The sequence below is a fragment of the Brassica napus genome, chromosome A4 (assembly GCF_020379485.1).
Source record: "Brassica napus cultivar Da-Ae chromosome A4, Da-Ae, whole genome shotgun sequence".
NCBI classification, from domain to species: Eukaryota; Viridiplantae; Streptophyta; class Magnoliopsida; order Brassicales; family Brassicaceae; genus Brassica; species Brassica napus.
The window spans coordinates 5,031,101-5,172,924 of record NC_063437.1 but is presented as its reverse complement, the minus strand read 5'-3'; the positions used below and the strand labels follow the sequence as shown (position 1 = coordinate 5,172,924).

The 141,824-nt window shown below is 34.4% G+C and overlaps 16 protein-coding genes and 1 long non-coding RNA gene across 29 annotated transcripts; 5 read left to right on the top strand and 12 right to left on the bottom strand.

Moving 5' to 3' along the window:
- Positions 1-23,526: 23,526 nt before the first annotated feature.
- LOC106445761 (putative plant UBX domain-containing protein 14) lies at positions 23,527-25,467 on the bottom strand. Its single transcript, XM_048778058.1, has one exon. It carries the CDS (start codon positions 25,345-25,347, stop codon positions 24,181-24,183), a length of 1,167 nt encoding a protein of 388 aa, XP_048634015.1. The 5' UTR covers positions 25,348-25,467; the 3' UTR covers positions 23,527-24,180.
- Positions 25,468-25,478: 11 nt separating this feature from the next.
- On the bottom strand, positions 25,479-28,978 carry LOC106448110 (putative plant UBX domain-containing protein 14). Its single transcript, XM_022704027.2, has one exon. It carries the CDS (start codon positions 27,791-27,793, stop codon positions 26,510-26,512), a length of 1,284 nt encoding a protein of 427 aa, XP_022559748.1. The 5' UTR covers positions 27,794-28,978; the 3' UTR covers positions 25,479-26,509.
- Positions 28,979-29,507: 529 nt separating this feature from the next.
- Positions 29,508-31,676, bottom strand: LOC125608124. 5 transcript variants are annotated; one of them, XR_007339213.1, is made up of 5 exons: positions 31,413-31,676; positions 30,902-31,013; positions 30,629-30,786; positions 30,423-30,507; positions 29,508-30,341 (listed from the first exon to the last, which is right to left on the bottom strand). It is a non-coding gene; the product is annotated as an uncharacterized LOC125608124 (long non-coding RNA). The 5 variants fall into 5 exon arrangements; XR_007339211.1 differs by having other exon boundaries at positions 30,921-31,004; positions 31,413-31,675; XR_007339212.1 differs by having other exon boundaries at positions 30,921-31,013; positions 31,413-31,674.
- Positions 31,677-38,016: 6,340 nt separating this feature from the next.
- LOC106445756 (polyadenylate-binding protein-interacting protein 2) lies at positions 38,017-38,658 on the top strand. 2 transcript variants are annotated; one of them, XM_048778056.1, is made up of 2 exons: positions 38,017-38,297; positions 38,359-38,658. In XM_048778056.1, the coding sequence occupies exons 1-2, from the start codon at positions 38,045-38,047 to the stop codon at positions 38,520-38,522; spliced, it is 417 nt and encodes a 138-aa protein (XP_048634013.1). In that variant the 5' UTR covers positions 38,017-38,044; the 3' UTR covers positions 38,523-38,658. The 2 variants fall into 2 exon arrangements, with proteins under 2 accessions (XP_048634013.1, XP_048634014.1); XM_048778057.1 differs by having other exon boundaries at positions 38,019-38,297; positions 38,365-38,658.
- Positions 38,659-46,762: 8,104 nt separating this feature from the next.
- On the top strand, positions 46,763-52,342 carry LOC106445755 (squalene monooxygenase 1,1-like). Of its 2 annotated transcripts, XM_048778055.1 has the most exons (9): positions 46,766-47,025; positions 47,776-47,887; positions 47,980-48,117; positions 49,111-49,171; positions 50,399-50,567; positions 50,714-50,932; positions 51,126-51,404; positions 51,498-51,776; positions 52,030-52,342. In XM_048778055.1, the coding sequence occupies exons 1-9, from the start codon at positions 46,816-46,818 to the stop codon at positions 52,141-52,143; spliced, it is 1,581 nt and encodes a 526-aa protein (XP_048634012.1). In that variant the 5' UTR covers positions 46,766-46,815; the 3' UTR covers positions 52,144-52,342. The 2 variants fall into 2 exon arrangements, 1 of the variants encoding a protein (XP_048634012.1); XR_007339209.1 differs by lacking the exons at positions 50,714-50,932; positions 51,126-51,404; positions 51,498-51,776; positions 52,030-52,342 and having other exon boundaries at positions 46,763-47,025; positions 47,980-48,096; positions 48,191-49,171; positions 50,399-50,536.
- Positions 52,343-63,557: 11,215 nt separating this feature from the next.
- Positions 63,558-65,825, bottom strand: LOC106448108. The gene is made up of 3 exons (XM_013890036.2): positions 64,620-65,825; positions 64,499-64,544; positions 63,558-64,417 (listed from the first exon to the last, which is right to left on the bottom strand). Exons 1-3 carry the CDS (start codon positions 65,823-65,825, stop codon positions 63,558-63,560), a joined length of 2,112 nt encoding a protein of 703 aa, XP_013745490.2.
- A 693-nt stretch (positions 65,826-66,518) lies between these two features.
- LOC106449408 (putative F-box/LRR-repeat protein At5g02700) lies at positions 66,519-71,718 on the top strand. The gene is made up of 3 exons (XM_013891171.3): positions 66,519-70,471; positions 70,588-70,761; positions 70,988-71,718. The coding sequence occupies exons 1-3, from the start codon at positions 69,551-69,553 to the stop codon at positions 71,294-71,296; spliced, it is 1,404 nt and encodes a 467-aa protein (XP_013746625.2). The 5' UTR covers positions 66,519-69,550; the 3' UTR covers positions 71,297-71,718.
- A 5,809-nt stretch (positions 71,719-77,527) lies between these two features.
- Positions 77,528-81,353, bottom strand: LOC106445754. 4 transcript variants are annotated; one of them, XM_013887378.3, is made up of 13 exons: positions 81,107-81,352; positions 80,760-80,841; positions 80,559-80,662; positions 80,238-80,364; positions 79,774-79,868; positions 79,560-79,683; positions 79,287-79,466; positions 79,042-79,191; positions 78,888-78,945; positions 78,751-78,824; positions 78,484-78,528; positions 78,138-78,314; positions 77,528-78,037 (listed from the first exon to the last, which is right to left on the bottom strand). In XM_013887378.3, exons 1-13 carry the CDS (start codon positions 81,142-81,144, stop codon positions 77,645-77,647), a joined length of 1,647 nt encoding a protein of 548 aa, XP_013742832.2. In that variant the 5' UTR covers positions 81,145-81,352; the 3' UTR covers positions 77,528-77,644. The 4 variants fall into 4 exon arrangements, with proteins under 4 accessions (XP_013742832.2, XP_013742833.2, XP_013742834.2 ...); XM_013887379.3 differs by having other exon boundaries at positions 78,751-78,818; XM_013887380.3 differs by having other exon boundaries at positions 78,751-78,812.
- A 1,028-nt stretch (positions 81,354-82,381) lies between these two features.
- LOC106449407 (peroxisomal membrane protein PMP22-like) lies at positions 82,382-85,131 on the bottom strand. 2 transcript variants are annotated; one of them, XM_048778054.1, is made up of 8 exons: positions 84,729-85,131; positions 84,508-84,606; positions 84,325-84,426; positions 83,898-83,973; positions 83,752-83,822; positions 83,535-83,620; positions 83,356-83,435; positions 82,382-82,879 (listed from the first exon to the last, which is right to left on the bottom strand). In XM_048778054.1, exons 1-7 carry the CDS (start codon positions 84,798-84,800, stop codon positions 83,384-83,386), a joined length of 558 nt encoding a protein of 185 aa, XP_048634011.1. In that variant the 5' UTR covers positions 84,801-85,131; the 3' UTR covers positions 82,382-82,879; positions 83,356-83,383. The 2 variants fall into 2 exon arrangements, with proteins under 2 accessions (XP_048634011.1, XP_013746624.2); XM_013891170.3 differs by lacking the exon at positions 82,382-82,879 and having other exon boundaries at positions 83,205-83,435; positions 84,729-85,129.
- A 22,523-nt stretch (positions 85,132-107,654) lies between these two features.
- On the top strand, positions 107,655-109,966 carry LOC106448102. The gene has a single exon (XM_048778052.1). The coding sequence runs from the start codon at positions 109,669-109,671 to the stop codon at positions 109,846-109,848; it is 180 nt and encodes a 59-aa protein (XP_048634009.1). The 5' UTR covers positions 107,655-109,668; the 3' UTR covers positions 109,849-109,966.
- A 2,111-nt stretch (positions 109,967-112,077) lies between these two features.
- On the bottom strand, positions 112,078-113,220 carry LOC106448101 (agamous-like MADS-box protein AGL97). Its single transcript, XM_022704000.2, has one exon. It carries the CDS (start codon positions 113,203-113,205, stop codon positions 112,288-112,290), a length of 918 nt encoding a protein of 305 aa, XP_022559721.2. The 5' UTR covers positions 113,206-113,220; the 3' UTR covers positions 112,078-112,287.
- Positions 113,221-114,261: 1,041 nt separating this feature from the next.
- LOC106390759 (histone H3.2) lies at positions 114,262-114,896 on the bottom strand. Its single transcript, XM_013831289.3, has one exon. It carries the CDS (start codon positions 114,819-114,821, stop codon positions 114,411-114,413), a length of 411 nt encoding a protein of 136 aa, XP_013686743.2. The 5' UTR covers positions 114,822-114,896; the 3' UTR covers positions 114,262-114,410.
- A 1,614-nt stretch (positions 114,897-116,510) lies between these two features.
- LOC106445747 (60S ribosomal protein L36a) lies at positions 116,511-117,878 on the bottom strand. Its single transcript, XM_013887371.3, has 4 exons — positions 117,728-117,878; positions 117,020-117,199; positions 116,793-116,867; positions 116,511-116,708 (listed from the first exon to the last, which is right to left on the bottom strand). Exons 1-4 carry the CDS (start codon positions 117,854-117,856, stop codon positions 116,649-116,651), a joined length of 444 nt encoding a protein of 147 aa, XP_013742825.2. The 5' UTR covers positions 117,857-117,878; the 3' UTR covers positions 116,511-116,648.
- Positions 117,879-118,012: 134 nt separating this feature from the next.
- On the top strand, positions 118,013-121,332 carry LOC106445745 (kinesin-like protein KIN-10A). The gene is made up of 6 exons (XM_013887369.3): positions 118,013-118,722; positions 118,802-118,957; positions 119,039-119,146; positions 119,245-119,355; positions 119,446-120,783; positions 120,867-121,332. Exons 1-6 carry the CDS (start codon positions 118,105-118,107, stop codon positions 121,158-121,160), a joined length of 2,625 nt encoding a protein of 874 aa, XP_013742823.2. The 5' UTR covers positions 118,013-118,104; the 3' UTR covers positions 121,161-121,332.
- A 22-nt stretch (positions 121,333-121,354) lies between these two features.
- On the bottom strand, positions 121,355-124,817 carry LOC106445746 (casein kinase 1-like protein 11). Its single transcript, XM_013887370.3, has 14 exons — positions 124,365-124,817; positions 124,215-124,255; positions 123,999-124,068; positions 123,761-123,909; positions 123,591-123,686; positions 123,397-123,467; positions 123,174-123,235; positions 123,009-123,072; positions 122,829-122,913; positions 122,608-122,734; positions 122,439-122,512; positions 122,275-122,344; positions 121,942-122,078; positions 121,355-121,804 (listed from the first exon to the last, which is right to left on the bottom strand). Exons 1-14 carry the CDS (start codon positions 124,459-124,461, stop codon positions 121,586-121,588), a joined length of 1,362 nt encoding a protein of 453 aa, XP_013742824.1. The 5' UTR covers positions 124,462-124,817; the 3' UTR covers positions 121,355-121,585.
- A 6,088-nt stretch (positions 124,818-130,905) lies between these two features.
- Positions 130,906-132,282, bottom strand: LOC106445744 (uncharacterized protein At4g14342). The gene is made up of 4 exons (XM_013887368.3): positions 132,157-132,282; positions 131,875-131,960; positions 131,663-131,786; positions 130,906-131,153 (listed from the first exon to the last, which is right to left on the bottom strand). The coding sequence occupies exons 1-4, from the start codon at positions 132,160-132,162 to the stop codon at positions 131,106-131,108; spliced, it is 264 nt and encodes an 87-aa protein (XP_013742822.1). The 5' UTR covers positions 132,163-132,282; the 3' UTR covers positions 130,906-131,105.
- Positions 132,283-133,633: 1,351 nt separating this feature from the next.
- LOC106445743 (serine/threonine-protein kinase tricornered) lies at positions 133,634-137,943 on the bottom strand. Of its 3 annotated transcripts, none has more exons than XM_013887365.3 (14): positions 137,690-137,943; positions 136,978-137,318; positions 136,702-136,876; positions 136,301-136,384; positions 135,978-136,219; positions 135,668-135,887; positions 135,507-135,586; positions 135,352-135,436; positions 135,123-135,254; positions 134,915-135,028; positions 134,742-134,789; positions 134,333-134,417; positions 134,187-134,243; positions 133,634-134,086 (listed from the first exon to the last, which is right to left on the bottom strand). In XM_013887365.3, the coding sequence occupies exons 2-14, from the start codon at positions 137,196-137,198 to the stop codon at positions 133,974-133,976; spliced, it is 1,656 nt and encodes a 551-aa protein (XP_013742819.2). In that variant the 5' UTR covers positions 137,199-137,318; positions 137,690-137,943; the 3' UTR covers positions 133,634-133,973. The 3 variants fall into 3 exon arrangements, with proteins under 3 accessions (XP_013742819.2, XP_013742821.2, XP_013742820.2); XM_013887367.3 differs by having other exon boundaries at positions 137,568-137,912; XM_013887366.3 differs by having other exon boundaries at positions 137,651-137,912.
- Positions 137,944-141,824: the final 3,881 nt, after the last annotated feature.

Below are 141,824 nucleotides of genomic sequence, written 5' to 3'. Positions count from 1 at the left end.
AGAAACCCTTTGATTATTTCTTTGGCAGATTTGATGTGGTTTCTCTAGTTGCTTTGAATAAACAGGATAAGCATGATCAGTTTCTAAGGAGAGCAAGCACCAATGGACGTCAAAGTACTTGGAATTCCTTAATAAAAATGACTTCAAAACTCCAAGGAAGTTTCTGTCCATTCTATTCATTTACTGAATTTCCCTTGAATTTTAATTCCTTTGTATCTGATTTATCTCTTTTTGATATAGGTACATTGGATTTGAGGACAAATCCTTTTGAAGAAAGAGGGAATGATAGACCGCGGTCCACGGATCAGTACATGGAGCCGAACCAGCATGAAGATCAGGACGTTCTGAAGTTTTCAACCGAGGTTCATGATTTTCACCATACTGGCCAGACTGACCGGACTGTCCCAAATGCATCCGGATGGGAGATTTGGCTGGAACCATGGCCAGATGATCGATTTCACTGTACTGGACTTTGTCTTCACCGTCCTGTTTTCCATTTGATGAAGAACAGTCGAGACGGAATCGCATTCGGACGCACGGATCCTGAGTTAGGTCATTGCTATACATTTCTGGACAGTACCACATGTACCGCCCGGATGTCCAGTTTGAGGCTTCATCAATACCCATGTCCAGACGATCGAATTCACCGAACTGGAGCTCGTATTTCCCGTACTGATTGGTATTTTAAGAGCAACGGTCGAGACAGATTTGGATTCGGACGAGTGGAACTCAAGATAGGCCATGACACTTCAAAACTGGCTACTTTGGACTGTCCTGCTTGTGTACTGGCCCAGTCCGCAGGACATGCTTCAGGAAGCAATGAACCTGGACGGAATTTGAAGGGTTTTTCACTAGTCAAAGTGTGATTTCGTGCCTTGACCAGATCTGGTCAATTTTATCATTTTCTATGTTTAGATTTCCCACATTTTTCTTTAAGTCTTTTGACTAGAACTTCTATATAATGTAACCATCAGATCTGAATAAGATAATTTCGTTTTGCTTTCATTCTTTTGAGTTTTTACTCTCTTTGTTCTTTGTTAGAACATTTCTTAGTTTCTTGGTGAGGTTATCTCCAAGTTTCGATCCTTCTTTTGTTGGACCGGTGCGTCACATCCGGCAACGATTGAAGTCTGGTAGTATCTTTGGGCTATTCCGCAACCCTTAGTGTCACCGTTCATACCATCAGTTCTCAATCCTCTCGGATCTGAGTTCATATCAACCTTACCGAAGAGTGATCCTTATTTTGGTTCTATCACTTTTCACCGTCCTTCAGTCTTGCTCTTCCCATCGCGATGTGGAAAGCCTGAAGGTGCGCTTTTGGATCGGCCGTACCATCGTACTTTGGCACTTTGATCTTTCCCGGATCGGACACCCTCATGTCCGAAATGCGACTGGTAAAGGGGGTCTTTCGAGCTCCTTCCAGCAGTCGATCGATCTCGGGGGCAGCACTAGTAGCATGATGGATTTGAGACTTTACGGCTCTCACTTCTGCCGCAGTCTTGGTGATGTAGTCGCGAAGATCGCGGATATCCGATGTCTCGTCAGTGGATTTCCGAGCTTGTCGGTGCTTACTGCGAGTGAGCTCGGTTTGCCTTTCGGCCAACTCCTCTTGTTCGTTCCAATAGGCAACTTCTTCTTCTTCCGTCATTGGTTTTTCGAACGGGGAGCCTTCCTGAGCGGATCGGCTTCTGGTCCTTCTCGGATGTCTGTCGACATCCTCGTCGGTGTCGTTGGAGACATCACTGGGATCCAGGTCAATGTGTTCGGCTTCCGAGTCCTTTGCAGGGAGCGGGAGACTTTCAGAGTTCCCCTTCTCGATGGGAGACTTCTCGCTGGGGTTTTGACCGGAAGGTCGTTCCCGCGCGACTCCTGCCCTATCGAGTGGGGTGGCAAAATCGAGCCTCTTCCCGCGGATTTTGGTGGTTCCGCGGGGACGGATAGCTTGGGTCCTTGCCGTTAAGGTTTCAACCTGTTTGGTCAAGGTATTCACGAGCTTATCCTGTTCTTCCGACCTTTTTTCATAGGTGGCGAACATCTTTTTAAACTCCTCGAGAGTCGCGGCGTTGGCTTGCGCGTTGGCCGCAGGTACATCCGCTACCGGAGTGTGGAGATCGGTGCCGCTGCCTCCGTTAAGGGGAGTTTGCACGTTATCCGCGTCGTTGGTTGACATGTCTGACTGTGTGTGGCTTTTGCGGGTTAGATTGATCCGTAAGTCCCCCTCCTTCTAGCGCCAAACTGTGGGAACCGAAATTCGCACTGTCGATTTCCGTTTAAATAAGGAAACTAAGAAAACCCTAGTTTCCCAGAGGACCCGGATATCTGTTAATTACCACACGTCAAGCAATCAGAACACGAGAATAACAACGATAAAAATAAGAAATCGAAAAGAGAGCAAAGTAGATCTTATTCCGAATCTGCGTATGAGCGTTACAACAAGGTATAAGCCTGGGCTCGAGAGCTGTCGGCGAGATTCCTAGTTCTAGCAACCCTAAGACGGCTAAACCTAATTGAGTCGCAGCTCGAAATAACAAAAACGGAAAGTTGCCTAAATCGCTCTAAGTGCTAAGTTTGCTCTGAAAAAGTTCTTTTTCTGCTCCTCGCCTAGGACTCCTTATATACTAACTCCAAGGTCGGTTTACGCTTTTACTCTTCTGCCCTTAAGCCGTCATAGCATAAAAATGGAGATATTCCATTTTTCCCGATCTTCACAATTATCTTCAAAACTTCCGTATTTATCCGCGGAAACTTGACATTTATCCTTCCTCGCGGGCCAAGCGTGAACCATGCTGTGGTTCACGGGCTTTTGGTTAGGAAAAATCGTAGGATGGGCCTCGAGTCGTGTTTTAGGTCCCTTTGGGCCGTCTTCCGACTCGACACGTTTACTACGAGTTTTCCGCGGTTTCTAATCCGCGAAGTTTGATCGATGAATTAGAATAGCGGGAAACATAGACTGAGCTTGCTACGGTCTTCGGGAGATAGCATTCGAAGGTTTGACGAGAATGCAAGGACTGGTGTCGTATCGATGTTCGGAAAGGTTCAATCGCTATACAGCGACCGATCTTTGGCTCGAGCCCGGTCGCTATGTAGCGACCGAGCGAAACGAGTGCTCGGTCGCTACGTAGCGACCGAGCTTCGGCTTGAGCTCGGTCGCTACGTAGCGACCGAGCGGGACGATCGCTCGGTCGCTGCGTAGCGACCGAGCTTTTGGCCCGAGCTCGGTCGCTACGTAGCGACCGAGCTTGGCTGAGCTCGGTCGCTACGTAGCGACCGAGCTTTGGCTCGAGCTCGGTCGCTACGTAGCGACCGAGCTTGGCTGAGCTCGGTCGCTACGTAGCGACCGAGCGGGACGATCGCTCGGTCGCTACGTAGCGACCGAGCTTTGTCTCGAGCTCGGTCGCTACGTAGCGACCGAGCTAGGCTGAGCTCGGTCGCTACGTAGCGACCGAGCTTTGGCTTGAGCTCGGTCGCTACGTAGCGACCGAGCGGAACGATCGCTTGGTCGCTACGTAGCGACCGAGCTTGGCTGAGCTCGGTCGTTACGTAGCGACCGAGCGGGACTATCGCTCGGTCGCTACGTAGCGACCGAGCTTTGGCTCGAGCTCGGTCGCTACGTAGCGACCGAGCGGGACGATCGCTCGGTCGCTACGTAGCGACCGAGCTTGGCTGAGCTCGTTCGAGCGGGACGATCGTTTGGTTTGAATCCCAAAGAATACTTCTTCGTAGAAATAACCTCGTATAGGTTATTTTTACGAAAATTATATCCCTTCTTTTACTAACTCTTTCGGAAATACGATCTCTGAGGATTTTCGGATGGTAATTCCATTGTAACCGTTTTTGACCCCAACAGAAGACATAAAGTTATTCGGTAGCATTTATTATTACAGTCCTAATTTTTATTCTACCACCAAACACCATTCAAACCATTCTAACAATATGAATTTCTTTTGAAGAGAAAATCCAAAGTGAAGTGATTAAAACCATAGTACCTGACTTATTTGGCCACTCCTGAGGTGATAGAATAGTCGCGGTTGAAGCCTTTGAAGGAACTCCTGCAAAAACATAAGATAATGCAGTCAAATGTTGTCAAACCATCGATTAATCTATATATTAATTCCAATGAACTCTAAAACTTACCACGTAGAACGAAGAATAGCAAAGCTATCACCACTAGTACGCACACCATTAGCTTAACTCGTGCTAAATCCTTTCCTAACTCGTGCACACTCTTCTCTAGCAGCAGCAGCTTCTGCTCTCTCTCTGTACCTTCTTCATTAACCCGCCTTAGCTGCGTCTGAAAGTCGAGAGTCGCCTCCTGAACCGCTTTCTCTATATCGAAGCTACTCTCTGCCTCATCCGCCGTTGCACGTTCCGCGTGCAACCGAGCTTCATCCGCGTACAACTGAGCTTCTTCTTCAAGAAGTGCGGTTACGTCCACCTCCGCGGATGATGAGGATGGCTGGCTGTAGCTATATTGTCCCATTCTCGTTAACCTCCACCATAAGAGAGAAACAAGCAGCACAGATTAGCAACGATCTTCATAAAAGAGAAAGACACACAAACATATCGACATAGACACACATAATCGAGAAGAAACGAATTGAATTTCAATGAATCCTTTATCTAACCAAAATCGAGAAGAAACAAAATGAACAAAGCGAATGAAACGATTTAAACCAAAACCCCCCTTTCGTTTTATACCAAAATCGTATTCAAACCCTAATTTTGAAACGAAAAATCCCAAAATCGTAAAAACAAAACCCTAGATTGACAGGAAAAGAAGAAGCAGCGACTCTAGATCGATGAAAATAGCAGACAAGCCTTCGATTTACCTTCAGGATCCGAGGGAGACCAATCGCGATGGTGGGTTTACCAAATCGCCGTCGAGAGTCGAGAGCGTCGAGAGGAAATTTTTTTTCTTTCCTTCGGTCGAATGACCTAATTTTTCTCAACACCTCCTAACCCAATCTCGCTTCATCCACTCACCTTTCGCCACGTGCCCCAAGGATCGAGTCCGTCAACATGCTAATCACGGACCAATCCTTAATGTTATTAGCATTAATAATCATATTATATTACCATTTTTTCGACGGACTCGTGTGACGGATTCGGAGTCATCCTCCGTTGCACGTGCTCTTAGGATCCTAAAGCACAGAAAAAACTAATAGAAAAATGTGAGACGCTATATGCATTTGCACCGTGAACGTGACTAAGACCATCTCCAATGTATTTTTCTATTTTTACCTCTAAAATAGAGGAACTTTATAATAGAAATGAGTTTTACTCCAATGTATTTCTCTAAAATAGAGATCTCTACATATAGAGCAAAATATAGAGGAATGCTATTTCTTCCTCTATAAATAGAGGAGAAAATAGCAATCTCTATTTTAAAGGCAAAAATAGAGATGGGTTGAAGTGGTTTTGCCTCTAAATACTATTATAGATGTAGAAATAGAGGTGGGTTGAAGATGCTTTAAAGACGGTAATTTCATGTACAGTAGAAATGAAATTTTGTTTTGGATTTAAATTGTGTGATTAATATTTTCCTTTGTTTCTCTTGAGATACACACCGCCTTTACAATTACTTTTGCTATTGACTTTTGATTAATTTATATGTGATTTATTTTACAAGTTTTTTGTTGTTGTTTCTCTGATAATTTAACTAAAGTGATCTGTTTATATAAATTAAAATTATTTATTTTATACGTATTTATCGATAGGATTTATTTAGTTTAACCATAATTTATTCATATTAAATTTATGGATGATTTAGCATTTTAGTGGCCAAGATTTTTTTTTAAACATTCTAAGACATACATTTAAAAAATAAACAGTTACATTTACAAAATAATATGGGTTTTCTTATTATTTTTATTTTTTTGAAATAGTTACAATTTATCAATAATTATTAAAAATAAGTTTCATATCTTAGCTTAGACCTTGAAACGATTTTAAAATATATGTAGTTTTGCTTAAATATTATATATTTTTATTGGTAGTTTCACAATCTTTAGGGTCGAACTACTATGGAATTTCTTTTTTTTTTTGACAACAAGACATTTACAGACTCATATTGACTCTGTAAACCAAATCGGTAACTCCGCATCCATGTGAACGACGAAAGACGGTTGTCTTCTAGCACTGCGTGCTAAGCTATCCGTCATTTGATTCTCCGTTGGAGGTGCATGAATAATATCTGAGTTGAGGAAACTCCTTCGTAGGAGCTTGATATCTTCCAGATAACTTCCAAATGCTGGCACTCTTCTGGTTCCGAAACCATCTTCACCAATTGAGAACAATCCGTCGCAAATGTAACTTGAAACTGTCTTAAATTCTTCATACATTCCATTGCCCAAATCAAAGCTTCCATCTCCGAATGGAGAGGTGAAAGACATGCCCTTACATTCTTTGCTCCTAATAAACCATCGAATCCCGGTAAGGTGCTATACCATCCTTGTCCCGAAAATAAATCCTTATCTTTCCAAGAACCATCTATAAAACACCATCGTCCTGAAGTTTGTATCGTAGGTCTGACTTGTAACTACTATGGGATTAGAACATGAGTTTTCCGTATTACAGATCAATCACACTAGACTTCTACTTTAAACATGCAATCATGTATCCTATAGATAACTATCTCATAGATAGTTGGCTATCCTAAAGACAACTACTAACTAAGTTATACAAATTAAAGTTTAGAAATGTGTGATATAAATGTTGACAAAATAAAGTTTTGTGTGATATAAGATAGGGAAATCACATAAAATAACCTAAAAATACTATAATGAATCTATGCACATAATAAGAAAACACTATGATATGCTATATATTTATGGTAGTTTGGTCAAAAATATATTTTTGCTATTTTTTACGCTAAGATGATCGATTCACAGGTGCTTTGATCAATGATGTTAATTTTTACAACTATAGAGAGTTCGTCAGAGTGTAATTGTAGAAAGAGTGTAAAATCTAAAATAGATCACCTGGATTATAAACATTTAGCAAATTCGATAAGATGAACATTGCGCGATATAGTCTATTCTATATTTTTGGTTAGTAACAAATATAATAGAAACTAGACTTTATGTTAATATAAACACTTAAATGTCATTGTTATGAATTAATTGGTCTAGCATTTTTAAATGACAAAACGCAAGATCCAATGTAACACAGTGAAACCTCCATAAATTAATAATGTTGGAACTACACCAAAACTATAAATTTTTTTATTAATTTATAGAGATATTAATTTATCGATATACTAACTGAACCAAAAACTCAATTTGGGACTATAAAATTATATTATTTTATAGAGATTTTTAGTGTATATTAATTTATAGAGTATTGATTTAAAAAGGTTATAATGTACTATTTATCTCATCTTGCTTTGTTAATTGTCTTCCAACAACCAATATTTAATTGTTTATAGGATATTGTATATATTATACTATACTACTTTATTAATAGTATAGTATGTTATACCCCATCCTCCTCTTTTGTTTTCATTCTCATTTTGGTTATGTTCTTTGTTTTTCTTTACTCCTCTTCCCTTTGATCTTCCTCCTCATTTTCCTCCTACTCCTTTTTTTTCTTTTTCTTTTTCATTTTCCTTATTCTCTGCGCTTATTCTCTTTCTCTTCATTTTCCTTATTTTAAATTCTCATCTTTCTTGTTCTCCACTTCCTTCTTCCCTTCGCCTTTTTTTCTTCTCAATCACCTCCAGCTATAATATCCATTATCATCGGTCATGGCATCATAGCCACCACTTTCTTCTCCATCAATGCTGTGTGATACATTCTTCTTTATCCCTGTTCATTCTGGAACGCTGCGTCTACGACTAGCGTAAAAAAAGAATTTAAGTGACAACTCAACTACCAATCAGATTAAAGAGTAAGAATATGTTATCATCGGACGCTAGCGACATGTCAAAGTACTTGTGGGGACGATGTTATTTACATCGACAATAAAAGTACAAAAAAGACGAGCAGTTACAGTCGCCGCACACCATTGAAATTTCTCTCACCGGTTTGTTATTTTTTTATCGCAGCCTCTAACGCTGCGTCAGAGAAATGAACATGGCTTTTGTCCCGCCAGTTAGTAAACATGATTAGAAAAGATAAATAATTTACTATTTTTGTATTCTATTCTATTTTACATTTACATAATAGACTTGGAACACATTGTTAATTGTGTTTGTTGTTATCCTATATAACATCAACAAATACCACTATTATGGGTTGTTTCATCGTATCTTCAGTACTGTCTTTTTTCTCCACCATCGTTGTCATCCATCATCTTTTCATCTCTTCCACCGTCTCTTCGTTTTTCACTTTATGTACCAACGACCACATTCAATTTCTCTATACTATATGTGTAACAAATATAGTATATCATAGTTTGTTTTGTGAAAGTCACTCTTGAAAAACAGCCACACACAAAGGATATGCATTTGGTACATTTATGTGCAAAATTGTCACATCTAAACCTTACTTTATTATATGATTACTTGGTGAATATTTACCCTCAATATTGTTATCCCACTAATAAGATAAGAATGATCTACCAAACATCAAAAGCTATTTTTATATGTCCCCCACTGGTGAGCTTAGCACTCTGTTTCATAATTATAGTCATTGGATATAAGTTAAGAAGAGTTTTTGGCTTAAAACACATTTGTTTAGTAAATCTCCTCTACTTTTAACAGCTTTTAAGATTTTTATACCTAATCTTAACCCTTTTCTATGGTTTCTGGTTTCAACTACTGATATCTTTCAAGCTACACTAATTAAAATCAATGTTCTCATTTTTTTTTGGGTCAAAATCTGAGTTTTAAAAGTATTTATGTCTTTCAGTTTAGACAATGCCCTATTGAAGATGCCAGTCGAAGAAAAAGATAAGGAACCTTTCAATTACTGTACCTCTCTGAGGTCTACATAATGAAAAAAAAATCAGCCAGCTAGGTAGGTCAAGTGATCAATCCTCAGCATCAAAAAATGTATGAGTTGATTCTAGATATGTCAAGAAAATGACAGCTTTATGACATAGTAAAGGGAGTTGCTCTATCAAAGGAAATAATTCAGTTCATCCTTAAATATGAAGACAACTTAGTGGATATCTTTGGTAGAAGAGTTTTTTACTTTTGAGTTTCGATCTATGGTCTTTAAAAATCAAAAGATGGGTGTAAAAACCGCTTGCGGGTTACTTGCAATATATCGATGTGTGGGTTCAAATGCATAATGTTCCGGTCAACCATTATACAACACAAGATTTAACATCTTTAGGAGAATTTGCAAGACAAGGCATTGAAGTGGCTTTTTATTCGAAAAAAGTCACAAAAGGATTATGTGAGGGTTAAGATTCATGTTTGCAAACCCTGAGACGCTCGTATAAGGTAACTCATCCAAAAGGTGAAGTGGTTATCATTTTATATGCAGTGGAGGATCCAGGAGTTTTTAACTGGTGTCAATACATAATTAAAAGTATTTTTTTACTTTGTATTAAAATCATATTTTACTTTGTAATTTTAATATAAAATTATTAAATTAAAATGTTTAGCAAAAGCATCCTACGATTTTTTACTTTGTAAGTTTCTGCAATACATCTTTTGACAAAACAAATTAATCAATAATTCGAAACTGTCTCCAATCCAATTTCGTCGATCATTCTTTGCAATCCTCATGTCTGAAAAACTTCTCTCGACAGTTGCAGTGGCAAGATGCAAAATGAAAACCAATTTCAGAAGCCTAGAAATCAAAGAAACTGACATATGTTTTTCGTGTTTCCACCGAAGTATGAGCAAGTTCTCCAAGATATTGTAAATGAGTAAACCTCTCGTCATTTTGAATGTTATCAATATGTATATCTAATTGTTGGTCAAGCGATATGCACTGTCCATGACTAAAGTCAGATGGGTATAATTTCGATAACCTCATCAATTTTGTATGGTCAAACTGAGAGAATGAACCAATGGGAGATTAAAAAAAAACACAAATAAGCAGTTTAGTGTTTACCTCATTAAAGCGATCGTTGAATTCTTGAAGCTGCAAATCCAAACTTTCATACAAGCAATTGACCTTATATTGATGTTCATTTGTTACTTCTATCTTTTTCCTTGGCTTCCTTGTGCCAATGAAACCTTCATCCATGTCAAGCTATTCAATACCATGTTTCTTACAAAAAGAAGAAACTTTAATCATAAGAGAGTTCCATCCATCATCTCAAAACTTCTGCAACTGTCTTTTTGTTGGTTATACTAACGATACTGCATTAAAAATATCTTGGTCTGTGTTTTGTAGGGCCGTAGACAAACTATTTGTGACTTATAAAAGATGCAACATCACTTGGAAATAGAACACAAAGTCAAAGTTATCAACGTTAATGAGAAGGCCATGTGCTTGACGTCTTTTCAAGTCATTTGCACTATCATTCTGAACACATTCAAGCACCTTAACGATATAAGAAACACTTAACCACACGCTGTTAAGTTCTATAGTAAGACCCTAATGAGTAATCCCTGGTCTTTGAACATAACCTCCTGATTTACCATTTTCCAGTATTGCGTTCACAATCATTAACTTATTTCTTAATTGTTTCTCTATGACACTTTCCCAACATATCTTTCATTTTACATGAAGCTGTCACCACATTCAACAACAGAGAAATCATATCAAAGAAGTCTGCAACATCAAAATATTTTTTGACAACTGCCACAACAACTAACTGAAACTGATGAGCAAAAAAATGAACATAATATGTTGATTCGCTTTCTTCTGACATTAATGACCTTAGACCATTGAACTCATCACCCTTCATGTTATTTACACCATCATAACCTTGCGCTCTCACCTTTGTAAGACTATGTACATTAGTTGAATTTTATCGACACCTTAATTTTCACTTTTATCATTCTACATCATACTCTTTTTCTTCCACATAATAATTTAATATACATTCAACACATATAACCTACAATGGTTTTACCTGGAAAAAATCCAACACCCTAACTATAGTTTTATATATCATACTTATATTTTTAGACTTTGCAATTAAATAATAACAGTTAAACAATTTTTTTTTGTCAACAACATTACAGACTCATATTGACCCTGTAAACCAAACTGGAAGATGTTGATCCATGTGAACGATGAAAGACGGCTGTATCCTGACACTTTTAATAGTTAAACATATTAAAACTATTAAATAAAGTAATTATCAATTTAAATAAAAATAATTATATTTGAAATTTTATGATATATTTTACAAAAGAATATTTAACAATATAGACAAAATTTATTGAAAATACATAAAAATTATGGTAAAGACGATTTTTTGTATATTTTCAAATTACATGAAAGTAGTCTCTGTTTGTAGATCACAAAAAAAAATTGTTTTGATACTAAATAATAAAAGAAATAAATTGATTTGTTATATAATAAATTACTTCAAATAATTAAGGTGAATACAAAATATCATTAATATCAACAACCAATAAACAAACAATATAAATTCTTGTGGACACCATGTTTTTGGGTTTCAACATGTTGAAAAAAATTGAGAAATTACCACAATTACCACATTCATAGTACCACTTTTCATCTCTACACTAATCACTTTTACTCTTACTTTTAATGAAGGGTAGACGATATTTATACCTCTAGGGTTAACTAACATAAACTTAGGGTTTAGAGTTGAGGGGTGGGGTAGAGAGTTTTTGGAATATGAAATTTAGGATTATAATAAATATATAAATAATACTTAAAAATATAACTTTTAAAAAAAAATAGTTTCAAACATAATTTTTGATTTTCAAAAAAAAAAATTTAAAAAAGTTTCAAAACATAATCCTTCTCCAAACTCTTCTGCCAATGCGTTAATAACTCCTCCGATTTACAGTTGATGGTCATCACCTCACCACCAATATAACCAACCTCGCCTCTATGATTCTTCACCCAATACCCTCCACATTTTACACTGAACTTCATAATTTCCCACATGCTGCAAAGAGAAGCAGCAAAATTGTCATTAAAAGACATTTTTTACTCTCTGTGACATTTCATCGAACAGTTGATGTGCACTAATATCTCAAGCTCTTCTCTTCATAAAACACACAGAACTAAACAATATTTGACTTCCATTATCAAGTAATAGACACAGAGAAAAAGACAGTTAAAACTAACCAAATTGTCACATTTATTTAGTTTAATCTTAACTATCAGAATGACAAAAATAACTCGAAATTACCTCATCTTCGCTTGCTGTGAAAATGCTCAATACTATCTATCACGACCCTTACAACATTCACACACTCGCTTGAGTTCTAGACAGGGGCGAAGCTAGGAAATTTACCTAATGGGTGCATTATTAATAATAAAAACAAAAATAGGTAGATAGTAGGGATTGAACATGGGTTGATGAGGGTGCACTACATCACTATTCCACTAGAATCAACAGATTTTCAACACTTTCTTTAACAAAAATTTATGTTATATAGAAATGTTATGGGTGCACAGGCCTCCATATACTATAACATGGCTTCGCCCCTGGTTCTAGACACTTTAATCTTCAAGACTCATGATTTGGGAAGAGAATGGAGAAACCATAGTAATAACGATGGAGAAGAAGAAGTAAAATATAATTTTAACCCCAAATACAAAACTACGTCGTTTTGTGTTGAGAGATAAAACTATGTCGTTTTGGTTACTATTTCAGTCACTACGGCTCATGTCTCGGCTTGTGATAACAGTAGACTAACGGGATTGTCGTCAAGGGAGAAAACGAGGTCACATATGAAAGTTGGGGTATGAAATTTAAATAAATATGCAGTTGGGGTTGTATTCCACCCTATTCGATAGTTCATGTAGTATTACGCACAAACGAGATTGTTTGGGTTGTAAAATGCACTTTTTCCCACGTACATGAGTATGACTTATGAATCTATCTTTGACTATCTACTATTGTCAACATACCAAAAAATAGTGTTATTTGCTCTTTATAAGAAAAATCAACATACTCTCACCAACAAACTAAATACATCATGATCAATTTTTTTCAATAAAACTTTTAACAAGCTCTTTCGTAAGACAATGCACAATATCTTTCTGAATATTTGGAGAAGTTATCTGATTGTTTCCTAGAGCCTTTCTTAAAACAATTTTAATCGTAATTTCATTTTTTGGCAGCGTATTTCAAGAGTTCAACAATGTTATCACTACTATGAGATTCTTATTTCTCTTCAGTACCACGAAAATGTAACCCTTGTCGCAACAAGAATCTTGAAGCATCAATGGAAAAATTTAATTGAATACGATAATCATTATTCGTGATATCATCTTATTTATGCAAAGCATCCTTGATAGACAGATTGTTTCATCAAGTTTTCATGTTTCATTACTACATTGTTTTGAAAACCGTTAAACCTTTCTTCGTTTTTAAAATGTTTTTTATTTATTCCATCCAAAGAAACAATGTATTTATTCTTATATTCATTTTCGATCAGCACACCCACATGATAGATTTTCCGAATAATCTAAGTCATTCTGAGATGATGATGGAGCTTTTCTTTTCAAAAATAATCAAACATTCTCCATGTCTGAAACTAAAATAAGAAACAACTAACAAACTGTTAAAAAAGAGTAGAAGTACAAAATATAATTAAACTAAAAATCTATATAGTTGCTCATTAATATTAATGGTGATTAATAATCTGTTTTGCTTTTCTTAAAGAAGAAGAGGACAAACGAAGAAGATAATTTTTGATAATAAAAGAAATACGTCAATCTTCTAACCTAAATCTATAAGTGCTTAAGTTCAAAGTAATTATCTAAATATATTAAGATGTGTGCTAGACTAGATACAATGAGATGTTAAATTTTGTATTTTCAAGAGTTGATTAAATGAAATGAGCTGTGGAATAATTGGTTGAAAATGAAGTGGAATTAAACATGTTGAATAAATTTCCCACATGGCACCAAACCATTAGTTGAGAAAAAGGTTCCGGTTGATTTTTCTACCTTATTCGATTCAATTATTGTATAATAAAATTATGTATTTCAAAAAAAAAAATCATTTTTCATAATCTATTTATAGAGACATTTTCATTTGATTTGAACAAATAAAAATCATCTTTTGAACATGAATTTTCTACTTAGCCTCTTATAAACTCATGTTTCTATCTTTTCCTATCTTCATTGAGAAAATAGATCAATAATTACTATTAATATGTAATCATAAAAATAAAAACATAAAATAAAATAAAATAAAAATAAAAATGGTAGGGTACGGTGTTGAATTGTACTAAACATACCATTATAGAGTATAAAATGAGTTAATGTTGAATTATTAAGTGGAAAAGAAAGAATAAGAAGTGGAAGAAAGAAAAGATGATGTGGAGGGTGTTGTGTGTTGAAACCATTGTACATAATCTTAGTTAATGAGTTTGTAGTTTGAACAAAAATAAATAATGAATTTGTAGAAGAGTTTTTATAATTTAATAATAGAAGAGTTAAAACAATCTACAAGGGGGTAAAAATTCCACACCTCTTTGTTTTTAACACTCTACATCATCATATCTCTCTCTTTCACCTAATTATTCAACACCCATTTCATTTTGACATGTACAATAGTTTTGTTTAATAAAATTTAACATTTTACCCAACTATTTTAATTTATATTTTTAGCTTTTACAATATAATAATTACATATTAATATATTTGTTATTGTAAGTAGCTTAAATAACAAAAATGGCGTAACGTTTAATAAATTTTATTTTATTTTTAATTTTTGGGATTTAGGTAGTTACAAAGAAAATTTGAAGAACTTTGGGTGCTAAAAAGACTATTATTGGAATCCATTGAAAAATAAGTTTAAAACATTAAAATAGTTGATTATAGTGAAAAATTTTTTTCTACTCTGAATAAAATGAAATTAGTCTCTATTTATATATCATAAAATTATGAAATTTGGTATAACCTTTTTTTTAAATATTTCATTATAAAATAAATGTGTACGGATTATTGGTTGAGATAAAAAAAAGACAAAAAATTTGGACAATCACTAAAAGTAAGCATGTGTAACCTATCTTGATTTGGTCAATATTTTCACTAATTAAAAGCTGCTACGTGAGAATTTGGGCCCAATTAAATTTATTTCAACTGATTAATCCATGAGTTTTATTTATAAATTTAAAAATTTCATCAATGCGTAATTCAACATCATCAATGCACATAGTCTTAGTGAGTTATAATTAATGGTATGTCAAAATAGAAAATAAAATTGGTTCAATATTAGACAGTGTTAAAAACCCTAGCCATAAAGAGAGAAAATGAGACATTTTTTGTAATTTTAAGCAAATGGCCGGAGGCTTCTACAGCTCTGACATCAGCTTGTTTGATTCGTTTTGCTTCTCTTTCTTTATTATCAATAGAGTAATATAAAGAATTGTCTTGTCTCGTTGGCTCTTAGTGGAGTAATAAAAAGAGAGTGTCAATCATTCTTAATTCAGTCCAAAGTGCGGTGTTTTTGGATTAATACGAAGATTATGTCCTTTGAGATTCACCTATTCCAAAAAAAAATATGGAGATTTTATAGTCCTCCATACGCAAAATAGATGTGTTAGTTTACTTTGGATCTCTACTGGCATATCCTTTTTCTACATTCGTTTTTTGTAGTTGTCATTGTTTAGAACTCTTGCCTAGAAGGCTTAATAATACAATCCAGCGTTAAAAAAAACTTGGTTCAATATTACAAAAATGCATATATATTAACTTTAGAACAAAATTAAAAGTGTGTCACCTGAAATCCTATTGGTGTATATGTCCATCTCTGTGTGTATGACTATGAAAGAATCCGGAAAAAAACAACTCTTGTCCAACGCGAGTTGCGAGCTTTTCAAAAAAACTCAGGACATAGTTATAATGGTCCAACACTTTTAAGTGTTTCGGATTAATAAAATAACTTACATTCCATTTGATCAATATGCATGCCCAGCCCAGTAATAATCTCATTTACCTCCTTAGATCACAATCACGAAAAGCTTCTCCACCAACAAAGTTTACAGCTAATACGTAACAGGCAAATGACCTCCTAAATTGTTTATGGCTTATTATCTTCAAACCAAATTTCATTTCAATACAACTACACATTATTAAACAATATATCTCAAGTTCAAAGATGTAACCACATTTTCCATCATATAATTTCCCTTCTCCAGAACTAACACCACTTTCCGGTGAGTTCCAATTACTAAATAAATAAACTAAACTTTAACACAATTACTGAGTTAATTTACAATATAAACAATAATATTTAACACAAAAATATGTAATAAATTAGATACATGGCAAAATATATTCAAAAAGATATACAGCCTGTGTTATAAAAAGATATAAGTTTTAATATTTTTCAGACATATTAAATATTAATTATCTATACATAAACTCTGTGATTATATATCTCAAAACTTTTAACCAATAAAAATACATTTTATATTAAGTCTTAAACTAAGGTTTATTAGTTTCTAACTCATACACATTACATCTACAATTTGAAATAAAGAACACACAACAAACTATGAGTTCTAACATTTCAAATTTACTATACAAAAGAATATAATATAAATAGTTTTAAATTTCTATAATGAATTCTAATGTATATATGTAAATATATTCAAATAAAAACTGTAATAGAAAAATAATTAAAATTGTAGAATAAAAAGCTATGGGCTTTGCCAAGGCAAATCCCTAGTAACATTAAAAATGAACACATAAACGCTTTATTTGTGACACTAAAATTAAGATACAAACTAGGTATTTTCCCGCAATTTTGTGGGTAGTTAATTTTTAATTTCAAATATTTGGATAATCAAAAATTTCAGTATATATTTTTAGAAGAAGTGTGATATTTAAAATAGTTCAAAAACATAAACTTTAGTCATTAAAAACATTTTTCTTACAGAAAAGAATATTATAATTAATTCAGATAATTGGTTGTAGAATTACTTTATATTTTAGTTTAACACATGAAAAACCGAAAATACTCTAGCACTTAAGAGAAAAAAAAGAGAGTGTTTTTTTTTGGTAACTCCAATACGACCAATACAATGATATGGGGCTTTTATCATGAAAGATATTATGTAAATGGTTTTGTGTGGGTTTTAAAAACATAAAAGTTATAATAATTCCTTACCTACAAATATAATAATATCAATACTATTAAAACAGAAGGCTCTTTTTTGAGGTGCCCTCCTGTTTCAACAGTATTTACAGAGCCATGCCACTGAAATATTTTAAAGCTATGATTTTTATTAAATTCTGTTTTTCCTTTTATTCCAACAAAATATATATTTGCCCTATTATCTCTCTCTTTCATCGATAAAAAGGTTCTCCTCTCCAACAATATTACCTTATTTCTCTATCCTTTTCAATCAAATCACTAAAGCATATCTTAACCATCATAGATCGAGTTTGGTGTGGTGTTTTGGCTCGCTCGCTCTCCCTTTGCTCTTCTTTTACGACCATGGTGAGGTGAGGTGAGGTGAGGTGAGGTGAAGTTAGACATCTTGCAGAGGCGGGTTTGATCTTATTTTTCTTATTCTCATGTGAGGATTCTGTTGAGGACGGCGAGAAGTCGAGGAGAAGGCTAAATCAGAGTTTTGCGAAGTTGGGTAGTTTCTTGCTCCGTCGTGGTTGTGGTTTCCGATCGGTGGATTCCACAACCCAACGCTTTCGTAAGCTATCGCCGCCGGAGTGACCGATTGAGAACGAGCTGAGAATGAATCACAACGCTGGCTGGAGGGAGGTAGCTTGAAAGATTGCGGCTATGGGTGTTAGGAGACGGCTGACGAATCCGCTTAACTGAGGTTTATTACTTTGCTTCTGGTTTGTACGTTTTTGTTTTATTTGATTTGAACCGTATAAATCATTAACTAATTCTGGTCTAATTGAAATCGATATATATATCAGTTTACAACGTGAACGTTATATGTTGAATGGTTGAATGATTAGACATTCCATGGTGATGGTTGAATGATTAGACATTCCATTGTTGAAGACCATGTTGAACTTATGGTGATGGTTGAATTGATGCAGGTTATATTTATTTCATTGATTAAATTTTTGCATAATATATGACTGTATATGTTAGTACATTACGGACAGGTTAGCTATACTTTAGTTTTGCGTATCTGTATCATAACAATTTATTAAAGTTAGTTTGCATAGCATAGAACATATTTTGAATACAGTTAATACGAACCACAGAGTGAGATATCACTTTGAAAATCGAGAATCATAACAATAAAATAAAAACCATTCAGTTTTCTACAAAAAAATCAAAACCATTCAGTTTTTTATATGAGAAATTCTTGGGTTCACCCCCTAGGTGAACCTAGAGGTTCACCAACCAATAGTGGTTGAGTATTTGATATTTGATATCTTTTAAAAAAGGAAATAAAATTGAATTTCCAAATATGATATAAATTTTTAAAATAAAATAATAAAAATACATAAATATAGTTACAAAAAATAAATAAATAAATATTGTCAAAATGTTAGCAAAATACTAAATCCTATACCCTAAATTCTAAACTCCAAACCCTAAATTATAAACCTTAAATCTTGGATAAACCGTAAACCATTGGAAAATTTTAAACCCTAAATCATACATCAAAACTAAATCTTAATAACACTAAACCCTAAACCCTAATCACTAAACCCTAAACCCTTGGATAAAGCCTGAACCCTTGGATAAATCATAAACTCTAAATCAAAAATATTTAAAATTAAACCCTAGAGTTTATGATTTATTCAAGGGTTCAGAGTTTACCCAAGGGTTCATAGTTTACCCAAGGGTTTAGGGTTTAGTGATTAGGATTTAGGGTTTAGTGTTATTAAAATTTAGTTTTTAGTGTATGATTTAGGGTTTAAGATTTTCCAACGTTTAGAGTTTATCCAAAGTTTAAGGTTTAATGTTTAGGGTTTAGGATTTAGGGTATAGGGTTTAATATTTTGCTGAAGATTTAACAATATTTATTTATTTATTTTTTGTAACTATTTTTATTATTTTATTTTAAAGAAATAATCTAATTTGGATATTCAATTTTATTTCCTTTTTTAAAATATATCAAATTTCAAATACTCAATCACTATTGGTTGGTGAACCTAGAGGTTCACCATAGGGGGTGAATCCAAGTATTTCTCTTTTTATATTGTCGATAACCACTAAAACTGGGTAAGTAAAATGCCTCTTAAACCATATTTAATGTTCTTGAAACATTAAATATATACCAACCCCATCAAAATATGCATCATATATATATGTGTAATTTTTTTATAATATTTATGTTAACACATTTGTTCATAAGTTATTATTTTAGAATATATTCTAAAATATATCCACAAAAGAAATAATTTAGAAATTAAATATGTGATAGAATTTTTCTCCACCAGTTTTAACAACAATCCCAATAAATCGCAACACATTTGATTATGTAAATTGATTTCCTTCAAATTATAATTATATAGAAAATGTGAATAGTAAAAGGAAACAAAAAAAATATTTTGCAAACAAAAATATTCGTTTGTAAAATCTTAACTATCAATTGTTTTTGGGATTTTCTATGTTCAAATATATGTTAACAAATCTTAAATTTATGAGATATGATTATGAAAATGCATTAACCTTATCAAATGTGATTTATATTAAAAAAATCCGAGACACTAACTTTCAGAAGTTTTTATTATTAGACCTTTTAGGCATTTTGAAATATTTCGAAAGATTTTATGGCCCAGAATTAATTGAATCCATAAATTTTGTAATAATCTAAAATAATTGGTTTTTCTATTCCTATCTGATTCCCTAGACCACTTCAAGTTTGAGTAATATATCAGCCGTTTGACGTAAAAAAAATACAAATGGGTTAAGAAGAAAACAAAATTACTAGATAACATTTCACTGCCCCCATTACTCATAAGATAATCATTTGATCAAACCGCAAATTATAAAAATACATTATAACCAATTTTTTGACTTTTTTTTCTTCTGAAAAGTGGGTATTAATAGCATACGATAACAGCACATTATAAGCAATTTAATCTCATTAAATTAAAAAAGTTATTAGTTAATATAAGATATATAATGATATTAGTATTTATTAGGTAATGAATAATAATGATATATGAACATATATTTTTAATGAAAAATAAGACTAATATATTATAAATTTAATAGTTTCTTAAAGTTATAAGCTTTAATTTATATAAGTAAAAATTATTAATAACATTTTTAAATTAGTTTTCTATGAATAAAAATATCTCATTTTCGAAAATTTCATCTCCAAAATTCATGTTATTTAAAAACATACAAAATTAATATGATCAAACATGTCATTATGTTACAAATATTTTAAAACACATAAAACATGCATGCAGATTTGCATTTTATAATCGAATCACGTCACCACTACATACAAATCTGCATGCATATTTTATAATTATTCTATTAAATAAGAAACAAAATATTAATCAAATACAAATATGCTAAACAAACATATCAAATCAAATTTATAATAAATTTATTATAAAATAGAGCATATCAAATCAAAGGTGGAAATATATCATCATATTCAGTTTTATAATATTAATAGTATCAAATATATATATATATATATATATATATTTAAAAAGAATATTATAACGGTTTCAGTCATACGGCCTAAGACCTAGAAATATAAATACAGTTTGGCAGTTATATTTAAAATTATTTTCCACAAACATAAACGATATACATCACAAAATAAAATTGCATATTTATTCATAAATTTAAGTTAAAAAGTTAAACTTGAAAGTTATAAAAAATTAAATTAAAATTTTAAATAATTTCAATTATTTTAATTAAAATAGTATATGGAGGACCATAATGTTTTTAGGCATGGGCGTTTGGATACCTGTTCGAGTTCTGATTGAGTATTTTGGATTTTGGGGTACTTCGGTATAGGCGTTTAGAATCCGTTTAGGTAGTTTTAGATATTGGTTCGGGTATTTTTAGTGGGTTCAGTTATTTTGGATTGGGTTCTGAATATTTTAGATTTTGAAAAAAATAATCAAATTATTCATCACTCTTACTGCTTATACTTAAAAAATTACAGGTAACTTAGCTGATTATTTAAAATTTTAATAGGTTGAACGTTTATCAAGTTTGGCAACAAAATTTTGAAAATAGAAAAATACTAATTTAGTTTTTTTTTTTGATAATTTGAATTCAACTTTTGTTAATGAATGAAACAAGAAGCTTAACATGCATTTTAAATGAATAGCAAATCACTTTGTCCGCAATTATATGTATATTATATGATTTTTACCCATTTACATAATTAATATAAATTTTTTGAATAAAATAAGAGAAGTAAACTAAAAATACAAGGTTAAATATACATATGCTCTGTTATTTTCGAAAATGCGTTTGAACTTGGATATTACCTGTTCGGTTTGGATATTCAATCTCTTTTAATTCAATATCCGCAGATATTTTGCTACTTCGATTCGAATTTCAGTTAGGGCTTTTCCGACCGGGCTCAGGTTCAGATTCGGATATAGGTAAATGCCCAACATGATACACTTTAAATTGATAAGTTCATATATATATATATATATATATATATATATACATATATATATTTGAAGTTAAAATTTCTATTAAAAAATTAAATAAAAAGTATCCCGCGCTTTTAAAGCGCGGGTCAAAATCTAGTATAACCATTAAATTTATTTCTATAAAAAATGCTAAAGTATTTTATTTAATTATATATAACTAATTGATAAAAATAAAGAAATTGATAAAACATATATATTCTTTCTCTAATTCTACAATTAGTTATCATAAATCATTATTTGTAATATCATTTGTGTTATTTGGTAATTTTTATTAATTAGTTATAGAGTTACCTTTTATTTTTAGATTTGGTTAAAATAATAACTAATAAATGTTAACAACCAATCAAATTATAACTATTTTAAAAAATTTAACCTATTAAGGACACATAATTAAAAGTCAATTTAAGTGGCTTCTCAATTAATATATAGTAGGATTTATCATTTTAAAACTAAGGATAAATTTGATTAAAGTAAACATTAAAATATGTATTATGAAAATGGTAGTTTAAGCAATTTTTTTCATAGTTTGTTTCAAATCACACTTTATCACTCATTTTTTAAAATTTAGTATTTAAACTCAAATGGGTTAAGCAAACAAACTCTTCCTTAAACTATCTCTGATTATCACACTATTTTATCAAACACTGACTCATTCAACCAAAAATTTTAATTAAAACTAATAATTATTGTTTTAATTTATTTTAAATTAAATTAAAACATACCAATGAAAAAATAATAATTCAATTTTTAAATAACCAAATATCGTTATTTTAGGCATATATACTTAATATTAATGTGAGATCCAATATTATATGAAATAAAATGATTTTATTTGTATAAATTTTGTTAAAATTTTACTATCATACATTTTAAAAGTTTATTATTACGTAAAAAATACATATCATTAATTTTTAAATATTTTTTCTTACCTTCAATTTACATTACATTTTTCATCTTTGACTTTGACAATTGTACAGATGGTCATTTTTATTGAACTTCCTTACTAAAGTTATCTTAACATTTTAAAAACACATAAAACTAATTAGTTCACATTTATAGTAACACAAAAAGTACATGTACCTCGACAAACAAATAAAAATTAAATACATAAGAATATAAAAATACCAAGAACATAACAAACATATTTTATTTTTCTTCCCTCTTCTTCTTTTATTTATGTCTGCTTTTTTCCTATTAAAAATAAGCATGCTAATTTTATTATAATATATAAATTATATTAATAGAGTATTAACTCTAGAAAAAATCCTGTGAAAATACTTTGATTAATATAATGAAATGGCTTGCTATATAATAAATTAAATGAATTACCAAATAATATAATTTTAAATGACTTACCATATAATAATGTTAATTCATCTGTTTATATTAATAGATGAATTAAATAAATGTTTTCTTGATTAATATACATTTAAATAACTTACCGTATAATTTTTATGTTTTAAAATATAAAAATATTTTAATTATTTCTAAAAGTGATAACGCATATATGATATCACATTGTCATTGGAAAATGATTAAAATTTCTTAGAATTATATATTTGACTGTTTTGCATTCATTTGACACATTTTTATACTATATATATAGTGAATGAGTGAATTTAATTAATATTATTAAGTTTAGATTAATTAGTTTTCTAAAATATATGACTTATTTTATTCACTACTAATATAAACATAATAAAAACTGTTTTTAAAATATCATATGTTATATGTATCTTATCAATTTAAATAATGTAATCTAGATATTTAATTATTTCTATAAACAAATTATGTTAATTCATTTATATTTAAGATGATTAATTGTATGTTTGGAAACATATGTAATTCTATGAATAGTTTCCTTTTAAAAACTTTAATTAAATAAATAAAAAATAAAAACTATCAACCAATCAAATTATAACAATTAAATGGAGAGCTCTTCTACACGTCAACATAAATCACTAAAGTGATTTCTCAATATACTTGAGGATTTGAGCAAAAAAACATTTATTAACATAGATGCGTTTTGTTTGAAAAAACTAAAGACATTGTTTTCAATGTTTGTCTTGAACATGGTGTTAAACTGCTGTTCAAAAAAAAGAACATGGTGTTGAACTATCTACCTTTTGCGTGAACTTGACAGATTCTGATCATGTTGCAAGTTGCAACGCCCATTAATGCTACAGTTCCATGGGGAAATTTCCAAAAAGAGCACGTAATATTTCACAAAGGCTTCTTCTTATCTCTCCTTTTAATTTCGATATGCGAACATTTGGAAGATTTCTAACAAGATTGGCTAAATTATTTAAACACCAAAGTGGTCGATCCTTGTTTAGTTTTGAACGTTATTCAAGACCACTTTCTCCCAGTTGGATCATAGCGTTGTCAGGTTTCTAAAAACGTTTAGATGAAGAGGTCTCATTGACCATGGAAAATCAAATAGCAAAAGAGACAAACTGGAAGTTGAAAGGAACAAATTATTAAAATCAAGATATAAGAGAAAAAAAACACTACGACTTGGGGTCTAAACTCCAAATCTTCACTCCCAAGCAACCAACACCATCGAATTAGCGAGCCCAGATTGTCCGAACGTGGCGTCAGCTCCATAATCAAGAGTCTTTGAAGCACCAGGAATCGCTTGTACTAGCTTAAACGCCTTCTTCTCAGACTCCACCATCTGAGAATAACAGAAAGACCAGAGAAGCTGAATAGGTTCGGTCTTGAGAAACTTCCTCTGCTTTCTTCTCCCATCTGGAAACCGAACACATAGACTGCACACAAGGCTTCGATCACAGTCTCCTTTTGGCTCTTCTGTCAAGACTGGAAACTCAAAACAAGTCTCCTCTTCCTCCTCCTCATGTGTGGGTAAAGTCTTCGTCTCAATCGTTTCGACGACATCATCACAGTTGGTTGACGAACAAGTCTCCGCCCCTGAAGGAGTGACAACATCATCACTAGTCTGGTTGGTTTCATTACATAAAACGGGTTCTTTTCTTGTCAGAGAAGCAATGTGTTCGTGAGGACCAGAGTTAGTATAGTTCATCAAATCGTCGATAAAACTCTGAGCTTCAATCACTCCGCTCCACGACCGCATCTTAAAACCAGTGATGGGATCAATGAGGAGCACCACGGGAAGAGCAGACTCAATCTTGTAGAAAGTAGAGATTTTCTGTCCTTCAGTGGTATCATCATAGACTTGCCATAAGATGATGCTTGACTCGATAGCTTGAGAAACGACTTTGTTCGACCATAAATCTATGTCAAGCGAATGAGAAGCATAGTTTTTCGTGGATTGGAGATTCACTAGCAACCACAGATTCTCTTGGGAAGATGCTGATTTTGCCTCATCGAACGAACCTTCGAAAAGAAACCTCAGAGGAGGTAACCTCGTCGTGTTTGATTCAACGAAAAAGTGATTGATGGCTTCTTCGAGGTTCCAGTTTGCCGTCTCTAAGAACTGTATGACTGTTTCCATTGTTTGACCAACAGCTACCTCGGTGAATGATGAGATTAGATTCTGTTGGTACTCATTGGTTGTTTGAGGAGTCTCATCGAATGTCAGTGAGTCTAACGATTCTGATTCGGAGTCAGAGATCTCTTCAGGAACCGGAGTATCACAGAGAGTATTCCCAGTCGAAGGTAAAGGAATGGGAACTTGTTCTTCTTTTCCTTCTTCATGAGAAGAATCATGTGGAGCATCCATCATCAGCAACTGTTTGTGATAATAATTACGCCAATACTGCTCTGATAAGTTTTGTTAAACTTGAGATTGGAACACCTCTAACCTTTATTGATAACGAAGCCAAATATTTATATTACAAAGAATTAGGTTAAACTCTTAACAGAAAGAGAAAAGGGAATATAAGATTTTTGTAGATCCTAGATAATTATGGAATAGCGTTAAAAAAAGAAGAAGATAATTATGGAATATATATATATATATCGAGGATTTGTTTGGTTTGATTACAGTAAAATCGGATTCTCGTTGGGTTACAGTTTTTGTTCTTTTAATTGGATTATAAAGCAACTAAACCAATCAGATTATAAACAAACTTTTTTTTTGGTGTAATAATGATTGTAAACAAACTTCAGTTCTTGTTTTTTCTCATATATATCTCTGAAGATGTGTGTATATTCTCTCCAACATGATTAGCTATTGTAGTTATCGTCACACACACCATAATAGTGATTTTAAGTTTTTGCCAGAAAACGTGATTTTAGTGTTTGGCGGAAAATGTGATTTTACGTTTTTGTTTGAAAAACACGGTTTTATGATTTTGGGTAAAAAAATGCTATTTTAACTGTTTCAATGGGAATTAAAAATTATGGAACAATTAAAGGAATTTAAAATTAAATTGAAGTTTTTGGACCATCGTCAATTATTGTTCGACCAACAATGTCCAAAATAAAAATGATATGTATGGCAAACCCAATTGCGCGCTGTATGGACCATTTGACAACTTTAATCAAACACCACAGTTGTAATCTATGTTTGAACGTTCATTCATTTTTATCTCCGTTGATCAGAGTGTTGCTGATTTATAGAACAGATTTAGTTGAGGAGCAGAGGTCACAAATGACGCAATGTTAATATAGAAAAAAAAGAGACAATTTGGAGTAAGCTGTGAACTAAAATCAACTTATCATGTTGATGATTAGATAAACGTGAAGAAAATAGGTAATAGCCGTCATTGTCAAACAAGGTCGCTTGAATTAGTAAAACGTTATAACTTTTGACTTGGAGAGTCTGGTTTGCAGGTGTTATCATGTATGGCATTAATCTTCTTTCACCTTGTCATTGTCTCATTCTTTCTATAAATCAATCAAAATTTACATATGAAAATAATTTAATAATAGTAAATGAATCTTCACTCCCAAGTAACCGAGATCATCGAGTTTGCGAGGCCAGATTGGTCGAAAGTTGCGCTAGCTCCATACTCCAGAGTCTTGGAAGCACCAGGGATCGCTTGTACTAGCTTAAACGCCTTCTTCTCGGACCCAACAATCTGAGAATGACAGAAAGACCAGAGAAGCTGAATAGGTTCGGTCTTGAGAAACTTCCTCTGCTTTCTTCTCCCATCTGGAAACCGAACACATAGACTGCACACAAGGCTTTTATCACAGTCTCCCTTTGGCTCTTCTGTTAAATCTGGAAACTCTACACAAGTCTCCTCCTGCTTCACTTCTGCAGACTTTTCAAACTCGGGCCCCCAAGGCAGTGGTAACCCAATGTGACTAATAGTCTGGTTGCGTGAAGAACAAGTCTCCTCCTCCTCCTTTGTTTCTAAAGACTCTGCAAGTTCGGGCATCCCAGTCTGGCTGCTTTCAGAGGAAATCTTCTCTGTCTTCATACGTTTGTTTCTTGTTGAAGAAGCCATGTATTGATGAGGACCATCATCCATGTACTTCATCAAATCCTCCACGAAACCATGAGCTTCAATTGCGCCACTCCAAGAACGCATATTCTGACCAGTGATGGGATCGATGAGAAGCACCACAGGAGGAGCAGATTCGATGCGGTAGAAAGTAGAGACTTTCTTTCCTTCGGTGGTATCATCATAGACTTGAGATAGGATGAAGCTAGACTCAATGGCTTGAGAAACGACTTCGTTAGCCCATAAATCTCGGTTTAGCATGTGAGAAGTAAACTCGGTCGTGGACTGGAGGTTGACTAGCAGCCATAGGTTCTGTCTAGAAGATGTTGATTTCGCCTCTTCAAACGTACCTTGGAAAAGAAGTTTCAGTGGAGCACGGTACAAAGAAGACAACCTCCTCGGCTCTTCTGAGGGTTCTGGTTTGGAATCTGCTCCAACATCAGTGTCCGAATCTTCTGACGGTTCGGATTCCGCGTCCCAGATCTCTTCAGGACATACTTGAACCGGAGTTTGATACATGTAAGAAGAGTCGTAGAGAGTATCCCTAATCGAAGGTAAAGGAGGAGGGATATGTTCTTCTTCTTGATAATCACTCCTATGCAGCTCTGTTGCGTTTTGCTGACGTTGAGGTTGATTCTCTCTGTGAATGAGAAAGAGGTTAATAGCTTCTTCAAGGTTCCAGCTCGTTTCCTTTAGGAATTGTATTGCGGTGTCTTTGGTTTGACCAATAGCAATCTCCATGAATGATGAGATCAGTTTCTGCTGGTCATCTCTCATTGTTTGATGGTTTTTCCCTTAGAGAGAACGTAAAAAGAGTTTTTTTTTTCCTTGGAGAACTAGATAGCGAGAAAGCGTGAAAGAGTTGATTAGATTTCTCTTACGTTTTAGTTCTGTTTATATAGAGACAGAGGATCTCTTTAGGTTTTGTTTCCTTTTTCTTTATCTGATTTGGTCAGCGAAATAGGAAATTCCTTTTCACTATTTTTTTCTTTATAAATATTTTCCCTTTTTGGAGTAACTTTGTAAATTTTCTTAGAATTATTTGAGCCTCTACCCTAGATTTTATTAAGATACTAGTGGTTGGTCCGTGCTTCGCGCGGAATGTTATATATATTTCCCTGAAATATATATATTTTGTGTGTTAATTATGTGTTTATTTTTATAGTTGTTGTGAGACCATGTCTTATTACAGACTTATTTTGTATGCTCTGTTATCGGCAGTGAATTTTGTGTTCTCGTCAACTTATTGGGTAGAATTGTTGTTATGTACACTAACCTTTTATCCATTTTTTGATGCTAATATTATTTTTCTGATCATTCTTATTTTTCAGTAAGTACCCACTGTCATGATATTAGTACCTTGAATCTAGAACTTGAATTTGAAATTTTGGATGCATATATTTCTTATATGTAACTCACACTTGTGTTATAATTAGAAGTTAGATATATATGTTACTATGTTAGTCAATCCTTTTTTTAATTTAACTTTTAATATATATATATATGTAACTCTCATGATATTTGTGCATTTTGTTTCTCTGTTAAATTTACAGAAAAAATTATATAAACTAATATTCAATAAATTAATAAACAATATAAATTAATAAATCTTGTCTCGAATGGGCCGGTTCAAAATATGACAAAAATCGATAAAAAAATAATATAATATTTTTTTAGAAACTCTTATGTAAATATATGGTCCCATTAAAGTCATAAATTAATAATATGTCTATATATATTTTATATAAGTACAAACTAAATATTATATTGTTGGTTTTATACTCACAATGAAAATACCTCTATTTCTTTTAACATTTAATGTATTTGACAATATTTAGTAAAATTATCTCAAAAACCACTTTTATATTCTATAAAACATAAAAAATGTACACCAAAATATAATAAAACAATATTAAATTCAAATTTCTAAAATTTGATTAATGTATATACGGTACAATTAAATATTTTCTTATTTATATATAAAATATTCAAAAATCTCAAAAAAGAAATTATTGTAAATTCATAACTCTATAAATTGATAAAATATTATAGTCCCAAAATTATTAATTTATAGAGTTTTTACTGTTTATAGTTTCAGATGTGAAAAAATAATTTAAATATTATATTTTAAAAAATGTTATCTGGTTTTCATTTCGGGTTTACAATATAATAAATTATTTTATATAGTATTTGATAAATTGGAGTAAAATATTTTAATAAATTATAAATATTTTGCTTGAAATAGCATTATATATTTTGTTAAAGCATCTAATTTAAATTTATTTATTTCACCTGTAGAGAATGTAAATAACTTTCATCACATATAAATATATATTTCAAAAATATATAAATATTTTGAATATTTAAACATTTTAATTTTTGATGATGAATAAAATTGACTTACTAATCTTTAAATCTTGAAGCTAATATTATTTTGAATGTTTAAATTTATTTGCTATTTAATATGTTAGTTTATCTTTTATATATAAAAAATCTGTAAAAGATTTCAGTATGAAATGTTTAGGTACCAAATAACACACATGTAAATGTATTGTGTAGGTACTACGTATTCTATATTTTTCAAGTCGGACGATTCATCTTTGGCTTCTTTTCTTTCTGATACATACTTAATATTTATCTCCCATGTGATAATAACCATCGAAGAATGTACAAAAGGTGTCATCTTAAAGCTATTTGGCTCAAAGGCTCAATCAAATATTTTCCATGAAGAACTTGAGAATGTCTTTCACAGCATCTTGGGGTTTGACTTCACCAGGGAGAATGCCTTCTACAATACACCAATAATGAGCATCATCTTGTTGACTTCTTGATTATCCGGGAACACAGCAAAGCTTAGGAGACAGATCTTGCTGTCAGTACTAAGCTCCATGAACTTGTCTCTAGTCTGTAAACCTTGAGTTCTTTTGAGATCTTTTTCATGAACATGGATAGCTGGTAAGGATTTGATACATTTTTCGTTATCCACTTCACCATCCTCAGAATGTAAACCCTCCTGGTTTTCTGCATTTATTGAGAACCACAAAAACTTGACACATTTAAAGATCTTGTTGACATCCTCCAAGTCTTTCTTAATACCTTTGGTCAATTGGGTTTTGGTGGATCCCTTTTCCACTTTTTGAATCAGTTTGTAAAGTGGAACGGGAAGAATGCTGCTCTATACTTCCTTACTTGTGCTGGCTGAGACTGAGATCTTGCTTGCACTGGCTGGGTGGAAAGATTGTATGCAGAGTTTCCATGATTACAGAGATCTGTTTGATTGATTTTGCTGGATCAAGATCATCTCCTGCCTTTGAATCCTCTGCCCCTAAGATCAAGATCATAAACAGCTATAAAATCTCTCTGATTTAAAAAAAAAATAGTTTCTCAATCTCTGCTCATCTCCTACCTTTGAATCCTCTGCCCTTTTCTTTGATGTTCTTCTTGTAGTCAACCGTACACTTTTTAGCCTTAGCAACATAAGGTGTCTTCTTCTGAATTATTGTGAAATGCAAGTATTAGATATAGTTTAAGAACATCTCAACTTAGATAATAGCACAATTATAAGTATGTGTTGAAAGAACGTCTAGCATTGTCTCCAGTAGATTTTCTAACCTGTTTTTCATTCGAATTCAACGTCAGTGTGCCTTTCAAGATCAAGAGGCTAAGTTACAAAAAAACCTCCAGCCATCAGCAGTATATTTGTTCCGTAGGATGTTCTTCTTGAAAGTCTAGGGGAAGTACTCCCTTGGAATCACAAAAAGTCTACTCTTCTAACCTTCAGTAAATTTCACATTAGCCAGATGAAAAAGTTTTGAACAGCCAAAAAGTTTAATCCTTGCAAGATAATGAACACATTAAATTGAAGAATCAGTAGGAAATGAGTACATGAAAATGAAGAAGGCACCTGTTTGGACTTTCTGTTTAGATTGGATCCTTTGCATACGCTTTGCTACGTCCTGTCCTGCTGAACTCGTGGGCTTCTGATCACCTAAAGAGACTGATATGAAACATCGAAAGGAAGTTCTAATTTAGCCAGATACAGATTAAAGTCACAAACATAAGCAGAGAGGCCTATGAGGATGTTAATAATGGAAACAATTATTCCGTTCAAAAATCAACATGTGACCAACAAATATCAACCAAAACGTAAGGCAAACACGTAGTGAATAGGAATTAGAGATATAATCAGGTAATTATATCTAAGGTAGAAAACGATTTTGATGAAGATCGCTGCGTTCGTAGAGATACAGAGGAGAGAGGAAAAGAAGGTGTTAAATCTAGTGTAAATTAATCGAAAAAATAGTCAAAAGGTAAATTAACCATTTACTGGGATTTTTGAAAGCTTATGATTGTGATTGAGAGAATGAACTAATGAAATTTACTGGATATGACTTACCTTATATTCTGAGAAAGGAAGTAAAATGGGATGCATTCAATGATAGATTGTGTGAGGTGCGGAGAACAATTGTAAATGAATCCGTTGAAGACGACGCTTTGATTCAGACGAACTCCGTAACGTTGAAAGATTTTTTTTGCAGGCTAGATGAACAGATGAAAACTTAGGTGTCGAGAAGTTTTTGTGGTGACGGCGGACTCTTCAGGAGAAGGCAGGACCTGTAAAGAAGTGATCCATAGTTCCATACACAAATTACGAAACCCACTAAGAAATCCACCAGAAACAAAACAGAAATAAAATTCGATAGCCTAGTGCCACGTGTCGCAAAATAGAGCATGGTGTACTGAGGTGGAGGCATGAGGAGACTTTCCATTCAACTTTATTAATATAGATATTGAAATCTATACCCTATTTGAGATCAATGACAATTTTTTTCTTTTTTGGGTGTAATGACAATTTTTTTTAAATAATAATAACTAAAAAGAATTTCATATATGTTTTAGTAGTACTTCGGTAATTAAAGAAGGAAGAAAATAAAAATCAAATTTAGAGACGGTGACAAAAGGCGATAATAAAACGGTTTCCATTTTTTCAATTTCTCGCCACTATCTGGGTGGTTCATGATGATTTTGATAACAAAGGTTTACACAGAAACCGGCCACAATGTTGTATATCTCCACATTATTTGCAAGAGAAATCGTGATGAAATGGTCTTGAGGTTGTTCGCTTGGTTGAGTGTATATATACCGAGGAAAGAAAGGTTGGATTTTTATCGATACCTTTCAACTCTTTTATCCCTTATACTGTCTCTAGAGATCTATCATTTTTCTGGACTCGATGGCTGATAATATTCGGAGAGCATTACAAGACATAAACCTCGGTGCTGGCGATGCTCCTTTTGTGTTGCCACCGGCAGTGGTCCGTCAAGCGGAAAAAGAGAAAATATTTATTCTGATTAGGCATCTAGTGATGCCACACAAACAAAACCTACGAGCAATCGTTACATCGATGCAAAGGAATTGGGGGGTTTCAAAGTTTGGTTCGAGACAGAGTTATTGAAGGCAAATGATTTCAGTTCGTGTTCCCGTCTGAGGAAGCTATGGACACAGTATCAGAAGGGGGCCTTACGCATTTTCGGACCATATGCTTGTACTCCAGAGATGGACTTCATTTATGGATATGGAAATGCTAAATTTCATTCCATTTTGTATCCAAATAAGAGGAAACCCACTCCAACTCATGAACATAGATGTTATTATTCACATTGTTTGCGCTCTAGGAGAGTACATTCAAATGGATTATAACGAGGAGGTTGGTAGCCGTTTGGAGTTTGTCAGGATACAATTGAACTGGAATGTCAATCACCCTCTCAGGATTCAAAGGAATTTCCAATTTTCTCCACGTGTTAACACCTTTATGAGACTCCAGTACGAGCGTCTTCGCGGATTCTGTGAGACGTGCGGTATGACAACATATGACTCTGGAGCCTGCGTAATAAAAGGTGAAGTAGGAAATGATGATGAAGACAATGACAGCGGGGAAGATGATGCTAACATGGAGATCATCCCAAATCATGACAAATGGTAATGGGAACGCAATGAATTTCGCTTATGCTGAGAAGGGTGAAACAAGTGGGGTTAACAGTGCAAAGTGCAAGAAGAATAGGGCAGAGCCTTACAAAAAGAGTAATAGAGATGGAACAAACACGTCTGAGTCTGACACGGTGAGAGGCGTGGTGGGTCCAGTATCACCTCTTCCACCATGAGGACAGGGAACTGTCGAGGATTAGGCACATACTCGACGGTTCGACGCCTGAAGGAGATAAACCACAAATATCTCCTGGACATTCTTTGTTTATCAGAAACAAAGCAATAAGAGGATTATGTGTGTGATGTAGGAGCTCAGATTTGTCTGTTCATTAATTGTACCACCTATAGGTGTAGGAGGTGGATTAATTGTCTTATTTAAGCAGTATCTACAGTTAAGTATGTTTAGTCAATCAGCTCATCCCATCGATTGTAATGTTGGTTTTAATGGAATGCCTTTCAACTTTTCCTTTGTTTATGGACACCCTAATCCGTCTTTAAGACATCATACATGGGAAAAATTAGTACGCCTGAGTTTAACCAGAAGACAACAGCCTTGGTTTATTTTGGGAGACTTTAATGAAATCCTTAGAACCATGATAAAGATGGTGTGTGTTTACGATGAGAGGTTTTTTTTTAGGAGTTCAGATAAATGATGAGAATATGTGAATTTACTGGTCTTCATTCAGTGGGTAATCGTCTATCTGGGTGGGACAGAGAGGCACACATTTAGTTCAGTGTGCTCTAGATCGTACTATGGCTAATAACAGATGGTTGAGTTGTTTCATGCTACTGATTTTTTTTTTGAGATAGGTGAGTCTGATCATCGGCCATTTGTGACCTTTATTGCTTCAGGCAGAGAGGAACCTCCCAAGAGCTTTCTATCTGATAGTCGTATGATAAATAAATAAGCTTTTAATGAGTCAGTTCGTAGAGGATGGAGAGGAGCATGACATAGTTAAACTATGCAGCTACCACTAGTCCAGAGGCTCCGTAGATGCAACCATCACATATCTAGATGGAAAAAGATATAATTGAAATAATGCTGAAGAAAGAATTGACACTTTGAGAGCGATGCTGGATAAAGCGGTTACTTATGCTGTTATACCTCAGAAACGAAAGACAGAACTTAAGGATGAATTAAATCAAGCTTATAAATAGATGAAGAGATATACTGAAAACAGAATAAATTGGTTGAGATCCGGAGACCGTAATACATGGTATTTTCATGCTGTAACAAAGGAAAAGAGAATCAAAAACACTATTAACTCTATTCAGGATGAACAAGGTGTTATCCACAGAGGACGTAAAGAGCTATCGAAAGTGGCTGTTAACTATTTTCAAGATCTATATGCTTCAAATGGGACTGATCCAGCAATGTATGTGAAAGTATTTCAGAATTTCCACTAGAAGGTTACACCAGAGATGAATCATGATCTAACAAGAATGGTCACATAAGAAGAATTCCGCATGGCAGTAATGGATATAGGGGCACATCCAGCCCCAAGACCAGCCGCTATTACTGCAGTCTTTTATCACACCTATTGAGAGAATGTAAAAGATGATGTAATGAAGGAGATTTCTGTTTTCTTTGAAACAGGACAACTAGACCAGCAACTCTGTCATACCAATCTATGCCTTATACCGAAGGTTTATCCCCCCAATGGTAAGAAGAAATTTAGACCCATCGCACTATGTAATGTGTCTTATAAGATCATTACAAAAGTCCTGGTTAACCGGTTGAAGAAACATTTGGGTAATATCTTCTCAGAGAATCAAAACGCCTTATCCCTGGAAGAATGATTTCAGAAAATATTGTCGTAGCTCATGAAGTTTTCCACAGCCTGAAAGTTAGAAAAGACAAGCTACATCGTACAGGTCTCTTACGGGAGTGAAAATATCCAACAATGCACATGCAGTCAACTATCTCCTCTTTACAGATTGTTTTTTTTTCTCATATTTGACACAAGATATACCTTTGAGTTAGTTTTCCAATGCCACCGGTTTGACGGTTAAATCTAAAGTTATCCTCGTTTTACTGAAGAGTGGTATGCCTGACTCGTGAGAGGAAGTTATCTAAGGTATGAAGGAGTGTTGATCGATACTAATACCTTGGTGTAAAAAGAAACTGATGCGAGAAGATGGGCCGAGCCTATTTCAAGAAAGACGTGGAACGAGAAGTCACCACAAATTACAAATTACCTATGGCCGACTTGATACCTAGTTCTTATAGTTTGCTAAGCCATTATTGACGGCTAGGTTTTATTCTATTGTTTTACTTTAGGTTTTCTCTTAGGTTAGGAGAGAAGGGAGGAACTCCTTCAAAGTCCTCTTGGAACTCCATTGGTTTTTTATTGATTTATCATATTCTATCTATTCTTTCTTTGATTATGTCTTCTCTAATCATGTCTGAGTAGATCCATTGTTAGATTTGAGATTTTTTTAGGGTTTTGAATGAACTTGAAATTTAGAATTGCTAGGGTGATTTGTTAGGATCCTTGACATAATGAATCTTACTGTTGCATTCTAGAGTAATTATCTAGAATCCTGAACTTAGGTTATTGACAGTTGCGAGAGTAGGTACATTACCTGATAATAATTCTGCTGAGCTAGGTTGTTAGGCACAGTGACACACTGGTTGAGTTAACCAAGTGAACTTATCGATCTGGACGATAAAGCCTGTTTAAAAAATGTATTGATCGAAACTCCATAAGTGTACCGATCGATACTCATTCCATATTAAATACCTATTAGTATGAATAATTTAAACATGTAGACTCAATGCGAGAGTTGGATATCTTACTATTGCATTCGAGTTCTAGGATCAACCCCTTAGCATTTATAGATTTGAGTTCTGATAACCTGAATGAAATCCTAAGTCTAACACCTTATCCCATCTGTTAACTCATCTATTTATCTATTGCTCTTTTATTTACTGTTTTGTTTATTGTTTTATATATTTTAACCTAGCTAAATCTGAAATTCAAGTCTATTGTGTGAAATAGCAAGTATCCGTGAATACAATCGCTGTGCACTGCAACTGATCTCTTATCTGAGAGAGAGTTACTCTAGATTAATTTTAGCATATCAAAGTGAGGATGATTTCAAAGAAAAGGTGGCAGCTGAAGAGATGTGGTTGACATAGCTGATGGTGGCGGTAGTTATGGAATATACTGTGGTGGTAGTTGGTAATAAAAGAAGAATGTGTTTATCGCCTATAAACCGGATAGTATGAGTATCATAGTATATAATGTAATAATAATGGTTGTATTTTATTTTTTGTTAGATAGTTAAATATAATTTCTTTTGTGTTATGCAATCTAATTTCCCATTTTATATCTCAGCCTTTTCTCCGTTTACATGAAAAATATTTATAGGGTATCATATTACCCAAATACATGGTATAATGGCTCTAGAGCATGTATGTATAGATAGCTAATTTTCCTTCGTTTGTTTTGCGTATGATGAGATAACAACCTTGAATTTTAAACCAATATTTTTTTTATAATTCTAAAATAAAGAAAAGGATATTTCTGTAAATATTTAGGATATCTCAAACCGTAATATTAAATTTTGTGTTTTGTTGTTAAACTTTGTTATTCATATCCAATCATCACATCAAGTACTACACCAAAACAATATTACTAGCTTTTTCTTTTTAGTAATTTAATACATTAATTATTTATAATTGGCTAACTATATTTATCACTTATGTTTTTTTGTACTTATTTATTTATTAAAATATAGTAAATTTATTTTTCTGTTAATTATTTTAGTTAAGTTGTATACTTATTTATTTATTTATTTAAAATATTAATCATAATTAAAATATTATACATTTAAAATGAAAAGCATTATTATTTTGATACAATTTAATATAATCAATAACATTCATTTGATTATATTACTAATTAAAAATAGAAATATAGTAATAGTTCACTTTTTAGAAAATACAAATAAAAATACAAAATATTATGATGTATTCACAACTACAGTAGAACCTCTATAAATTAATACTCGATAAATTAATAATCTTTATAAATTAATAAATTTCACCGGTCCCAACTTGGAATGGTTCAGAATTTGACACAAATCGATAAAATAATAAGATAATAACATGTTAGAAAATTCTATGTAAATATATGGTCCCATTAAAATTATAAATTAATAATTTCTATATATACATATTTTATATAAGTAAGATCTTACTATTATATTTTTGTTTTTTATTCACAATAGAATTATCTTTATATTTTCTTAACACTTAATAAATGTTTGATGAGATTTTGTAAGATTATATCTAAAACCACATTTAAGTTCTATGTGATATATATTATATAAACCAAATAATATAATAAAATTAATATAAATGTGAAATTTCAAAAATAACAATTAATGTATATACACTAAAATTAAATATTTTTCTTATCTTAGAATAAATATATCTTAAAATAAGAAATCTAAATAACGAAATTTTTGTAAAATAATATCTCTATAAATTAATACAATTTCAAAGTCCCAACATTATTAATTTATAGAGGTTCTATTGTATATGTTAAAATGAATTAATAAAATAATGTATTTATAACTACAAAAAAATAAAAATAAATATTATTTTAATATTTGGTATAAATGATACTACCCCTGGGACTTATTATCCGAGATCCAGATTCGATCCGAGATCCGCTCTGAAAATAGGATATATGGGGTGTCCAGATCTGAATCCGGATAGTAAAATCTTGGATCCGTCCAAACCGAATATGGATATTTGAATTTTTAGATCTTGATATCCGGATCCGTATTTTTAAAACACATTAAATTTTTAAATTTCATTAATATTTATATTTGATATATTAATATTTATACATGAATTAATCTTGTAATCTTATATTTTAGTTTTTACAATAGTATAGACATATACAAACATATTTATAAATATTTAGTTAATCTATTACACATGCCGGTTGCTCATACCGGTTTACCGTCTACTAGTTTCTTTAAAAAGGGTGCCAAAGCTTTTCCTAATCAGAAGACTTGGGTGTAAAAATGTCGACGGTGGTAGATCGGAGTGTATCGACGCTGAACCCAAACGCGCCGGCGTTCGATCCGGTGGGATTCCGTGAGGTAGAGGATTTCTCTCCCAAGTGGTGGGAGCTGGTGACAACATCCAAGTGGTTCCGTGACTTCTGGCTCAGTGCCAACTCGGAGGAGTATGAGTTCGGCGATATGGAGGACGAGTTCGAGGAGCTAATCATGACGTCATCCGGTGAGAATGAGATGGGTGGATCTTCAGTGAGAGGTAACGAAAAAAAAAAACACATTAAAACACGTTTAGTTTCTTACAATTACTTCTCTGGCAGAATCAGATGTTGGGAGGTACTTGAAGGCGCTTCTGAGCATGGCGGAGTCTACGAAAGGGAAGCTTTACAGATCTAATGTGTCTTGTTCTGCCAAGTATAACCAGAAGAGGATGAACCCGAACTTCTACTGTCGCCGGAACCATCACATCTATCAGCCTCGTTGAAAAGGTTGCAGCAGCGTCTGGAGAAAGCAATAAAAGCTCATCTTTTAATCTTTTGTCTTTTCATGAATGAGAAACTCATCTTTGCTTCTTGTTCTGTACTACTTTTTCCTCTGATTATGTGAATATTCTTCTGTTATGTGCTTTGCGTTTATCAAAAAAATTCGCATAGACTTGTTATATAAGCAATAAACCAAGTTCGGAAATTGAACATCCAATCCAAGTACATATATAGTGGTTCGGTTCTGTTCAGTTTTGACTCTCAAGCATTTGTTTATGAGACTAGTAGAGCTCCGGATCAATTGTACTCAGGGTCATTGTAACGATCTAATTTCGGTCTCGGAACTCGTTAGCCGTCTAAAGCCCAAGCAATACATTAAGGTCCAAAATATTTGTCTATAAATATTTTATTTTCACATTGTTTTTTTTCAGTATAAAAAAAAATCAGAAAGTTAGAGAAAAAAAAAATAGAAAGAGTTCTATGGAGAGAGAAATGAAGAAAAGTGAAATCTTTGCGAAATTTGAGCCATAGCCGAAGCTCATCACGACCACCGCACGCCAAGACTTCGCCAAGGTTGTCACCACCGTTCGCCACAGCTGAGAATCGCCAGAAACCGCCACCTCTGAAGCTTTGTTTTCGTCTGTTCAGTAAATCGGCCATATCTTCTTAACCGTTGAAAATCTCGCGCATGCAAAGCCACCATCGTGTTCCTTTCGTCGAGACGAAGCCATAGCCACCAACCACGACGCACTCGGAGTCCGTATGAAGTCGCTAGAACCTCCGGAAGTTTCGCCTCTGCGTGCGAGTTACAAGCACCACCGCCGGAAATCGTCGCTACCATTTTCGCCACCGTCCTCCACTGCCGGACCACCGCTGGAACACCGCCGGACCACCGCCGGAACTTTCCGGACCACCGCCAGAACTCTGCCGGACCGCCGTGACTCGCCGTCGCCGGCCGCCTTAACTCGCCGGTGACTCACTTTGGAATCTATTTGAGCATCTGGAGTTCATAGATACCACGTCTTCTTGTTGCTAAGGTGAGAGCTACTCCGTTAAATTCCGAGCTAGTTTAGTACTGCCATTATGGAAAGTTTAGTTTCGAAACATGATCCGTCTCTGTGAATCGAATCTGTTTGAGAGTCTTGGTTGAGAGTCTTGGTTGTTCATTATTGATATTGATTGTTAAATCGGAAATAGGATAATAGAGGATTCAACGGTTGATTAAAATGATTGATGTTAAGAACTGTTAATTATATATATGTATATATGTTAGTCCATGTGTTGAGATTGTGGGGTGCAGAGGTGATTGCACTAGGCCGCAGGATTTGCGGGGTACGGAGACGTTTGTACTAGGCCGCATGTTTGAGAGATCGCGGGTTACAGAGATATCTGTACTAGGCAGTGTGTTTAGCGGGGTACAGAGACGTTTGTACTAGGCCGCCTGTTTGAGAGATCGCGGGGTACATAGATATCTGTATTAGGCCGTGTGTTTAGCGGGGTACAGAGACGTTTGTACTAGGCCGCTTGTTTGTGAATATTGCGGGGCTACAGAGTGGACTATTGTACTAGCTACGCCTGTAGAGTTATATATATATATATATATATATATATACTATATCCATATGAGGAAATGCGGTATGCTATCATCGCATTGGTTGTAGCATGTCTAGTCCACTAGACATATATTGATTGTTCTGTGTGGTGTTATAGGCACTGTGTTTGTTTCATGCTAGAGCTAGCCCTACATAGCTGTAGTGCTATGAACTGAGTCAGTGGTTTGCGGTTTAGCATCACATACCTCACTGGGCAACTCCCCTGTTGTTCACCCCTCGTCCCCCCCCCCTTTCAAATGAGACTGTTGACCAGGAGTGATTACATCGGCTTTGTGCTTTGGGTGTTATTACGTTTTCAGGCCTTTGGGCTTCCGACGTTTCCGCTTATTTATATATTTCAGACCTTCGACTTTATGTTGTCTCTATATATTTCATATGTTTATTTTATTTATTGGATTTCCAGCATGTACGTTGACTTTCAAATATTTATAAATGGAGATTTCAGAAATTATTATTTATCGTATTATTTTTATTATTATTTCAAAGTGACGGGTGTCACAATTTTGGTATCAGAACTATTTATTTATCGTAATATTTTATTATGTAAATCGGGGTGTCACAATTTTGGTATCAGAGTGAGGTTTCGTCCCGGCTCTGACCCGGGATGGCGATTTGTTGGATGTGGTTTCAACTCGGTTTTAATTCGGTTTAATCAGTTTTAAAAGATTTTTGAATCTGGGAATTTGGGAGTTTTAAAAGAAAAAAAATACAGCACCTCTCCGTTCAGTGACTTCTAATCCAATTGTCTTTTTATTGACGATGATTTTACTCATCGTCATCCGTTCTCTAGCTAACATGATTTCAGCGAGATGTTCGACAGATGGATGATGATGTCACAGTTTGACAGATTGCTCAGGTGTGTATCAGTTTCGTCAGCCGTGTTCGGAGATTGTCCGCATGTGGATGTGTGACGTTGTTGCAACCACCCAAACTTCAAGCCATCGCTCCACGAGTTTTTGTTACTGAAGATTATGTGGTGTGAGATGTGAGCCATGAGTTGGCATGTGTTATTCGTGTGTATGAGTATATGTACTGCCTTGGAGGCATGGTTATTTTGTAAACTCGTGGGGATCACTTTTGGATTTGGGGTGCAGCAGCTTGCGTTGTGTTGTTATTGGAGTTACGCTTGGTATGTTTGCCAGTTTTTGGCATTGTTGACCGTGTCAGAGATGTGTCAGTTTGGATAGCTGACATAGGATATTGTGAGCTATTTATATTCATCGTAGTGTACCAGTTATGCTTGGAAGGACGATTGGTTCAGAGACTCGTCAGAGATGGAGCTATGTTTTTTTTACGATGTCATCCTTAAGATGGATTGACTACATGACCTCGAGAAGTTTTGGATTGCCTGAGGTAAAGAGTTCCTATTGCTGGAGCATATGGAAGTTTTTATTGTATACATGCTACATGCAGAGGAGTTATTGGATATGGGGAGTAAATGGATTTTTGGTGATCATTTTGAGGGTAAAGATGAGTTGCGGGATCTTAAGTTATCTCAGTGTATGGAGATGTATTTGTGGCATTTGGAACGGCCACCACCAGTCACATGAGACGCTCTTGCGATTGAGTTGGAACCATGGACAGCACCGGTTTAACAAGCTTCATACCGTTTAGTGCCAGCAGAGATGGCCGAGCTGAAAGAGCATATTGAAAATTCATCAGACAAGGGTTTTATCAGACCAAGCTTTGTATCGACTACATAGACTTGAACATGGTAACCATCATATTGACGAATTTCTTGATTAGCTGCATGGAGGATCATGGTTCTCGAAGGTTGTCTTGGCATCAGGATACCATCAGATTGTTATAGCTAAGGAGTATGTACGGAATGTGGATTTTTGTATGCATCATGGATATTATTTGTTGAAATGATATCATTTAGGTCGATGAAAGCACATATAGTATTTGTGGAGCTTATTAATAAATTATTTTGCGAGCACTTGGATAAGTTGAGCATGTTGAGCATCGTCGCACTCTAATTTATTTTTGGAGCAGAGGAGCATGATGAGCATGATGAGCATTGGCGGATTGGATATTGATGCATAAGGATCAAGGTCATTTGTATATGCATCGCGTCAGTTGAGACCTTACAAGACCCACTACCTTATTCATGATTCGGAGTGGCTGCAGGGGTATTTGCGTTATGATTTTAGAAATCGTAATTATACGGGAAGGAAATTCAAATTCTCTGGGATCATTAGAATCTGAAATTTATCTTCATTCATTAAAACTTGTACTTGGACAGTGCAATTGGATTGAGTTTGTAGCAGGCTACAGTTTGGATATCGCATGCCATCTGGTAAGGACAACCAGGTGACAAATATCTTGGGTAGGCATATGAGCAACGTATCTGGAACTAAGGAGGTTTAGGAGTTTACTGGGACAGTTGCTAGTCTCAGATTGTGTGTCGTTATTGTCAAGGGAAAGACATATGACCTTTAGGTTTGGAGCATGCAGATTTGCTATGCGGGATACGCCAAGCGCAGGTTAGTGTTCTGGTTTTGGCTGAGTAGATCGAGATTGGGAGTATTGGATATCATACAGCTTTGAGCAGGATGTACCTATATCGAAACTGAGTTTGTGTGTTGGACGATAAACTGTTAAGAAAAGGGATCTTATAGCAAACACATCACTCGTGTTTCTCTACCCATCGGGAACACCAAGGAGCACAAAGATATAGAGGCCTAAGTAAGAAAAAGATTATAGCTACATTGTGTCGCGGATTTATGCAGCTAAGCGCCACAAGGATTTGGAGTTACATATGGGCGATCTAGTATACCTGAAAATAAGGACATTTAAGGGATAACCTAAGACTCATAAGCTAAAGCAACTTAAACCGAGGTACAAGAGATTGTATCCTTTGGTGGAGAGGATTGGAGCAGTTTCTTACATATTGGATTTATTAGCAGTACATCAGATTCCCACGACGTGTATTCACCTTGTCAGCTAGTGGAGATTTTGGATCATCAAGTGAAAGTAATTCAGGGAGTTTGTCTGAGTTCGTTGGGAAAACGATAAGATCCAGGAGGAGACCTGAGAGGCCGAGTGAGGATTAGTATTCGGGGTTTTGTTACGAAGACATTGGACATGTCAGCTTATGACTTGAATTCGGGGACGAATTTTTTGTAAGTGGGGGAGAATTACAACGATCTGATTTCGGTCTCGGAACTCGTTAGCCGGCTAAGGTCCAAGCAATACATCAAGGCCCAAAATGTTTGTCTATAAATACCCCATCTTCACATTGTTTTCTCCACCTGTATCAAAAAAAAATTAGAAAGTTAGAGGAAAAAGAAAATAGAGAGAGTTCTATGAAGAGAGAAATGGAGAAAGGTGAAATCCTTGTGGAAGTTGAGCCATGGCCGGAGCTCATCACGACCACCGCAAGCCGAGACTTCGCCAAGGTTGTCACCACCGTTCGCCACAGCTGAGAATTGCCAGAAACCGCCACCTCTTAAGCTTTGTTTTCGTCCGTTCAGTAAATCGGCCATATCTCCTTAACCGTTGAGAATCTTGCGCATGCAAAGGCACCATCGTGTTCCTTTCGTCGAGACGAAGCCACAGCCACCGACCACGATGCAATCGGAGTCCGTATGAAGTCGCTAGAGCTTTCGGAAGTTTTGCCTCTGCGCGCGCGTGAGTTACACGCGCAGCCGCCGAAAATCCTCGCCACCGTTTTCGCCACCTTCCTCCACTGCCGGACCACCGCTGGAACACCGCCGGACCACCGCCGGAACTTTTCTGGACCGCCGTGACTCGCTGTCGCCGGCCGCCTTAACTCGCCGGTGACTCAATTTGGAGTCTATTTGAGCATCTGGAGTTCATAGATACCACGTCTTCTTGTTGTTAAGGTGAGGGCTACTCCGTTAAATCCCGAGCTAGTTTAGTACTGCCATTATGGAAAGTTTAGTTTCGAAACATGATCCGTCTCTGTGAATCGAATCTGTTTGAGAGTCTTGGTTGTTCATTATTGATATTGATTGTTAAACCGGAAATAGGATAATAGAGGATTCAACGGTTGATTGAAATGATTGATGTTAAGAACTGTTAATTATATATATGTATATATGTTAGTCCATGTGTTGAGATTGTGGGGTGCAGAGGTGATTGCACTAGGCCGCAGGATTTGCGGGGTACGGAGACATTTGTACTAGGCCGCATGTTTGAGAGATCGCGGGTTACAGAGATATCTGTACTAGGCAGTGTGTTTAGCGGGGTACAGAGACGTTTGTACTAGGCCGCCTGTTTGAGAGATCGCGGGATACAGAGATATCTGTACTAGGCCGTGTGTTTAGCGGGGTACAGAGACGTTTGTACTAGGCCGCTTGTTTGTGAATATTGCGGGGGTACAGAGTGGACTACTGTACTAGCTACGTCTGTAGAGTTATATATATATATACTATATCTTTATGAGGAAATGCGGTATGCTATCATCGCATTGGTTGTAGCATGTCTAGTCCACTAGACATATATTGATTGTTCTGTGTGGTGTTATAGGTACTGTGTTTGTTTCATGCTAGAGCTAGGCCTACATAGTTGTACTGCTATGAACTGAGTCAGTGGTTTGCGGTTTAGCATCCCATACTTCACTGGGTAACTCCCATGTTGCTCACCCTTCGTTCCTCCCTCCCTTTCAGGTGAGACTGTTGACTAGGAGTGATTACATCGGCTTGGTGCTTTGGGTGTTATATATTGAGCTTTCAGACTTTTGGGCTTCCGACGTTTCCGCTTATTTATATATTTCAGACCTTCGGTTTTATGTTGTCTCTATATATTTCATACATTTATTTTATTTATTGGATTTCCAACGTATACTTTAACCTTCAAATATTTATAAATAGAAATTTCAAAAATTATTATTTTTCATATTATTTTTGTTATTATTTTAAAGTGACGGGTGTCACAGTCATTTTCTAGAAAACTTGTCTTCTTGGTTGTTTTTATTTAATATAGGAAACAAAGAGTCTTTCTTGCATTATATTAAACGAATCTTTTTGCCCAAAAGAACCCTGCCCTAGTTTCGGCATGAACTTGTCAGTTGGCCAATATTTACACAAGTAGCTTTCACTGGTGGTAAAAGTATCCAATGCACAAGTGAGTGTCTCTTGCACCAGCATGGTAGCTTCTCAACCACTAGTTACAAAATCAAGACAAGATGAGCGCCGAACGATGCACCAGAAAGTTATCTCAGACAGAATCTGCATTTGTCATGGACTAAGAGAAACCAACTAAAAAGTAGAGCAACTGCAGGAAACTCTTTGACACGATAATTAGCTCCACCGCAATATCCCAAGTTGCAAATAATAAACCTAACCACTAGGTCTGGGCATTTTACTCATCCGAAACTCTCAAAATCTAAAAACCAAAAACTAAAATCTAAAATCCAAAAACTAAAATCTAAAAAATAATTCAAACAATCAACACCAAATTCGTGATTTTTAAATCCACAAAAGTTGGTTTTTGGTTTATTTTCATAAATTGATTAAAAAATTTTGATTGGCAAATCAAATAGGTTTACAAAAACAAAAGAAAAATATCCTGGGATTGTCATTTTTAAGTTTTTGTCACAAAAATAGTTTTCAAATAGAAGAATGACCAAAAGAAGTTTTATTAAATAGTAAAAATACATTTATAACCTAGGGCTAACTAATCTAGACTTAGGGTTTAGAGATAAGGGGTGAGATTTTGAGGATAGGGTTTCAAATTTTAAAAAATTAAAAATTAAAATCAAAATTAAAATTTTCAAAATAAAAAGAAATTATTTTGATCATTTTTCTTATTTAGGGTTATTTATGTGACAAAAATTTAAAAATAGAAATTTGAGAGAATTGCCCAAAACAAAAACCAAAATCTGAATTTTGAATGGATGATAAATGGTTTTTGTAAAAACAAAAACTAAAAACTATTTCAAAAACTACAAAAAAAATTATCACCTAAACCATGTTGAACATTATATTATCTTAACTACTTTTTGGAAAACAAAACCTAACCAAAAGTTTGTAATATTTTCTTTTGTTGATAAATGAATTTAACAGTTCAACAACAAAAAAAGAAAACAAAACCTAATGGTTGACTGACCAATATTTATTTGGTTTTGAAAACCATTTCGTAACTTTGAAAATTCAAATTTTAATTTTGGAACATTCGTCAACCCTAATTATAATCCTAGAAAAAAACAAACCCCAACTACACGGATATCTTTTAATGTAAATTTGAAAGTTGACCTAAACAACCAGTTTAATACGGTACGTACTATGACTATCAAAAACGTCGATGGACGTTAATTAAATTCTATACTACATCATTCAATACTTTCAGAATTGTCAATAGTATGGTACCTTTTTTCTTTGCTTGTTCCGACTAGTACACAGAAATATTTATTAAACTTGGACAATATCAAGTTTCTTGAGAAATGGACAATTATCAACTTTTTATTTTGTGCTAAAAGACAATATCAACTTAAACAAGTTAGAGATGGTAATGACGTTTGTAGTTTTGATGTCAAAGATAAAAGGACGTCTCTAGTCAATGTCATATGGACAACAAAAAATAACAATTTTTTTTTATTTTTATAATCATTTTAATTTAGCATATGGTGATGCCACTTCCATCTCGACTATAAATATGTTACTCTGGTTCTCAGTTATCTCATCTCATAACCCATATTAAGAAATAGTTAATAGATATGGATATGTATCTTACGCACGTTTGTTTATGGACGACGCTGCTCTCCGTCGTGGTGACATGGGCAATATCCCACGTCAGTAACCGGAGGAAGAAGACAACAAAGCTGACGGATACGACGGCAGGCCAGGAGATAAGATACGGTGGTCCAGACGTCATCATCGTCGGAGCTGGTGTCGGCGGCTCAGCTCTCGCCTATGCTCTTGCTAAGGTAACTAAAATTGGCGTGACAACAGTGACATGCCTAGGTATATATAAAGGCATGCATGTTATAGATTAAACTAACACACACAAATACTTGTGATAAATTAAGTAGCACTAACAAATCTATAAAAAATTACCCTTTAGATTTGAATCTAATAGAGATTTATATACAATCTTTTACTAATTAAACAACAAAAAGTCAAAGTTGAGGCCCTAAAATATACGATATAAACTGGGGGCCTAAGAGCATCCACATCAATGAACCCCCTCTTGAGGTTCATCTTTTCAGTTTTTTATTATTAAAATTTTTTCTTTTTCCTTTCGGTTTTCTTTCAAAAAAAAAAAAAAAAAAAAACTAGACCAATCACGGGCCGCCACGACACGTGGAGCCCGCGCTACAGTGATGAACTTTAAGAGAGAGGAGTTCAAGCAAAAGAGCTTTAGGAGAGAGAGGTTCATGGGATTGAATTATTTTATTATTTTTTTTTCTTGATTTCTGTGTGAACTTCCCCCCATGAACTTTCAATGGGGGTGCTCTAAGGCGGTAGCATTTTCCGTTACATATGTTGTGCACGGCCCTGCGTGACAGTTAAGCGTCCAAGTATTGTATCGGCATCGCACTTTCGTTAATTATTCTATTTGTTCGTGAACAGTTGAATAATAATTTCTTACACCGTTTATATATTTGCGGTCGGAATATATATATATATATATATATATATATATATATATATATATATATATATTGATTTGTCAGGACGGACGTAGAGTGCATGTGATAGAGAGAGACATGACCGAACCAGTGAGAATGATGGGTGAGTTTATGCAACCTGGAGGACGACTCATGCTAGCTAAGCTTGGCCTTCAAGGTCTGTCTCTGCTTCACTTTCATCTACATGTGCTTAAATGTAAGACATATTGTCTCTTAATTTCTTAATTAAATTTTTACGTCTATATATAGATTGTTTGGAGGAAATCGATGCACAGAAATCCACATGCTTATCACTTTATAAGGACGGGAAAAAAGCCGTCGTACCTTTTCCGGTGAAGGACAACAACTTTCCTTATGAACCTACTGGTCGAACTTTTCACAATGGCCGTTTTTTTTTTTTTTTTTTTTTTTTTTTGGTAAAATGTTAAATTATTATACCAAAGTTTTCAATTTTTTACAGAAATTACAGAGGAAACTAGTAGCGGAAGAACGGAAATAAACTAAACAGAGGGGTCCTAAGCAACGAAATAACAAAATGAAGCAAGGAAGAAGCTGACTTTGGACGAAACTTTAACCTTAGCGCGAAGGACCAGAAGGCGAGCCGATAACAAAGAGAGTTTTCAGTTGCCGCGAGCTACCGGAGAGAAAGGCGCCCTCAAACCTTGAAACACACGGCTCCTACAGCTTCCGGAGAACTCAAACGCCACCAACTGCCCAAAGAATCACAAACCAATCTCGCTAGCTAACCCAAGAGACACCTATCCGGCAGCACGAAGAGGATCTCGCAGCCGACGATGCCGTCGTTCGGAGAAGAGTGCTGAAGATTGCTGCCTCCAACTCACCAACCCGTGACCGTATACACCCGTTGAACCCAAGATTCATATAGAACAGTGGGACCGGCCGAAACACCTCTTCCGGAGAGGCACCACCAAGCACACTAGAAAGCCGGAGCCAAACTAAAGCCTATCCATTGCCTACTAACCCAAACAACTCCACAGCTAACCCGAAACCGAGAACCCAAGAGGATGGAGAGCCGACGACCGCCACCGCCAAGCCCCCATCTTTATTAGGTGAGGTGAGAGAAACTCGAGGGCCACACCACCGGACCTGCACACAAATGGAGGCAACAACAACCGCAACACTCCAGATCCGTAGATCGAACAGAGTAAGAGAATGTTCTGACCAAACGCGCGACCACCAGAGAGACCGGAGACCAAGCTTACCGACTATGGCTCCGGACTAGCTCCCACACGCCGTTACCGGAAGGACACCCAATAACCCAAGAGTGAGAAGAAACAAGAAGCCTGCCACAAAGCTCCTAGTCAGAACCAACCACAGACCCAATCTCTGCCGTAAAGCGAGAGAAACGCCGCAGAGAAGACCGGAGACACAATGGCCGTTTTGTCCAGCGACTGCGCCAAAAGGCCTCTTCTCTCCCCAAGTACGTATCTCTTTATGGCAGTCTCTTAAAATTGGGTACAGACGTCTACTAGGCGATGTTTAGGTGTAGTCCACCGTACCATTTTCATTTGTATAATGCTTTATCCAGATTTATATAGTTTAAGCACTAATATTCAGAAAACCTAAATTATTAATATTATTATATATTTTATTAAATGTTATTATATATATATATATTAATTACTACTTATTTATGTATTTATATGATTATAGTTATTAGTTTAATTGTTTGTAAAATAATTTAAAATTTAAAATTTATCATCTTTATATAATTACGATGTTTTAAATTATTTATAATTCAAAACTATTTATATATGTTAAACTATATTTTATACATAAAAATTATATTTCAAGTATATTTTATGTTAGTTTTCTAAAACTAATGTATATATATATATATATTAACCTTACATTTATATTTTATGTAAAAAATACATATATATATATATATATATATATATATATATATATATATATATATATATGTTTAGGCTTCGTTTATGAGTCCTGCGTATACGGCTAGATGCTAGAAATTGTATACACAAATCTTTTACTACGTATTATGTTACAAATTACATAGAAAACTACAAAGTGTAACTGAATTCAATCGAACGTATAAGAAACATGACCATTTAAGTTAAAAAAAAATATTACCCGTTCCATACATTAATAATTTTGAGATAAGAGATCATGAATATTTTGTGAGACCAAACCCAAAATAAGTATTGAATTGTAACTGATCTAATCCTCGAATATATATAAAACCGAATCATAATCCTTTCCCATGCTAATAATCCTGAGAAAGTTATTAATAAACGTTTCCAAATGTTTGTTCTATGAAATTAAAATTCGCGAGAAACAAACTAATTTATTTGTGATATTTTGATTCATTATCTTGGTTAACCAAAATTAAGGTTCTCATCTCGCTATGCTATAACAACAATAGCTATTTAATTTGTGTTTAGGAAATTTGCATGTATTCTATATAGTCAGTTTTTGAGGGCTGCGTTTGGCCCAACAAATTTACAAGACATAATTTAATAGTGCTAAATTTGTTTTTGAGCGGAAGAAGTTGACTACTTATGGCTATTGCCTTCAGAATAACGTATTAGTAGTCAGTTCATGGTAGATCTATATATTATTATACTTTTCAATATCATTGTTCTTCCTTACAACATTGGTTTATACACCAAACATTGATTGGCAGTGTGCGGCTGGAAGAAGGAACGGTAAAATCTTTGATAGAAGAAAAAGGAGTGATCAAAGGAGTGACATACAAGAACAGTTCTGGCGAAGAAACGACGGCCTTTGCACCTCTCACTGTGGTATGCGACGGTTGCTTCTCAAACCTTCGTCGGTCTCTTAACAATAACGATGTGAGTGTTTGACTTTAAACCGACTAACTTCAATCTTATGCTAAAAAGTTAATCACATAGAACTGATCATGTTATTCACTTTGATTTATATCCAGCTAGTTCATAAGCATAACTACTAACTTAATTTAATTTATTTTTAATTATAGGCGGAGGTTATGTCGTACCAAGTTGGTTACATATCAAAGAACTGTCAGCTCGAAGAACCCGAATACTTACACTTGGTAATGGCTAAACCGTCCTTCACCATGATGTATCAACTAAGCAGCACAGAGGTTCGTTGTGGTTTGGAGCTTTTCCCCGGACAAATTCCTTCTATTGCTAATGGTGACATGACCAACTTTTTGAGAAACACTATGGCTCCTCAGGTATGCATCAGACTGATGATTAATATCTGCTTGTTTTAAAAGAACAAAATATATTAACTAACTTCATGTACTGTTACGTAGATATGTCATATATACTCACAATCTGATATTTTAAAGCGGTACATGCATCTGCATGGGCCCATGGCTCCAGAATATGTAGTTAACATCTCTCTTAACACGTACTATTTATCAGGTGCCTCCAAAACTCCGCAAAATATTTTTGAAAGGGATCGACGAGGGAGCACAAATAAAAGTGATGCCAACAAAGCGCATGGCAGCTACTTTGAGCGATAAGAAAGGTGCGATTGTGCTGGGAGATGCATTCAACATGCGTCATCCATCAATCGCGTCTGGAATGATGGTTTTACTGTCTGACATTCTCATCCTACGTCGCCTTCTCCAGCCATTGGAATACCTCGGTGATACAAACAAAGTCTCAGAAGTTATCAAGTCCTTTTATGTTATCAGAAAGGTTAGCATACGCCACACACTAATTTTAACTCTATTTATAACAACCTCAACAAAAATTGAAAATATATATTACACATGATTTTGTATGGTGAAGCCAATGTCAGCGACTGTGAACACACTAGGGACTGCATTTTCTCAAGTACTAATTGCATCGACCGACAAAGCAAAAGAGGCAATGCGACAAGGCTGTTATGATTACCTCTCTAGTGGCGGCTTTGGCGCGTCGGGATTGATGGCTCTACTGGGCGGCATGAACCCTCGTCCGCTTTCTCTCATCTATCATCTATTCGTTGTTACTCTATCCGCCACTGTTCAACTGCTCTCTCCATTTCCCTCCCCTCTTGGCATTTGGCATAGCCTCAGACTTTTTGGTGTAAGTCATTATATCTTTACTTATATTGCATATTTTTGTAGAAATGGGTTTTTACTGAAGTTTCCTATCAATCTTTTTAGTTTACCTTTGCAATTTGACCTTTTTTGGGTGCAAGTCATCGTTTCTTTCCTATATAACATTTTTATAAGTTGGTTTCCGACGTAAATTTGTGAGTTGGTATATATATTTTAATTAGTTTTACTGTACACATAATAATTTGACATTGATTTTCCTTTTTTCTCTTATTTTTTAGTTGTCTATGAAATTGTTGGTTCCTCATCTCAAGGCGGAAGGGATTAGCCAGATGTTGTTTCCAGCATATGCAGCCGTGTATCGCAAAACCTATATGACAGCAACCACTATCTAAGCATCGTTACTCTGAAGCGCGAATAGTACTAGTAGTAATGTATTTGTTAAAATTGTATTGTAGTGTGTTTACTATTACGTATTATATATACCTGGAAAATACATGTCCGTATATTCTAAGCCAAAAAAGGATTGTAATAATAAAGAGACTTCGGCCTGAGGGCGGTTTAGTAAAGTTTCAATAAATAGTACTTAGAGCATGATTATTGCAGTTTCTAAAGAAGGGTTTTAAACAAAATAAGTCATTTATTTAAATCAAAACTAAATAAAAAGCTAATAAGCGATCCTTAATACAGGATTTTGGAGACCGATAATAACAAGGATCCTTAAACCACGTGTCAGCAACTATGAAATTTGATATTTTTTTTTCTTTTTTTCTTTTCTCTTTCTTTTCTTTCTTTCCTCCTCTCTTGTCTTCTCCGTCTACTATCTACAGCGAGGTTCAGTCGAGCCGGATCAACAACACCCTTCCGTCGAAGGTCCTGTCAGCTCCGCCGCCGGGAACTCAGGTTAGGGTTCTCTCCGTCTGATCTGATGAAACGGTTCGTCGAAACCACCGGTGTCTCGCTTGTCTCCCAAGGAATCTGGACATAAGGAAGCCGGCGATTCAGATTCCGTTCTCAGCCCTAAGCTCAAGGAATCAGAGAAGAAACTCGTCGTGGGCAACGGCCGTGGCGGCGGATGTGAGGCTTCTCAGGTTGCAGAAGGCGGAGACAAGGGCGAATCAACATGTGCCCACCGACTCGTCTCGGACAGTTTTACGAATTCTTCTCCTTCTCCCACCTTACTCCTCCGATCCAATGTGAGTTTCCTTCTCGCTACCTCGTCGCGTTCTGAGTCTAATCTCGCGTACTGATTAACGTTTCTTGAATCTTGCAGATATCAGAAGGTTTGTTCGTCCATCAATTGAAGATAAAGGATTAGATGATCTCTTTCAAATCGATGTAAGGACTCTTTCTTAGTTGTTTGCTTCCGAGAAAAACTTAGGACTGATTTGATATACCATTTTGCAGATCAAAGTTTCAAGTGGGAAGCCTATCACGGTTGTTGCATCAAGAACAGTTTCTTACCCAGCTGAGAAACAGCAGCTTCTTTGTCATTCTTTAGTTGAGCTATATAAGCAGGCCTTTTGATGCTGTAAGTTACAGTTGTTGATAAAGGTTTCACCTTTTTATCTTTTCAGTTCTGTTTTGTGATCTCTGGTGTGGTTGTGATTGTGTCTGCAGGCTTATGACGCTCTTATGAAAGCTTTCATTGAGCATAATAAAGTACGTAAAGCCATTTCTGCTTGTGTTGTGTTATGTTATTAAGGAGGCTTCATAGTATAATAATTTGTTGTTCTGTTTCAGTTTGGCAACCTTCCTTATGGCTTCCGGGCAAACACTTGGGTGGTTCCTCCGGTTGTTGCAAGCAAGTAAGCTCTGTTTAGGTTGTTCTATCTATTGATTCTGTAATGGAGTTAATGTTCTGTTATGTTTATGTTGTGTCTTCTTGTTGTTGTTGTTCTGTTATATTTATGTTTATTCACTAAACTAAAGTCATCCATTTTCTCTCTCTTTTTAGTCATCACACACTCTTTTTTTTTTTAAAAACCCTTAAGTTAAGAAACTATGAATGGAGGACAAAAAATTAGTTGTTTCTTAACTAAATTCTTAACCCACATTTAATACTAAAAAAGTGATCAAGAAACCCTTATGGGGTTATAGGGATAATCATGCTCTTATATGTCCCAGCTGACAGAATTCTGCTGTGAAGTTTAAAGAGTCGCAATACCACCAATACTCTTTTTTTTTTTTTGATAAATATGTGAATTTCATTATCATGGCAATGGTAATGACACAGAGGATACAATCAGATTTTGAAACAAATCCTAATGCATCAATGATGCTATCTAAAGCAGAGGTCTAAACAAAGCCCCAAAAAAAAGTTAAAAAAGACATTGCAAGACAATAAAGGTTTAGCCATATCCCTAAGGAGATGAGTAAAGCTTAGCTAAGTAGGAGCTGTGTGAAGCCATCTATTTCCAGTTGAGTTTCACGTAGCCTTCGCACCGGACCCTGTAACGAAGAGTGAACATCATAGGAGAAGAACAGCCGGAGAACAAACCGAGGAGCCGCGGTTTGTCCCGAAAGGAGGACAGGCGAAGCGGGGTTGACTAAGTCCCGGTCCGGCCATCAACAACCAATGGAGTCCACTCCAGACGCTGCAAGAGAAGCGAGCATTGGAGGCACAGAGATGATACTACCTGAGACAAGCGGAGGTTTAAGCTCTCGACTCCGGCCCCCTCAAAGTAGCAAACACTCAAGAAGATTCAGCTTCAGATACAAGGAAGAGGCAGGACACACGAGAATCATCTCCCTTCTGGAAATATGAAGAACAGAGGAGCAAGCTCCAATCTACATACGACGGGAAAGTCGCAAGCTTGGCTAGACCAGAACCCAAAGAGAGAAGTCCCAGACGATAGCCCCAAATCGTCGTTTCATCAGACAGGAGAGACCATACCAGATGAACAGAGGCAGCGACGCTCTGCAAGCCGGCGAGCACTCCAAGCTGAGATCTGACCCAGATCCAGCAAATCAAATCTCAGATCTACAACTGAAACGAAGCTTCCTGCGGAAAATCGACCATACACCACCACGCCAACACTCCGGAGGCGACGAGCACACACTCTTCGCCTGATTTGAACCCTGGATCCGGCCGCAATCTTAGGGTAAACTAGAGATGTTGAAGCAAAGAGGGGATGGAGAAGCCGAGGAAACCGCAAGAGAGGAGGCAGGAAACGCTATGAGGGCCAGAGGGGTGGCGACCGACGGCTAGGTAAGGCACCGCCGGTCACCGGAGCAACAAAACGGAAGGGAGAAACTCGCGGCGAGGTGATTTGTGGGAGAAAGAGTTGAGAGAAAAAAGAGTTGAGAGAAAACGTTCTCTCTCACTTTCTCTTTTGTTTCTTTATCAAATGACATATCATACCATCAATACTTGGGGCTGAGCAACCACCAAACCTATTTTAGCAGCTCTACGCACAAACTTGTGTGCTATGTTGGTCTACACTTATATTGCTTACTTAAACTCTTACCAATGATGATTAGTACTTTCTCGCGGGTTACTTCAATAGATTGCTAAACCGATATGCGTTACACTACAAGGAAACACTATATATTCCAATGAAAAAATTGTCGTATCCCGGTTTTTGGTATATAGTATATTGAAATGCTCATAAGAACTGATTTGACTATTTAAGTTAAATATCGATATGCTCAGATTAACCTTTAAGCTAATCTCTCAAATAAGAAAGTTTGGTGTAGTACTTGAGGATCAAATCCACAGAGATTCAATATCTCACACAATAGACTTTAGTTTTACACTATGCTAGGTCAAACAATGTATTAAACCATAAATAATAAAGCATTAAATATAGCTAACAAGGTGAACAAAGTAGTTGTTCAGTAAATTTATGAGTTGTTTGATGGAAGGATGCTTGCTAGATCTAGGGTTTAGGCACATGAATTATAATAGATAAGATGCTAGGCGAGCTGATACGCTAGGACTCAACAATTCACTTTATAACACTATCGATCGACGGTCGAGTGTCGATGTCGATCGATGGTTGTGGGCGAGTTGATTACCACTAAGAATGGTCGATCAGCTCTCGCGTATTTCTAACAAACCTAACTCAATCAGAATATTATCATGCAAAGAATCTACTCTTTTGCAGTATCCTACGTCCTAAATTCAGGATCTAGTTAATTACTCTAGAACCATGCATTAAGAATACTTCTAATCAATGGGTATCAATTCTCTAATAAACCTATTTTGAGGCTAATTCATCAGAACCAAATAGAACCCTAAACCTAACAGGTGGATCTACTCAGACATGATAGTTGTTACAGAAATCATAGATGAATAGATAAGAAATTGCAATAGATATAAATTATAAAATCAATGGAGTTTCAAGAGGATTCTGAAGGAGTTCTTCTCTTCTCTCCTAACCTAGAACTATGAATAAAATAAAGCTTAGCCGTCAACAATGGCTTAGAAAACATATAAATAGGGTTTTAGGTCCACAGGTATTCCGGTAATTTGTGGTTGCTTCTGGGCTTCAGTCGGTCATAAAATATGCTCGGCCCGTATTCTGGCATCACCGTCGATCGACAGTCATTCATCTCCTCGACAACTTTCTCTCGTGAGGCAGACTGACCATTTTTTAGTAAAACGAGCATAACTTCTGCTATAGGATGATTATTGACCTCAAACCAGTGGCATTGGAAAGCTAACTCAAATATATATCATATGTAAAAAGATGGGCTCAATCTAACGGTGGGAATATCTCCATCCATAGCTAGACATCTGACGCGTCTGTGCTAGTTTTGCACTCAAAATGTTCCAAAAGACACCAAAATCACCACTTTCCTCCAAATCGTCCATGAACCTGTAAACACTCTAAATAGACTCTATATCGTAGTAAATATATCTTAAAACACCTATATACCATGGCTAATAATAGGTAAAATCCATGGTATATCAACTCCCCCAGACTTACCTTTTTGTTTGTTCTCAAGCAAAACACACATGATAGTCTTATGAAAGAGGTTTGAAAACAGCAGGGACTCACATAATTTAAAATCACTATTCTCACTTCTGCAAATATGATTGGTGGAAGTGAATCATTACTAACCTTGGATGCTTTCAATATACTACACACTAGCTTAGTCACTATACCATACAATCACACAACACTACTGATAGCGCCTTGCGTACCCTCTGCTGACCTCATTTCTGCATTAAATAGATGTGTAGGCTACGTCGTCTTGGGAGTATCGATCAAGGGACATGAAATCTTACTCAAGCAAGTTTTTGAACACACATGTAGTCTTCTCTGATCCCTTTCTTCCCTCTTTACTCTCTTCTATGAATCTCTATAGTTTCAATTTTAATAAATGTTGATGCTGATATACAGTCCATCTTGTTCATCTTATTGACTTGTCTACTTTTGTAGCTCTATTTGACAAAGTGTAGCGAATACCGGGGTCACATGAGACACTCATATCCCTCGTTTTCACAATGTGTGATCATTCCCTTCAGACTTAGAATATTGGGGTCACAGGAGACACTCCTACCCCTCTGCCTCTTCCAGGAAATCATTTCAGTCTTTTATATCTTAAGATGCCACACAGAGAGAGAGAGAGAGAGAGAGAGAGAGAGAGAGAGAGAGAGAGAGAGAGAGAGAGAGAGAGAGAGAGAGAGAGAGAGAGAGAGAGAGAGGAATCAAAAGCACACAGACTTTTACCTTCGAGACTTGCAGGAGGACTAATATCCAATGTGTACCAAGCCCCAAAACATGCAAATATTGATCAACTCAATAGGTAGATAACTTAACTTCAAACTAGCAATGCTTTCTTTGATACCAAAAATCCTCCAAAACCATTATATTCAACTCTTATAAGGTGGAGCTCGATTCCACAACTAGTAACCTTCCCCATTTCTCTTCATCAACCGAAAATATCCATAATGTAGTTGCACCTAATTCTCATACACCACATGTCGCATAGATATCTATCATAGAAGAAGAAGAGTTTGTGAAAACCAATAGAAAAAATTGATGAAAACCAAGGATAAAATGAAGAACAAGGGACTAGTTTCAATTCTTTTTTGTTTTTCTTGTAAAGAATATCGATTTTAGTCATATATAGAAATAAAAAAGATTTCTATATATTTTCAAAATACTTGGTAACTGTATTTCCATATATTCGAAGATTTGGTCATAATTATTCGTTGGCTATAGATTTTTCTACTCTATGTAGAAATAAGCCTAGTTGTTCGAAAGAAAATTCTATTAATCATAGGGTCCAACTGGTGATCACTTTAGGAATGGTAGGAACTAGTGAAAATATAATCTAAAGAAATTACGAGAGAAAAAAATTGAAGGAATAATTATTCCTTATCTACTTTGACATGGAATTTATTGGTGCTATAAAAACTGGAAAAAGGAACGATGAGGAATTATTAGGTCCTATAAGTAATAAAAGTTCCTTGTAAATGGTAAAATAATTTTAGAATGAAGTGCAAAGTAGTATTCATTGTCACTACTTTCTTCAACCATAGTCACCAGTTGGACCCTTAGTATTTTAAGTTGTTTCTAGATTGCGTATTCACACAATTTTAGCGGAATGTGTTAAGATTAGAAGATGCATTCATAAAAAAATTAGGAATTTTGAAATCTGTAGATATTGTATTCCCGAATGTAGAATACATATTGTAAGTTAGATTATTGATTTTTTTATGAAATTAGATTTCCAAACAAATATGGAATTCAATTTTTAATATATATGCATTAATTTTGTAGAATATGAAATCTGCTATTCGTAAAACAAAATTTGAAATATTTACTTAAAAAGTTTAAGAATCCCAAAAATTACAACTAAATTGATATGAGTAATTTTTTTCATTGTATATATATTTCATAATATGTTTGGTCTATAAAACTATTTATTTCAGTGGAAGCTCCATTAATCTAGTTGTTTAACTGATTGTTCATTAATGCTCTACGTTAGGAGGTTCGTGTTTCATTTTCTAAAAAAACTATATATTAAACAATTATGCAGATTATGGAGGAAATATTTACAAGGGATGTTTAATGGAGTGCAAGTAAATACGGCTCAGATGATGCAGACTTAGGGTATGAATGGTGATCAATGAACGACGAAGAATACTGTATTTCCTAACGTTCCTAAAAGAATTTACCATTCACAAGGAATAATAATTCTCTCTCATTCCTTCTCATTCCCTTTTTTTTGTAGAGAATTAAAGAACAAAATTATCTATCTTATTAAAACTCAAGTACAAAATTGGAGTGTTTGGAGACTTGAATAGGACTTTTAAAAATTTGGAGTGTTTGGAAACATGGATTGCAGTTTTTTAAAAAAAAATATTTTTGTTTGAAAACAAGGATAGTAGTATTAAGAAAAAAAGTAATGGGCTTATGTTTTTTAAAAAAATTGAAAGTTATCTAGGCCACTTTTAAAATATACCAAAATGGGTCAATCTAATTCCCTAAAATTTTTTTTCTAAACTAACCATAAAACAAAATTTAAACTTTATATACATATTTCAAATCAAAATAATAATTCAAATTTGATTTATATCAAAAATTGATTCAAAAATATACATATATTCAAAAATGGATTTTTACTAAACTATTTTTCAATAACCATTATAAAAAAATATTGTCAATATATATAAGAAAAATATAATACAAAGCCCAATTTGAAATACCAACTCAAATTATGGTTTTCATATTTCATATTAAGTTTTAAAAATATAATATATGTAATTATTTATATGATGGTATGTATAAAATACTATTAATTATATGATTACTTATATGATGATACATATAAAATACGATTAATTATATGATAATAAAATACGATATATAATAATGACTAGGGATGGGCTTTTGGATACCCATACGGGTTTAGTTCTGATCGGTTTGTATTTTGGGTTTTCGGGGTCAAAGATTTCAGCCTTATTAGAATGTTTCTAAATTTTGGTTTGAGTTCGATTTGGATCTTTGCGGGTTTGGTTTGGGTTTGGATAACTAATTTAAATTATTTTTAAAGTCTTAAATCATTATATATTTTAAATTTCTCAAAATGTATAAATAAAATAATATATTACGTATAAATTAGAATAACATATGTCATAATACTTAAGCTTAACATATCAATTGGCTTGATTTAAAATTTTGGATACGAAATCAATAATTATTTTAAGTATTTTTGGTGATTTGAGTATATTTTAACTATTTCAGATATTTACTTTTGACTATCTATATATATTTTCAAGTATTTAAACCAATTTAAAAGTATCATTTTTGATGTTTCATATACGTTAAATCTAAAAATAATTAATATATATAAGTATATAAATCTATTTTTAGATAAATTCGGATACCCAAATACTTCGGTTCGGATCAGATTCGGTTCTCTAAATAACAAAATTTTGAATAATTAGAATATTTAATCAATTTATGTTTGGGTTTGGTACTATATCTTTGGATCGGTATCGGTTATGTTCCTCGGATTCATCCAAATCCTAATAATTACATGAAAAACAAATATCAACATATTTTTCAAAATATACACCCGCGCGCCTGCGCGGGTCAAAATCTAGTTCCTTGTTAAATTTGAGAAGGAACAATCATTCCTTTACATTCCTGCTATTTTATTTCCATACATTCCTTTTTTATTCGTTCTTCTTGTTTCCCGAATGGTCACCAGTCAAACCCTTAGACATAAATTCTCATTCGGTTGTAAAATTGTCTATATATGTTTTGAGAAAATCACCAAAATAACTCTGAACTTTCAAAAAAATGCCAAAAAAGCTCCAACTCATATATGAGCAATTTAAATCTCCAATTTTTGAATATTGGCCATTTTAATCTTGTTCTTATGCTGACTCAGCCATTTTAACTTAACAATAATCAACTGTTAACTTTAATTAAAAAATACTTAACGTCTGTTAAAAATGTAAAGTTACGTAGTTTTAAGTAATTAAAAACAGAGGAATAAGAAAAACTAAAATCTATGGCGTAACTTTCATATGGATATAGTGACTTTATATGCCTTTAACGAAGAGGAGAAGATCACATCAAACTCGTACTTCTCTTTATTCGGCTGGTACTAAACATATAATTTGAAACCAATAGTTAGTTTCTTGTGAGTCAAGAAATCTATCTTATTAAAACTCAAGTACAAAATGAGATTGTTTGGCAATATGGATAGTAGTTAAAAAAATAGTATTGTTTGGAAACATGGATAGTAGTAAGTTAGAAAAAAAATTAATGGGCTTATACTACTAAAAAAATTGAAAGTCCATTACATTATATTAAAAAGTAATGAGTCTATGTTACTTGATATATATATTCAAATCAAAATAATAATTTAAAATTGATTTATATCAAAAATTTATTCAAGAATATACATATATTCAAAATTTGATTTTTACTAACATATTTTCCAGACTATTATAATTTTTTTTTCAATATATATAATAAAAATACAATAAAAAGCCTAATTTGAAACAACAACTTAAATTATGGTTTTTATATTTCACATTAAATTTTAAAATATAATATATGTGATTATTTATATGATTGTACGTATAAAATATTATTAATTATAAGAAAACTTATTTGATGGTACGTATAAAATACGATTAATTATATGATAACACATATTTTGTAACCTATGATAACACATATATGGATTATATATATAGTGATTATGGATGGGCGTTCGGGTTCGTTTTCTAGTTGAATCTTAAGACTAAAACATTGTTGATTTATTTTATTTGTTTCGTCATTATTTGCAGCTACAACAATTAATCAACACAATATTTTTTTAGTTTCTGTAAATATGATGTCATGACGCCTGCGCTCCAGTAGATCCTACGTCTTCTCCTCCGTCTAAGACTTTATTATCCGCCCTGATGTCATCATCTTCTCACTGCATCTGTGCCATTTTCTTCTCACTCTGCAAAACTCTGTTAACATGAAAATGGACTCTTTACGGTTAATTTAGAACAACAAAATGCTGAGCCTGCGAACTAATGACTTTAACTAACAGAGACTGGCTGGTAGGGAACAAAGGATAGTTTCAAAACAGTCTTTAACTCGAATCAGACATGGAACTTAACACGACTCTGGGTCAGCAAAGGTTCCATGGTCTTCCGATCTCGTTCTCAGCAGCTATACCTAAATTCTCTGTCATCACATGGATTGCAGTCCATGAACGTATGGCAACGGGAGAGAGGGTTAAGATGGAACTATCAAGTTGATGCATTGTGTAGTCTTTGCACAGAGACTCAACCGTATATTTTTACTTTGTGGAAAGGATGGTGGAAGATACGAAAAAGTAATGTCAAATTCAAAAAAGAAAAAAGAATTAAGTTTAAAACATGGATACCCGTAGCTGAGTTATAACACTGAAAAACATAGCTAAGTGCAAACACACGAATAAGTTCAAACACACGTGAAATAGATAAAACAAAGACACAATCACACTTGGGGCTGAGATGGTCCTTGAGAAGGTCCTTGTGCTTGAGATAGATCTCCCTGCAAAATATAACATAGTGGTTAAAACTGATCGAAACAGAGTCCTTTTAATCAATACTATTAAAAGGGAAGGAGTCCTAAAAAATCTACTTAAAACAAGTCATAGTTGGACCATTTCATTTAACTAGAATTCCTATTATTTTTCATACTATTAACTTCATTATTCTTCATTAAAAACAAATTAGTCATAAAAAATGATACTAACCTAATTCTCTACATATACATTTACTATATACACATTATTCCATCATAATTATTTTATGTTATTATTAAATAATGTCCACCCTATATTTGTATATATGGTTACTTGTGATTTATTTAATAGTAAATACCTTCGGAGACTATAAACATAATACAATATCTATTGTAAAACAAATTGCATCTTTTACAGAGATCAACCATTATTCTATACCAATTTTATTAACTAAACTGATTTCATTAACCATGTTATATATATAAACACTTCAACATTATCATTCACAAACTAAACGATGTTTGTCACAACTTAATATTCCAAATTGGTTGTACCATTTAATACCAAGCCAGTTCCTATACGAATCCATATATATGATTATGGTCTACATAAAACCGGTTCAATCTTTCCATCTCCTATATTTTCAGAAAATGGCTATTTATCTTTGGTTCCGTTAAATATTTAGTCTAACCAATTATAAATCGGTTAGTAATAACTTCTAAAAACTTTAAAAACACATTGTTATTTATTAACACTATATTGATATTTTAAAATAGGTTAGCAATAGAATTGTGTTTTAGAACAAAATCCACTTATTTTAAAACATAATATTATTTTGAAAATAGTTTTGATACTATGTGTTATATTAAACATAGTTATATATATATTTTTAAAAAAATAATTATATACATAATTTATACTTTTGGTTAACTAAATTATTTATCAACCAAATAAAAATATTCGGGTAATTCAAGTTTTCGAGTTATCCGGTTTATAAATAGTATTTTTAGGATATTTGGTTTTTAAAATTGAATGTAATTAATATTTTTAAATATATAATTTTTATTTGAAAATTCAGATACTCATTTGGTTCTCGGTTTAGTTTCAATTTTTCAGTCATAGATATATGGTTTGCTCTATTATTTATGCAATTCAGTTCAATTTTAGTTTTTCAGTTAGTACGGATTGGTCCGTGTTTTTGGATAAATGTACTCAAACTTATACATTATCTTATATAGAAATTTGTTTAAAATATATTTAATTACAAAAACAAATCCGCGCTTTTCAAGCGCGGGTCAAAATCTAGTTAATAATTAAACAATGAGCATCATACCGAAATTTCTTTTCTTGGTCGACCTCTTGGTCTTTTGGGCGCATTCTCGACCCTCTCATTAGCACAAGTTTGTATGTTATGACCTTCTTCTCGACAGTTAGAGCAAGTCATGATACGTTTGTCCCTGCTTAACTTGTTCTTGTTGGACAAAGATGAAGATTCATTAAGACCTTTCTTCCTATTATGATTACTTGGTCTTCCACGATTTCCTACCCTAAATGGTGGTGGCAGAACTCCTATCCTACCTAATCTAGGCCATAACTTCATGCCTTGGACAGGTTTGATTCCTCGACTATATGTTTGCCGCCACTTTATTGTTGTGTAGTAATCAACCACATAATCATCAAACCTATTCTTCTTTGCAATTATGACACATGCAGCATGTATACAAGGAATTCCTGTCACCTGCCATTTCATACAGCCGCATGTTCGCAAGTTCATGTCCACACTATATGTAACACTATGATGATCAATCTCATGGAAATTTCCACACGCTAAGTACCTTCTGCAATCTTTTGCCTTCTCCTTTGTCAGTTCAATCTCAGTATGTGCCCTCTTAGTAAACTTAGTCTTCAGTCTACTAGCAATAATAGCCCTCTTCGCATTACGAACCATACACTGCCTCCTAATATCCTCTAACATGTCGAGTAGTGATTTTTTCCTTGCTTCTCTTATGGTTTTATTGAATGACTCACAGAGATTGTTCAAGTTGTCATTGCAGCATGATCCTTGTCTAAAGAATGCTCTAGACCATGTTGGAGGATTTTGGAGAAGAAGAGTGTCATGCGCACCTTTGTTGTACTTCTTAAGTGCTTCTAAAGCATCTTCATACTCTCCTTTAGTGTAACAGTGTGCTATGATCCAGAGCATACGCTCTAACTCTGGATCTTTACTATCTCTCTTCTAGTTAGATAGAATGTGTCTTGCACACATACAATGTTCAGCTTCAGGTAGTTCATTTTTAACAGCATTCACCAAACCCTGCATATCATTAAGTATTTTAGTTACATTAATAATGAAAACAGAACGAAATACTTCTAAGCATTAACTACTAACCTTTTGTTTGTCTGATATGATGGTGAATCTAGCCCCATATTGTAGTCCAAGGTCTCCCTTCAAGTGTTTAACAAACCACTCCCAATTGATGTTGTTCTCCACTTCCACCACAGCCCAAGCTATTGGAACAATCCTATTGTCACCATCTCGTCCTAACGCAGCCAACAACTGTCCTTTGATATCCCATTTCAGGAAAGCCCCATCTAAACCTATGATTGGCCTACATGTTTCAATCCAAGTCTCTCTCTGAGCTGCGAAACACATGTATAGACGGTCAAACCTCTGTTTGCTCTGTAAAACTGCTCCTGGGACAGTTTCAATCTCCATGGTCGAGTAAGGATTTGTGCGAAGAATCTCTGCTTGGTAGTCCCAAATACGAGAAAAATGAGCTTCATGGCTTGCTTTTCTTTGTCTATAAAGTTTAGACTTAGCTTTACCACATTGTTCCTCTGTGACAATTAGATTATATTCTCTCTTTATCTCATCAGCCATCTCAGTCCTTGTGAGCTTCGGATTCAGTCTTAGCCTTTCTTCAAACAACATAGCAATTGAAGATGTCTTCAACATCTTCGAGTATCCTGATCTTAAGCATGTATGCTCATTCACATAAACTTTAATCTGCATCTTATGTCTTCTCCTTTCATACGAGCAATATATTCTCCAAGGACATTTAGACTCTGCATCAGAGCACTTTGCACCAAGTTGCATAGCACATGATTTGTACAGTTTGATGTCGTACCTTGTTTTTAGTGAATACCTTAGGAGAGCCACTTTGAAGTCAGATGCACAACCATACATCTTTCCCAAATACAAAAGCTCTTCACAGCCTTGTGTATTTGCAACCTCTTCCCTACGCTCCAACTCTTCTTCATCATCATCAGACGACAATGGATCAGGAATAGTATCATCATTCCAAATGTCATCTCCACTGTCCCCATCATAATCATCCATCTCATCTTGGACAACATCTCCGAACTGGTCTCGTAAGTCTCCGACAATTTCTTCTTGGACACCTATTCCATTCTCATCAGCCTCATCCTCAAAACCAGCTTCAGCCTCGTCTTCAACAACCTCACAATCATCATTCTGTTCCACAGCTCGATCATCATCTCTGACATGTTGTCTTACACTTTCGACAACTCTCTCCTCGCCATCACCCGATTCGCCAGTGTGACGAACACTACCAAATTGCCTAATCTTAGCCATCCTTTACAATTGCGTCCCGGAGAAGTTTCGTTGCACCAAAAGCAACAGTCACCGTCGCCACAAAAGTTGGGGATGAAGGAGTTAGGGTTCGACGGCTTTTTTTCTTACGTATTGCACTATTTCTTTTAATTACTAAAACTACGCAGTTTCATAACTTAACAGATGTTTAGTTTTTTATTAATCAAAGTTAACGTGGACTATTTTTAAGTTAAAACTAGATTTTGACCCGCCCTTAAAGGGCGGGTATATTTTTCGTTTTAATTTGTTGAAAATTTTATTTTTTATATTTGTGTTATTTTTTGTAATTATATTTGTGTTTAATAATAATTTAATTTAATATAATTTTTTGTAACTATATTAAATATGTCAAGTTGCATAATTATACACTTATGTCATATGTATTTCAGAAAGTATTTTTAAAATTTATTCCTAAAGTTTAGTAACATATTATATTTTTTTAATAGTTACCTAACATAATTAGTCAAGAATATTTGCATTCAAAAACTCTGATTCGGAATCGATCCGAAAATCAACGTTTCATAATCTATTAGGTTTGGCCTATATACTCGAATGATTCTTAAAATGTTATATCCGAAAACCAATATCAATTCCAACCCGCACCGAAAGACGAACAATTTTTTTTGAAAAAATGTTTGAAAATAATAATTTTTAATATATTTAGTTAAATATATATGTAAATAGGTTAATAAGGTCTTCACTAACTTTAAGTAAAATCACATTTAATAAATATTTTTAATTGAATAATCTATTTAAAACCCGTTAAACTAAAACCCATAGAATATATTTTTATAAGTAATACTATCATAATAATATCATGTTCCTAATTTAATAGAATAGATAAATTAAATAATTTAGTTTTAGATAAATTAAATAATTTAGTTTTCTTAAAAACAGTTATTTATATTTATTATTTTTCTTAATTGATTCATGATTTTTATTGTTGGACTAAACCTATGTCAAGTGGTCATGTTCTTAATTTAATAGAATAGATTTTGAAATTTTAAGTTGGACATAACTTTTATTAATTGGTCATGTTGTTGTTTTAATAGAATAGATTTTGAAATTTTAAGTTGGACATAACTTTTATTAACTGGTCATGTTGTTGTTTTAATAGAATAGATATCTGAAAAATAGAATAGATAACAATAAATAAATTTGATTTGTGATAATTAGATTTTAAGAAAACTTTTACTATATTATTAGAGAAAATTATGATACAGAGAACCAAAATTATTTCATGTGGCTTAGATTAATATTAATTTATTTTTGTTATTGATAATTTCATCAATATGTTATATATAAGCTTAATATTTTGTTTTTGGTTTTACATTATAATAATTTTATTTAATTATTTATTAGCTTAATTTTTTTTTTAAATAGTCAAATAAGAAATCAAAATTGAAACTAAAATCTAAAATTAAATTATTAAATTACTTTTATGTGCAGTAATATTCAATGCACATGTTTGGAATGAAGAGCTAAAGGCACCAGCCGCACACCTATTAAAAGCTCATCGTCTTCTCCACTGTCACCGTTTTGATTCTGACGACAACTCCCAATTTCAACTTTCAATCAAAGCTTATAAACTTAAGCTTTCTCTGTTAAGATTCATACTTTAACTCTTTCTTCAACGAAACTCGACATTATCTCCATCCCATACTAATCCACTTTTTGTCAATCAAAACCAAATGAATCTCTAAATAAAAGTGTAAAAGCTCCAAGTCCAATAATCTCAGATCAAAAAGTCAAGGAAAATGAACCAAAAAATTCTGATTTTTATTGGTAAAAAAACTGATGAAAATTAGAACACTCTAGTTTTCGAATCAAGATAGCGCATCAAGCAAATAGTAACTACTGGAACAGAAACAAAAAGTAAAACTATAATTTACAGACGGATTAAAAGAAGAAGGAGCAACTTTCTCTCATATTTCAGAAAGAAGAAGAAGTGGGTTCCGCGAATTTTGGGTTTAGTTAAGGTAGAGGTTATAAAATACATTGATTGAAATAGTTATTAATATCTCTTTTTTATTAAAGGAGGAGCATTGATAGAAAATAACCTTTGCCTCATGTGTTTATTACATGAGTGCCATTTCCTAGGTGTCATCACTACATGCACTCTCACTTACTTTAAAAAAAACCCTTTATGAACTAGAAAAATTACAAACAAATGCCACTGGTCATTACATTATACTATATGATTTTGGATTACATTTACACTTGATTACATTTCGAATTCAAAAAAAAAAAAACGGGGATCTAAATAAGGCAGCATATTAACTCATTCCTAAAAGAGACTTTATGGTATGTTCGAAAATTTGGAAGTGTTTCATTTAGATAAGGCAACAAAATAAGTGTCTCATCTAAAGTCATGTACGCTTTAGTACAATTTTCGTAATTTTAAACGTGGTACAACTAAGTTCTTTAACCTGTATCAGTACTTGGTACATCTAAAGTTCATATCAAAAATCATAAAACTAATCTTGCAACAAGCAAACTATGTTAGACACAAAACTAATATAGAATCGTTTATCATAATGTTCATATCATAACCTATACGAATGTTCATATCAAATCGTTTTATGATATTTTCGATTCAATTCATCACTTAATGCTTCAAAAATATTAACATAGCACCGGCCACAATTCAATTTTGGAAACACCATTGAATTGTGTACGTAATCAAGGAAACAAAATTCAAAGAATTGAAAAACTTACCTTAATCGATAGGGGAATATTTCTGAAATATTTTTTGCGTGACCATCACTGATTTTCCTTACCTATTTCACGTCCAGACATCACGCAATTTATAAATCAGGCAACTGGTATATACGGTATTAATTTCTCATCATTTTAATAATGTTTTTAAATTCTCTAGATGATCTCTTTGCTATTGCTCATAATAGGATTGCAAACGAAGACTTCTGAAGGCATTATTGACAGCAGTTATTTTGTCTCTATTTTTAATTTTTTTTTGTTTTTTTTATACATTGTTCCTTTTATATTTTATTAGACTATTACTTATGTTTTATTTAATATTATATTTATAATTTACCTGCATGCAAACAAATATATAATTTAATTTTAATGACCATCGCATATAAATTTATATTGACATAATAAAATTCTTAGCTATAATCTGTATTTTCCTACATATATTTTTCTTACTATAACTTTAACTTTTATTATGTCAACATATTAAAAGTTATAATACTTTAATAATCTCTTCGCACCGCGCAGGGCGCGGATTATCACCTAGTAATTAATTATATGCAGTTATATTTTAAGCTGGACATAACTTTTATCAGTGGGTCACACTGCTGTTTTAATAGAATAGATGGCCAAGTCAACATAAAAACAAGATTAAAATGGCCAATATTCAAAAATTGAATATTTAAATTGCTCATTTATGAGTTGACATTTTTTTTGGCTTTTTTTTGAAAGTTTAGAGTTTTTTTTGGTGGTTTTCTCTATATGTTTTTCATAATTGTAGTACCATAATAAATCAATGATAAAAACTTATTGATTTCATTAATTTTGAGAAACGGAAAGGTAAATAAAAACGGGACAAAAATGGTTTATCCCAGTAGAACAATCATTGTGAATTTTTTGTTTTACATTTCTAATATTCCCAAAAAAAAAATTGTGCTTTAAACAATAAAAAGGAAACCCTAAACATATTTGCAAATCATAGAACAATAGTTAGCATGGCGGGTTGGCTAGGGAGACGGCGCCAGCGACAACGTCGTAAAAAAACTAGACACCGCAAAACTAAACGAGCAAAGGATGTTCGTGGAGATTTCATCAGCTCCATGCCAGATGAGATCCTTCACCATATTCTCTCCTTTACCGTCACCATCTCAGCCATCAGAACTTCTGCCTTGTCGAGACGATGGAGGCATTTATGGCGCGAGTTAACTTCTCTCTACATCCATGACTTTGGACCACAGGCTCGAGGGATAAACCAAATCCTAACTCACTACACAGCTCCCAAAATCATGTCCTTCCATCTTGGTATCTACAATGATAATCACTCTACTGCTCAGATTAATAGCTGGATCGAGTTCGCTATGTCCCGCAGAGTCCAGGATCTGTCTTTGACCTTCTTTAATCACAGGAAGTATACTTTTCCAGATTTTTTTAATCTTAGTTCTTCTATAGAGCAACTAAGCGTAAAATTAAGGGATAGACATATGATTCCGGGAGCCACAGTGTCATGGGAATCGCTAAGGAACTTGTCACTGCGCAGATGTCGTATTCGAGATGAATCCATTGTAAAGATTATTTCTGGCTGTCCAAAGCTTGAATTCTTGGCATTGTATTACTGCGCTCTATTTAATTGTCTTGACCTGAGTAAGTCACTGAGTCTGACAAGATTGGAAATGAAGCACCACCCTTGGCTGTCACGATCAACTAAGATTATAGCTCCAAACATCCATTATTTGAGATTGAAAACTTCAGACACATGTAATTTAGTGGACGTCTCTTCTTTAACTGAGGCTTACCTTGATATTGGCATTGATGGAAACTTTTCTTTCTCGGTTGATTATCTTCTGACCATGGTGTTAAAGATGATAGCAAAATTGCAGAATGTAGAGAGACTTACTGTTAGTAAAACAGTTCTTCAGGTTTGTAAGCTTTCTTTGACTTACGAACTTGCTAATTAGTTTTTGACGAATAGTTCTTGCTATGCTTTTTTTGAGATTTAACTTTTGTGTGATTTTTTTCCCAATGGATTTGTTAGATTCTGTCTGTTGCTGAGATCCGACGTTTTCCTTTCCGAGTGCTCAGAGTCCAAACTTTGATTGTTAAAATAAAGTTTGTTCGATCTGCTATTCCTGGTACTGCATGGTTACTACAAAATTCACCCGGCTTAAAGAAGCTTATAGTACACACAACGGACAAAGGCAGAATGATGGTAATATATCTTTACTATTTAGCTCTTTGAATTTCTTGTCTACTAATAGAACTATGCAAACTACTAATAAAGTAAGAATGATGGTAATATATCTTTACTATTTAAGAGCCATGTCACTTTTGCTGAGCTAGTTTGCTACAAGATTAGTACGTATTTTGTAGCTCAAGAAAAAAAAAGTGAAAATAATTTATCGTGCGCTTTTGGATTTACTTTTGATGTACTACAGGATGATAAATATGTTGGCAGCTATCTGAATTCACAAGGCTTGAAATTGGATAAATACTGGAGATTGAAATACGGTGCTTTTCCTACCTCATGTGAGACGTATTCGATGCGTTCTAAAGATTCAACGTGGAAACTATTGGCTTCGTTCATAGAATGTCTGCTGAGAAACACAAAGATGCTAGAGACACTGGTTGTATGGTTGGGAGGTTCTGACTTCAATGCAAAATGGTTTAAAGGGCTGCTCCGGATGGTTCCAACACTTTCTGACAACACTAATGTCTCCATTATGCTGAAACTAAGCAATTGCTAAGTATTTGCATCCGTGTTCTATTTAACCGGTTATCTTTTACAGCACTTTGTAATGAAATTATTTTTATTGTATATGAATTTCTGAGTGAAAGTTTCACAGTTGACTCTTCGGATGTTCTATCGTTTTTTTTTTTTTGAATTTCATGTGTATTATACTTTTCTTTCTAAAAACATTTTCAATATAAAACACCATTTTTTCCTTCATAATAAAACTAGTTTTGCTCTCTCTTGTGAAATCTTACTCTATTAAAACATGATCATTCCTCATTTTTGACCAATTGATAAATGTTACATCTAATTATATATTCCCACGTTTTACTAATTAACTAACTGTCATTAAATTACATATAAATATAGAGTTATTATTGGGTTCACGAACTGAACCCGAAAACACGAACCGAAACCGACCTAAAAATATCTGAACCAAAACCGAACTGAAATTTTACAAGTACCTTTTGGATCCAAAATTCTTTTACCCGAAAGAACGGGAACCGAAAGAAACCGATCCGAATAGATCCGGACCCAAAAAGAACCTATTTGTACCCTAGTAAAAAACATGTATATCTAAACTATGATTGTTTGTTTGTATTTTATATATATTATTTTATGATTTAGTTGAAATATCTTTTGTTAATAATGTTTATCATTCTTTTGTAATATTTTTAAGAAATATAAAGGTTTAAAATGTAAAATTTTGAGTATAAAAATGTTTTGTTTTAATTATTAATAGTTTAATTTAAGTTATTTTGTAAATTATATATATATATGTGATAAATATCGACTAAATCTGATGGAGTTTGGATATTGCGTGTCCTTTTCAGATCCAAATACCCGAATCGGACCAGATATGGACCCGAAAACTACAGGTATTTTACAGGTATTTTAATCATAGACTCGAACCGATCCGGACCCGAGAAGAATCGACTCGAACTCGAACTGAAAATTTACAAGTATCTATTGGATCCAAATGTGTAGGATCCAAGTATAATTAGTTGGGAATTTAACTAATTATAATAATATGATGTTTAATATTTATATAATTATAAAAGGTTAGTATTGTTAATTTATTATTAAACCACTGAGCATTTGATAGTCAACCAGTCATAATTATCCCGAAATTGCATCAATTTCTAACTATTGTACTATTCGTACAAATCCCTTAATAACACTTAAAACCACAGCCACCCGCATCCGAAAACTTGTGTAACCTCAACCCTTGCGTTTACACTAATCAGACCCATAGTATATTCTTTGGATGTTATAGTATTAAGTTTTCTGAATTTTGTTATTAAATTAAGGTTCAAAATATTATATTACTTTTTTCTTTTTACAACTAACTTTTTCGTGTTGAATTTCAAAAAAAAAACATTACTTTAGCATCTATGATTTTGTCATTTGTAAAGTTTGGAATATTATCATTTTCATTTTTGACTTTTTTTTGTTACTAAATTAGTTCATTATTTTATAAAAATATTTGAATTTTATTTCATATTTTTATATTTTTCTCAATAGATTTTGTTACAATTAAAATAAAAAATAAATTTATAATTAAAATTTATTTGTCATTAATATATTTAAAGATTTATTTAAAATTTAAAGTTTTATAATCCCATATTTTGTAAATAAAGCATGAACTAAAGGTTAGTTATATACTATTATAATTTAAAAATAATAATTTTAAGAAAATATTTTTATGGGTTTCAAAAAGATATATATAGTTGTAGATATAATTTTTTTACGTATGTTAATAATTTTATTTTTTTATAAAAATATTACATAGTTTACGAATTTTAATCCATTTTAAAGGTGAATGGTAGTTTTTTAAATGAAAGAATTGGAAAAATAGGTTAGTTTAACAATTTAACTAGATTTTGACCCGCGCTTGGAAAGCGCGGGGTTGTTGGATTATATTATGATACAAAATTTTATTATAAAACAGCTATATAATCTATAAATTAGTTTATTTGAGATTTTATATGTACACTTTTACGTAAGTTTCTTTTCGACATGAGAATTATATCCGGATAAAAAAAAAACTAAACCGACCCAAAATTATAGGTTAGTTCATGTCCAGAGAAGATAACCTATTATGTTTTTTTTGACCCGCATGTCTTTGTTTGAGTCCGGGTCCTACCCTAGACCTGATCATAAATATGTGTTTATTAGGTATATTTGGATATTTCGAATATGTTTCCGGTATTATGGATATTGTTTTTAAGTTTTTGGTTTACGATTAGAGTTTTGATTTTAGGTAAATTTTTCAAATTAAAAAAATTGGGTATTTGGATAAAATTTTGGGTATTTTCCACTTCATCGTGTTAGATTTTGAATAGGATTTTAAATTTTTAGGTATTTAAATTTTTTTGGTATTTGTTTGGAGTTTCAAATACTTTTCGTGTTTCGGATATTTTTCAGATTTTTTATATATTTCGAATTCTTTTAGGATCTTAAATACTCGAACAGATGTGGACCCATTACGTCCATATCAGGTCCAACAACTTTTTGATATAAATTTTTAACGTTATTGTACAAAAACATGGTTGATGAAATATTTTTCTGAGTAAAAGTATCATAAAAAATAATATTAAGATCTGTTAAAAATATTTAAAATATTGTATGTTTAGAATGATTAATGTATTATCAGAAAAATAATAAATAGTTATTCATAACTCCAACAACTTTTTTATATTAGATCTTTTAAAACTCTTTCTCTTTTAATAGTATTGATTCGTTTTAAGTGAAAAGTATATAAAAGTGTAATATCTAAACAAATAATTTTCAAAATCTTGAATAATCAATACTGATATCATGAAGTCGGGTTAGCTTTAATAGAACCAATGAATTTCTTCATTTTTGTGAAGGTAACATGAATATTCAGAAAAATCATATTTAGATATGAAAATAGTATCAAACTATAGACGGTTGAAAGTTTAGTATATGATATGAGATTTTAGTGGGAAAGTTTATATATGATATGATTACTTTATTATAAACGAAAGAGGAAGTTATAATGTACACATATATATCTTGTAATTTATCTTGCTTTAAATCATAGTATATTATATGATCAAAGTGATAATCTAAAACATTAGTTTCAATGTTTTTACGATTAAAAATAAAAATGATTATTATAGTAATAGTAATGATTATGATTTAGGAGTGAGATTTAAATAAATAAAAGAATTGACTAAATTATTGTTAGAGAAATATATGGTAACATTGTTAGTATAAATTTATGGTAAGACCAAAAAATTATGAGTTAAATGAAAGGGTCCAAACAACTTTTATAAGTAGATTTTTTTAGACTCCTTCCCTTTTAATAGTATTGATATATTTTTCATATTTAAGTCAGCACTTCTATTTTAATATAATATAGGCTATAATTATAAAATTTATCAAAATAGCATAGAAGTTTTATTATTTTTTCTATAATAAAAATTTAATTTCAGTAATTTATAATAATATGATATTAATAATTAAGAAATTAATTAATTTATTATTTTATAAAATAATATTTAAATATTCATATGCTTTTGTTAGATTTTTTCTTAATAGATTTCGTTATAACTAAAAATAAAATTTAAAATTTTTAGTTAAAATTGATATATTACTAAGGAATTACTAATATCATTACGATCTTCTATATTATTATTTGAGAAGTGATTGTCTTTATGTAAGCTCTCACGTTAAAAATTAGAGAGGTTAAAGTCAATGATCATTAAAAAGTTTTTATCTATAATTTATTATATAACTAAAAATGAATCTGTTAAAGTCATATGTCGTGCATATGGATGTGGAGCTACCAGTTTGGTTTGCAGAGTCTATAGGTCCGATTGGTAATGGCTGTAGCTTTAAAATTTTTACCGTAGAATAAAATCTGTAGACTTTTTGTTGTGGCTTTAGATTTTATTGATGTATAATTTTATAGAAAGCACTAAACAATTGCTTTGGATATTTGACTCTGCAGAGCACTTGTACATCTGTAGATTATTTGAAGAGCTGTGGTTTCAAAAAAAAAAATTAAAGCTTGATTGCTCTGAATTTGGTGCTGTAAAAATAAATGGGACTGTGTACAGCACCTACAACAACTACCAATCACCTCATATGAGTCTGTTTAAGTTGCTGACAAACAAAATTAAAAATGAATTACATATTTAACAATATTAATTTTATATGTATATTAGATAATTGATTATAAATACATATAAAATTTTCAAAAAAATCTATACATTTTTTTAAAAAAGAAAACAATTCTTATATATATTTTGTTGTTATCAAAAAATATTTTTTCTATTATTAAATGATATCTTGTCATTACAGGTTCTCAAGGCAATACAATCTGAGGAGAGAAAACCTCAAGAAGTTATGGTGGGATTAGCACCACATGTACTTAGGTTAATGAGTACTACATAAAAATCAATAACAATGTTCCGTGAAGCGGAAGTAAGTGAGGAAGAACTAGGCGATGCAGTAGTCAATATCCTAGAGAAATGAACAACTAATGCCAAAGGTTCCAAGAATCAGGAGGTTTGCAGTTGACCTAATAACCATTCAGATGCTAAAAACTAATCTTAAGATAGTTAAATAGGGACGACCCCTGAAATTTTTGGGGCTTAAAACAAATAAAAAATGAAAGCACATATACTACATCACAAAATTTAATTCTGTAGACTTATTGACCCTTTTAGCTGAGAAAAGACGAAGCTGGATAGTTTTTTTTGACAAGAACAAATATGAAAGAGTAAAGAGAAAAAAAAAGAAAGAAAAAGTTAGTGTAAGTTAGATTTTCAGTAATCCAGACTGTTTTTAATTTATTGGGCCAATAAATTGTTGTGGTGTTTAGCACGATGAATTAATTAATTAATTAATTAATTAAACAATAAAACCAAAGCGGGTAATATATATATATATATATATATATATATATATATATATATATATATATATATATATATATATATATATATATATATATATTTGGTGGGTTATATATATATTTTGAATATATATAGTGTATTTATACTTTTGTTAAATAGGAGTATATAAGGAGCTTTGGGACAAACTGTAACGAGTTGATAGCAATGATAAAGGAAATTCATGTTTGGCTAAGCTTTGCGACGAAACTGGAAATGATAGAGACGCTGCAGATATGCTTTCTGTATTTCAACATCATTCATGTTTCACGAACGTGCAATCAGATTTCAGATTTTTTAACTAAGATTGCTAGATCTTTCTATAGAGAGTTTCATTTTATTGATTGTTATATTCCGGTCTGATTACCCAAACCACCTCAAGTTTAAGTAATAGAATGAACTTTTGACGTAAAAAAAAAAGGGAGTCTATTAAAATAGGGGTACATAGCAAATGTTTCATTGGCTTGATCCAGGCCGATTGAAGATTTTCCACGGTTGGTCTTGAAATTTTGGAGGCTTAAAGCAAAAAATAATGGAGACATATATACTACATTACTAAATTTAATTTTGTAGACTTTGTACCATTTCCAGCTGATAAAAGACACCAAATAGTCTTTTGACAAGAAAAAAATATGAGAATAGAGAAAAAAAACGGTAGTGTAAAATAGATTTTTTTTTTTAGTATTATAGATTGTATAAAAATGGGGACATATAGTATCATTGGTTTTAGAATATGGTCGGCTCAAGAGTTTCCAAAACCTTGGCATAAAGAATGAATTAGAGACTTGTCTTTGAGACAGCATCTGAGGTTGAGAACTACGATATATTCTCTGGCACGTTTGGCTTATCACGCCATTGTTTAACAATCAATGAATCATCGGAGAAGCAATGTGGTTATTGAGTGTAAGAGCTTACAGGAAACAAAAAATTTAAGATGTTAACTTTGTCTCAAACCCGAGTTGTCTTGAACACATTATCTTCGCTCATCATAGAATGGTTTGATCAAATGGTCCATATTCTTATGTTCTCCTCCCCACCCCACCCAACAGTTGCTTTGTTTCCTGGAAATGTGAGGAGAAAACATGCAACTACTTTGCAAATGTTCACAGAAATAGGGTAATGATCAAAATACATGTAAGATGATTATCTCGTTGCATGTTCATAACGCGAGGATAAAAGACATTTTGGTCAAAGCCAACAACAAGATGTAAACTCAAGAATTTGAAACTTGATAGGTTGTTGCAGCGGAGTTTTGGTTCGTGTACATGTGTTACACATGGATATTATACACGAGAGGATTTTTTTCTTGTCAAGTAACATTAAATGGAAAAAAAATCATATAAAATCATAATCAGAAGATAACTTGACGTGACAAACCTTTAAACACTTAAGCTTTGCTTTCTAATTTACCCAAACCAAAACACATCTTTATGATATTATCTACTTTTGAAGAAATTGAGATCCCACCGGCGTAATAACCCGTCTAAGACGTTTCCTGATGTGCTACTACGTCCAACCACAGTCACTGTTGCCTTTGTACGTGATGACAAGTCAATGAGGTCGTCTGTGTCCTGACTACCATTTACGGGTCCTGGCAGAGAATCCGATGTAGCATTGGCTTCAGAAGATAATGGTGCATCATGGTTACTTGGTGTTGGACCGAAAGCAGAAAATGTCTCAGGATGTGCTGATTCTGGTTCTGTAGTAGAAGAAGCATTACCTTCTTTTTCTACAGTGTTCTCTGTATCGGTGGTCTTGGAAGGTTCTTTATTCTGATGAGTTTCGACCTCCACGTCCTTGAGCGATTTCATCACCGCTTCCATCAGCATCTGAAGAAGCCATTTAAGATATGTGAGGAATGAATATCGAGCAAAGTCATAAGGAGGGGTCAAAGGTGAAACAAATCCAATTTTTTTTAATAATTCTCACCCTCTCTTCTTCAACTGGATTAGATGGAAAATCTGCTAGTTCCTCTACTTGAAACTCCACATATTGATCATCATCTAAGGCTACAGCGAGATGAGGAGGATACGGATCCCCATTAGACAAATCAAAGCTGATCATGTCAGAAGATGAACTACTGGAGACTTCGTAATTCTCTTTTTCCTAAAATAAAACATATCAGTCAATGATTTATATGTACAGAAGTTGGTCACCCAAGCACTAGCGTCTACTGTTGTTGAATTAAACTGATTAGTCAATGGCCAATGACCATAAACATGAACATGAACAGATAGAGAGAAAAATTAAAGGAAGAGAGCTGATCGTATTATACCTTGGTTTCTGAAGATGATTGATTAGATGGGACGTTCGAAGGAACCTGAAAGTGATAATAAAGGACCATCAGCACGGAGATGGAGAGTCTTATAATTATACCACGGAGAGGCAAGCAAGCGAAGCAAACTCTATTAGTTTGGTCGCTATGCAAAAACAGTTACATGGTTTCTATGACTCCAAATTTGTAAATAATCAGATGTGATTTCCTTTTGACGCTATAAGCACTGAAGTTTCCATGTTTCTAGGAAATTAGCGAAGTACCAACCTCTGTGCGACTCATAGGTCTTTTCATTCGGACCTCATTGATTGCACCGGACGTACTACTGCCTGCAGCTAAACCTGAAACCAATGAGTAAAGATGTTGCCACATGGTTATATAAAGCCTGGACCCAGATGACTTACTTTTCTGTGCGGAGGATGGTTGAGAACTTAGTTCTTGCATGGTACTCCAACAACTGCCCTGAACATAGAACAGTTAACATCATTGACCTTTCTCACACTGAATTAGAGACAAGAACACTCCAAAAGAAACTAAACAGTCTGCAAGTTTCATTACCTTGACAAAATAATCATCGTCAAACAATCTGGTCCCAACCACCTCTGGAGGTTGGAGAACGTTATGGAAAAAAATGTTTATTGAATCAAAGTAGAATTGTGGCCGCGGTGAATTGTGGTCTCCCTCGAATTTGATGATGTTTTTGTCTCCCTGCCATAATCAAAAGGTAGAAGATCTTTAAAGGCTAGAGGAAGTAAAGGATAATATGAAGGAAGTCATCGTCTTTGGAATAGAATATAACTTACTATGTATGCTTCGTATATACGCTCTGAGTGATGAGGGCCAATAAAGTCATCGTCTATGGCATGTCCAAATAAAACTGGAACAAAACATGACTTCGCTACCTTAATGGTGTTGAGATCCGTTATGTCAAACTTGGCTTTCTTCTGAACAGCTCTCCTCATATATTGTATTGCAAATTTTATCTGAATACAAAATTCAAAAACAGCTTAGATTAAATAAATAATGTAGTAGGCAGAAAAACAAAACTCACAAGCTACAAGTTTACTTTAACTTACAGTAAACTTGGGTAAGGGGAACTTATATGTATCTACAAGTTCCATCATCAAATCGACCAAATCAGAGAATGGACTGTCTAGAACCATCGCTGCGATAGAGGGATCCTCAGCTCCATACATCAAGCTAGAAAATAAGTGTAAGCAGTTCCAAACAGTTACTTGAAACTTCATGAAATGACAAAAGTAAATCAACAAATGGAAAACTCAAAGGAACCTTGTGACAGCACCCATTGAACGACCCCATAAGCCAATCAAGGACACATTTCCATCTGTGCGCAAGTACTCAACCACCGCTTTCAGATCATCTTTCTGCAAGCACCCGCATCACATTTAGCCAATAATCAAAGAAGTTACTACTCTCACAAGAAAATGGCTATTAAATCCAGTTATTGAGGGAAATATTTAACTATCCACAACCCATGTGATCTTTCCACTTGCCACTCTAACATGAACTAGGTAACAGTGAGGTTAGCTCTACAGACCAAATCAAGTAGCATCTGCGTATTGATTTTTAACTGGATAAGAAAAATACAGAACTCACGAGAGATATATTCTAACAAATATCATTTGACAAGCAGATATATCGACTTTTGGACAACTTGTTTCCATAAAACAACGATAATTCTAAGAGAATAAGAGAACATGAAAATTTAAAGAAAGAATGAGAGGAGCACATACTTCGTTCCATCCCAATGTGACATAGTCCCCGCCAGAGAGACCAGATCCCGAGAAGTCAAGCGTGAAAATGGTGATGTTTGAAGGAAGTAATACGATGGCAGCTTCACTGGCATCAGCTCTACATCCACTGAGAATAATCAAAGGGTCATTAAAGAAAACAACAACAACAACCAAGGAGCAGGGGTCGAATCTTTGGACAATAAACAATCAATTATAACAACTGAAGTACAAATATCATTACAGATATTGCAGGATTAGTTCTTAAAATCTTTTCTCACCAGTTGAGATGAAATTCTAATAAAATTAAAATTTAAAGATTACCTGTTGCCATGGCAGTATATGACACAAGGTAGAGGCCTATCTTGGGGAAGCTCAAGTGGCATGTAATGACTACACTTAAGGACATCTCCCCTGATGTTTTTCACCTGTCAGATACAAAGATCCCCCTATCAACCTTAGGTGAATAAAAGATGAAGCTAAAGGCTGAAAAAAACTAGAGCCTCAAAGGGATTTTACATATACCTCTAAATCTTTCCGCTGGTACCATCTCCCTTTGAGCAAGAACTCCTGTTCCAAAAGATCATGTTCCGGTTTGTATTCAGCTCTGCATCAAAAACAAAACAAAAGAACAAATCTTGTAATGGAACTGGATGATGAAAAGGGTTTTCTTGGTGATTTAACCTTGTCCAATTGAACTAGTCTGGTCTAAAGGAGATTATAATCATAAAAATAAAGTTACTAAAATAAGTTCAAATCTGAAACTCTAAACTTGATGCAAAAAGAAGCCAATTGTAAAAATAGTAAAAGAGGAAACTAAAATTCGAACTTCCAAAATAAGTAAGTTCTACAAAAATAAAGAGCTTCTTCACCTTGGGGGTCGAATGATGAAGTTAACAAGCTGCTCCATTTAAAAAAATCAACACCTTCTATCTTTCTCACGATTTGTCAAATCGATTGAGAAAACGAACACGATGCATATAGATGGAGAATTATAGCAATAAAAACCCCAAAAGAAAGACGAAGATCGAGACGCAGTGAGAAGGAAGGGGGACACACACAGAGAAAGAGAAATAAAGAAGCAATAGAAACGGCTTTTTTGCCTAAGCTCAACTGTTTTTTTTTCTTTTCAATTTTCCTTTTTATTATATAAAAACTTGTAAACTAGTCCCCACATTTTTGGCACTTTTGATATTAACGTCACAATATTTAATTTTTAGGTTTTGAATTTACCCCATTTTGAAGAGTAATTACGAAATTGGTGATACATAATCATTAACCATTATTGTGTTATAAGAAGGTTTTCAGTGAAAGCTGACAAAGCGACAATTCAAATCAAAGCCTCTTTTGTTTCATTTTTTCCTTTTATATTTCCTAAAAATAAATCTTAATGATAAATTAAGGTTTTTACTCGAGAACACGTATTTGTCGTTATAGGTGGCCTTTTATTAGGACTGTCTCATTTAAAAAGAAAATGAATAATACGATGTCAAATTAATAAACATATGAGGTTAATTATTACGAGTACAGAAGTACTAAAGCTGTAGGAGGGGTGACTTGGAAATTCCGACACCTAAGAGCACGTCTGGCACAAAGACTATCAATTCACAGCACTTGAAAGATTTTCATCTTGTTCTGGATATGCTGGCAGCCTGGCACCATATATGGAATGGAAACGCACAAACGAATTCTCTGTGTGTGTGCTTTCTCATGTTAAGAAATACGAATATTCCGTATCTGATCCAAATTCTTACAATATGAACTTTTTGTATGGATTGAAAACAAATGATGTCAATAAGTAACAATACGTTGACAAAAAAAAAGTAACAATACATGTCGACTCATCATTTTAATAATTTTGTTTGTGGTTAATTCTCAGCCAAAACTTGTTCTACTCCTAAATTAATCGAAACTTTATTGGCTGCTTTTCTCGACTCTTTGAAATCAAGTGTATTTTTTTTTTTGCTTATAATGTTCAATGTACAGCATAATATATATATTGCAGTATTTTGTAATACGATAAATCTAGTATCTAAGTTGTATCTCTAAGATATTACTAGTCCCTCCGTTTCGAAAAGATCTACGTTTTAGAAAAAAAAATTCAAAACGAAATTTTCTAAACATTTTCAATGTATAATTAATGGTAAATTATAAAAAACTTCAAAAAAAAAACATAGTTGTGCGTATTAAAATACTATTGATAATCAAATTTTATATGTTTTCTTAATATATATAAAAAAAATTAAAAATACATCTCATTGAAACAAAGAGAGTATATTAAGATCTTAATCCCAATATCCCTACTTAAGTTAGTGGTATGCACATTGGTGATCTTTTAGCAACTGAAGCGAATGTTTCATTGAGATATGTACCTTCTTTCTGGTGATTTCAACGAACCACTAAACGATTTTGTGGCGCTTAAGTATTCCATCAGAATTGAATTTAAGGTTTCTAATAATAGCTTTCTTTCCAGGAGGAAGACCAGTGATGTCACATCTGTAGTTTTCCTCTAGAGCCTTGATCTGTGTTGCATTGCTGCGCACCATTCTGTGATGAGGGCAACATCCTTGAAATGCATTGGTAAAATTGCTTCTTAGAGCGATATCCATGGACCAAAGGTTCTGATAAAATGGGTGTCGAAGATTCTACAAGAGCAGACAAAACAAAAGAACTGTAATATCAATGATGTGAGTCAGCCTGATTCGGTAATAACTCCACGGGATGTGTATTAGAGGAGACTCCACCGAGTGTAATCAGACAAAACTTTTGCTAGTAACATTCAATATGTATCAACAATCTCAGCGGATGAATATAAACACCTTTAAAATATTCTACAATTGAGTTTTGTTCACTTCCTTTGAGACCAAACTCAGATTCAACAATCTCCATTAATTTTGACGTCTAAGGTTCCTAATTCATGTCTCCTCTGCCGTATCCTCTTTCTTACTACTACTAGTTGTTAACATAATATTTAGTTCTTATTTTCTCTTGACATATAATAAACCAAAAGTCTTTAGTTTAAGCAATCAACGAGTGGCTTCTTCTCTTGTTATATGCTTAGAGGGCTAGAGAATTGTTTTTTTGGAAAAAGAGGAATTGCATTTGAATATACATAACATACATGCTTGTAATCTTCCAGATTAAGGTTTCTATGCGTTCTTGATCACTGCAGATCGCGCTTTCAGGTTCAAGAAAATGCTCCTAAATGTATATATCCAAGAGATTAGGATGTTATAGGAAAATCAGTTTGGCATGAAAGTTAATAGCAAAAAGTGAAAGAAAGATTAGAGATTTGTTTACCAGCAGGAGGCTATGAAGCTGCCGAACAAGACGCGGAATTGCAGAGGAACATACTGATAATTAATCCATCCCACAATAGGCCAGAACTTTGTGTTACATACAAAAAAATTCAGAACATCAGAACCACCAAATTGAACAACAATGCCAAATGAAACATTAATGTATATGTTTTCAGGTTTTGTAACTGAAATATAAAAGTTACTATGTTTTCTTTTACCTTCCAGGCTGTTAACTGTATGGTAGAGAAGTCTTTCCCAACTTTATGCTTCACTAGCTTCCATGGCCTCCCTATAAAAAAAGACATTGCAAGGATTTTACTCCCACTAAAGAGAGAAACAAAAAGGGATTGAATTGTAATTGTACCTTCAACTACTAAACCATAGTAAGACATGAAAAGAAAGTTGTTCCAAGGAGAGGATGTAAGTTGTTCCAGCAAAACCTGCTCCAACAATTGTTTCTTAAGAAATGATAAAGTTCATGAGATGCAAGTGGTACTCTTAGAATACAAGTAAGTTTTTAAATAAAAGAGGTTACTTTCTAGCTCTAATTGAGAGTTCCAAGCACAATTAACTTCATATTGCAGCAAAAGAAGGTTTCAGAATATCCACATATATTTCAACATCAACTAAGGAATAACATTTACATAAATTTGGTGCCCATATGATCAGATTCATCCAAAGGAGGGTATGTTACCACACCATTTATTAATGAAAAGAAAAAGGCATTGATGAAGAGGAGGCTTGTTTGGTACTTAAGGAGAAGAAAACGTTTAGAAAGAGAAAGGCAAAACCTTTTTGGCAACAGTAGTATTGTCCTTCTTGCCTTTGAAAAGAGCATCCATCAATTTGTGGAAGTAGTGAGCAAATGGCCCACCATAACATAACCCATACAACTACACAGATGAGATCAACACATTCAAGAAACAAGAAAAAGGTTTTGAAATCAGAGGAGGAGAAGAGAGCAAAGAAGGAACCATAAGGAGAAGCAATCTACGGAACTGAATCTTTTTAACTCCAGCGATCTTCTGAGCTATGGCATCACTGCAACCTGCCAAAACTCCAGCAGTGATCGCCTGACCAATAAAAAGCAAACAAATAAAGAGTTAAAAAGAGCTAAAAACAAAACTTCATCAAGAAAAAACCCATAACGATATGATGATCATCGAACAATCTTTTGATTTAAAAAAGTGAGGACCTTGGTTCGTAAAGGGTGAGCTTGGAGCTGAATCAGATACTTCCGCCATGCGTCTTTGGCATAATCAGACATGGCCCGAAGATTATTGTCCTGGTTCTTTTATGTCAAAAAGAGGTAGAAGAAGATAGCTAGGAAAGTAGGAAGAGCTGAGGAACAAGAAGACTAGGAGGAGATCCAGATTTGATTACAATAAATTAATCATGTTTTAGTTGCCTTCATTTAAACAAAAACAAATATATTTAAGGGTTAGGTGGAGATTCACTTATGGGATATCAAAAAAAATAAACAAACACCTAAATCAGGAATACTTTTTTGTCTGTGCCTGAAGAAAGTGCATCTCTCATATTTCTTGTGTTGGTCCACAAGTTGTCATGTAGTTATCTGATTGCCTGTTTTGTTCTTACAGACAAGTTAGGTTGGATGACATATACTTAACAGAACTATTGTCTGTCTATTCATAAAACTAGCGTCATTTTTGTTCATGTCTATTTGCAGATTTTGTTATCATTGTACACTCCAAGATGATTGATCTACCTACTTTCTTTTTGATGCAGCTCTCTCACTAGGCCATCCTGTTCATATCTTTGACTTCATCGGATCTTTTTAACCTACAAATCATCTAACTAAAAAGAAACATGTGGCATTGACCGGGAAGAAAACGGCCATTTATACATATCAGATATGATATGTTCAATTCATACCCGACTTATACAGCCGTGCCAAAACATACATGAACTTGTATGGTTGTGCCAAAACATACCCGACTTATAATTTTTTTGGCGAAATCATATACCATTCACCACTTCATATAATTTTATTCGCATGGATGATACTTCAGCTAATTTTGTTGATGAAGATGTCATGTGTACAATTTGTTTTTTGAAAAAAATAAATAGTGTTTTTATAAAAGTAAATTTATAGAAAATGTAAAATTTATAAATTTTAATTATTTAGTAAAATTAACATAAATTAATTAATGAATCAAATTTTAATCTTATATAAGAGATACATCTTATCACAAACCGTCCTTATAAGAGTTATATATGTGTTGTAATGATTCAAATTCAATACTAGTGTTGCAGTCTTGTTACGCTTTATTAATCATGGGTATGTTATAAAAAAAATTAAGTGTAAACACAACCATGATTAATCAAGAGTAACACGACACCAAAACTAGTATTTAATTTGAATAATTACAACAAATATATAACTCTTATAAGGACGGTTTATGATAGGATCAAAATATTTATGAATATCTCACTTATATAAGATTAAAATTTAATTAATTAATTAATTTTTGTTAATTTTACTAAATAGTAAAAAAAATTATAAAATTTTAAATTTTCTATAAATTTATTTTTATAAAAGTATTATTTAGTTTTTTTCAAAAAAAAATGTACATATGACATCCTCGTCAGCAAAATTAGCTGACGTAGCACCCACGCGAACAAAAGTGGATGATGTGGCAGCTGATGTGGTGACTGGTGTATGATTTCGCCAAAAAATTATAAGTCGGTTATGTTTTGGCAAGACCATATAAGTTCAGATATGTTTTGACACGGCCATATAAGTCGGTATGCATTGAACATATAAGTCGGTCTGAATTGAACATTGGTAGGGATTGAAATAGCCGATTTCCCGCATTAACCAAAACACCACAACATATATGTACAAACTCAAGTCCAATAAGAAGAAAGCAAATAACAAGAGAATTCAGAAGAGCTGTAGTTTTGTAGATTTTTTTGTCTTTAACACAGCATAAGGAGAATTGGCCACATACCAATTTTTTTTTTGGCTGTTGCAAGGTCTGTTCTTTAGCAGTATCAAACATGAAAAGTCCCATACCAGAAGTAGTCATGACAAAGTTTGAATTTCACCAGAGTTGGGTTTTATTGCAGAATGGTGCCAGTGAGTGTTTGATTCAGGTAGACTGTACAAGACGCTGCTTCCATAAGGAGAATTGATGTACTTGAGAAAAATCAGACGTTGTTTGTTTCTTAGCAGATGAGGATTTCAGATTGGTACATCCCAGAAATTCTATCTCTCCTCGAGATGATACACATTGTTCATTAACGCAGAGCTTAAGAATTTTAGCTCTGATGCCAGATGGGTTAACTGAATCACTAATGCAGAAAACTTCATCGTTACCTTCACCGTCCATGGAACTTACTCTGCATTTCAGGTGAAGACAAACTATTTAAGTCAAATGAAAGAGATGTTAAAAGTATCTACTTGTTCTAGCTTCCTATATGTTAACAGATAATCCAATATGTAAGAAAAAAAGTGAGGAAAATAAAAAAGAGGCTAAGATGGGGAAATGATGTTTTTTTGGCCCTGAAGTGGAACTGATGGGCTGTGCTTCAGGGTGAAGGGAATTGACATCCCATAAAGATATTGCTTTTGTTTCTGCTATGACAAGTTTTCCTCGGTTCCTAAATTGTAAAAGGCTAGAATAATCTAAAGCTGCCATAGGATTCTGCACCTCCAGTCTCATGCGTCAAAAACATTGACTATGCTTTGGAAACTGGTGGGTGACGCTATAAGAAGACTGCATGGTATGTACCACCATTGTTGAGCTTCTTGTAACAATGAACAAGCCAAAGTGCCTGACCACGGGATGTGTTATTGTATGAAGGAGTAAGAGCAGATATGTCTTTCATGAACAAAATCCAGACTCTAGCGTATTCCCAGGAGAAGCAGCTACAACATATCTGTCTGAGTTGCCATCTACACCCAGTAATCTCTCCAAGTATTTTGGAGAGATACCATATATGAACGATGGTGCACAAATTTTACCTGAGAAAAAAAAGAAAAAAAATTCAGGTCATAGATGTAAAAGATAAGAATGCAACAAAGTATAATATCTAAACTATGAAATCGTTGTCAACAAAAGATAAGAATGCAACAAAGTATAATATCTAAATTATATTTAACCAATTCTGGTTTGGGTTCGGTACTACCATTTGGATTGGATTCGGTTAAGTTCTTCGGATTCGAGTTTTTTTGCCCGGCCTTAATAGTGATTTTTTTTTAGAAAAAAAAAGATTTAAGATTCTATATTACTTATTGTTAATAAAAACTTCTTAAATCTGTAAAAACATAAAATTCACCTAAGTACTATAGATTTTGTCCCTGTAAAATCAGTAAATTTAGAGCATATTATTATTTACTAAATAATAAAAAATTAAATATAATAAATGAGAAAACATCCATTAAATCTTTGAACTAAATTAAAACAAAAAAAACTCCAACTCGTGTTTGAACCAAAACATTCTTCAATTTTTAAATATTAGTCATTTTAACTCTTATTTTTGTTAACTCGACCATTTATTAAACTTAAATAGTACACTGTTAAACTCGAGTAACATCTATTATACCCAATACAACACCTTTTAAAAAATCATTTTTTCAGAAAAATCTGAAATCGATTTCATATTCCTCACTCGAAAACCTAATCTCCGATTCGATTTAATCTTCCCCAGATCAATTTAGAGGTAATCTCCGATGAAGACAATCAGTAGTGATTTTTCCGGTGACATGTAATGATCTCATGCCTTTGATGAAGTCGAACTGGCTATTTTAACTCAATTATTATTAAGTTTTTAACCAGTTTTCAAAACGACGTCGTTTAGTTTTAATCTAGTTTAGTAGTTGACTATTCGAGTTTCTTAAATGACCGAGTTAACAAAATATAAAATTTAAAACGGTCAATATTGAAAAGTTGAAGAATTTTGTGGCTCAAATACGAGTTAATTTCATGGTTTTAATGGTCATTTTCTATATAATAAATAGATTGTGAGGAATATATAATACATCCGCAAATTATAAACACGAAATTATATGATCACCATTTACATTGGACAATATGTTTTGTAAATACAATAATATGTAATTCATATTATGTTGAAACATCTATATATAACACTTAAAATAAAAACAAATATAGATTTATAAGAATAATAATAATAATATCCACGCGGGTGCGTTTTATCATGATATAATATCGTTATATTAATGGTCTCTTTTAAGGGTTATTTTCGTCACTACAGTGGTCTTGATTTTTGAGCTCTAAACGCTTCGTTTCATTCTATAGTAGCTAGGTCTGGGCCTTCCTTTCGGGTTCGGGTCGGGTTTTTCAGATTTCGGTTCTGTTTTGTAACATCTCCTAGGTCTCATTCAAGTAAAATTACAAATACGGATTGGTTTCGGATATAACAGTTCGGTTTCGGATCGGTTCAGATATATCTGAAGTAACCATATATCGTTTGGATTCAGATTATATCGGATCAGTTCGGATATATCCAAAATAACTAAAATTTAAAAGTAAAACATAAGAAATATATACTTCTTTATATATAATGGAGTATTTAAAGCTTTTATTTAAATTTTAAATACTTATTGCTAGATATCATATCTAAATAAATATGAAATTGAATATTTGAATTACATATTTATGTTTCAAATATTTATATTGTATACTAATTTGGACATTCGGATCGGTTTCTTCAGATATTTTTTGGGTTTTCGGGTTACCCATTCGGATTTGGTTAATAACACTTCGGATTCAGATATAGTTTATAACACCATACAAGATCCATTCGGATATTTTTAACATTTTGGACCGTATACAGATCGGGTTTTTCGGTTCGGATTCAGTTCAGATTTTAGGTTACGGAGCTCTTCTGTAACCCAAAATAGCTCTTAAAATCCGTAACCCAAAATCAATAAGTGTAACTGTGTTAGACGCACAATAGTTCTTCAATAGCTCTAAAAATTTCTTTGAAAATAATAATTTAGGACATATTGCCATTAACAATGATAATTTGGATATATCATCACTAACCATTAACATTTTCAGTTACCTAAAACCAAAATTGTTAGTGGTGGTATATCACCACTAGTAACGTTGTCAATATGTCGAGAAGAGTCATTGTTAATGGTGATATGTCCAAAATTATATTGTTAGTAGTGATATACCTAAAACCCTTACCGTTATTATTAGTACAAGGTAAAGTATGAGGCAGTTTTGCGTGAAGTAAAGACTAATTAATTCTGATTTTCTCAGGTGTTGTATGTGCTTCAGAAGACTCGGAGAAGATTTTAAATGTAGCAGAATTCTTTGATAGGTATGTAATTTTCAAATTTGTTTGTTATTTAGTTGATATTAATTATGGAATCACATGAAAGAGATATCTTATATATATAAAGTCGGCTTGTGCTCTAACCTTATGCTTCCACATCAGCATCAGAGCATGGGAAAAATTTTGACATGTCAGCTTTTCTATAAAGTTCTAAACTTTCGTTGATAAAAAATAGTTTCAACGAATGGGCCCAAAAATACCATAACAAGTTGAGTCTAATATTGCTGACCTTCTATAACATAAACATAGTCCATTTACAGCCCATGTCTTTGAATGACTTAGTCTTCTTCAATCCCGTCTTTTGGATCGCATATGTTGTAACGCCTCTGTAACGTTCGTAATCCTCATTCAAACCTCTCATTAATTATTTTCATTTGCTCCTTACGGCCAGCTCCCCCACTACGTTCAATTTAGTGACTCCTTCTCCGCAGCTCTTAAACTCCCTAATTTTTGAGACTAAAAATAAGTGATGGAGACGTAGTCAAGGTTCACTGTTTCACCATGTTCATCATAATTCTCCTTACAGACATATCGCCATCGAAGATCAAAACAACAATCGGTATCAACTATAAGAAAATAGATCTAAAGGCAAACCATAATATTCTTTATAATAGAAACAATTATATATTTTAGGAGAGCTAGAGATTTGATATACCTTTGTTGCATGTTTCTTGGCCGTGTCTGAGATCGAATCTACAGGGCAGATTATGGAATACACGGCGGCGAGGAGTTTCAGAGGCTCTGTGGTGAGTTCATGTCCTCGTCTTTTACAAAGTTGAGGTTCATTGAATAGGGTTAACGAGTTCTTCAAATCCGCTAAAGGAAGTCTCAACATACTGAAATACATCAAATCCATCTTTTCCTTCGCTTGATCTTCCCCGTCGCCGGATCTGAGATTCTCTCACGTAATAGTGGTCGGTACTCCTTTAAGCAGTTGTCAATACTCCTCAACCATTTGGAATACTCTCGCCTTGAAGCTTCGCTTATCTCTGCCATCATCTTTTTGGACAGATTCTCTGCAAACCTTGCTTTGTTTGTCAATAGACAAGCACAAGAAGTTTCTCTGTTTACTGGCGTTGTAGTCGCCGATCTATTTTATTTGGAGAGAACGTAATCACCGTCTCCACCGCAGCACATTCAGGAGCTCAGCTTCGATCCTTGCTGAGATTGATCAATTAGTTAAGAACAGAATCTCATCCTTCAGAGAGACAAACATAGATTTCTCCAACAGAGCCATGCAAATTTGGTTTTCAACAAACTGATTCTCGAGTCATAATCGAATCATTTCTCTTGCCATCTCCATTACTCAATCCTCTATTTGGGCCTTCATTGAACTATATTCAGTTTAATGGGCCTCCAGAAAATCAATTAAGGCTCCACTAATTGGGCATCTTTTAATCATCTCTTCATGACAAATTCTACTCCTCATCATGGGTTCAGTCTGATTCTTATAATTGGCTTTATTTACAGTTTTGTAACAATAACTCTTGCAACCTTTTTATATGTAACTAGGTCAGTCCGCGCTATGCGCGGGATTTGAATTACGGATTTGGATTACGTATCTTTCCTTTTGCACAAAATTGTAAGAGTATTGTTTGTGAGGTATTGTCTAGTTTTTATGTTGTGTTGATTGTTTTATTGTATGGGTGAAAGAGATGGTGACTTAAGAGCATGTTCAACGCAGAGAGCTCCGGCACGGAATCACATGTAACTTTCTTTTTGCTTTTTTTAATTATTTTTTTATTATCTTCTGTTGAAAAGCGACGTTATTTCCTTTGAGTTTTGTATTTTAACTTCGAAGTTTTAAACTGGATGCTAATTGAGTCTTATTTTTGGCCTCAGCAGGATCTGAATGGCCCAATATGGTTAAAGATGAAGATGGATAGGCTTCATCAGCAACAGTCCACAACTACGACGTGTGTTGTAGTTGTGAGTTCACTTGGAGCTCGAAGAATGAAGCTCTGAATTTTCATATGAGAATGATGGTGATGGAGCTATTATGCTCAGCAATGAGGACTCAAGAGGGTAAGTCGTGAGGGGCATGCCAGTGAGTGATGAGACTGTCGGGCTGTAGCTTAGTGAAGAAGAAGAAGAGCTCAAGGAGTGGTCAAATTTGCAGGTATACCCAAACTTGCAAATTTCACATTGCTGAAAATGGCTACAATGCTACCACGAAGTTGTTTCTGTAGAGCCAAAATTGAATGCAGGATAGAAACCGAGTTTCGTGACTAAATAATTTTTTTTGTAATTAATTAAGGTCATTAGATCTCCAAGCTTACAACAGCACAAAATACATGAATGATCATCATAAGATGATTAAAAATATTTTGACAACAGAATGAAAAACAGAAAACAGTTAATATGAAAATTAGTTCCAAAAAAAAAGAAAACAGTTGATGTGAAGAATAAAATGCATGGTTTGATAGTTATTATCTCTCACTTATGTCACCATTCTCCTTCCACTTAGCGTAGTACATTTGGCTTGCATTCCAAGTAAAACTCATCAACCATTTTACCGTCTAACTCCGCGCACTCTGTCTTCATCACCACATATTCCTCCTCCTTTACATCCTCTTTCAGCCGCCCCTTCATCCCCAACTCACAATTATTCACTTCATGTTAATATCATTTATTTATAATTTTTTTTAATATACATATTTTAAAACTGTAAGGAAGTAGAAAGTAAGCCAACATAACGATTAGTGTTGATATTAGACTTTACAATCAAACTTTATTTATGGTCATATTGTATTATTACGTTGATCAGAATTTTGGAGTAAACTTGTTATAATTAACATAAATAGTCAATCAAAACCGGTTAAAATATGAACTCCATTCCTCTGTTTGGAGTACACTACTTATATAAACTGATCTTGTTTATGTACGTAGGCATATAAAACCAAATCATTTGATGACATCAAGTAAAAATCGATCCAAATGGAAATTATATAACTATTATAAACTCGTCTGAATCAAACATAGACTACCCAAAGAGGGTGAAAACCAAAAAGAAAATAATGTACTCGTGCATGAAAAAAACAAAATGATAGCATTATTGTAAACTGCGGACTCTTGTCATCACAATTCAAGCCATGCATGCCTTTTTGACCGCCTTGGAAGCTGCTTCCGCTGAAGGCGTCTTTGGCTTTTTACCATTTGGGACTGTTCCCGCATCCGGTGCTGTCTGCTGACTGCTACCACCAGTCTCAACCTTAGCAAGATCCGTGTTGTCATCTGGCTTGTCGCCTCCATCATTGTCGTTGCCACCCTGAGCATATCCAAAAATATATATTTATTTACAATATATGAGAGTGATCTGATGAAACAACCATGTAACTTACAATATCAGTGAAATCAGGGAGAGATACACGCTCACGTTCCTTAAGGATGCGCGTGATGGTGAAAGTCTGACGGAAATGTGAACGTTTTTCCTTCTATGTCCAAACTAAAAAGGGGGACATGAGTATCATCAGGGTTCACACCTTCTCCAGCCTAGATATGAAATTAAGATCGCGTGTATTATAACCTACTCGATGAGAACGACGCTGGGAGTTAGAATGGCAACTTACCAACATATGACCAGCTTCATTTGCGTTGAGGTTATGTAGTTTCGTCATCACCCCATAACCCCCAATAATAATTTTTCCTAACCGGAAACATTCTTCTGGAGAACTCGGCTCAGTTAACATATTCAAGGAGGTTGCATCATTGAAACGGATCAGAAAAGAAAATCATTGAAACGGCATAAGAGTCGCCTGAAAATGCAAATGAGAATCGTCGTAATCAATAAACCGATCATACATGCTCTATGAAAATTATTATCGAACAGAAAAATCAACATCACTATTATCATAAATTCAAATCGGACTCACCTTTGAATCAAGTAAGAGTATATCAACAGACATGAGCTCATCACCGCGCCTAAAATTCCTTTGAAATTTGCAGCAACCTAACCTCAACAGTGGAAGAACATCTACCAGACTTCAAATCGGAAAGGAAAACGTGAGAGATAGCCATTACTCAGTAAATAAGGTGATTTTGTTGTTTCAATAGATTGATAGGATGATTTTGAGAGTAGGGATGTTAACCTTTTATACTTGAAGTTCCACCGTCTATCAAGAGCAACGGCCGCACTTAAGGTAGATAGTGGATGATGGATTGAAGAATGTCTTTATCAGGATGAATCTGTAACTGGTTGATTGACGGGTAGTTAGAAAAAAAAAGATGAAACATCAAAAACCCTAGAGTCTCTCCGATATAGCAGCCGCTCAGAAGAGAGAGATGAAACAAAAGAATAAAAAACGACGTGTTTGATCATATTGCCTTACACTATAAATATGGGTTTTATGAGGCAAACTAATGCCCACAAACGTAAGCTAAGCCCAAACGGGATTGACACAGAATAAATGAAACGCGGCTAGGAGGTGCGTTTAGACACGTGTCGACTCCTGACGAACCCATTTAGTGATGTGGCTCAATGTAGAAGGAGAGAGACTCTTCTTTATGTAATTAGATTCACCAAAATTTAACAAAAAAAAAACAACAGTGGTCGGTACTTTTCCCCTGGTGGTGGGAGGAAGAATCTGATTCAATTTGTAGTAAAGAGCCAATGCAGGTATAATTTTTTTAATAAGTATATAGTATGTGCAGTTTTTATAAAAGTGATACATGTAAACTATAAAATATAATAAGAAAAATAAAGAAATATATACAACTTGGTTAATGATGTGGATGCTCTACGATTCATGAGATTCCTAAATTGCAGTTGCTAATGTAGTAATTCTAATATAATGATACATGGGCCAGGTGGGAAGCCTCTTGGTTGTCATTTGCTTTTAATGAGATTTGAGTAGTAAGAACATTGAGTTGCTTGGAGAAGCATTGGTTGTTTAAATCTCATGATCTTTTTTTTTGTTTTGCCGTCTATGAAGTATGACTACTACCATTGCTGATTTGAATAACAAGTGGGCTGTATATGCTTTAGTGATTTTTCTCTCTTTTAATTGGTATGGTTTGGTTGGTGTCTAAGGAGCAAAGGTAACCCAAAAAAAAAAAATCGTTGAGTTTGAATATTATAAAATGAATTAATGGGCTTTATTGGGTCTAGTATAATAAAAAATGGGCTTTACATTTTTAACTGCAGGAGGAGGGAGGACCGTCCGATTGAAAATAGACGAAGACAGATCGTGTGGAAAAAGAAGGACCGTCCGATTGAACATATATCCGTTACGGTTTAAATATCCAACAATACATACCAAAGGGACTTTTAAGGTTTTCTCCCCAAATTTCAATTTCTTCGACGACGACGACGATGACTCATACAACAGTGAGTTTTCTTTTTGCCGATCGCTAATTTGTTTATTTTCTGTTCTTAATCATGAAATTGACGCAATCGATTGAGTTTTCTTCCTCTTATTTGCGATTTTATTCAAAGGTTTCTCTAATCCTCGTTACATCTGTAGATCCTAAATTCGATTTTTTTTTTGATACGATCGATTAAGTTTCCTCGTCTTCTTTGTGATTCGAAAATCCTTGTCTCAATCTCTCTCTAGATCATGTATCTCTGTTTAATTTTGTTTTGATGTAAAGCGAACAAAGTAGATTCGTATATATATATACCATTGTTGATTGCTTATATACACACACGTGAACCGTATATATATATATATATGTTTTTATTTTTGAGTTGAGAATTCGGCCAAAAAAAACACAAACTTTTCACGAATTGCCAAAGAAAACCTGTACTCGAGCCTGGCCAAAAAAATCATTTACTTTTGTTGACTTTTTTAGTTTATTAATAAACTTAGGATTGACTTGCCAATTTAGCACGCCGTGAACTCTCAGTTAACACAGTGTTAACTAGACGTTAAATGTTGACGTTAAGTGAAACGACGTCGTTTCATCTCTCTTGAAAACGACGTCGTTTTACAGGATTTGAAATTAAAAATAAGTAGACCCCTGGATTCGAACTCAGGTCGGTTGGTCAAATGGCAAGGTTTTTTACCACTGGGCTACTCACACTTTCAATGTACTTACTAACATGTTTACTTTTATTTGGTACATATTAAATGTAAAAAATTCTCTAAAAACTTAATAAGATCTTTAAAATTCTAAAAAAATTAAAAAAATAAAGAAGATTTTTATAAAATTAATTTAGAAATTAAAATTAAAAATAAAATTTTATTTTTCTTTTTAAAAAATAAAAACTCTTCCAAAATTTTCTAAAAACTTAAAAAGATCTTTAAAATTTTATTGAAATTAAAAAATAAAAACTTTATCTTTAATTTTGAAATTAAAATTGAAATTAAAAAATCAAAAAATTTCCAAATTTTTCATTTAAAAAAAATCCAATTTTTTAAAAAAATTATAATAAAATGCAAAAAATTAAAGTTACAATTATCAACTTTTTATGTGTGTATCATTAACTTCAACTTTTAGCAAATGTATTAAAAAAAAATTGAAAAGTTTGGAAGATTTTTTATTTTTTGAAAAGAAAAAATAAAATTTTATTTTCTATTTTAATTTCAAAATTAATTTTATAAAAAATTTCTTTATTTTTTCAATTTTTTGGAATTTTAAAGATCTTTTTAAGTTTTTAGAAAATTTTGGAAGAGTTTTTATTTTTTAAAAAGAAAAAGAAAATTTTATTTTTAATTTTAATTTCTAAATTAATTTTATAAAAATCTTCTTTATTTTTTTATTTTTTTGGAATTTTAAAGATCTTTTTAAGTTTTTAGAAAATTTTGGAAGAATTTTTATTTTTTAAAAAGAAAAAGAAAATTTTATTTTTAATTTTAATTTCTAAATTAATTTTATAAAAATCTTCTTTATTTTTTAATTTTTTTGGAATTTTAAAGATCTTATTAAGTTTTTAGAGAATTTTTTATATTTAACATGTATCAAATAAAAATAAACATGTTAGTAAGTACATTGAAAGTGCCAGTAGACCAGTGGTAAAATACCTTATCATTTGACCAACCAACCTGGGTTCGAATCTAGGGGTTTACATATTTTTAATTTCAAATCATGTAAAACGACGTCGTTTCATCTCATTTGCAAACGACGTCGCGAAAACATTGTTAATTAATTCTAAAGTCAATGAAAGTTTGGTGTTTTTTTGGTCAGCCCAAAAGTTCATATTTTTTTTGGCAATTCGTGCAAAGTTCAGGTTCAAGTAATAAAGTATCTTGCTTTCCTCTTATTTTCTTGACAGGGTTCCATTACATCCACAACTCCGAACAGAGTCACTGAAGCTCTACTATCGCCTGATATTAGGTAGAGACGACTCTTGTGCTCTACCGATTCTTACATTTGGTTTTAGTTAATTTAATCAAAAAAAAAACCCCCAAAAAGATCATATAGGCTGACACTAATCTAATAGTGTTCTGCTATATTCTTATTTGGGGACATTGTCCCGTCGGTTGGTAGTGCATGCGATGTTTGAGGATGAAACTTTAAGTACCCACCCACGGCTTATTAAGACAATGACCAGCGGTCTTAAAAAAATAAGGCAAAGACTCTTGTGACCAAGTCTTTAAGCAAAAGGTTACAGATATGTTCATGTTGGATGGATAAAACGAACAACATGTCTTTAGACAAAGCCCATGAGATTGTTGGAATGGAAAAAGCGATAAAAAAAGGGCTTAAAAAGAGGTCTTTGATGAGACTATGATTGTGATACCCACGGCTTAGAAAAATTCGTAAGACAATGACTGAATTGGGGACTTTGTCCCGTCGGTTGGTAGTGCATGCGTTTGGGGATGGATAGTACCCACGGCTTATTACGAAAATAAAGACTGTAAATTTGTTGGATGGACTAAACGACCAACGATTTACAATAAAGTCTGTAAACAAAGATTATGACTGTGTTGGATGGATAGTACGATCAACAATGAACAAAATGTCTTTAGACAAAGGTTACAGATATATGTTGGATGGATAAAACGATCAACAATAATCAAAATGTCTTTAGACAAGAAGAAAAAAGTGGTCTTTGAGGCAATGATTGTGTGATACCCACGGCTTAGATAAATTCATGTGAACCTGTCGATCAACGGTTTACAAAACTTCTTCAGACAAACTGAAATACCCACACCTTGTGAAGAGTTCTTGGACAATATTGCTACCCACGGCTTAATAAAAGTTGCGTGTTTGAAGGGAACAAACTACCCACGGCTTTGAAAGGTCTTAGACAAAGATTGTAGTTTGGTTTTCTGAGTTTTTCTGCTGTAAAGACGACCAGCGGTTAAAGAAGTGTTTAGACATCAGAGCCAGAGACTACTTATTTACATTACCACAAGGCTTGAAAATCGTTACAAGGAAAAGACCAACGAGTGGAAAGAGTTTAAGACAAAGACTATCAAAATATGCTCCTTACTTCACAACAAGCCTTGGCAAAGAATTTAGACAAAGACTACGCCTGGCTTGTTGGACAAGGAAAACGATCAACGGTTTAGACAAGTCTTTAAGACAAAAACTATGAACCAAGTCGATTCTTGGTTTTTGTTGGATGGTAAAAACGACCAACAACACCAGGTTTTCAGGATAGGCACTTTGAACCAAACACTGAGCGTATTGGATGGTAAAAACGAACAATGGCAAACCAATTCTTAGACATAAACTACGAAACAAAAAATTGACAAAGACTATCAAAATATGCTCCTTACTTCACAACAAGCCTTGGCAAAGAATTTAGACAAAGACTACGCCTGGCTTGTTGGACAAGGAAAACGATCAACGGTTTAGACAAGTCTTTAAGACAAAAACTATGAACCAAGTCGATTCTTGGTTTTTGTTGGATGGTAAAAACGACCAACAACACCAGGTTTTCAGGATAGGCACTTTGAACCAAACACTGAGCGTATTGGATGGTAAAAACGAACAATGGCAAACCAATTCTTAGACATAAACTACGAAACAAAAAATTGACAAAGACTATCAAAATATGCTCCTTACTTCACAACAAGCCTTGGCAAAGAATTTAGACAAAGACTACGCCTGGCTTGTTGGACAAGGAAAACGATCAACGGTTTAGACAAGTCTTTAAGACAAAAACTATGAACCAAGTCGATTCTTGGTTTTTGTTGGATGGTAAAAACGACCAACAACACCAGGTTTTCAGGATAGGCACTTTGAACCAAACACTGAGCGTATTGGATGGTAAAAACGAACAATGGCAAACCAATTCTTAGACATAAACTACGAAACAAAAAATTGAGTCAGTTCTTGACTTGTTGGATGATAAAAACGACCAGCAAGCCAGGTTTAAGTCAGAGCCTATGGGCCCATAATTGATTCTTCACTGCACTACTAACGTGTTAGAAAATTCGTTTTCAAAGTTGCTGTGAGAAGCGGCTTGAAAAAGTCCTTACTATGGGATACAAAAAGACGATCAATCTCATAAAGAAAGTTATGAAAAAGACTCTGAACATTAACATATTCCTTACTTTACCACTTACAACGTTAAAAACTCACAAAGTAAGTATGAATCATTTTGCGTGAAGTAAAGACTAATTAATTGTGATTTCGGTTTTGTATATATGTGCTTCAGTAGGATCGGAGCAAATTTCAAGTGTAGCAGATTCTTTGACAGGTATGTGATTTTCAAACTTGTTTGTTATTTAGTTAATACGATTATGAAAATCACAAGATTGTGACATAAACATGAAGTAAAGCTATATTTTCGTTTTTGTGGGTATTTGCTTCACAAACTGTTCATATCCTCCTCACTAATTCCAAGGATTTTCAGGTAGATTCTTTTCCTTACTTACTTACTTTTTTTTTTTTTTTCCTTACTTTCTTTCTTATTAATTAGTATTATTACAGTATTATAATCTACAACCTAAGTTAAGTGATATGTAAAGGTAATGAAGATCTTAGCTCCGTTTATAACTAAAAACGTTTTATAAAGCTGTCTTGACAACATTTCTCTCATTGATCTAGCATCCTTGAGGTTCTAGAAACTTATTGCTAACATATCCATTGGTGAACAAGTAGATTCTTTTTACTATTAGAATAGTATATTGTGCGTTTACAGTGTTTTACTGTTTTGTAATCTCCATTTCTTTAGTTTGGTGCTTGAATGTATTATAAGGTTTTTTTATTTTTTGAAATGGATGTTTCTTGGAGTCTCTTGTAGATCAATGTAGGTGTTAGACTCCTGCAGATTGTGGTGGTACTTTCAATGTTTCTGTTTTGTGTCATGCTCCCAAACCTCCTTGCTCATTATTAACAGTGTTAGAATCTCTGTAGTTTGGTGCTTGTGTGTATTATGAAGTCTCTTATTTTGTGAAAATCAGTTTGTCTTGGAGTCTCTGATAGATCACCGTAGGCGAGAGACTCTAGCAAGTTGTTGTAGTAGTTTTTTTTTAATTATGAATGTTTCTGTTTTGTGTTATGCTCTTAATCTTATACGGTGTTATTTGGTGCTAGCATGTATTATAAGGTCTCTCGTTTACGAAATGGATATATTTGAGTATTGTTGATCAACATAGGTGAGACTCGTGAAAGTTGTTTCCTTGAATGTTTATGCTTTCTGCTCATCCTAACCTTCAGTGATCACCGTTAGTAGTCTTTATGTTGCTTAGAAAAATATTTATTAATTTTAGTTAGATCGGTGCTTGTGTGTATATTATAATGTCTCTTATTTTTACTCAAAAAAATGTCTCTTATTTTTCATGAAATAGATGTATGTTGGAGTCTCTTGTAATTGTAAACCAACGTTGGTGAGAGACTCTTCAAAATTGTGGTCGTAGTTTCCTTGAATCTCTAGTGTGCTATGCTCATAATCGACTCTACTACTGATCTTAAATCTTCTCGAGTCCTTAAACACACAAAACCCTAAGATTTATAATCGGCTCTGTTTTCTTTGGACACAAGAAACCGAGAAAGTTGATCTTTATCCAAAATCTCAAAATGAAAAGAATCGTTGTGCTTTAAAAATGGTCCGGTGTTGGAGAAGACGATAAGAGCGACTCTCAGCGTCGCAGAGAATCGAAAGATCGTTAGCCTTCTTCATCAACACGTTACGTCTGTTGGTGAAACTGACTTGAAGTCTGTTCATATTCTCGATCTTCTTTAACTCAATCCTTCATGTCCCCATCTTCTTCTTCTTCTCTCAACACAAGCAATCAATCAATCTGGTTTGCTCTGTAAAATCGAAAACAGGGGAAACAGAGAGCGAGATGGAAGTAGTAAGCCTTTGTATCATAGGTATATATTTTTCAATTTTGTTTGTCATTGAGTTATACATTTAGGGAATTACAAAAAAAAAAAGAGATAAAAGACATAAAAGTAAGGAATAGTTTCATTGGTTTAAAGCACATACCTGATACTATTGTTGGCCGAGGATTTGTTCAGGTATATGCTTTCTTGACCTTTTTCTCTTATAAATTGATACTATTACAGAAGAAAATTGACAAACTAAGTTAAGTGGTATACACGTAAAAGTAAATAAATTGGAAACGAAGATCTCAGCTCCATTTATAGTTGAAAATGTTCTATTAAGGTGTATTGGCAACATTTCTCTCAGTGTTTTAGCATCTTTGTGAGATTCTAGAAACTGATTGCTAAAATATTCATTGATGAACAGGTGGATACTTTTTTCAAAAAAAATATTGGAACATTACATCTGTGTTTACAGTGTTTCTCATCTCTATTATCTTCAGTTTGGTGCTTGTACGTATTATAAGATCTCTTATTTTATGAAATCGTTGTATCTTGAAGTCTCTTGTAGATCAACGTAGGTGATAGTCTCCTCAGATAGTGACAGTAGTTTCTTTGAATCTTGAATGTTCTGTTTTGTGTCATGCTCTTAACCCTCAGTGATAGTTTATAAACGGTGTTAGTTATTTCTTTAGTTTGGTGCTTGTGTGTATTATAAGGTTTTTATTTTTTGAAATGGATATATTTTAGAGTCTATTGTTGCTCAAGATAGGTGAGACCCTTGAAAATTATGGTAGTAGTTTCCTTGAATCTTGAATGTTTATCTTTTTGTTGTGCTTCTCCTAACCTTCACTAACTATTTTAGTTGTAGTTTTCATATGTGACAACATATATTTATCTAAAACAATGAAAAATATGATATTGTTTACAAAGTTGGACGTAGAAACCAAGTTGCTTTGGTCTAGTGGTATAGGAGCTCCACGTGGAGTGCCCGCCCCTGGGTTCGAGCCTTGGCCACTGCGGAATTTACATATGGGCTGCAGCATCCGAGACCGAAGACCGTTACACGGTGAGCCACATGGTGACGCCCTGGCAGCGTCCATGCTCACTTCGGTCTCTAGTCTGGACCATCTCGGTGGGACCAGAATACTCGGTTAGCAAAAAAAAAAGTTGGACGTAGAAATGATGGTAGCTAGTGGCTGGAGAAAAATCTTATGGTACTTTTATATCAGAATTTTAATTATTTATTCTATTTTAGTGTATCTTCTGTTTTAGTTTTCATCAATTCTATGATTAAGTTTTACTCTTTCACCTAATTTATATTAGTAAGTACATAAACACTGTCACATGGTTCACTAAAACCTCGATTAAAGATTATGGTAGTCTCGTATCAGATATGATGATGTAATCAATGATATGTCAGTAATGGAACTTATAGTAATCTTTACCATCTATGTGTGCTTGATCAGCTTCTGTTATTATATTTATTACTTTACTGCATTACGTGCATATATGAAACTAAAAAATACAATCAGAACAACCCTACTGAAGATTTAAAAAAAAAAAAGCTATTGCAATGAGAACTACATGTACAGTGACAAAATCAGCCACAGGTGCCAGTGTGTTTGTCTTCAATGGCGTCTCTGTTTTCATCATTTGCTGAAGAGTTTCGTGAATGCAAGGCCTCGAATTCGGAAATCCTAACAGCATAGGCCTTCGTAATCGAGAAACGATATGAAACGTACGCATTACCATAGTGAAAACTCCGCGCTTGGGCTTAGAATTGAGCAGATTTAACGGATTAAGCGATTCCGAACAAAGCTTGGAGCCCCAGAAGTCGCTAGCCATTCGAGAGAGAAGCTCTGAGAGACGAAGATGACAAACATCTCACTTTAGATCGAAGGTTACGTGTTGAAGACGGGATTATCTCTGACGTGTTGTGAAGCTCGTTGCAGTCGCTGCTGCTGCTATCTCCATTTTTGCAGAGACAGTCGCCTAGACACGGATTGAACAAAAGTGGATGATGTGGCAGTTGATGTGGCGACTGGAGTATGATTTCGCTAAAAAATTATAAGTCGGATATGTTTTGGCAAGACCATATAAGTTCAGGTATGTTTTGACACAGCCATATAAGTCGGTATGAATTGAACATATAAGTCGGTATGAATTGAACATTGTTAGGGATTGAAATAGCCGATTTCCCGCATTAACCAAAACACCACAACATATATGTACAAACTCAAATCCAATAAGAAGAAAGCAAATAACAAGAGAATTCAGAAGAGCCGTAGTTTTGTAGATTTTTTTGTCTTTAACACAGCATAAGGAGAATTGGGCACATACCAAATTTTTTTTTTTGGCTGTTGCAAGGTCTCTTCTTTAGCAGTATCAAACATAAAAAGTCCCATACCAGAAGTAGTCATGACAAAGTTTGAATTTCACCAGAGTTGGGTTTTATTGCAGAATGGTGCCAGTGAGTGTTTGATTCAGGTAGACTGTACAAGACGCTGCTTCCATAAGGAGAATTGCTGTACTTGAGAAGAATCAGATGTTGTTTGTTTCTTAGCAGATGAGGATTTCAGATTGGTACATCCCAGAAATTCTGTGTCTCTTCGAGATGATACACATTGTTCATTAACGCCGAGCTTAGGAATTTTAGCTCCGATGCCAGATGGGTTAACTGAATCACTAATGCAAAAAACTTCATCGTTGCCTTCACCGTCCATGGAACTTACTCTGCATTTCAGGTGAAGACAAACTATTTAAGTCAAATGAAAGAGATGTTAAAAGTATCTACTTGTTCTAACTTCCTATATGTTCACAGATAATCCAATATGTAAGAAAAAAAGTGAGGAAAATAAAAAAGAGGCAAGATCTGGGAAAATGATGTTTTTTGGCCCTGAAGTGGAACTGATGGGCTGTGCTTCAGGGTGAAGAGAATTTGACATCCCATAAAGATATTGCTTTTGTTTCTGCTATGACAAGTTGTCTTCGGTTCCTAAATTGTAAAAGGCTAGAATAATCTAAAGCTGCCATAGGATTCTGCACCTCCAGTCTCTTTTTTTTTTTTTGAATACAAACTTTATTTTAGAATGAAAACTAAAGTATGGCTACAAATGCTCTGATGCCATCAAATTGGATTGATTCTTTTTTTTTCCGACAATTATATTTATAATAAAAACTAACCCACAAGGAAATACCGGAACAGGCTTCCGGCTAACCGAAAGAGAAACAATGAAACTCCAAAATAGATTAGGCTTATCTATAAGACCAAGGAAAAGTAAACCAGAAACACAATGGGAGGGAAAGATTCTCGGCTCAATGTACCGTGCCCGGTCACATGTCCTTGCCAGAGAAACGCGGCCAACGATGCCGACTTAACCGAAATCAAGTCGACCACTGTATCTCTAGTTCCTTCTCCAAACAGCGCCGACACACAGATTAGAGTCTCACCTGAGCTTATATCAACCACCTGACTGACCTGAGTCCGGGAAATGAAAGAGGATTACACTATCAGGGTTTACCGCCATCCCTAACCAATCCATTTCCACCCCCAAAACTCAAGTCAGAACAGGTACATCCTGATGTGCCCTGGATCGTAGACCCGGGCCAGGATGGTGCACAACTCGACCCAACCAAGGTTTCCCCATCGGATGAAGCCACCATAGTCGAGCCAGAAGCTAAATTTGGACGAGCTGGACGAAGTGACACTTATTTGGGCGAGCTGGTCGAGCTGAATCAAAGTGACACTTACATATATGAGCTGGATGAGTTGAGTGAGCTAAGTGACACTAGCTTGGAGCTGAATGAGCTAAGTGACACTGAAGATGGAGCTGGTTTAGTTGCTGGGCGAAATGGACCTTTTCAGCCCAAGGAAAAATTCATAACAAATTCAATTTGGGTCGGTTTTACACCAAATTCGACCAGGCCTTTGCTGATGGTCTCCTGCCCATTTGCATCAAGAAATATCAACAAAAAGAGTCAAAGTCGTGATCATCCAAGAGCCATTCAACAACACACTTATTTCTAGTCAAAAGTCTTAGTCTTTGTTTATGTTTTCTAAGTTTCTAGTTTTCTACAAAACTCTTAAGTCTTTCTTTGACTCATTGTACTATAAATATATAAACTCTGCCATGAATAAAATCAGTCTATGTTTTTGAGTTTATTTCGTTTCTTCTCTGAGTGAGAGAGAGAGTTCTTTAGCTAGTTCATCGGTTTGAACCGGCTTGTTGATTTGGTGGTCAGCCAATCATCTTTGTGTGTCGTTTGGTGGTTAACCAACACACTACATTTGTTCTTAGGTGGTTAGCCTTAGATCGTGGTATATCAAGAGCCATTCCGCATCTCTTGACGATCCTTTCAATCCATCTCAGTTCCAGAAGTGCTGTTTGCCTTCTCGGATCATATCCAACACCCAGCTAAAGTGATCCTTCCCGATTTTGGTTCTATCAAGTGGTATCAGAGCCACTTTGGCTGGTTTGTTTTCTTTCATCTTTCATCTTCTCATCTCTCCACGTTTTTCTTTTCTTATTTCTTGGATCCGGGCTGTTCCTTTACTCCCTTGTGATCGCCTATTATAAAAAAAAAATAAAAAAAATCGATAAAAAAGAAAAAAAAAAAGTTTTGGCTTGAATCACCTTCTGAAGAGAAATCCAGGGGGAGTGGTGGAAGAGAAACCCTGCTGGCTGAAGAGAAACCCAGCCTTAGGACAGTTAAGGCGGATCCATTTCAAAAATCTCTTCATCTTTCTTTCTCTTTTCTTTTTCCCACAAAAGTTTGTTTTGGGTTTTGATTGCTGAATTTTGACTGCCTATCATCCTTTGAACCAGTGGAAAGAACTCTGAGTGATCACCTAAAAATCGTGAGCTAAACACTTTGAGAGTGTGAGGATTTTTATTTGCTAACTTTGTTAAGTGTTTTCAGGATGTTTGGACTTCTCAAGAAATCAAAACCACAACAAGACGTCTACTTTCCTTTTAAAACTGTTTTTGAAAAGGAGCAATTGATTTTTGATAAGAAACAGTTTGCTTCTAATGGGTTTGACTTTGGGCAGAAACAAAAGAAGAGACAAAACAGGTACGATGATGAGAAGTGGGTCAGAAGTGGTGATCGTCCCTTCACCAAAGCCAAGAGAAGCAACTGTGATGTGCCTGATCAGAACGAGCTTCAGACTTATGCCAGCTTGGAAAAGATGTTGCATAAGGCGATTCATGTTGTCCGGCAACTCAAAAAGAAGGGAAACAACAACACTTCTTCTGCACCAAAACAGCAAAGTAATTTTTCTTCTCTTTCAAATTCTGATTTGAAAACTAATGTGTTGTCTTCTAATAAAAGCAAAGCTGTGAAACCCACAAGCAAAGCTCATTCTACCAGGTGCTTCAAATGCCATAGGATCGGTCATTATGCTAACAAGTGTCAAAAGCAAAGACCGTTGGTGACTTTGGAGAATGAGAACGTTGAAACCGAACCAGAAAAGGAAGATCCATTGCCAATTTTCGATGACTTCACATATGACCCAATGGAGGGGCTAGATGAAGAAAAAATTCTTGGTCATCAAGCAAACCAAGAAAGATCTTCTTCCATTCAAAAACCAGACCAAACTCAAGGTGAGCAATGTTCAGATTATGATTCTTTTGCTTATAACCCTTTTCCTTTTAATATTACAGATTTGAGGACAAATCTTTTTGAAGAGAGAGGGAATGATGTGCCCTGGATCGTAGACCCGGGCCAGGATGGTGCACAACTCGACCCAACCAAGGTTTCCCCATCGGATGAAGCCACCATAGTCGAGCCAGAAGCTAAATTTGGACGAGCTGGACGAAGTGACACTTATTTGGGCGAGCTGGTCGAGCTGAATCAAAGTGACACTTACATATATGAGCTGGATGAGTTGAGTGAGCTAAGTGACACTAGCTTGGAGCTGAATGAGCTAAGTGACACTGAAGATGGAGCTGGTTTAGTTGCTGGGCGAAATGGACCTTTTCAGCCCAAGGAAAAATTCATAACAAATTCAATTTGGGTCGGTTTTACACCAAATTCGACCAGGCCTTGGCTGATGGTCTCCTGCCCATTTGCATCAAGAAATATCAACAAAAAGAGTCAAAGTCGTGATCATCCAAGAGCCATTCAACAACACACTTATTTCTAGTCAAAAGTCTTAGTCTTTGTTTATGTTTTCTAAGTTTCTAGTTTTCTACAAAACTCTTAAGTCTTTCTTTGACTCATTGTACTATAAATATATAAACTCTGCCATGAATAAAATCAGTCTATGTTTTTGAGTTTATTTCGTTTCTTCTCTGAGTGAGAGAGAGAGTTCTTTAGCTAGTTCATCGGTTTGAACCGGCTTGTTGATTTGGTGGTCAGCCAATCATCTTTGTGTGTCGTTTGGTGGTTAGCCAACACACTACATTCGTTCTTAGGTGGTTAGCCTTAGATCGTGGGTATATCAAGAGCCATTCCGCATCTCTTGACGATCCTTTTAATCCATCTCAGTTCCAGAAGTGACAATTGCCTTCTCGGATCATATCCAACACCCAGCTAAAGTGATCCTTCCCGATTTTTGTTCTATCACATCCCCACCAAACCACACTCCGCACCTCAGGGGTTCAAGAAACTCAGCTCCAACGAATTAACTAGGAACTCGCCCGGGACATTCAAGCTCGATATCCGATAAATACATAACGAAAATATAGAAACACCAAGAGTGAGGGTAGACGACCTGACCAACACGCTGGAGATGCAAGAAGACGAACTCGAGGGGCTGCTTGATCCGGTCACCAAACTCTCTTGAGACCTCGAAGAAGAAACTAACAAAGCACTGTCTAGATTGACAAAGGACCAATGTCGACACTGGGATGTGAATGTCAGCAAACAGGAGTCGCCGAGGGAAACTGAGGACCGTAGACTACACGAGACCACAGCTAGCTCACCTTAAGTTGACTCTGAGAACCAGAGACCAATTTCTTCACTAACGTCAAGTGATTAACCTGCGACAGAAGATGAATCCAAACACATAAATACAAGAGCACACTTCAAAGAAGCAAGCCGGCAGCTTCAAAGAAGATCTGGGAACCGGGACACCGGGCAGGGAAGACGGATGAGAGGGAGGTTGACAATACTGCCCCGGGACAGCCATAGACGACCATACCGGACTGCAAACACTGCAAGACTCCACACGCCAAGGCTTGCAACCCTAGTACGCGCTAGGTCAATCGCTAACCGTAAGGCCTGCCGACGAGGAACTGAACACTCCGAAGCACTCAAGGCCATCGGAAGGGAGGCCGTAAACCTCCAAGACTCCAAGGAGGAAAACCGTACCTGACGTACGAGACTGCACCTCCAGTCTCGTACGTCAAAAACCTTGACTATGCTTTGGAAACTGGTGGGTGACGCTATAAGAAGACTGCATGGTATGTACCACCATTGTTGAGCTTCTTGTAACAAAGAACAAGCCAAAGTGCCTGACCACAGGTTGTGTTATTGTATGAAGGAGTAAGAGCAGTCCTTGAACCTCTCGAAAATCTGTCCTCTATGTGGAGCGCATGTATGTCTTTCATGAACAAAATCCATACTCTAGCGTATTCCCAGCAGATGCAGCTACAACATATCGCCTGCCTCTCCAAGTATTTGGAGAGATACCATATGAACGATGGTGCACAAATTTTACCTGAGAAAAGAAGAAGAAAAAAATTCAGGTCATTGATGTAAAAGATAAGAATGCACTAAATTTACAGTCACCCAATACAAAGCCAGATGGATATGGAATTACATTCATTCTCTGGCCTAGAGTATTGCATACAATATGTAAGCCAGAAACTACAGTTTTAGTAATAAAGTATTTTTGCATGTTTAAGATGAAAACCAATCTAAATCAAGAAAAAAAAGTTTAAGCATCATCTATGTTGTAACTTAAGAATTGTGTATGCTGTTGTAGCCAACGTGAGAGTTTAATATCAATGTTCCACAGCAGCATTGTTCAAGTTAGATCAAGCATATATTCTTATAAACTATTCAGGCAGAGCATGTGTTTCATAAACAAAGTTAAAGCGTTGAGTACCTCACAGTTAGCAATATCGTAATTAATACTAACATAAGCCATCATGAGCGAGCATAACTGCCTCGCCATCTAATACAAACATCCGCCAGTATAAGTTTTTGATCCAATGTCATTGAGTTGATACATCATACATGCATTCATCCTCCATCTCATCCCTTTTCTCCTCCTCATCAATTTCCTCGAGGTCTTCATCCGCTCTGAGAATTTCAGCTAAGTTGGAATTTCTAGAGAATGGGATTTGGAATTTTACAAGAGGTCAAAGTAGAGTAACAGACCTCAAGGATTTTTTTACCAGAAGATGAACCCTCTCCAGCGCCGGGTTTATTTCTTTCAGCCGGCTGCGTTTTTAAATAAACGCGTGGCGGCAACAAACAACAAAGACAAAAACGCAGCATTTTGAGGCTTGTGGTGGTTATTTCTAACGTGTGCAACGATACGCGAAACATTGTGTCTCGTTTTTGGTCGAACGACACAAGTGTTAGTCGATGTCTGAATATCTTTATAAATAGTCCGTCCAACAGACAACTCACTGACACAAAAAGTTCACAACATACCGAATCAGAAGACAAGAAGACAAAAAATGGCGAATGAATATGGAATCGGAATGGGTTCGATTATGGCGATTGTGGTCGTTGCGATAATATTGTTGTTCGTTCCGCTAATGATGGGACCAGTGGCTCCACCATCTCCTCCACTTATCTTGGTGTTTCCTCTTGTCTTACTCTTCGTGTTTCTCTATCTCCATTTTACGTGCAAGTGAGAATCTCTTTTTGGTGATTACCATATGTAACATGTAACGTAGTATGTATTTATCAGATAAATATTAATATATGTTTCTGTCTCTACATATATAAAAGAAATATTTTTTTCGATTTGCAGTTTGTTAATATACAGTTTTCTGTATACAGTTTTCTGTTCTACTCTTTCCTCCTACTTAGTTTTCCAATATTATTATTTGATACTTCTAAACGTCTAGTTCTACTCAGGCCCAACTTAAAATATAGTTGGATCTTGTGCATTATCAATTTTTTATACCATATATGAGTCTATGTTTATTAATTTGTAAACTGTGGACCTTTTTAAGAAAAAGAAAACGGAACTTTAAGACTTTTAAAATATAAAGAAAAACTGAAAAAGAGTAGGATTCTGTACAAAAAGGCATAATTGGCATACCTGTAGAGCCGGCAGTGGTTGTGCTTATGTTGAATTTTTCATCCCTCGGTTTTATCTCAATGGTAAATACACCAATGGTACGGAGATCAAACAAAAATACAAATCAATCAGAAAATACGGATCAAACTAGGTAAACTAATTTATCGAAATTAGCCTAATTGATCAATTGTTAAAAATTAAATTTGTAAGTTGATCCAATATAAAAATACAATTTCTTATAATTAAACAATTTACTTTAAAAATACAAAGAAAATTTAAACATTATATAAAAAGTAAATATTTTATAACATACAATGAAATTGAAAATATATAAATAATATGGATCATTTTTGTTTGCTCATCTCTGTATGTCATTGTATGATCAAAATCTTCACCAGATAAATTTGAAATCTTTAAAAAATTATGTAATCTCATTGTCGTTGTTACAACTCTTTTTTAAATTCACATTTATTTTTTTGTTAAGGATTTAAATTATTATATTGTGTTATTTTTACATTTAAAACTTTTAATATTTTTATTAAAGAAATTATAAAAGTTGAATTATATTTTGGTAATTCTTAACAAAAATTACAAATTTATTTTTAAAATTACAAAAAATAATAATTTATTTTGGTTAATTTTAAAAAACAAATCCTGACGAATTCGTAACATAAAGTATTTGTAAGGAATTGTTTTGATGATTTCCAAACAAAATTCCAATAAAAAGAGTTGTTGAGAATCCATCAAAATGTTTTGATCAAACTAATTTACTAAATCATCATATTTGACTGAATGTTGAAAATTTTAAAATAAAATTGATATAAATATTTTTGTTTGACCATGTATTTTCAATAGTTTCTTTAATGTTAGTCATAAAAAAATTGTATCTAATTTTGGTTTTTCATGTCATTTTCCTCAACCATAAATTGAATATTATTTTATTTATGTTAGTTATTATCCGTAATAAAAATAAACAATAAAATATGTTTCCTTAACTAATTATTATATAATTCTTTAGTACTGTATGAGCATATATTCTTAGTTTATATAAAAATAACATGTATAATTATTTATTATACATATGCATAAGTTTCTATTAATGTATTTATAAAAAAGTAATCTACATATGCATAAATTTTTATAAACGTATTTATAAAATAAATAAAACTCTTTTAAAATAAATTACTAATAAAGGAAAACCTGGAAAATATATTAAATTTATTTTTGAGATGAAATATAGTATTTGATTTAAAAGTGAAAGAAACAAATTAAATGAATATATTTATAGGTAACAAAAGAAAGAAAACAAAAAAAAAGATTAATTTCATTGGCCCTCAGCATGTTTTTGCTCTCTTTCCATTTTCTCCTGCAGATCACTAAATAAATTGGTATTTTTTCTCTTTTTTTATCCAAAGCTCTCAAAAATATTATTTTAGTTATATGATGATTTTTATTTGTTTTGTTTTTCTTAACCAATCAAAATGAGACAAATACATAAATGCTGCCAAGCCACGCCAACTTCACAATTTAGTCTATCATGGACCAGACACAATCACAAACTGGAAAACGGATCACTATCATCATCACTTGCTGTTGCTCTGTCAAAAAAACAGGAGATCACTATGGACTTTGACTTTTATAAAGAAAAGCTACAAATTTTGTTATTGTAGTAGGAGCTTTCTTTACTTATGAGTTCTGACTTTTTTCTTTCGTTTGGTTGGCGTTTAGATTTAAAATTTGTGTTTGTTTGATTAGATGTTCCGAGTTTGACTCTAAAGATACTACTAAGCTGTTAGAAAATAATTGTGGACTGGAATGACGTATGCACTGCAAAAAATATAACACAGAACACAAAGTCTACCATTAATCCGAAAACTGAAGGTGAGCGGTTTGAGTCTAATCAATTCCATACCGATATGGAAAATTGATGAGAGATCAAACAAGACCCTTCATTTGTTACATACATCAGTGTGAAACACGTTAAAAAGTAACCAAGACAAACAAGTTACAGAGAAGTTAACTAATAAACCATATACTGTTGTTATCTTCAAGACTGCAGAAACTGAGTGAGATAATCAGAGAAGTTGATGTCATCTTCATTCAAAGCAGAGACACCATCATCACAAGCCACCGAGCTCATTGCAATAGTAGTCTCCTGAAGCTGCTTATCAATCCCGTAATCTAAGCTCATCTCTCCAGTTGAATAGGTGTTGTTGTTGTCTGGACTGGCACAAATATCGTATGGGAGAAGGAGCGGTTGATCCAAGGGCTCTGTCATCTTCATGGTCTCGTCGTTGTTGTCAGAAGAATTCATAGACTCGAAATCAAAATCTAAATCTAAATCCAGATCAATTAGTTGATCAAAATCAATCTCCTCCAACGAGTCATTGTTGTTGTTGTTGTAATCTAGGGTTCTGTCACTGGAACCGGACGGGAGAACTAGGGTTTGTTCCACCGTGGGTTCTGTTTTCTTCATTGTCTCCTCGTTCTTCTTCTTCTTCTGTTTCTTCAGAGGAGGCTCTTCCTCTGCGTCTTCAGCACGCAACTCATTGATTTTAGTCAACAACCTAGACATGGAGTTGATGGCAAGGGACAGTTCTTGGGGATTCTTAGATTTGAGAAGAGCATCGTCATCCCACCACTGAGGCAACCCTAACTCTTTTCTAGCGAGACAAATCCCAAGGTCCTCGTGATCCTCTATTTCTTCTCGGACAGCAGGTCTCTCTCCCGTGAGAAAAGCGGTAACGATGGAGTCAACCGAAGAGTGGCCGAAGGAGAAGAAGCTGACGTTGGAGTGGGAAGAAGGAGGTGTTGCCAACACGGCGATCTGTGCGTCGGTGAGAAGACAGAGCTGCGAGACTTTGCTATGGAGACCGTAGCTTCGTTTCGTGAAAGTCGTTGCCGCAGATTCGCGTTTCGTGATCCTCTCCATCGTTGCCTTCCTCTTTGTACCACCTTTCACCATTCTTCTCGAGAGAGATCTTTGCGAGAGTGATTTTTTTTTGTTTTGTTTTGTTTAGCGTGTGGACAAAGCAAAGTGATCGATGGACTCTGATCTCTCTCTCTCAGTATATATATAAGTCAACAAATTAGTGATGGATTGGATTCTACGTAAACGGTAATAAAATACGAAAAATCTTATTTCGATTCTGTTGTTCCAAAAAAAAAAAGGAAAATCTTACTAAATGTCGGCGATCCGGTTTAGTTAAACCAATTATAGCCTTTTGTTTTCTTTTCTTTTTCCCGCGTTATTACTAGAGTCCAAGCCGATGCCGGTTTACTGGTGATCCAATTCCAAACCTAATCAAGAAGAAAACCTCTTAACCGATTTTGTAATACCTTAAAATCGAACTCAACGTAAACCGTCTGGGTCAATTAAGAGAACGGAGCAATTTGTCTACTCACACACACTAGTTTGTTGCTGTTCTTACGTCACACAGAATACACCACCACCTGAACTCAATACGTTCAGACTACAAGTAGTGTTTCCAGGTTTCCCCATGGGCCTAAGAGAAATTTTTTGCTATTCAACAGCTCCAATTAGAACAACCTGCAAGCTTATAAATACCAAAAGGGAATCAGAATGGTTAGAAGTTACCTTGTTTATGAGAAAACAAAAGGGAATTAGAATCCCCTGGGAGAGACGCTATAACTGCAGTGTTATGATTCTAGGGATGTCTAATACACAATTAATTGCTGCAGCGGCTAGGCAGTCACGGTGGTTTGCGTCCTCTACAGCTGTTTCAGGACTGGATAGAAGAAGATCAAATTCCACAGCTAGTAGAAGACAATTCATCAGCAGTTTCAGTGCCAACTTCTCATCACCAACAACAAGAACAAGGAACAAAGACTCGGTTCTCCAAGCCGAATGCATTGCGTGTCTTGTTAGACATGTTAAATGATGACTTTGACTAAGCCTAAGTAATTTAATATCTAGTTTGTTTACAAATTGTATATCTGAACCAATGTTTGTAAGATTACATAGAGGAGAAATGGCTGTGTCATCTAACAAGCATAGAAATAGTCAAATAAGCTTTTATTAAACAAGAGATACACTCGTTGGGATATTTCGTCGAACACCTTCAGGACTCTCTTTTAACAAAGGCTAGGCATAACCAACGTAGAAACAAACGCGTTAACTAACACATGAAAGTTAAAGCCGAGACTCTTTCAAGCTCTTTCACCACGGATTCTCCTAGCGAGCTGGATATCCTTAGGCATGATAGTGACTCTCTTCGCATGAATCGCGCAAAGATTAGTGTCTTCAAACAACCCAACGAGGTAAGCCTCGGCTGCTTCCTGTAGAGCCGCGACGGCGCTGCTCTGGAACCTTAGATCCGTCTTGAAATCCTGAGCGATCTCACGAACCAGACGCTGGAAAGGAAGCTTACGGATCAGAAGCTCGGTGCTCTTCTGGTACTTCCTGATCTCCCTCAATGCCACCGTTCCTGGACGGAATCTGTGTGGCTTCTTCACTCCGCCGGTGGCCGGAGCGGATTTCCTGGCTGCTTTCGTTGCGAGCTGCTTTCTTGGGGCTTTGCCTCCGGTGGATTTCCTTGCGGTCTGCTTGGTACGAGCCATTTCGAAATTAAATACGAACAATCTAGAAAATGGGAATTGATGATGCGAAGGTTGGTGTGTGAAGAGTTACCGCCGAAGATGTGTTGCTTTTATAAGAAAGAAATTTATTCCGGAGGAAAATATATTTTTTTGTCCGTTGGATTAAAGCACTATCGACGGCTACGATTTCATGATATCATCAATCCGCGTGATTCCATTTATCAACCAATTAAAACACTCCTATCGCCCGTTTGACCTATCCGTGTGATGTACTAATAGTCCTATCAACCAATTAAAATTAATAATTTTCCAGACCACGACATCTTTTCGCGCGACTTTTTATTAAATAAAATTTCTTAGCGCCACTCAAAATTGTTCGGCGTGAATGAATTTCAAAAATATAAGTAAAAGAGATTTGATTCATCAGTAAACAAGAAGTAATAGATGATACCATCAACCCGCGTGATACAGAAAAAAAAAGAAGTAATAGGTTGATACTATTTTGTGCATCAAGATAATCGAATGTACGTGATACATTGTTGTCAATAAGCGTATTTGAATAGATGGAGGATACGTATATGACTCGATGACGGGGGGTGTCTGACCCGTCTTGTGAGTCGAAAAGTTTTGGATTATGTTGGAAGAAACTATAAGAAAATGTTTTAGATTTCCTTCATCACTTTCGATCTTAATATCATCAAAAATGTCATCATAGAATAGAATACAGACTTGAGTGTTTCAGGTAACTCGATGAATACAGATCAGTTTTAATGTTTATATGTTCAGATAAACCAATGAACAACTTCAAAAGACAATAAGAGGCTATGAGCTTAATCGTGGCAGTGGCCCAAGAAAGGCGGCTTAGATAGAACAATCACGCAAGCTAATAAACGCCAAATTAGGAATCACAATGATCAGAAAATAGGATTTATTAGTGCGAACATATTCCAGAAGCCATATCGAGCCTGATACTGAGTTAGTATTGGACCCTTTGAGCAAGCCACACTATTAACTGTTGAAACTAAATAAGCATTCAACACAAAACTTCTATAAGCTTCCACAAGTGCTCGCTCCATCTGGCGAGTGGTTCAGAACCAACGAAAGAATGTCTCGCAAGCTCGTTATTTTGTTGAAATTCGTATTCGAGCTAACATCATTCTCTTGCTCTCCCTTCTCTGCTTTTGTTTGCCATCCCCGTAAACATTGTGAAGTACTACCTTCGTCTCCAACTAAGTTGTTCAAGGAAAATCTTTTGGATATATAAGTAAGTTAAATCTTTTACTAATATTCTCTTCTGTTGAAAATGCTATTCCAGGAGTGAATATCAATGATACCAAAGTCCCACCAGATACCCGGTATCTCGTGCTTGTGATAGGTTGGTTGCAGTTAGCTGAAAACTTGCCGGATGCTAATGAGATTTGGTTTTTATTAACGCCAATCATTAATGTTCATCAGTTTTAGTGAAATTATGTTTTTAAGAAACTTCAAATCCGTAGACTACCCAGGCAAGTCTACGAAGTACGAATATACAAGAAGTTCAGTTGACGTTTCTTCTGGCAAATCAACAGGGTGCATATCATTCTAAATTTTTGCGGCAAAAATGAGTCTAACTTGCAAAATCGGTACAAGAGTAAATCTCTAATTAGATGGGTTTGGTTTGTAATATGATGTCGTGAAAATTTAAACATCAAACGCGTGTAGAAAGAAAGGTTCACGAAACTAAAAGATATTTCATACGACAATGTCATCTAAATTGAACACCATAGGCATTTCTGGAAGATTCAAAATGTATTCAAGTATCGAAGCAAGACAGTAACAAGAAAAAGAAAGTAGATAAGAGGAAATAACTTAAAAGAGAGATGTTCCTTTTCCCTTCTTGTCTCCACCAATCTCAAAGTGCTTGCACCTCTGCAAAAACCCACACAAATGTAAGAAACACATCTCAATACTCAAAAGAGTGTAAACAAAAAATAAAAAGAAATGTCCCATTACCTTAATCGAGTGTTGAGAGAAATGCTTGCATGTTTGGCACTGGAGCCTCAAGACAATCTTCTTGGTTGTCTTGGCCTGTTCCAAAAAAGTACAAAATGATGAGCATGTACGAAATCTGAGACATTTCACAAAGTCTTAAATGAGAATCTCAAAACTGGTTCTCAGATGGAAGACACTTATTAGAAGTCGACTCAAATCTGATTATCAACGATAAGTGTTTTGGTTACCTTCTTGTGGAAGACGGGCTTCGTCTGACCACCGTAACCGGATTGTTTGCGGTCATAACGACGTTTACCTTGGGCAGCAAGACTGTCTTTACCCTTCTTGTACTGGGTGACCTTGTGCAATGTATGCTTCTTGCATTCCTTGTTCTTGCAGTAAGTCTTCTTTGTCTTGGGAATGTTCACCTACCAATTCACCATACAACAACAGCAACTTTGAGTTAAGTTCCGTAAAGAAAACGGTTTTCAACATATTGATAGGAATCATAAGATCACTATTCAAAAATTCAAGACTGATCCCTATTCAAATATTAAAAACCAAAGTGTATGCTTGTTAATTATGTCTTGCTAGTCACAATAATCATCAGAACATACTTTAAATAGCAATCAATAACAAAATATCATAAAGAAATGGTTGCTAATATACGATTAGACTACTCAATTCGTCAAGACTGATAGTCTCCTCTTACAATTTTTTGGTGATTTAACCATTTTCTAAACTACGGAATAAACTCTAATTCACGAATGTAGAGGCAGAATCAGAAACAAACCGACCAAGGAAAAGAAAAAAAAATCAAACAACAGATCTATTAACAATGGTTTCAACTCTTTCTCTAAGTGTCTCAGGGATCAAACAAGAGCTCTACAAAACACCAAGTATCCTCCTAAACTATGAGAAACTCAACAGGGAAGAAGAGAAGAGAGTCTCCTCACCATTTTCGCTCTTCGGTGAAAGCTCCTGCCGTCGCCGTCCTCCGCTGCCAAAAAAAAAAAAACAAAAAATCTAAAAGAACAAAGTTTATAAGAGAGAACCTCGTGAAACCCTAATGCCTTGTCAAACATACATTGGGCCTCTATTAATATTAAAGCCCAGTAATCTAACCAACTATAAGCCCATTATCTCACTTCTTTCTTTCAAAGAGCCGAATATGAATAAAATACTTTCGCTGGCACGTGACCAAAAACTAGCCGTTAAAGTCACAACGGTTATGTTTCTTTAGTTCAAACTTCAAACCTCGAGAATCTCAAACCCTAAATCCCCATTTCACTTTCTCTCTCTCTCTCTCTCAATCTTGAATTTTTTTTCTAACATGGCTCCGACGCCGTCCTCCGCGAGATCGAATCAAACGCAATTCACCTTAATCAGAACTCCACAAACAAAGCAACGACTCAATTTCCACCCGAAAACCCCAAACCCAGACTCCTCGAAAGACCATCATCTCCCACCACCGGAGCATCCAGTCGAAGTCGTCGGCCGGATCCGAGACTACCCAGACCGGAAGGAGAAACCAGCTTCGATCTTGCAGGTCAACCCGGACAACCAAACGGTCCGGGTCAGAGCCGAGGTCGGGTACAGAGACTTCACCCTCGACGGAGTGTCTTTCTCGGAGGAAGAAGGAATCGAGTCGTTTTACAAGAAGTTTATAGAGGAGAGGATTAAAGGCGTGAGGGTTGGTAATAAATGCACAATCATGATGTATGGACCCACCGGTGCTGGGAAGAGCCATACCATGTTTGGGTGTGGGAAGGAGCCTGGGATTGTGTACCGTTCTTTGAGGGATATCCTCGGAGATTCGGATCAAGATGGTGTTGTTACCTTTGTTCAAGTCTCTGTTCTTGAGGTTTATAACGAGGAGATTTATGATCTTCTTTCCACTAATAGTAGCAACAACTTAGGGATTGGTTGGCCCAAAGGAGGAAGCACTAAGGTTACCTTTCTTTGTGTGAAACTGAACATGTACCTTAAGATCTTTGTGTTAAAGTCTTGGGCTTTGTTGTTTTTGACAGGTCAGGCTTGAAGTAATGGGGAAGAAGGCCAAAAACGCAACCTTTATTTCAGGGACAGAAGCGGGAAAGATCTCTAAAGAGATTGTCAAAGTGGAGAAACGGAGAATTGTTAAAAGCACGCTTTGCAATGAGAGAAGTTCCCGGAGTCACTGCATGGTTTGTTTTAATGATTGAAACATAGATTACGTTTCTGTTTGTTAACAACTTATATATAAGTGATTGTTTATATGTGTGTAGATCATACTTGATGTGCCTACTGTTGGGGGAAGGTTGATGCTTGTTGACATGGCTGGTTCTGAGAATATAGACCAAGCTGGGCAGACTGGATTTGAAGCAAAGATGCAAGTAATGTTTGCTTACTCTCTACCCTCTCTCTCAATATATTCTGATTCTGATATAAGTTTTGAAAGTGACTGACTCTGTACTCTTTATTTAATATATAGACTGCTAAGATCAACCAGGGGAATATTGCACTGAAGCGAGTTGTGGAATCTATAGCAAATGGAGACTCCCACGTGCCCTTTAGAGACAGCAAGCTCACTATGCTGCTTCAGGTGAATTTTGAATTTCTTGTTCTATTGCTGTATGCATACTCTGGAATGTGTTTAAAGATATTTAGTCTTGTTTCTGTTTTCTTGATGCAGGACTCTTTTGAAGATGACAAGTCAAAGATTCTAATGATTCTATGTGCGAGCCCGGATCCAAAGGAAATGCACAAGACTCTCTGCACTCTGGAGTATGGGGCAAAAGCAAAGTGCATAGTTCGTGGGTCACATACTCCCAACAAGGATAAGAATGGTGGCGATGAGTCTTCTTCTTCTGCTGTGATTTTGGGAACAAGAATAGCAGCGATGGATGAGTTTATCTCCAAACTCCAGTCTGAGAAGAAACAGCAAGAGAAAGAAAGGAACGATGCACAGAAGCAGCTGAAGAAGAAGGAAGAGGAAGTTGCTGCTTTGCGATCTCTTTTAATACAGAAGGAAGCATGTGCTCCCAATGAAGAGGCGATCAAGGAGAAAGTAAACGAGAGAACGCAGCTTCTGAAAGCAGAACTTGAGAAGAAACTTGAGGAATGCAGAAGAATGGCGGAGGAGTTTGTTGAGATGGAGAGAAGGAGGATGGAAGAAAGGATAGTGCAGCAGCAAGAGGAACTGGAGATGATGAGAAGAAGGTTGGAGGAAATTGAGCTTGAGTTCAGGCGCTCAAGGGATGGAGGAGATGCTGTGAAGTCAATGGATGAAACTAGTGGGTTTGCCAAGAGACTCAGGGGTCTTTACTCCGATGATGATATGGTGAAGTCAATGGATCTTGACATGGGTGATCCAGAACCAGTCAAGCAAGTCTGGGGTCAGTCTGCTGTTTCATACCAACCAAGCAACACTATCAGTAGCAATTTGTCTGATGTCTTGCAACCAAAGCCTTCTGAAAGTATGTCTTGCAATCAAATGTACCCTGACCGTGTATGCCTGAGCACTGTCTTTGAAGAAGAAGAGGTCGAAGAAGATGAGGAGAAAGTGATAATCGAGGATAAAAGCATCTGCTCGATAACAACAACACCTGTGCCTAGTTTGAACTTTGGAGGTATGGATGGTGAAGAGAATAGCTTCAACATTACAGATGACAAAGAATCAGCAATGTCTAGAAAGATGAGAATTCAAAACATATTCACCCTTTGTGGCAATCAGAGAGAGATGTCACAACACACTGGACAAGAGAATGATCAGTTGCTTCCTGTGACGACGAATAAGGCCGAAGCTCTAGCAGTAGAAGAGGCAAAGGAAAACAATATCTCAGTTGATGAAGGTAACAACGGACAGATAGATATCTACGTTAAGTGGGAAGCAACTACTGCTGATAACCCTCGGAAGCAGCTCATAACAACACTAAGAGTTACGAAGGACGCAACACTGGCTGACTTGAGGAAGCTTATTGAGATCTACCTTGGGTCTGATAACCAAGCTTTCACGTTTCTCAAGCTCGGGGTAATAAACCCAACAAGTTCAAAACGCTTTTCATTTATCTGTTTGTTATATGCTGGTTCTAAACGCCGTGTAATATTTTGAAGGGACCATGTGGAGCTCAAGTGGCAAAGGAGAAAGAATCAACAGTTGAAGCCACGAGTCTGCCTTTCTGTAACGGACACGCTTACCTGGCTACTCTGAGACCGGGGAAGAGCTCATCTCAACTTCGAAGTCTTACACAAGCGAGTCCACTTCCACTAACGCCCATAGAAAACAAGATGCAATTTACTACGCCCATCTCAAAAGTGACACAGAAGCACCAAGTTGATGATGAACTTTCATCACCCATCGCAGCTCATCTCAGCTCCACTCCTTTCATCACTCTCCGCAGACATTAGAGATGTGTAACCTTTTGTCTCCGAAGACATTAGTCGCGTCTTCTTCTTTTATCTCTTAAAAGGGTTAGCCTTAGTAGGGATGTAACCTTTGTCTTGTTTTCAGTCTTGGAAAAGAACAATATATGTACGTGTCCACATCTTCATCAATAGTATATTCTACGATATTTCGGCAGAAGCAGTGCATTGTCTAAATCTACAGTGTACAACATTTGCCATTAATGTTTGACAACTTTAAAATGTTTCCATATTACAGTTCAAATCTCTACAATGAAGTTTTAGAAAACAGAAAGAGCCAAAAAGAAAACTGTACATGTCTCTTCAACACAAACAATGAGAGATTGGGAGAACCAAGCTAAGATTATTTCTTTCAATCCCGAAGCATGTACATGTCTCTTCATTCTTATCAACTCTCTCCGTCCTTATCTTTATTTCCTGTTCTTCGCAATGGTAAGAAGCTCAAAGCTTCTAATGACATAATCGTGCCCAGGCCTTCCAGATGATGGCTTAGACTCATAGTTCGGCTGAGTTGTGGCGAGCCGTGATCCACTTGAAAATAATCGGCTTGAGTGGTTCTCGCTTGGCTCAGCTGAGGAGCCAGGTGACATCACACCTCTCTTTGAAGAATGGTTTCTATCAGACTCGTGCTGCAAGTGAAGCCATCAATTCATAACATTCAAACTTTCTCACGTTCTTTGGGATTCTTACTTTGGATCTTGCTAAGTAGAGAGAAACTGGCGTGATAGATTTACAGCCAGCGAAAGAAGGAGCAACAAAAACTAACCACTTCTTTGGAAGAAGAGGGTACATCATCAGAAGATCTTTGTCTAGAGCGGTCACCATGAGCGCCTTGGCTTGAAACATTTCGTCTGGTGAATGCCTCTATTGCCCCTGAAAATCTTCCTCTGAGGTCTTGTCCCACTGAGGAAATCAAGTTCTCAGTTCTGGATCTTACATTATTTGAGAGTGTTTGTCAAATTCAATCTCTGAACATTACTATCTAACAGTCCAAGTTTTTCAGCACTCAAACTTCTCACTCATAAAGCTATAAGACATGTTTCAATATATCTCTTTTAATTTAACCCCACAACATATATAAAGACAAAGAACAATGTACCTGTAGTTTTTTCAGATTTTTCTGCAGGTGGTCCTGGAGGGTCCGGGTCCAAGGCTGGTCTTGGAGTCAGCTGTAGTGAACAATAGACAAATAGCAGGATAAGATTTTGGATAGGTTATGAGATTTGGGTCTCCACAACACTTGAAATCAGTAATAGAACTAACCCTTGGTCTCGAAGTAGAGCCAGTCTGAGGATATTTCAAGGTTGTCCAATCAAACACGTAGTCCAGCTGGTAACCTACAAGCATAGTTCATTTCATCAAAACAAACAAAAGAGCTAAGTATAAGTTCCACAAAGCTCCAAGAAACACAGCAACAAGATTCATTTCTCACCTTCACGAATGAAAAGGTCTCTGAAAAGTCTTCTCAGATATGAATAATCTGGTTTGTCCTCAAATCTCAGTGATCGACAGTAATGGAAATAGGAGGTGAACTCTGATGGATGTGACTTGCACAGAATCTCCAAAAAGAAAAAAAAAAGAGAGTAAAACCAAGGTAAGTCAAAATCTATAGGATATTTGAAAACATTATATCAATGTTTAACAATAGTGTACCTCTACAGGAGTAAGCATCTTCTTTTCACTAATCTTGTCATACTTCTGCTTCTTTGTCCCACCTTTTAACCCTTGCCACGGAAGACTGAGACACAAGGAGGCATGGACTCATGTTTAAGGATTTATTTTTCTTTTAATTAAGTTATATAAGCTGATACGCAACCAAGAAAGTTTCATTACCTTCCTCGTAGAAAATACATCAACACATAACCAAGTGACTCCAGATCATCTCTTCTACTTTGCTCTTTAAGCATGCATACAAAATGAGTCAGCAAGGAAGAAAAAGAGTTATCAAATGCTTCAGACAAGAAAGCCACGGATGTATTAGATGAAAGCAGTCCTTACCAATGCCAAGGTGCGTGTTGACACTTGCATACCGTGCAGTTCCTGTTAGATTCTTGTTTTCTCTGTCAATTTACAAGGAATTCTAATAAAGCAAACCGGAAGAAGGGTGTAAAAAGGAAACACCAATGCAGCATAAAACTATGATTCAAGAATAAGATAGGCAGAGAAGATACAAACAAGCAAAGATATCCGAAAAGGAGGCATAAGAATTTGCAGATCTGACCTGTATGGTATATGTTTTTGTGTTTGAAAATCCTTGTATTTTTTAGCAAGGCCATAATCGATGATATAAACCTGAAGAGGTTCAAAATTAATTTGATTAACCAGACAGCTTTAGCACGAATCAGACCGAGATATATATGTAAGGACACAGCTTCAAGAGCCATACACAAACTCATGATGCAAAAGAAGGATTACCTGGTTTGCTTTGCGCCCAAGACCCATCAAAAAGTTGTCCGGTTTAATATCACGGTGAAGAAAACCCCGTGAATGCGTGTACTCAACTCTGCATATCTGCATCCATGCAAGAGATTTTAAAGGAACAGATTAGCGTAAAAGGGCATATCATAAAACTCAGAAGTACTTACCAACTGATCTGCAAGCATTAAAACAGATTTCAAAGTAAACTTTCGAGTGCAGTAATTGAATAAGTCCTCCAAGCTGGGGCCAAGAAGGTCGATAACCATGCAACTGTAGTCACCCTCGACTCCGAACCATTTGAGATGGGGAACACCAGCTAATATCCAAAACATGTCACAAAGGTAGAGTGAGAGGGAGGGGGCGTTGGAACTTATAAACAAATATCGTAGAAGAAACCAAACTCACTTCCTCCTTGGAGATGCATATATATCTTCGACTCATACTGCAGTTGAGGATGCCTCGTCTTCACAGCTTCCTGTGTGTCAAATAAAACAGAAATGTAGCAAAAATCAATTCACAAGATAGATAAAATAAAGTCTTACTAATAATAAAAAAAAGGAGACTAAAACAGGCAGGCAGGATCCGTTACTCAAAACTAAAATTCAAAGTCGCAAGTGTTACCAGCTTAACTGCGACTTCTTCTCCAGTCTGAATATTGATCCCTAAAAATAAAAGATCAAATATCAGTTTCAAAAAAAAAAAAAGAAAGATGAAAATTAAAGACATAAACAAAGAAGTGAAAAAGGCAAAAAGCAGAAATGTCATTAATACCTAAATAAAGTTCACCGAACGATCCGCTGCCGAGTTTCCTACCCAACTTAAACTTTCCGCCGATGACGTGGTCCATCTTCTTCTGATTCCGTTCCATCTTCTTTTTTCCGCTTCAAAATCACGACTTTAGAAAATACCCACTATCCGATTTACCCACTAAATGGCAATCTCATCACTAAACCGAAACCACCCAAGCAACAGTTGTTGAAGCTGGTTTTGATGGTGAAAGTTGCAAGAACGAGAAAAAGAAAGTAAGCTAGGATATGATAGGATAGGAAGCAAGAAGAAGAAGAATATAAGAAAAGAATTTGAAAGGAAAGGGAAATTTAGTATGATTCGGATCTGAGTTCTGAGGAAAAAGTTTTGTGGAGAGTCAAATAGTGTGGAAAGAATAGAGGAGAAGGAATAATTTGAGAATAGGAGAACTGAAAAAGTAACGAGGCATATGGGGAAAATTGTATAATCAAGTTCCACCAATCAGAGACTATCTTTGTTTTTGTTGGGCCACCGAACCAAACTATTAAAAAAAACCCGAACGAGTTTATAGTCTGTTCGGATATCCATACCCGATTGATTATACCTGATACTCGAACCAATTATCCGAAGTACCCAAATATATATATAGCTAACCCTAAACCTACATCTTCCATTCTCATTCATCTTTTCGTCTTCTCCTTCTTTAATATGATGAAACAATTGCAGATGAGTTCTCGTCATCTCAAACTCATTTTATGATAGATTATAAAATTTCACTACCAATGAAATATAACTCAAATTCAACATCTTTTTACATGGATCTATGGCTGTCTTTCTGGATATCCTATCCACCAACGCCGAATAAGTGATCCCCTCCATTGATGATGTGGTAAACGATATAGCATAAAATTGACCATCACTTGAAATTTATTCATAATCATTTCTGATCTTTAAATAGTTTCTTTCCTAGTCAAAGTGTATCTTTGTGGTAGAACAACCCATCGTCTTCCGTAAAAATTACAATGATAAAATCAAAGTTATCACAAGTTATAACAGTTTTATCAATAAAGTTATACCAAGTTTTACATTTTTATAAGTTATACAAAAATTTTACATTTTTACCAACAAAGTTATACCAGTTATATGGTTTATAGTTATACTTAGTTTTACAAGTAGTACGATTTTAGTTTCACAAATTTATACTAAGTTTTACTAGTTCAACCATCTTCTTCTTCCTCTTCGTCTTTATAAAAAACTGAAACAATTTCTTTTGATTCATCCAGTGTTTGACTAACTATCAATCTAATTCTTCAATGGATCCACTAAACGCAATTCCCATATGCTCAAGTATTTAATTACTAACACCTATAAAAATTGAATTCAATTCCAATTAACAAACCGGAAACCCTATATCAGTGGAAATTGGATTAAAACTTTAGATTCAATAATACAAATCATAACTTACCTAAATTTGAAGATTATACTTTTTAATCCTTGACAATGGATTCAATATACTGCTGAGTTTGAATAAAAATTGAAGAAAACCTTCAATGGAAGGTCCAGATTCGGGATTGGAGAGTCGTCGTCGTCGCGGAAGGAGAAAGGAAAAAGAAAAAGAAAGCATGTGACTGATTGAATTAAGTGGATATATTTTTGACTTTAACATTCCATTGTAGGAGTATCTAATAAATAGTTTGAACAAAAAAAAGAGATATAATAAATAAAGAGTATGTCAGATTCACTAAAAAAAAAAAATTGTGGTTAAGAGCATATCAGACTTTTATCCTTTGGATATCATAGATATGGGGTGAAACGCTCAGATGCTCTTAATGAGGAAAAAATCATTCTGTCATACTCTTACTTTTTCTGTCATACTCTTATATATTCTAATACTCTCCATATGGCTGGTTAATGTCGAAAGTGCCATTTATCTACCTGACCGATTGAATGATGACATGACCAATCAAAAATCCCCATTATTCCATTTCCAAATTCGGAGTAATCGAATCTGTTATTTTTTCTTTCTCATCTCACCCGCATGTTTCTTCGGGTTCTTCGGGTGTTCTCTTCTTCCTCGCTATCATTGCATTGAGCTAACTCGGTTTCATCGCTTGGATGCTGAATCATCGAGCTATTGATTCTGGTTTTACAGGGTATGTATCTTAAATCGTCGTTAAAGCCAATGTTTAGAATCCACCATATACGATCGATTTACAGAGATTCCGATTTAGAAGATTCGTAGTTGTAATTAGACTGGATTAATCGAGGATTGGAAAGTATGAATGGTATGTCTATTAGAGAATTGGATAATCAACAACTGTATAATCATAAGAAAAGATAGAACGTCGGGAATCAAAGCTGATAACTCCGAGATAACTATTGAGACGAATTGAAGAGGGGGAAACAGCTAGAACTGAGAAAAGTTGGGAAACGTTTGGCAAAATTGGTTACTGACAAAACTGTATAACAAGGTATAACTTAATATAACTTAAATGCTATAACTGTATAACCAGGTGTAACTTAATGGTTTGGGTTAAATTTTTTTTTTTTGTATTGCAGATGTGTCTTTCTTCTACAAACATACATTTTGATTATGATGGACATTATTCTAAGTCTGGAGATGATTATGAATGGATTCCAACCGATGCTCGTTTGTATGCTATATCCTTTTGGACATCATCATTAAATGAGATCATGTATTCGTTGTTGAAAGAGAGGATATGCAGGAAGATGAGAATATATCCATTTACGAAGAGGCTAAATTTGGGTTATATTTCATTGGTAGTGGAACCTAAGAGGCAATCATATATTTTGGATGATGAAGATGTGTTTGTTTATCTAACATCGGTGGATAAGGAACAAAGAAGAAGTATTTTGCATGTAGAGGACATCCAAGAATTAGAAATAGTTCAAATAACCGAGCAACTATCAAGAGTTGAGAAATAAAGCTCATGTAGTAGGAATTATGGTAAGCGTGAGAGTGGATATGGAGAAGAAGAGAATGTGGGCACTGGTTTGGAACAGAAGGAACACAATGAACATCCCCTCAAAAAACACAAGAGGAGTAGGTTGTAAGCCTTTCACTTTCAGTTTGAATGTTTTATTGTATGGGAACGTAGAAAGGTGAGATTTGTATTTTGTGTTTGTGCAACTAAGTGAAACTTTTTTCTTTACTAGTATAAGTACGATAGGTAAACTGTAATAGGATTGTAAATAAGTCACGAAAGTACTAAGATGGTATATTTATGAGTTATTTTGTGTTAATTAGGATTTAATCAGAATAATAAAAAGTTCCATCTCGTTGCTTATTAGTAATCATGTAGTCGGAATTACATTGTCTTCTTATAGTTTCTTCGTTAATATTCACCTTGTCTCATTTGAAAACTTACTAGGGCATTAAATCGATTTTATGTTTACATGATCATATAAAAATGAATCTAGGATACATAACATAATTGGTATAACCATAAAATCATGCATTCAAGTAGAGTAAAACAAAGATAAAAGGAAAAAATTATAAAGTACAACTTTGATATTTTTTCTAAAACTGCAAAATTGTTGAAACTTCAATCACGAAAATACTAGGCTAAAAAGTTTCCGCCCACCAGCTTTTCAAATTTCAAATTTCACTCTCCCCCCCCCCTTCCCAATTGGCTTAAGTATTAAAACCCTTATTTTTGGGTTTTCTCCATTCTCTATCTTCCATTTTCTCTCTCTCCCCCATCTCTCTCTCTCTCTCTCTCTCTCTCTCTCTCTCTCTCTCTCTCTCTCTCTCTCTCTCTCTCTCTCTCTCTCTCTCTCTCTCTCTCTCTCTCTCTCTCTCAACCTCGAAAATAAATAATGTCGAACCCAATAACGCCCGCTTCATCTTCCACTTCCACGACTGAGGGTATTACTGGTGGTCAAAGACGAGTAAGAACTCCGGGAATACCTAGTAGGTGTTGGTGCAGGGAGAGCATCATCGAGCTCATCTCCAAATCCGGTCCAAATCCATATCGCCAGTATTATCGTTGTCTCTTTGCGTATAAAAGGAGGGTAAGTTCGTTTAGCTTTAGTTATCGAAGGCTTGTTCTCTTAAGCCTTGTTCTCTTAAGCTGTAAGTTTAAATTTTTTGAACAAAATATTGTAGCTCGAGAACGACGATCACGTCTTTAAATGGGTTGATGAATCTTTCACCGATGAGATTCAACAGTTGGACAACCAAGTTTGAATCCTAGAAGAAGAAGTTCAATTGCTCAAAGCAACAATAAGGATGAAGGTCCCAAAATAATGCCTAAGGTAATGATATCAGGAGGTTGTGTGATTATCATTAGTGTCGTTTTAGTTCTAGGAATTTTGATGTACAAGTAATTCCTAAAGCCAGTGACAAAGTTAAACTTTCTGTTTTTTCTAAGTTTTTTCGTAAGTTTCTCCTAAGTTATGCGAAGTTGGACTACTATGAAGTTTGGTCAATTGAAAAAGTTTCCATAATGTTTACGATGTTGGACAATTGAGAAAGTGAAACTAACACAAAATTTGACATGCTTATACGAACACGAACTTCATGTTAACTTCAAGTTATTCTTAGTTTTACGCAGTTGGATAATTACAAAAGTTAAGAAAACCAGTTTTAAGACACATTAGCACAAACCCAACATGAAATAAGAGCATTCAACATCACAAACCAAGTTTCAGCACACACTAACAAGTTTCAGAAACATTTATACATAAGATAAAACCTTACAAATGCTCTATAGTCGTTATAATTTTGCTTAGTTTCATGATTTCATACAATCTAAATCAGTTATTTCACTCACATATACAAAGTTATTTATCAATTAAAGTTATACAAAGTTTCAAATCCAAGGCATGCGACTGTTGCAGTGAGAAGTCGTGTCTTCTGAACTCGTGTCTTCTCGAGGCGTCTACTTTTTGAAGCTGGGTCAGAGGATCATTATTACCTTCTCCAAATAAATAAAACGAATATCTTTCCATTTACTTGATAAAACTAATATCTCTCCATTTACTTGAGAAAACGAAATCTCTCCATGGGGAACTTCAGCTTGGCTTCTCTCCCTCCTTCCATGCTTCACAAGATTCTCTCCAAGGTAGCAATAACCAGTCTCAGAGACTTTGGTAGTGCAAGAGTTGCTTTCCCCAGATTTAACGCAATTGGCAGAGAAGATCACTTTTACATATCTGCCGATCGATCTCATTTTCTTGAATGACTGGAAAAATGAGGTCAATGCTATTAGAACATTCAGGCTTAGATGCTACCAACAAGGTAATCCAGAGGTCATCTACTTACGAGGTATATATGAATACTTCATCCTCCATTTACTTGATGAAGGAAGGGAAAAAAATCATCTTGCTGGTGAGAGAGGATGCATGTTGGCCAAATATGTAGATGGTATGATGAACTTAGCTTTTAGCGTTGATCATAGAGGATTGGTTCACAACTATCCTGCTTTTACTCGTGAATATGTTGATCAAATGTATCACGAGTTGGGCACTCTCTGGCCAATGAGATTACGATAAACCTGAGATGTTTATGTCTCTATTGGAAAGAATAGATCGCAACGTCTCATATGATTGCTGGTGCTCCGCAATAATAGAACCAGTGTTTGTAGTCTCCATAGATGGATCAAGAACACGATGGAAATGCGATCGTTGTTTCTGGCAATGTGCAGCTTCAGACTTCTGCAATGAAATTCATTTGACTGCTTGTGACTGGCCAATTGAAGATTAGTTGTGTGTTTATGAGTTATGACATGTAATTTTTGTCTATTTTTACTAAATTTATGTAAAATACATTTCATAATGTAATGTCTCTACTCTTTCTCTATAAAATTATCTCTATTTATTTTAATTTCTATAATATATCAGTAAAAACATTGTATCCCAAGTAGAACATATTGCCAATATAAAAGATACAATCAAAATTAGTTAAACTTTTACTAAGTTGTACCGTTACTAAAAGTGCGACTTTGTTGAAGTTTTATTAAGTTGCACTGTAAATCAAATGTTTATAGTTACACCAATGCTTACTAATTTTTCGGAAGTTATGGAAAATAGATCTGAATTTTATGGATCGGGTCTGAATGATCCGCGAAATGCCCTTGTTTGGATTGTAATTATGCAGGTCTCTTTTGGTTTCGTGGTCTTTTACCTATTTTTTTTAGATTTAAATAATTTTATTTAAATAATTTTCGGATATGAGTACTGGTATTTTTATTTTTTTTCGGACAGGGGAACACTGGAGCAATTGATTAATAGATATGACCAGACGATTTAAGCATGGTTCCTTTTATCAATACTTCTAGTTTTCACGAAAAGATTCGATTTGTTTTATGCAACTCTCTTTTGGCAATATAAAATTGGGAGTCCTGAAGTTAACTATATCATTGATGACATACGGTACATAAGTTGAGTTCGTCCTACATAAGACATCGAATTTCACAGCCCAAGCTCTGAAAGGTCGATTATGCAATATATTCCCATAAATGTGTGATGTCTACTTTGAAATCCACACAGGTGTTTTGTATGGTTCGATAAATGTTGGGGGCCAAACACAGATAGACAGACATAAGAAACACATTCACTTTTCTTTCATCCTGTAAACCGGTGGCGAACCATTTATTTCGGAGGGTGAATGAGACTTTATCATCTATGCAAAAAAGACAAGCAACGTGACTGTTATTATAACAGAACACCAAATTTGACAGTTTTATCACTCTCTGAATACAAACTAAACATTTCCATCATAAGCGAGAACATCAAATCCTCCTAATCGTCTTCTCTCTCTGGAGGAAGGCCGCACGGTAACAGCATTTTCTGCAAATCACAGAAGACATCCCTGAATTATTCCAATGAATATTTTATGTATTTAAATGAAGAAACATGGTTTTTATAAGAAACAAGCATATGCTAAGAGTCTGTTATATCATTATTTGTTCATCATTTCTCCTTATTAAGCTAACAACCTCTTTAGGATTTCCAAAATAAAAACATATATAAAAATATATACTAGTTCACTATCACATAACCAAATGCTTGTGAGGCATCTCGTCTTCCATTAGTTTCGAGTGAGACCATATAACATAATGATTTCTGATCAAAATACCACGACGACAACACAAGTACGACATCCATAAGTCTTGAAATAAAAGAAAAGGAAAGAGAAAAACCAAATGATATTGATAAACAACTGATACATTCCGAATCAAAATGGCCACGGAGTCATAAATCCAAATATTGAATCACTAAGAGAAGGAAAACAGGGAAATGAGCAAAATAAAACACAAAACTTTTAGGGATATGATTCCTAGTAACAAGGAGCAAACCTGCATGAAGTTGTAGCGTTCGCGTCCAATGGACTCGTTCTCAGCGATAGCAAAGTAAGCAAGCATTGGGTAGTGGCCAATGTATGAAGCATAGCTATCACGCTGAATGTTCACAGCCCACTCACTGCCCACATTTTCAAAAACATTTTAAATTCTACAGAACCCAGAAAAAAAATCTTTAAAAAACAAAAGTGAAGATTAAAGAAACTCACAATCTGCTCAAATCAGCATGACCAGTGCCAACATATTTAGCTTGAAGATGTTCAAGCTGAGAATTGATGTTAAACCTATCACTTGCCTGCACCCACAAAAAAAAACATTCTTTTAACATATTAAACAAGATCTGGAATTCAAAGAAAGTTTGGGTATATCCATAGAATAACGAGAGCCTTAAGCTATGTTTAAGAAACTAATAGTAGATGAAGCTAATGATAAGGAGATGAGAGGCTTAAAGAGTGATGCGAAAGTTAGGGTTTCCGATCCAGAAATCGAACCTGCATCGTTTCAGAGTTGGTAATAGCCGACGAAGAAAAGAAGAGCCTCTTCCCTCGAAGTCTCCAGCAAATCCCTGTTAAACGATGTCGTTTTAAAACTGAAAGGAGAATGTAAATAATTAAAAACTTAATGGATTTGGTTATTTTATTATTTAGCCTTGTTTATTAGTTAGCAGAATTTTGTATCTTAATATTATTGGCCCATTGATTTTAATTTTTTTTTTCATCAAACATCTTGTGTTATTACACATTAGTCCTAATTATTAATTGTAATCCAATCTCTTTTTCATTAAATTATATTCATTAGTCCTAATTATTAATTTCAGTCTCTTTTATCATTTGATTTTTAAGAGATTTGCAAGTATATATATACATATTTTTTAAATAATAATTAGAAAACTTTCTCTAAAATATAATTTTTAATAATAAAGAGACAATTAAAATATTACAAAAACAGTTTTTTAAATGGAAACATCCAGTATATTAAAAATGTTAAAGAAATTTTAAACACTATTAAATCTTTACACCACATAAATCAGATTATTTCTATAAATATAAATGATAGAAAATAGGCATAGACATTTCAACCTAGAATCGAAAATAGAACCGAAACGAAGTTTACAAACAATCATACTTTCTATATTCTAGAACCTAAAAATAAAAACCAATCTCGAACCAAACTGAGAACTGAATAAGTTTCTGAATAGCTAAAATACAGTTTATATACCTAAAAATATAAATTATAAATAGTTTTAAATTTATTAAATATTTTTGAAATAACTACTTATAAACTGAAATATCCAAAAATATAAAATACAAAATAGTTCTTATCTGAAATATTTAAATTTATTCAAATTATACGAAAGAACTAAATTACCCAAATAGTTTTATGTAAAATGTTTTTATTTATCCTAATTATCCGACATTTAACACAAAAGACTAAAAATCTATTTTTTCTCGAATGATACCAAATTAATTGAAATAGCGAAACAAATTTATAAATATCAAATGGTTCCTACAGTTGTTACCGAAACCAAAAACTAAATTAACCGAACTAAAATTAAACCATTATAAATAACAGAAAGATTTATATATTCTAAAATCAGAAAACCAAAAATCCGAAAAAAACAAACCATAATTGGAACCCAAGTCTAATAGAAACGACTAGTTTCTACTAGTTTTCCAAAAAAATCGAAGTTAATCCTGTAATTTTGAAATGCTGAAATGCGCTTTGTTTTGTTTTATAGATCATTTACAATAATTTGATTAAAAATATTCATTTTCCATTTTTTCTCAATGAAAAAAGGTTTGAACAAGTCTTATGGAAGTAAAAATAAAAAGGTTTAAAGTTTAAACAAGTCTTAAAAGTGAAGAGAGAACAGACTTAGGTCATAATATTAGTGGGTTTTGATTTCATCTTGAGGTGTTATGTAGTACAATCAAGTTTTGATCAACCAAATAAAGTGAATGAAGAAAATACTTAAACAAAACCAATTCTCTCCATCTCCTTGTGAAAAACAGTAACAAACAAACCAATTCCGAAAAGAATATTTACTTATCTTTTTCTTTCTTGGTTGACATAAATCAAACAACCCTATGTTGAAACAATTAAACATAATAATCCATCTTTTAACTCCTTGAGGGAGAGCCTTCGCTTCCAAAGGAGACTGTACGTTTGTTGAAACCCCATCATCATTTGCTGCTACTCTCTTTTGGAGGAAAACAACAATAACAAAGGCTTTCAACGAAAATCAAACATACGCATAAGTTATATAAGAAGAGTCTCTGATTCAGGCTGTGCAAAGATGTCAGTCAAATCACCCGGATGAGCTGCACTTACTACCTTCTTTCTCCGGTTCTTCCATCTGCGTCGGTAATAGATTCAAGAAGCTTCCTTGGTTTGTTGTTGCGCCACCAGATGATTCATCCTCTATTCATATTTTTCCAACAATGTCGTTAGAGAAAATCAACATGGATTGTATAATATTGCCACTTGCTTCCAACACATGATAAAAGGGAAAAGCATTTACCAAAGAGGGATTTAATCGAAGGCCGCTTTGGCTTATTGCTCTTCTTCTTAATCTCAGCTGCACATCAATGCAGCAAGACAAGCAATGTTAAATCACAAGGCAGTCTAGTATGTTGTTTCTTCTTCAAACACAGAAACGTTAAATACCTATCCCTGGTAATTGGTCATCGTTTACGATTTCAACGTTCTTGTAAGTATAACCCACAAAGTTAATGTCCTTGGACGAGAGCATCTGGAGAAGATACAATAAACACAACCTCATGTTAAGAAAGCCCAACACAACAAAAAGATATACATTATTTAAAATTCCACAGAGTTCCTTTGGTTCATGAATCACGACACATTCTACTGACAGGTTCTTATTCATCTCATGTTGGTATCAAAAGATATCACATGTCACATGCACAACTGACAGATTAACAAAACATCGTTCGATAGCATTCCAGCAGCTCTTTCAAATCGACACAAGTATTTTTTTTAATTATTATGAGCTTTCTGTTGCATACTAATCTACTAGAAAACTTGATAATGTACATAAGTCATGCCTATGTCATACCTTTCTCCATGGACCTGACTTTGACGACTTTGGAACTTGCTTGTCAGTCTGTTCCAGAAAGAATTAAAGAAGAGTACACATTACTTCCATTATAAGGAGCATATATATCATCTGTGGCACCAATTCTTCAGTATACCAATATACATCATGAGCTGATAGTATGAGTATGTTACCTCTTCAAATTTCTCAAAGTTTTGGGTGTCCAACTCATCATTGACTTGAGGAATAAAGGCAGCCTTCATCTGATACAACTTTCCCCATTCCGTACCTCTGAACCAAGGGTGACCCTATATAAGAAAACAGTGCAAAGCGTTCGTTTTTCAAGTTTCTTATTAAGATAAGGGAACTTCGAATCTCAGAGCTAAACAATGCACACAACACCTTAATTTCATCAGCTCCTTTAGTTCCAAGTCTTTGTTCAACATTGCATAAAAGCCTACAAATAAGATCCTTGGCTTCTGGTGATAGTCTAACCTCTTCTGGGAATTTCAAGTAATTTCTCCAATTTACAATCTGCGTACACAAATGAATAGAGAACATGTACGTTTCCCACATTAGAATCACTAAAGAAATGTAAGACTTGAGATGGCAAAAGCAATGGATTAGTTACCTTCCTACAAGTTGTCATTGGATCATCTGAATAAAATGGTGGAAACCCCACAAGCATTTCATACATAATGGCGCCTAGGGACCACCTATAAGGATAATCTCAAGATTAATCATCTGCACTAAATAGAATAAATCACAATAGTTGGTTGCACCTACCAATCACATTCCATTCCATATCCTTTTTTAAGCAGAACTTCTGGGGCAATATAGTCAGGAGTTCCAACAGTGGAATACGCCTGAAACCAATACCCTTAGCCTAATAAGTTATTCTAATATTTAAATATCAAAGGAGAGAACGAAACATAACTAAGACTTACAAGCATCCTTCTATTGCGCTGCCAGTTTAGAAGCTGCTCCTGTTGGGTGCGTCTTGTCGCCACAGGACGGCCATCACTTTGTAAAGCCCCACTAACGTTTCGTGCAACTGTGAAATCTTTCTCCTGGAGATTACTACAATCTAATGGTTTGCATAATCCAAAATCTGACAGTTTCATGTGGCCCTCTCTGTCAAGTAGCAAATTATCAGGCTTGATATCTCTGTATCACATTGAAACCCCAAAAAAAAATGATGTTAAAAACGTAATAACATGAGAGATACAGTTAAGCCATATGTCCTGCTTAGCTGACCTGTGGATGTAGTTGTGCTTATGAATGGACTCAATAGCCAGGACAGTTTCTCCAATATAAAACCTGGCCTCATCTTCAGTAAGAGTGTCTTTCCTCATAAGTAACGTCATCATATCCCCACCAGGTAGATACTCCATTATGAGGTAAAGATACTCCTCGTCTTGGAAAGAACAATACAGTTTGACAATGCAGTTACTGTCAACTTCTGCAAGTAAATTTCTCTCTGCTTTTACATGCTCCACCTGAAAAGTCAAGATTTCACATACACACGAACCAACAAAACAAACGTCAACAGGAAACGGGTTGGAAGAATCTAAAAGTACCTGGCCTCTGCGAAGCATCTCGGATTTCTTAAGCTTCTTCATTGCATAGACATTGCCTGTTCCCTTCTCCCTACAGATCCTAACCTGCAATAAGAGATTAAACAAAAAAAAAAACATAAAGATTTCAAAATTCACATGCTAGACTCAACATCTGAAACATGAAAACATTTTCCCTGCCACTTTGGTAAGTAGCCATTTTACTAATTGTATGATCCCTACCTAAATCTAAAATTATATGTTCTTAGTTGGTGTAAACGCTACAAGCCGCTAGGTAACTAAAATGATACAGCAAATAGGTTATATCTTTCAGAAGGCATTTCCAAGGTGTTCCATTAAACGTTAGTCATGTTCAGGAAGATGCAACACAGAGTACTCAAGATGATGTCAATAGATGCTGCTACCTCTCCGAATGCACCCTTCCCAATCATTGTCAATGGCTCGAAATCATCAGCTCCCATCTTATGCCTCTGACGGCGCATGTACTCAGTTTCCTTCAACTCCAAATCCTTTATCAAGTTGTTTTGCTCTTCCTCAGACACTTCTGCAGCAGCTAACTTTTTCTCCAGCAATTTGCGTCTGCAAAACAATATATAAACAAATAAATAAATAAAGGTTAAGGCACGATTTTAAAAGCATTACACAGTAAAATATATATATGTAAGGAAACAAACCCATACCGCTCCTTTCTTTCCTGCAGACTCTGCATTTGCATTTTGTAATGGTTTTCAATATATAGTTTGGCAGCAGCAGCCTTCTCCTTGGTTACATTTGAAAGCGCTTCTTCGCCTCCAGGTGTTCTCGGTCCTTCTTTTGCATTACTCGTTGCTTCCTTCTTTTTTGAAGACTTCCCCTTGTCTTTAGATTTTAACTTACTCAGCCAAGCTTTGGCAGTCTCCATTCCTCTCCTCCTTTCTTTAGATTTCTCCTCTCAACCAGGTATCTAGAGTCAAATGCTTAAGGCACAAGTGAGCAGAGAATGAGTTCCACTCCAAGTATACATCTAGTGACTGCTTCACACCTACAACAAGATGACACAAACATAAGCATGCTAGTAAGAAAGGTTCTATTAACTAACACAAACGAACTCAAAGTTGAAAACTTTACATACTCAAATCAAAAACATATTTGAATCTAAATTGCAAATTTCTCCATGATTATTACAAAGTAGAACAGAACCTAATAGATCTGAAACATCAAATGTGCATTACGAATTGGGGGAAAACCAAAATCAAACCGGAAACCCTAAACTTGGGTCAGAGAACCAAACCTCAAATCATACAATTCTAAAAAAAACAGAAGCTCGATCTCAAGGAAGCAGGAACAGAGGATTAGACACAGATGTAATGAAACCTCAAGAACAAAAGATGGAGACAACAGAGAGACAGAGACCCGCAGTTTGTGGTGAAAGAAAGAAAGGAGCTTGCTTGATTCCTGGGGATTCGATTCTTCAGTTCTTTGTTTCTTCGATTCTTGAGGATCCAATTCTGAAATTTGAAACAAGTAAAAGGAGAAAGAAAAAAGTTGGAAGCTTTTTTATTGTTTATCGCTTTCGATGTTGTGTGAATTGCACTAACTGTTCTTCCCCTCCGTCTCTCTCTCAGTTGTTTTCTTGTTTTCTCTCTCTCTTCTTTTTTTCTTTATTAGCAAAATATCTCGTCGGGGAAAAAAATTAATTTCTTTTTAGTTACTAAAGTTGATTACCGTAAATTAAGGGTCTAATTAGTTTTCCTTAAAACAAGAATAATAGTCAGGAAAAACTGGAAACTAGTAGTAGTAATTGATTTTGGAGATTTTAATACCAAAATTTGAATATGTTATTGGTAAAGTGAATATATTATTGTTAAGATTGAGCGGCTTTATTATACCGCGTGGACCCCTCCACGGGAAGTATGTTTGATGGCAATGTCAAAAGCTAAGAATAAATGTCAAAGTTATTGAAATTGTTTTGTTTATAAATAGGAAAAATATAGCTGAGAGTGGGACAAGAAGTAAAAGCTGACTTATATATACACGAATACTCCATCTGTATTATTTTAAGAGGGGTTTAAGACTTTTGCACAAATATTAAAAAAAAAAAAACTTTTATGTAATTGGCTTTGGTTACATAAAATAACATTAAATAAAAGCAATTTTTATAAAAATTGTTATGAAATTACCTAATATTTAGCTACCTAATAAATTTAGAAGATATGCAATCATTCATTCATTTAAAAATCAAAATCAAAAATTCAATTTTGCAATCCATAAAAAACTATAAAATAGATTAAATGATCAGATTAATTTATTGGTTTATTAAAAATTAAATTAATCAAAATTGTTTAAAATTTTCAGAATAATAAAACTAACTCAGTTATGTTTAATTAATTAGCATCTTCTAATTTGATTAGTACAATAATGCATGTATTTAATTTTTAAACGTTTACAAAAATTAATAACAAATACCCGTGCGGAGGCACGGGTCAAGATCTAGTTGTTTTATTATTGTTAAGAGCATGATTTGGTGTTTTTAGTGTGTTATGTAGTAGTAGGTGATAGGTTAATATATTTTGTGTATGTTTTTTTTGAATAATGTGTTGTTATGTATATAGTACTTGTTAGTAGTGAGTGAGACTCTAACGTAAAAGACTATTGAATTTCAATAACTTTGTTGATTATAAGATTAGCGATTTCCGTGTCAAAATTGCATTATATTTTTTTCATATTTTTGAAAATTATAACTTTTAAGATATTTTTGCCCTCTCTCCATATTTTGACCTTGAGATGTCACCGTCTATGTATTTCGTTACCTTTCTGGTGTGCGGTGCTTCTCATCATCATCGGAAAAAGACTCACTTGTTTCTCTTGTTCTTCCTTTCTTTCTTGACCTGTGAAATTATATGGTATTTGTTGTAGATCGAGTTTATGAGTTTTCAGTTGTGCGGTTGATTCTCACGGCATTGTAGGCTATTCTAGTCAATATTGACTGCTCTTCTTCTTCCTTAGATTTCAGCTGATGTTAGGAATTGCATCTCCTTTGTTGGGTCAGAGTTTAGTCGTCTTTGATGTTGTATTCTTCGTTGTTGACTTGCCGTCAGTCTCTGCTCGTCTTGGTTTTCAAGATCTAGTTTTGGTGTTCTCGCTTCTATACTCTCTTTCATAGCTCGAGGACAGATCTATACTTTGCTGATTTCATTTCGTCTCCCTTTCTCTCTCTATACTCGCATCTCTTTGCAGTTTTCATCGCATCTCTGGTGGCTCTCCCTTTCACCATGTTTGCCACTCGAGGTTTGGATAATGTTTTCGTTCGTGTATGCTATGTGGGGTTGGCAGGTTATTTTTGGTCTCAAGTTTAGTCTTTGATTTTTTGGTGGTTGTCTTCCATTTTCCCTCCCTCAAGTTGTTTATTTTCTTTCCATGTTTTCTTTGGTACATGTGTGCGGAGTTAGTCTCTTGGAGCTTTGGTCTCTTCTATCCAGAGCTTTGTGGTTTTTCACTTACATGGCCGTCTTGTATGTTTTTGTTTAATTTGTGAATGTTTCTTACATTTTAGCTACTGGTTGTGATTTTAGTGCTTTAGGTATATGTCTTCCTGCTTCTTGGTGGCTTTGGCCTTTCGATTATTATTCTCCATCTGGTCCGTTTTCTTGGTTATTTGTGTTGGTGCTCTAGTTTCTTATACTTAGTTTGATTATCTTATGATATTAATAGTGAAATAAATATATTATTTGTAAACAAAATAGTAAAAATTAATAAAATGGTGAAAGTTTATGCTATTTTTAGTTGTGAATAAATTAAATATTTAAAATATATTTATATTATTTTATTTATTTCTTGAATTTTAGGGACCAATAAGTGTGAAAAAGATTAAATAATACATAATTAGAAATTGATGGAGGAAATTGCAATAATCTAAAAGAATAATTTTTTTAAAAAAAAACATGAGGACACATGTCAACAAACCCCCCTTTCACATGTCATAAGAAGGGAAAAATCCAACTTTATATATATAGATAGATAGATTACTTATATATATGATTTGTTTTATACTATTTACTCTTTTTATTAATTGCTATTATGTTTTCGAGTTCGGGACATGAAATTCATAATGTGAAATAATCAAATAAATAATCATCTTCAAAATATATTTTGGAAGATGTAGATATAAAAATTTAACGTATGTATGTTAATAATTTTACTTTTTGTATATAAATATTACATAGTTTACAAATTTTAACATGTTTTAATGGTGGATCATAATTTATTTAAATGAAATCATTTTAAAAATATAAATTAGGCTAATTTACTAATTTAATATAACTTGGGAAATACTCTAAGATAGCACTAAAAAAATTTCTATCACAAATATAGACTCAAAAATCAAAATGACCGAAATATTTCATTAAAGAGGTAAACATACACTTATACCCCTAGGATTAACTAATCCAAACCTTAGGTTTAAAGTTAAGAGGTGGAGATTTGGGTTTGAGGTTTAAAATTTTATAAAAAAAAGTAAATATTTAAAATTTGAAAATAAAAATTTTAAAAATAGTTTCAAAAAGTATTTTCTAATTACAAAAAGAAAATTTGAAAAAAACAATTTCCATATAATCAATCTAAAAACAAATTTTGAAAAAAATTTGAATTTGAAAACATATAATCTAAAACTATAAAAAAATATTTTATTTTTATTTTATTTTTATTTTATTTTATTTTATTTTATTTTTTATTTTTTATATATCTAGAGTATTAATGTCCTTTTACCTATTAAATGAAACATTTTGGTCATTTTCCTCATTGTGGTCTATTTTTGTGACCAAAACTTGAAAATGGTCTATTTATGAGAATTGCCCATATAACTTTCCATATTGAATTTATATAATACTTCTAGTTTAATATAATATAGACTTTAGTTATGATTATTAAAACAGTTTAGAATTTTTATTTTTATAATAAAAATTTAATTAACATTAATTATAATAATTCTATATTATTAATTACAAAATGAATTAATGTATTATTTAATAAAATATATAGAACATTTATAGGATTTGTTAGATTTTTTCTCAACAGATTTTATTATAACTAAAAAATATTCAAATTTATAATTAAAATTTATTTATCTTTAATTTCTTTATTTGTTATTAAAATTTTCTACAAATGTTATATGTTTGATTGATTAATGTAAATAATCAAATATGTCATATTTTGTACTAATTAAATGGTCCTAATGTCCTATGACTTGTTAACCAGAGATTAAAAAGCGCTAGACTTAGAGTTTCATGCATGCAATAAGAAATATAATTTATAGATGTTAAGAGTGTAGTAAGAACAGTCCTAGAACTCGAATTCAGTAGTAAGATATCCAGCTATCGCTGCGAGTCTAGTCAGATGTCTAAATCATATAATTCCAACTCTTGTATGCGAATTAGGAAGAGAGCGGATCGATACTTCTTTTAGACAAGCATTGTCGTTCAGATTGATTTGTTCATCAAGTTATCTAAACCAACTCTCGCTGTTATTTATCAACCTAGCTCAGCGAGATTAG

Excerpts from the sequence above, each read along its gene's own strand:
- LOC106445761 (XM_048778058.1), bottom strand. The coding sequence starts at position 25,347 with ATGATGGATGCTCCACATGATTCTTCTCATGAAGAAGGAAAAGAAGAA.
- LOC106448110 (XM_022704027.2), bottom strand. The coding sequence starts at position 27,793 with ATGAGAGATGACCAGCAGAAACTGATCTCATCATTCATGGAGATTGCT.
- LOC106445756 (XM_048778056.1), top strand. The coding sequence starts at position 38,045 with ATGTCGACGGTGGTAGATCGGAGTGTATCGACGCTGAACCCAAACGCG. Across the intron at positions 38,298-38,358 it reads GGGTGGATCTTCAGTGAGAG|AATCAGATGTTGGGAGGTAC; the intron begins GTAACGAAAAAA and ends CTTCTCTGGCAG.
- LOC106445755 (XM_048778055.1), top strand. The coding sequence starts at position 46,816 with ATGGATATGTATCTTACGCACGTTTGTTTATGGACGACGCTGCTCTCC. Across the intron at positions 47,026-47,775 it reads TCGCCTATGCTCTTGCTAAG|GACGGACGTAGAGTGCATGT; the intron begins GTAACTAAAATT and ends TTGATTTGTCAG. Across the intron at positions 49,172-50,398 it reads AAGGCCTCTTCTCTCCCCAA|TGTGCGGCTGGAAGAAGGAA; the intron begins GTACGTATCTCT and ends ATTGATTGGCAG.
- LOC106448108 (XM_013890036.2), bottom strand. The coding sequence starts at position 65,825 with ATGGCTAAGATTAGGCAATTTGGTAGTGTTCGTCACACTGGCGAATCG. Across the intron at positions 64,545-64,619 it reads TCATATCAGACAAACAAAAG|GGTTTGGTGAATGCTGTTAA; the intron begins GTTAGTAGTTAA and ends AATGATATGCAG. Across the intron at positions 64,418-64,498 it reads ACTACCTGAAGCTGAACATT|CACACTGTTACACTAAAGGA; the intron begins GTATGTGTGCAA and ends TCTGGATCATAG.
- LOC106449408 (XM_013891171.3), top strand. The coding sequence starts at position 69,551 with ATGGCGGGTTGGCTAGGGAGACGGCGCCAGCGACAACGTCGTAAAAAA. Across the intron at positions 70,472-70,587 it reads TTAGTAAAACAGTTCTTCAG|ATTCTGTCTGTTGCTGAGAT; the intron begins GTTTGTAAGCTT and ends TGGATTTGTTAG. Across the intron at positions 70,762-70,987 it reads CGGACAAAGGCAGAATGATG|GATGATAAATATGTTGGCAG; the intron begins GTAATATATCTT and ends GATGTACTACAG.
- LOC106445754 (XM_048778053.1), bottom strand. The coding sequence starts at position 81,144 with ATGGAGCAGCTTGTTAACTTCATCATTCGACCCCCAAG. Across the intron at positions 79,869-80,237 it reads TCACATTGGGATGGAACGAA|AAAGATGATCTGAAAGCGGT; the intron begins GTATGTGCTCCT and ends GGGTGCTTGCAG. Across the intron at positions 79,192-79,286 it reads GTATATACGAAGCATACATA|GGAGACAAAAACATCATCAA; the intron begins GTAAGTTATATT and ends TGATTATGGCAG.
- LOC106449407 (XM_048778054.1), bottom strand. The coding sequence starts at position 84,800 with ATGTCTGATTATGCCAAAGACGCATGGCGGAAGTATCTGATTCAGCTC. Across the intron at positions 83,823-83,897 it reads CTATGGTTTAGTAGTTGAAG|GGAGGCCATGGAAGCTAGTG; the intron begins GTACAATTACAA and ends CTTTTTTTATAG. Across the intron at positions 83,436-83,534 it reads AGCTTCATAGCCTCCTGCTG|GAGCATTTTCTTGAACCTGA; the intron begins GTAAACAAATCT and ends ATATACATTTAG.
- LOC106448102 (XM_048778052.1), top strand. The coding sequence starts at position 109,669 with ATGGCGAATGAATATGGAATCGGAATGGGTTCGATTATGGCGATTGTG.
- LOC106448101 (XM_022704000.2), bottom strand. The coding sequence starts at position 113,205 with ATGGTGAAAGGTGGTACAAAGAGGAAGGCAACGATGGAGAGGATCACG.
- LOC106390759 (XM_013831289.3), bottom strand. The coding sequence starts at position 114,821 with ATGGCTCGTACCAAGCAGACCGCAAGGAAATCCACCGGAGGCAAAGCC.
- LOC106445747 (XM_013887371.3), bottom strand. The coding sequence starts at position 117,856 with ATGTTTGACAAGGCATTAGGGTTTCACGAGGTTCTCTCTTATAAACTT. Across the intron at positions 117,200-117,727 it reads TTCACCGAAGAGCGAAAATG|GTGAACATTCCCAAGACAAA; the intron begins GTGAGGAGACTC and ends GTGAATTGGTAG. Across the intron at positions 116,868-117,019 it reads AGCCCGTCTTCCACAAGAAG|GCCAAGACAACCAAGAAGAT; the intron begins GTAACCAAAACA and ends TTTTTGGAACAG.
- LOC106445745 (XM_013887369.3), top strand. The coding sequence starts at position 118,105 with ATGGCTCCGACGCCGTCCTCCGCGAGATCGAATCAAACGCAATTCACC. Across the intron at positions 118,723-118,801 it reads CCAAAGGAGGAAGCACTAAG|GTCAGGCTTGAAGTAATGGG; the intron begins GTTACCTTTCTT and ends TGTTTTTGACAG. Across the intron at positions 119,147-119,244 it reads GATTTGAAGCAAAGATGCAA|ACTGCTAAGATCAACCAGGG; the intron begins GTAATGTTTGCT and ends TTTAATATATAG.
- LOC106445746 (XM_013887370.3), bottom strand. The coding sequence starts at position 124,461 with ATGGAACGGAATCAGAAGAAGATGGACCACGTCATCGGCGGAAAGTTT. Across the intron at positions 123,687-123,760 it reads TAATGCTTGCAGATCAGTTG|ATATGCAGAGTTGAGTACAC; the intron begins GTAAGTACTTCT and ends GCATGGATGCAG. Across the intron at positions 122,345-122,438 it reads GCTCTACTTCGAGACCAAGG|CTGACTCCAAGACCAGCCTT; the intron begins GTTAGTTCTATT and ends TGTTCACTACAG.
- LOC106445744 (XM_013887368.3), bottom strand. Across the intron at positions 131,787-131,874 it reads CATGCTGATTTGAGCAGATT|TGAGTGGGCTGTGAACATTC; the intron begins GTGAGTTTCTTT and ends AAATGTGGGCAG. Across the intron at positions 131,154-131,662 it reads AACGCTACAACTTCATGCAG|AAAATGCTGTTACCGTGCGG; the intron begins GTTTGCTCCTTG and ends TGTGATTTGCAG.
- LOC106445743 (XM_013887365.3), bottom strand. The coding sequence starts at position 137,198 with ATGGAGACTGCCAAAGCTTGGCTGAGTAAGTTAAAATCTAAAGACAAG. Across the intron at positions 136,877-136,977 it reads CTGCAGGAAAGAAAGGAGCG|ACGCAAATTGCTGGAGAAAA; the intron begins GTATGGGTTTGT and ends ATTGTTTTGCAG. Across the intron at positions 134,244-134,332 it reads TGACCAATTACCAGGGATAG|CTGAGATTAAGAAGAAGAGC; the intron begins GTATTTAACGTT and ends ATTGATGTGCAG.